Below are 120431 nucleotides of genomic sequence, written 5' to 3' on the forward strand. Positions count from 1 at the left end.
CCACTAGGTAACAAAAGCTCAACACTCTGCCTGCATCCTGGAGCACTTCTGTTGTGTTTTGTATGTTTTTTGTAGTTTGTACGTGCTTTGGGGTTCGTACGTTCTTTGTCGCTAGCGGCCACCATAAATATACTTTTATTTATTCACGCCACATAAAATGTAATAAATAAATCATATAATACAAAAACCAACTATTTACATTTCAACTTTTAACTATTTAAATGTTCAGCTTCTTCCTTTTAAACAAATTTAAAGTGAAACAACACAAAACACTGCAAACCACAACACACATAACACACATAACAGGAAACGGTTTTGTTTCAATCCACAAAACACACTATATCTATAGATATAGATTATAAATTAAAAGAAGATGCACACTCTCTGTCATATGGGCCTGCATGAATAAACTTTCTGAATCCTTTATCATCCGCAACTGAAAATAGTTGTGGTTGATTGCTATACCTTTCTAATGTGACGTTGTTGTCCCTGGCTCTCTTTCTCTCTCTTTCCCTCCGGCTCTGTTCCTGTGCTGCTGCGAGTGTAACTATCGCCCCTTCCCCCTCTTCCCAGCGCAAAGCACAAGGCTCGCGTGCGTAGTGAAGCAGAAAAAAGTGCGAGAAAAAGGGTGAGAAAAAAAAAAAAAAAATCCACATCGTTCACTTCAAAGAGTCGGCTCTAAGAGCCGTTTCGTTCGCGACCGACACATCACTACGGTAGAGTATCACTATCACTTCCTGTTCCTGCTCAAACAGAGTGGTGTTTTTGAGTAGCTTATCTGCTTAGCAGTTTAATTAAAAACTGTTAGATACATACTGCCGATGTGAATTATGATTTTACTGAATTTACGTTTACCCTTAGCCAGCAGTTTTAAATTTTCCTCAGTGTCGCCTACTCTGGTCCCTGGAAGACAATTGACTAGGGTTGCCCTACCTTCACGTGTCTGAGAACAGAATCCTCAATTACCAGAGTTTGACCACCGCGGGTGTGTCGCCGAGTTGGGAAAAATGGTTAGACACATGAACAGGTTGGTGGTGTACCTGTTTAAGACTATGCTTCCTCCTCACTGTCACCCAGCTGCCCTTTTCCCCCAGCTGCTTGGGGTCTGCCGGGGAACAGCTAGTGGGGCCTACGCTATCTTCGGCTGCACCAGCTACAGGGGCCTGGCTAGCTACGGGTGAATGAAGGGTGCAAAGCCGGGTCTCCAATTCAGTAATCCTGGCCTCCAGAGCTGCAAATATGCTACATTTGTTACAAGCATCATTACTACTAAAGGAGACCGAGGAGTAACTAAACATCTGACACAATGAGAAGGAAAGTGCAGTAGGGACAGGTGAAGAGGCAATGCTGATAGCGATATGGCTACGAGCTAAGCTAAGCTAGCGAAACAGTAAAAGCACAGTGAGTGAATACTTTGGCTATAAGTTAGGTGGTGAGTACACAGGAAGTGTGCTTTGGATAAAGCATGTTAAGATTATACTATGAAAAAAGAATATATCTAACAGTTTTTAATTAAACTGCTAAGTAGATAAGCTACTCAAAAACATCACTCTGTTTGAGCAGGAACAGGAAGTGATAGTGATACTCTACCGTAGTGATGTGTCGGTCGCGAACGAAACGGCTCTTAGAGCCGACTTTTTAAAGTGAACGACGCGAGCCGGCTCCTTATTGGGAGCTGTGAGGTTTTTTTTTTTTCTTTCCCTCACCCACTCTCTCGCACTTTTTTCTGCTTCACTATAGTGATGGGTCGTTCGCGAACAAAATGGTCTTAGAGCCGGATCTTTGAAGTGAACGACGCAAGCCGGCTCCTTATTGGGAGCTGTGAGTTTTTTGTTTTTTTTCCCCTTTCTCTCACCCTCTCTCTCGCCCTTTTTTCCGCTAAACTCCGCACGCGCGGCCTGTACTTTGCGCTGGGCAGAGGGGGGAGGGGCGTTAGTTACACTCGCAGTAGCACAGGAACAGAGCCAGAGAGAAAGTGCGAGGGACAACAACGTCACATTAGAAAGGTATAGTAATCATCCACTATTTTCAGTTGCAGATGATAAAGGATTCAGAAATCATGCAGGCCCATATGACAGAGAATGTGCATCTTCTTTTTGTTTTAATATTTTAATTTATATTTAATTGTGTTGTGATTTGCAGTGTTTTGTGTTGTTTCACGTTAAATTTGTTTAAAAGGAAAAAGCTAAAAATTTAAATAGTTAAAAATTTAAAATGTAAATAGTTGTTTTTTGTATTATATGATTTATTTATTACATTTTATGTGGAGTGAATAAATAAAGTATATTTATGGTGGCCCTTAGACAAAGCACGTACAAACTCCAAAACACGTACAAACTCCAAAACACGTAAAAACTCAGAAGCACGTACAAACTCCAAAACACGTAAAAACTCAGAAGCACGTACAAACTCAGAATCACGTACAAAAGACAACAGAAGTGCTCCAGGATGCTAGGGCACAGTGTTGAGCTTTTGTGTCCTAGTGGCTACACAAGCCAGGAAGTAGCAACAACCGGATTTGGTGTGTGGTAGTAACAGGTAAATGAACTTTTTTTTTTTTTTAAATTATTTGAATAAATATGAGTGCTTGTCTATAAATAAACAAACAATACACACATGCTTTCAATTGTGTAATTTAAGTGATCTGGGTAGCTCTGTTCTGGAAGTTCAGTAAACGCTAGAAATGTGTTTTGGAGTTTGTACGTGCTTTTTGGAGTTTGTATATGCTTTAGAGTTTGTACGTGCTTTGTCTCTAGGGCCATATATAAACATATATTAATAAAACCACTTTTTTTTAACATTAGTAATTCCTTTTCTGCATAATTTTATATTATTGTTAATGATTAAATAATTAAAACAACAAAACAACCTGAAGAGCCGGCTCTTTTTAGTGAGCCGCGCCGAAAGAGCCGGATCTCTAAAAAGAGCCGGAAATCCCATCACTACTTCACTACACACGCGAGCCTTGTGCTTTGCGCTGGGAAGAGGGGGAAGGGGCAGTAGTTACACTCGCAGCAGCACAGGAACAGAGCCGGAGGGAAAGAGAGCGAAAGAAAGCCAGGGACAACAACGTCACATTAGAAAGGTATAGCAATCAACCACAACTATTTTCAGTTGCGGATGATAAAGGATTCAGAAAGTTTATTCATGCAGGCCCATATGACAGAGAGTGTGCATCTTCTTTTAATTTATATTTAATTGTGTTGTGGTTGGCAGTGTTTTGTGTTGTTTCACTTTAAATTTGTTTAAAAGGAAGCTGAAAATTTAAATAGTTAAAAGGGGAAATGTAAATAGTTGGTTTTTGTATTATATGATTTATTTATTACATTTTATGTGGCGAGTTTGTACGTGCTTTGTCTCTAGGGGCCACCGTATATATTTATATATAAACATATATAAATAAAACCACGGTTTATTTTTTTACATTAATAATTTTGTACAAAATTTTATATTGTTGTTAATAATAAATTAATTAAAGCAACGAAACAACCTGAAGAGCCGGTTGGGAGCCGAAAGAGCCGGCTCTTTTTAGTGAGCCGAGCTGAAAGAGCCGGTTCTCTAAAAAGAGCCGGAAATCCCATCAATACTCTACCGCAGAGAGAGCGAACACCAAGTGACAGCGCCACCAAGAGTCAGTCAAGGATCACCTGCTCTTTCTTCAGGCTGCTTGAGCATCTATACAGCTCTGACCTTTCCCTTCTCGTCCTTCAGTCCTAGAGGCATGAGAACCTGGGAGAGATGTGATCTGAAGAGCTGTGGAGAGGGGTTAGGAGTGTATGCACCCCTGTGAACTGCAGCCATGGCATCTTCTGCGAGTTGTTAGAACATTCATTCAGATGCCCGTCCAACTCATAGATAGAAGTGATGATCTGCTGAGCCTTCTGATGGAAACTTCATGGGATATTATATGTAACCAGCGGATCAGTCTGCACGGAATAAAACTGCAAAATAATGGGATGCTACAGAGATTTCTCACTGGCCTGACTTTGTAAAAGACGCAAGTAAGACATTGCTGTTTGTTATTTTAAAACTCTGAAGGGAGTCTATGTACAGTGGTCAGAAAGTTGTGGTTCTTATACCTGCACTGATGTGCTCCATCTTAGTTCTGAATCACACAGATAGATGAGGGGAAGTGACAGTTTATGCTGTTCTTCACCCCATGTGACAATATTCTATAGGTTCCTTGAGAGGTACTATAGTTAATGTTGAAGTGAAGTGTTAATTTATGCTTTACTTTTTTACTAATACTAAAAAATTTGTACATTTGACTTATGCTGTGTCCTGATTACTACATAATAATGACGTTACTGGAAGATTGGTGTGAAAAATGAAGGCTATTCAGATTTAAAACCACAAAGGGAGTGATATTAAAAAAACTCTCAAAACCTGACAAACTTGTGTTTGAAACATGCAGTTTTATTCTATATGATAATGAATAATGTGGAGTTTTTTCATCTTTGGATCAGCTTACTTGTGTGAGAAGAGTTTCATACAGATAAACTACCTAAATTCAAAATGTCACTCTTGCCTCCAGAGGAGAGCATTCACTCTTGTATGAAAATCAAAGTTACATTTTACAGCCATAACACTGAAAATGAAAATGTTTAGTAATGTTCAGAAACGGAAGTCACATTAAAGAAATGAGTTTTTTTTTATTTTATTATTTTTTAATAGACTATTATCTTGCAATAAATCATGTGTTAACAAGCTGTATTTCACATATTAATTAAATGATATTCAGTGGATGCTGTTCACAGGTCTGAGGTTTGATTCTGTATCAGATTAAATAACGGAAGAATGTCATGCTGAACAAGACTTTAACCAAAATTACACTGCAATTGCACAATTTCTTCTTGTAATGTTTTGTTTCTTACCAAAAAAGGATCCTTTCCTTTTGATTTTTCTACACAAATAAATGAGATACTTCTGTCTTAAATGTTGACTCATGGGAGGAGAAATCACTTGTGGGTAAACCAAAGGTCAGACTGTCTTCATGGCAAAAGTACATGTATTTCAAGAAATTTCTTATATTTGAAGGTCAAGGCTACTTTCAAAAGCAATGTGATTCAAAAACACAATTAACAGTTAGTGACTATTCAGAAATTATGAGAATCCAAAGCACCGTGTACTGGTTTCAGGCATGTCAGATATGTTGACTGATAAACATTTTATTAATGAACTTTGTTGATTTCTGGAATCATGATCTACATGACATGAATTCATCTTGGGTGAACAAACATTAATCTTTTGTTGTTGTTTTTTTATTATTATTTAAATAGCAGAAAAACACAATTTTATGGTTTTCTGATTAATGAAATTGTTGTGAGATTTGTTTATGTTATCCTAGTAAGGATACTGTGAGGGGCGGCCACTAGAGGACGCTGGAACACTGTATGTGTATATGTTTTTTCAGAAAATTGATGTAGCCACGTACACTGCTGCTACGGTTCAATAAAAGCAGTTTGTGCTGAAGAAACCCTGCGTCTAATTACCTCATATCATGACAGAAATCAATGCTTTTAAAACTCCTGGGAGACCCTGAAGAGCTGCTCTGCTTATTCCCAGATGAACTTCAAAGGCAAATCACCAAGTTTCTCCTGAAGGAGATGATCCACTCTTTCACTCTGTGCAACACTCAGTGTGTTCTTCCAGTCTCCAATCTGACCTGTAATAAAGACAAAAACACAACCTCTGATACCCTGATGTCACATTTTTCTGCACAGCAGCTGCAGGTCTATTATGTTACCTTTGCGCAGGAATTTTCCACTGAACGTCTCTGGTGGAATGTGCTCATAGTTTGCTTTCGAGTCATTCTTCATGTTCTGAAATGTAGCTTTTTCCACAACTTGACTGATGGCGGCTTCAGTCAGGTTTTTCCCTAAGAAGTTGCAGATCTTCTTCACTGATCCTTTCAGGTCCTGAAAGAAAAGCAGGAACACAACAGAAAGAGAACCTTAAACTCTGCCAGATATTTTATTTGAGTTTCCTTAGAAACAACAAAAGTGTGAAGAAACATCTTACCAAAATCATTTCCTCGTAGGTCAGGAAGAGGATGTTGTACTGGTCTCTGTTTAAATACCACTCCCTGACGTGGTCAAACCAGGATGACGCAAAAACTGTATAGTTGCATAATGCATCCAGTTATTTGGCATTCTGACTTAATTGAGTTCACATACAACCCACATGTCACAAGAAGAGCTCAAGTGTAAGCTCTGTAGTTACCTACAGCATGACTGTAGGCATGATCAGTCCCCCATGCTAATCATGCAGTGGTAGTGGGCCTCCGAATGTAGTACAGATTTTGTCAATGTGCTCAATCCACACACACACAAACAAAACTGGTGTTGGTGCTAAATACTAGCACAGCACCACAAAGTCACTGGGTACTAAAGTGGAACCACTGTTGCCACACACTGAAACCTTCAGGTCACAGAAACCAAAGTTTTTTGGGGGGTTTTTGCCTGTCCCATTTGGTTCTTTCGCCGTCAGAATTGTTGTCTGAAGACCAACAAGGATACCCAATGGATTAATTTTGCCAAATGGATCATCATGGCATTGCCGTATTGGTCCATTTGATCGACCTTTGTTTTTATTATTTATTTTATTTTATTTTCAGTTGTTACAGACGGGACAGACATGAGTGAGGGATAGGAAAGGGAGAAAGAAAGAGGAAGGAAAAGAAAAAGAACCCAAAGTCTTTCAAGTATGTAGAGCTGCAAGAGCTGTGAGATGAATCACATGACAGAAAAGATAAAACGTTTAGCAACAGATTTTTTTATACATTTTAAACTGTACCTTTTAAAACATGGATTACTGCATGGGCATAGAGTGCACATGACCTTCCTGCTGGTGCATGCCAAGAAAAATGTGTTTTGACACATTTGTCATATTAACTCAGTAAATATTAACTCAGAATAAACACCCTCTCTCATAGTCCACTGAATCTGAATCCAGGATTTGGAATTTAAACTTTAATGAATCAGTAATTTTTCTCCAAAAAAATTCTAGAACAGAGGTAACACTTTACATAGTACATTTTTCAAAGCACAGGAGCGGGAGGAGTGGCAGCCATTTGTTCATCTCTAGCTTACCAAGTGTTACTCTGAGCCTTGCACACGCTAATAAAGTTTTATTTGTTTCTTTCTGCAGTCTGTGGTGCAAGGCCCATGATAATCTATCAATAATTCTACCTCAACAATTCTTAAACATTTATGTGAATAAAGATATAGATAATAAATAGATATAGTGTGTTTATAATAACCACTAACTGATTCATCATTATGTGGATCGAAAGTGAGGAAACTTACCGTTTCCTGTTATGTACCACTCAAAAAACTGGTCAAAGCTCTCGGGAGTTTCCAGGACTGTCATGGATTTGCTGAAGTGATAAAAAGACACCATGTTGTCCTTTGGATTCCTCATCAAATACACGATCTGATATAGATTTTAAAAAAAAAAAAAAAAAAAACAGAATATAAACAGTTTGTTACTTAAATGTAAAAATTGAAAGTCATTAGTTTAAAAGAAAAATAATTTAAAAAATTGATTTCAAATAATATTTTTTAAATATATTTTAAAGGCTGTATTTTTTATAGCTCTTTTTCTCCTATTTCTACTTGATTCGATGAACCTCTTAGTCTGCAATGACCTCATCGTAAGAAAGGAAAAGGACAAAAAATATATATACTGAAATAGAAACACAGAATCACTTGAAATAAAACAAATGCTAGTGCTAGCTTTTTGGACCTGGAACCATGTGTTTGTGTAGAAGTCTATGATAAAAATGACCCTCAGATTCCTTGATTTATGACCCCATTACAACGTCTATCGTTTCATTTTACGCTATCGTTTGTTTCGTGGTGTTGCAAAATAAACTGTTTACGGCAATATTTTTTCATCGTTTTGATGGTCACTGTAGTGGCTATATTAATTTCTTAAAGTTCTCTCTTTCTCTTATATTTAATATAACCACACTACGGACGGACAAGCGCCTGTTTTTATGCGTTGTGGTTAGCAACAACGACGGTAACACCATCGCGTGTCTGCTTCTTTATGTTCCACATAAACCTTTCACAATAAAGCTCAAGATCCTGTTGAGACTTTTCAAAATAAACTGAATCACGTGAAAGAGCAGATTATTTACGGATGAGAAGTAAAAAAGAGCCGCCAGGTGCTAAAAAATAAACCTTAGACTCAAACGTTAGAACAGGCTTTTTCCCACAGCACGCCATGTAATAAATACTCACAAAGAAAACGGCGGCCGTTACAACTTATGTCTAAAAATGTATCGTTTCATGCATCGGTTAAAACACTCGACTCCAGGTACACGACGCGCAGCTGGAAACACTTCCCGCAAGTCGAGCTGCCCGAGACTCACAGAATTTACAGAAAATGTTACATTTTTGTGATTTATATTGTTATCAGGACGATAGAATTCTTATATCGGGATATGAGATTTTGGTCATATTGCACAGCCCTATTTAAGACTGCCTCTTTCTTCAAGAAGAATTGAGCTTCTATAAAGTACTGACTTTTGCCTTCTTCTCTTTCACTCCTGGAGGCATGATATGTTCAGGGAGATGCGAGGCGAAGATTCGTGGAGAGGGAAGAAGAGTGTATTCAGCTTTCTTGTACTCCAGCCACGGCATCCTCTCCACGTTGGTTGAATATTTATTCTGATTCCCATCCAGTTCGTAGATGGAAATGATGATCTGCCGAGCCCATACAGTGCCTGATGTGGGGAAAACGTTAGAGGTGATCAGTGGATCAGTCTGGCCAGCACAAAACTGCAAATACAAATAATGTGTAAGATTTTTCACCAACCTGACTTTGGATAAGTGACAAGGAAGACATCGCTGTCTTTTATTTCAAAACTCTCAAGAGAGTCTATGTACTCTGGAGTTGTAATACCGACCAGAAAATTGAAGTTTTTGTGCTTGAAAACACGAAGATCTCTGATCTGCTCCATACTGGTTCTACATAAGACAGATAAAAAATATACACAGGAACGAAAAATCTGTGAGTCACATGGTGGAGAGGTTTGTTTGTCCCAGGGTCCCCGGGGCTACATTGTTGGGGGTCTTTTTGACCCCTGATAGGCTTTCCCATGGCAAATTGATGCTGGGTGAGCAGTGTTGGGGAGTAAGGGAATACATGGGGAATACTCTGATTTTGATTGCTGGAAACCCAGACAAAACGTGCAATAAGAGGCTCTAATGTAAGCATCCTGTTAATGTTGTTGGCATCAGTTACACAATGGACCCAGAGCCAGAATAACAGGGCCAGCAGTGAACGGGCATGAATGGTTTTCTTACTTGGAAATTAAAACACCACTTCATAAAAAGAATGGGATGGGCGAAACCTCAGTATCTTTGATGTATTATTGCTGAGTGATTTTTATTACAATTACTGAATGCTACTCGCCACCAAGCTAACATTGTTAGCTGGCGTTAGTTCATAGACTGCAGACTGTTAGGCCATTTCTAAATACTCAAGTACGCCAGTCCTCGTGTTCTTGCTAGTCCAGACTTCGTAAGTTTACACGGGAGTGCTCCCGAGAACGCAGTGCGATCGTTCTACAGCAGTGTACTTGATGGCATCACACCTCCAGAGTTTTTAATGCCATCCTCTCTTAATTTAACTGTGATTAATATTTGCAATGGAAATTATACATGACAAAAAAAAAATTACACATGATGTAGTAGATTTCTTTAAGACAAAAAAAGATAATTTAAAAAAAGAAGCACTTTGGCAAAATTCGCTTTTACGTATCATCTGTTTCATAATGTCTAATAAGCTTCATTCAGTTGAGCACAATCCCTCCATGACAGAAACACAAGCTTAACCTCTCTGAATAAACATAGTGCACATGTACGCCTAATTACAAATCAGAATATAACCTGATCATTTCTGATCAGATTATCTCCACATTGTAACATACTGTTTTTAGACTTGATGGATAGCATTAACAACCTGCTAGCTGCAAATAATCATGTGCAGTTCCACATGATTATCAACAGAGAAAAAGAAAACATATTACTGATACAGAAATAGTTTTCTATACGAGATCACTGCAAAAAGTGCAGCCTTGCCTAATGTGTCCACCATACTGTTACTCATTTTATATTAAGATTTTGAAAAAATCTAGTTAGTATTGATATGGCGAGCTTCACAAGCAACAGAGGTGTGCAAAAAATACAATAACATAAAACAAGCAAAATATAAGAATGGCTAAATCTGAGAGTAATAAATATATGTACAATATAAGAGTGTATGCATTACTGCATGTGTATACTAAATATGTTTTTCTACATGTGTGTGTGTGTGTATACATATTTTACAAACAATAAATAAAATATATTTATTTATTTAGAGAGTGAGCAGAGCTTTCAGCTGCTCTGCTCCCAGGCTGTGGAACTCTCTGCCCCCAGAAATAAGAAACATTGGTTCTCTCCCACAGTTTAAATCCCAACTCAAAACTCATCTGTTCAAATCTGCATATTCATTGTGAATCCACTGTTTGTTAATTTTATCTTGTGCTTTTATTTTATTGTTCTTATTCTGCCATTGTTTTACTAAGTGTTTTATCCTACTGTAAAGTGTCCTTGGGTGACTTGAAAGGCGCTCATAAATAAAATGTATTATTATTATTATTATTATTATTATTGTGACAATGTTGCCCTTATACATTTAAGGACAAAATTTAATGACCGCCACCTGCTGGATGGTGAGGGCAGAGGGCCGTGTAATTGTTGAGCTGGACAAAGAGAACACCTTTGCTGATGCAATGTCAGTCTTCTTTAGTTCATTCTATGTATTGAACCTGGAATACCAGGAGTCAGTGTGTGCAACATTGGAGCTAATTCAGAGGTATGTTTGAACAGTTAGCTAATAGTAATAGATGATGAATAAATTATCCCTAAGTAACTCATTATTAAACATCACAACTCAATGTTACTATTTATTATGGCATGTTCCCTGAAGAGGGAACAAAATGTACCTCCAGGGTTGAGACAAGCAGAAAGACTGGGACCACTGTGAAGCGAAAGGTTGTTCACATTAACCCTCATGTCACAACTTTCCTCCAGCGACATACTGAATTTGAGTGGAAAACTTCAAATTAGGTAACTGTTGTTGCCATTTCTAGTGAATTTCTTAAGTGACCAATGTGTTGTTACCTGTGTCTCCACAGATGATCCATGGCCCATGCTTTCTGGACATTTACACGAGTCGAACAACAATGAAGACAAGCTCTCTCGCCGTCTTGCAAGAAGCTGTCTCTGTCCAATAGGTTTTTTGAGTGCAACAGTTTTGATTTTTTGCCTTCTTTTACCTGTTTGTTAAAAATTATTTCAGCTACTTACACTTTAATTGTCACATGTATTGGCTCACCCTACAAATCAATGAACTCAGTCCACAAAGCAATGTCAGGGTTCCTTCACACCACACACGCTCATCCATGTCCTTGTGGACCCTGCTTTGTGCATTGATTTGGTGGTGTGAGCCAGTATTTTGTATAAGTGTATATAAAGTGTATATAAAGGCAGACGTGTGGGGCTTGATATTATATTCATTACAATTTAGTTTATTTGTAAGGTGCCAACTTCACATTGTAGGTTTAGGACCCTACAAAATATAAGTAAGAAAACCCAACACTTGAGCATATGTTGTCTGGCATGATATGGATATGACATAATATCGTTATTGTTTGTACAACCATCTGAGAAAATATATGGATTACATAGTTTAGTAAAAACAAGTGCTTCTTTAATGAAAATATGTTTTCAGTTCTTTTCAGTTTTTGATTTTGGAAATGTGTATTTCTGCAGAGAAAAATCAGAACAGAAATAAAAAGTGGTGTGAAGCACATGAACTATATTTTGTGTGTGTGTGTGTGTCTCTATCTATCTATCTCAATCAATCGATAGTGTGTGTGTGTGTATATATGTGTGTGTGTGTTTTTATATAAAAATACATATAAATGAATAAATGATACATTTTGTTTATACAATACAATTTTTTTGGAGCCCTCCAGTCTCTTACAGTATGTTACTGTTTCCTGAAATTACGGTAAATTACGACCTGTTCAACAGTAAATGACCGCCTGTAGGAACACGGTATCCTCTAGCAGAGATGAATATTTTTGGTACTGATGATGATAAGTTACTGGTAAATATATTGCAGTTTATTACCTTGCAGCGGGCTTACAGTGACATACCGTGAATAAACGGTAGTCAGTGTTGGGAAGGTTACTTTTGAAATGTATTTCACTAAACATTACAGAATACATGCCCCAAAATGTATTTTGTAACGTATTCCATTACGTTACTCAATGAGAGTAAAGTATTCTGAATACTTTGGATTACTTAATATATTATCATGCTTTTTTACAACTAATGAATGTCCTGTTCCTGTGTGATTCATTACTATTACTGAAGGCTACTCGCAGGTTACTCAATAGCAACTACATTTTTAAATCTTAATATAAAATGAGTAACAGTAGGTGGACATTAGGTAAGGCTGCACTTTCTGCAGCAATCTTGTATAGAAAACTTCTGCGCGTATTTAAAATAGGTCCGCGGCTCCGAACCGTAGTAAAGGGACCTCTGGCTAACACGTCGGTTTCCGTGTCAGGCTCGTAGCCAAAAACTAGCTTTACTTTGTTGTCTTGGTCAACTTTGCTGGCGAGAGACAGAGAGAGGCGTTGAAAGGCTGCTCCAGCGGAACTTATTATTTCGGAGGAAAACAGGAACACGGTGTACACTCGAGTCTTAATAGCTTACTTAGAACTGGGCTCGTCAGACACTCATTTTTGGCTGCAGTGGTTATTATTATATTTACATGCTTCCAGCTCCCGTTTCTGCTCGATGACAACTCTACTTTTCCACTCGCCTTTTTCTCCCTCCCTCGCTCATAGATACATAACGTGTATGGCAGTCCATTCTCCCTGCAGCACGGACTACACTGCCCATGAGGCTACATTCTTTAGGGCTATGCCTGTAACACTCTGCTATTGCCTTCATATTAAATCATTTAAAAAAATATTTCTTCACGTCATTATGAGACTCGAGATTGAGACACGGGCATTTGAGCCTCTTAATGCGTGTTTTGTTTGGTTTCCACCTAGCGATGGGTTGGAACAGACACGCAGTTATTCTAGTAACGATCAGTGCACGAAGCGTGGCTTCGGAACTGGCGTTACAGACGGAGAGCGAGCGGAGCCGGGATGAGAAAAAGGATCGAGAGGAAAAACACTCACAGTTGCTGAATCAGGCGGAGACTGACGTCGGCAAGGTTTCGGAGCTCCTGACATGAAGAGAACGATGTCTGAGCGGCGAACAGGTGGGTGGCGTCTCTCTTTTAAACCCGGCCCCGTGATCAGCTGATCACCAGCTGACAACTATAAGGAGGAGATCATAAACCTGAAAAGAAATTTAACTGGTAAGAAAATCATTCAACAGTCCAAAGCATTCTCATATTGCTGACCTGATCTCAAAGGATATTCACCAAAAAGTCTAGATGCATGCTCAGCCCTTCAGGTAAGGAAATCCCTAAAAAGTTGATTCTCTTCATCAGGACGTAGCATTTTCAAATTTGCATAATGATTGAAACTTCAGTCATTATGCAAAAGTACTGTTCAACAAGTAAATGGCCTGTATTTATATAGCACTTTTACTAGTCCCTAAGGACCTCAAAGCGCTTTACATATCCAGTCATTCACCCATTCACACACACTGGTGAAGCACAAGTGGAAGCGTGCAGTCAGCTTAGACTGAGAAATCACTTGGATGAGTGAAAAAACATTTCCCCCACCACGAAACGTTATGTATAGATAAAAAATCAACTTTTTTGAGATATTCACCAAGAAGTTGTACACTGGCTATGGCAGTGCACTCACACTTTCAAGCAATTCACCCACTCCAGACTCTTCTCCTATAAATGCTATTTAATAAACACTCATAATTGCAATTATCATAGTCACATTAGGAGTAATGTTAGACTTTTTCTTAGTGCTAAGTGTAATTTACATTAAATTGCAATTAATATGAATTACTGAAATAATATACTCCAAATCCACCTTAGCCACAGTTTATCTGAAATGGTAAAACACTTCCCATTCTCCGAACCACATTCTCAGTCTAAATCCATTTACAAACTCAACCAAGTTTTTTAGGTGGCTCGGAATAAACCCCTTTATTTTTTTATTACTGCCAAGGGCCGACGCACACTATGTCAAAACCCAAGCTCATTAGGGCTGAAACCTATGTTTTCTTTCAGACAAAATCAGCCATGGCAGACCCTCTTCCCAGTCTCTACTAAGCTTTATGCAATAGGTACGCAAAAGAGACTTTAGCATCTGGTGAAACCTTTTCAGAGCACCCTGGCTTTGGGCATGGTATCTTGATGACCAATTATGGTTTATGTGCGAACATGTGAGATGAAAAATGTGAACTCTGATCACTCACACCGAAATAAACTGAGTTAGAGCTGTCACCACTGCCTTGCTCGTCATTGACCTCAGTGGATATCCAGCAGGAATTTTGGTACTTTGACACATCACTGCAAGAAGATACTTATTTCCAGATGTTGAGGGCAGCAAAGGACCCACACAGTATAGAACAAGATGTTCAAAAGGTTCCATTATCAGAAGAATAAGTTGTAATGGTGCTAGCTTAATGGTTTGGTGAGCTTATGCAAAGGAAAAGGGAGGGTGGTCAAACCCCTCCCACTACTGAGGAGGCAGTCACCTGTGTCAGACTCCTTCGAGAAGGGCAGCACACTATATAGGTTCACTATATAGGAGTCATAGTCTCCTGAATCACTCAGAATTTTAACTGGGACTTTATCCCCACTTCCCACCAAGAAAACAAAAACATCCCTAATAAGAGGATTATAGCATTCCAAACAGCAGGAATTAACAAAACATCATCAGGCATTTTGCACATGTAACTCATGTAACAGGAGCAGAGGCTGCAGCCGGTTTAATATAAGATGTAATTCTTGTGGTTTTGGCCTGCAACCTTGGAATTCTGCCTTCCAGTGACCTTTCATGACAGTAATTGCAGGCATTAGTTTTTATTAGACTTTTATCAAGCTTAGAATCGAATTTAAATGAACGAACCTTACCCGACCTTGAGTGATTACCCACAACAACCGAACCAGAACCTCTCCTCACACTGTCTGCTGTCTTTACTTTGCACGCTGGAATATTACTCTTATGGAAGAGTGCAAACTCATCTGCCGGTGTTCCAGATTAACTGGTGTCACAGATTAACTGGTAACGGTTAAACAGATGTGTAGTAGACAACAAACCAGGAAATAAACAGTTAATATTTCATCTGTGACATTTGTCAGGTTCATTTAAACACACTCCGTCAGTCCTATTGCTCCTGACCAAGTTGTGTCAACAAGCTCCAGCTGTGTCCAAGTGCCATAGCCTACAGCCAAATTAACATCTGACTTGCATCTGCACCTGGCTCTATCACCACGTTTTAATTCCCGTTTCATGCAAAATAAATTTTTAACTTTTAATGTTTTAGGTTACTGCATCTTGCAAATAAGCCTTTAAACTAAATGAAATGGTACTGAGTATTTATTTTTGGCCTACATCAGTAAAAAATGACAAATTATATACATAAAGTTCTAAAATCGCTACTCCTAATGTTCATGATTATTTAAAAAATATTTTTTCCATAACAAAGAATTATGTCATAAACAAATATTATGCATTAATATTTGACTAGTGTTGTAACATCACATCTGATTAGCATAGTCTGCTGTTTCTTTTCTCTGGAAATAAACACTTGGGGTAAAAAAAGATAATATAGATCGACACAGCTGGAGAGAGCTGGTAGTTATATACAGTATATGTAACTTATACCCACATAGCAAGCATGTCTGGTTTGGATTTGGTATCAGGCCAGTAGCGCTGGTTGACTTCTGGCATGATAAGACGTATTTCATCCAGATATGGGCCAGGCCTGGCATAGATGGCACTGTTTATGTGATCGCATGCCACATCTGGCCCGATTGTGGTTTGGGTTTTGTGGCCCAGGCTCATAGAAAACAGCTCTGGCCCGGATCTGGCATCAAGCTGGCACTTCTGACTGACCGGTGTCATGGCAGGGTGTATGTCAACCAGATGTGGGCCAGGTCTGGCAATGATGGCACTATTTATGTTCCTATTTTCCTATTTTAGTTAGAAGAGCCAAGTGCCACGTTGCAATACTATACTGCTATAGTAGCCAATGTTTAAAATGCAGATTTGACAGGTTTGTGAGTGTACACTTTATCCAAAACCTAGTGACGATTTACTCATGCTTACCTCTGAGTGGCTGCAGTTTAGGCAGTAGAGCAGGTCACCTGCTGATCTGAAGGTTAGTGGTTTGATTCCTGGCTCCTCCAGTCTGTAAGAGTGTGTATATGTACAGCTGTGTCCCAATCCAGCGACCACACGCTTCGTAGTGCGCGTTTGTAGATTGATTATGTCACAGCGACGCGCCGAAGGGAGTCCCAATTCGAAGTGTACTCCAAATGCGATCGACAAACGCACAGTTAATTTTCCCAAATTTGAAGGGCGGGTCCGGTGTGTAGACTCCGTGGTCCCGTGTATCCCAGTATTCCTAGTGCGGCGGTGGGTGTGGATATTTCTTCGGGAAAAAAGGCGGAGCGACCGAAGAGTAAACTTTCAAAAGTTAGTACTGAATATGATGTCACTTATTAGGGGTGCAACGATACACAAAATTCACGGTTCGGTTCGGTTCGATACTTTGGTGTCACGGTTCGATATTTTTTCGATACAAAAAAAATGTTCATGCCTTTTTAATTTTTCATTTAATAAAATTATAAATATATTTTAACTCAAAAGTACAGTTTTGAAATTCAATGTTGCTGAAACAACAAAGTAATAAAAGAATAAATCTATCTGATTGAGGAATCACTCATCTTTGGAAAAGAGAGTTTATTATAGAGAAATAGCTCTTTCCAAAATAAAAGCTATACTATACGCTTCTTCTGGGCTATATTCTCAGCAGCATAAGGAGAATCATGTGTTAACGGCTGTCTAAATGACTCGGGTAAAGTTTGTAGCATGCGTGCTTGTTGTTTTTGTCTGCTTCAACTTGTCTTTGCACTAGGATGATGTCAGAGTAAATGTGCAGTCATAGTCGCTGTGTTCCCACTAGTGCTGTCAGCGTTAATCTCGTTGAAATGACATTAACGCCACAACACGGCAAATCTCCATTAACGAGCTACCACGGATCACCCCGTGCGTGGGGCTGGACGGCCAACACGTTAACGAGCTAACTGCGCTAACGCACTAGTTCTCACCAATGTAACTGAGCATTGCGTGGCACATCCGACATACTGTTTTACTTTTGTCCATGACGCGCTTACCTTCAGGGTCATACGTCACATGAAGACCAAAATAGTTCCAAACGTCAGATGTGAATGAGGGTGGGGGAGGTTCAATTTGCCATGTGGCAAGGAGAGCTTAACTTCTGTCTCGCTAGCTTGCACTGCGCTCAGTGAATCTGCGTTCGACTACTCTGCCTAGGCTGCACTGTCGAGCGCAGATCCACTGAGCGCTCAACACAGTCAGAAGGAAAGTTGATAAAATAAATTTAAAATTTTGTATTGTTCGATACATATGCGTACCGAACCGAAATCACGGTTGATCCGTAATCCGAACTGATCCCACTCCACGGTTCGGTACGCACGTGATCCGAAGATTCGAAAAAGAAAAAAGTATGTGTATGGTGCGCGTGGTGGGTCTGTCAAGCGATAGTGGGTCTGTCAGCGCTAGCGGTCCAAGTGGAGGAGCAGAGGAGTTTTCGGTATTTAAGCAGCCCTTTGCTGCCCAGTCCGACCGGGCTAAAGCTATTACAAAAGCTACTGGGGTGTTTAGCTGCAGATGTGAGGCCGTATTCCGCTGTGCAAAACAAGGGGTTTAAACTATGACGAACGTACTTGAGCCACGCTATGATATCCCGTAGCGCGTCCACTTTAGTGGCAAGATCGTTCCAAGCATGTATGAGCAGGAAAAGATTTAAGTTATGGCTGAACTGTCCCAGGCATCTTCTGTTGCCCTAACTACTACAAATGGGTGGAGCTCCAGGGCAACGGAAAGCTACGTGACCGTGACAGCTCATTATATCACAGCGGAGTGCGATATAATGAGCGGTATGTATTATTGTAGGGTCTAAATTACAATATAAAGCGCCTTAAGGCAACTGTTTTTGTGATTTGGCGCTTTATAAATAAAATTGAATTGAATTGAGTGGTAGATACAAAGCCCTATATTGCCCTATGTTGTACCATTTTTATTTATTTTTTAATAATTGCGTGGAATGAGTCTTCAGTAGAGTGTTTTTAACAGGCAAAAAAAAAAAATACTTCAATAAGTGAATAAGTAAATGTTAAAATTTTGTCTTTGTTTCTTTTTTTGCTCATCTGAAAATTGATCTGATCCATGACTTAAAACCGTGCTACGATCCGAACTGTGAGATTTTTGATCCGTTGCACCACTACATATAAACATATACATGTTTGCAGGATGGCATTTACTGTAGACTGTACTTAACACTCGAACAAAACTAAGAGTCTAATATTGCTCCTAATGTGGCTGTAATAATTTGTATTATTAGTGTTTATTTATTAGTATTTTTAAGAGAAGAATGTTCAGTGCCTTTTTGGAGTGCATGGATGGGTTGAAAGTGTGAGCGTGGCACTAAAGCTTTGGCTCTATCCACCGAGTCTTCACAGAGTTCTAGAAATTAATACTAATACTACTAATTACTACTATTAATACTTTAGGAAGTTTAGGAAGATTTCTTTCTTTTTTTTTTCACCTAACACACCAAACCAAATATAACCTTAACATAAACCATGCCCACTCCTGTCATGTTTTCAAAGTGTGGCTGCTTTGCAAGGTACTCTTGGCAGCACATGTCAAATATTTAGTGCAGGTTACAGTAACAACAAGTCAATAATTATATCGATAAACATTTTCTACCTGCTGGTTTTGATTTTACCATTACCTTTTGGATTTTCACAATATGATAGTCACATAAGATGTGTTGGTGGCTCTGCACCTGCCCACAAGATGAGGACAATGTGCATGGATTGTTTACTGTTCTCTCATTCAAGTACATGCAACTTACATACATGAACCTCCAGTCTTTACACATGACTGCACCTGGCAACTGTCCTTTCTGAAATCCTGTCACTGGTTTTCAAAATAACAAGATAATGCTGCTGACTCTTGCTGTCGTATGCATTAAAACCTGGTTTACAGGTTACACCTGTGTCTTTGCAACATTTTGCTACTGGAAATTCTCCATTATATTATTACTTAATTGGATGTGCCCTTTGTGGCATCTCTTGTCCCCAGTTTGTTATTTTATTTATGTATTATTACAAAGGTTAGAGACCAATTGAGGTTTGTGTTAACTTTGCTCATCTTGTCTTTACAACAAAGTCAGTTCTTCAGTTGCGAAGCTGCCACAGGTCACTGCATTGTATAGCTGTTAGTGTGAGTTTAACAATTACAGAAAAAGATCAGTAAGCCAGTGATGAGGTGTATGCTTGGTTGAGTGAGCGGAAAGGCTTGAGTCCATCAGACAAGGAGCTTACTTACCATGCAGTGTGAAGAGGTGACATAATGTCGGTGCCTTATCTAAACTGGGCCACAATCAGCTGCCAAGAAATCCTGTGCTTCCTCTGAGTCACATGACCCAACAAAAACAGATGTTTTTTACACCCTGAACTCCTCAAGGCTCTTAATATTATAAGGTAAAACAAAACTAAGCTCTGCTTAGTTCCTTAACTGTGCACTACAAAGTGACCAGATGTTGCAGACCACAGAAACCTATTGGGTTTGTATGCAGTAAACATCTCAGGCCATTTTATGGTTCATAAGCAAGTAGTTATAATTTAAATTCAATTCTACATCTTTTACATATATTCTGTGAAAAGTACACTGTACAATATGTAGGACCAGTTGTTGATCTCAATAAAATATTGTTGCATGCAATGTTCCCACTAAGCTGCGCACGTGCGCAATTGCGCACTGTTGGCACGGTCTCTGCGCAGAGAAAATCTGCGTTGCGCACACAAAAAAATTCTAACCTGAATTGAAATTAAAGTAAATATGTGCCGACACCGGTGTTTTAGCTAGCAAAGCGGCGTGGCTGATGTGGAGTGAAGCCACATTAATGACAACGTGTACAACATTTGGAGATGTGAGCAGGACAGACGGAAGAAGTAACGGAAAAACTGTGGACTTTATACCAGTTTTTAAATTGTGTTGATAGGCCACGTAAAACCAGGGTTATGATAAAATATCTGCAATGTTTGGTTTTCTTCCTGAATATTATCGTTGTTTATATTTACTGCAGGAAGAAACGGTAAAAACGGCGTTTTATAAGGAAAAAGCTTAAAAGCACTCTCCACCTGTGAGCAAAGACGAAAACAAAACACCCCCACCCTTTCCCATTGGTCGAAAAATGTACCATGTCGACCAATCAAAACATGGAATTTAGTTGTTAAGAAACGGGAGGAAGTTTTAGGAGTGACGGCGGTGTTTTGAGATGTGAGAGATTTGCAACGTTTAGCACAAGTCTTGTGTAGTTAGTGTGTAGTGTATTCAGTAGTTTTGTTGTGTGTGTCAGAACAATGAGGCGACAGTGATACATCTCCTGTTGTCAGGCCTGCAGGTATCAGGCTGTTGTTCTCCTTCATCTCATAGTGGACAGAAATTATTTTTGGAGTGGCACAAATAATTTGTGTGGCATCAAATTTGATGCAGAACAGCTGATTGTTCTGTAAATAGTTTGAAATGTTTGTTTAAAAAACCGCATTGGCTGCATTTTTAGGTAAACAGCTGCAAAAATCTTTGTTGTTTGCAAAACTCAGTAACTTTTTTGAACAAGTAACCATATAATTAACTGCCCAGCATTGGTCATTATATACTGTATGTTGCAGACAGAGAGTTACAGGACTCTCTCCCAGACCACAGACTCATAATACAAGTCAGAGCTTTATTTTAAAAAAAGAAGAAGAAAGTTGTGTTTTCAAAATTGGAGTTCAAGTTATTTTTGCTTCCAATAGTGTTAACATACTACACAGGTCATGAACAAGATTTTTTTTTTTTTAAATTTTCATTGTAAGTGGGCTAAAGCAGTTAATTAAAAGTAGTCTAACAGAAATGTAAATGCTGTAATTTTATTATTTTAATAAACCATGTAACTTGGATGGATTCGACGCTGGCGTGACCACAGTGCACACGTCTGCTGTCGCTCACAGTGGTCCACGAGATCGCTCAGGGAGTTTGTGTGTTCGCTCAGACACATGAAAAATTAGAGGGAACATTGGTGATGACTATTACATTTATTAGATTGATTTCTATTACATCATACTGCCGATTCGCTGTGAATGAGTTACACTGTTTTATGACATTCCATACTGCTAAGTTATAAAGAGGATACTGTGTGCAGGGACTCAGGGACTTGTGTTTCTGATTGTAGAGAGAACAGAGCATAATGCACAAGAGCGTCTCCCCCACCTTTGTTGAAAGCAGAAAAACAGGGAGCCATGCATTATACTGCTGATTCATAAGAAATACTGTTTTCAGAGAATCATGGCCTTATTTGTCTGATTAGAAAAGAACAGAACGTACTGCACAGGAAGCCAAGGTCATAACTCAGGCTCACTGAGAGATAGAAAGTATGTGGATGTTTAGGCTTTTATGACTAGGTGGGGGCCACCAGAGGCTATAAGAGTTTGAGTAACGGTCCGACGTTTTGAGATCTGCTGTGACCCTCTTTATACACATCTCCCATCCTGGATGTATTGCACATTGTGTTTGTATGAAATAATAAGAATTGTATGGATTAAAATGATTTTTGATCCTTCGTGTTCCCTTTCTCCTTCGTGTTCCCTTGCTCCCTTGCTTGGTGTGGTTTCTCTGTAGTATTTATATATCAGGAGTGAACGCAAAACCAACCAAACTTACCTGAAGGAAGGCTTTAAAACAAAGCTCCTCAACCATACTAACTGATATCTCTGCTTAATTTAACCAGAGATTTTAACAACTTGTTCTGAGCATGAGGATTTCATCAGTAAGTTTGAAGAACAACAGCCCAGGATGTTGGAGTTCCTAAATGATCTGGAGCAGTCTGTAGTTCAGCTAGACAAGATGAGTAAGGGTTCAAAGATCTCCAGTGTGGCAGGCAGCTCAGCAGGGGCGATTGGTGGTGTGCTGTCCATTGTTGTTCTTGGCGTTAATTCCTGTAACAGCAGGAACATTTCTAGCTTTGACAATGACTGGTGTTGGGCTGGGAATCACCAGTGGTCTTAACAGTGCTGTGACCACTGGAGCAGAGATGAAAGTTAATCATAAGCATCAAACAAAAGCTGGTGAAGTTTTCAAGAACTTCATGGAAGATGTACAGAGTCTTCAAGATTGTCTGCAGAACGTGACCAATCAACCAGTGTGTGGAATAGAAACACGTAAGCTAGAGATGGCTGTGGGAGTAAGCAGGATTGCATCTAAAGTTTGGACTGTTGGAAAGGGCACTTTTGATTTAGTTACTGATGCTGCCTCTGCTGCTAAAATGATCCCGAGTGCTGGTAAAGTTTTGGCTCAGGAAGGAAAAGCATTATGTAATGCAAGCAGGTTAGCCTCAGATATCCCAGATATTGGTGAGGCAGCTCTCAAAGGATCTCTTGCTCTCTCAAAGACATCAAGGGATGGGTTCATCGCTCTCAATGCTCTCTTCCTTGGCATGGATATTTTCTTCATCTACAGAGAAATCACCAGTCTGGCAAAAGGCTGTGAGGCAAAAGTTTCCCAGGTCATCAGAGCCAGAGCTGCACTTTGGAGCTCAGAGATCAACTCATGGCAGAAGATTTGTGACTCTCTAAAGGAAGGTCTTTGAAAATCAGAGAAAAGCAAAGGCATCCTGGAAAGTCCATTTTATCCTGAGAAAACAAGATAAATCTCCATAGAAACAGAAAGTATAATCTCTGAGTACAGAGATTATACTGCATTGTATGTACTAATGAAATTCCTTATTGTTTACTACAATTAATGAACGAGGGAAGTGAGATCAAATTTCATAATTCATTATGTTTTACCATATAAACAATTATTGTCTCAATTTTTTTTCTATTTTTAGCATTATGTTCTTAATTCATCTGATAATAAGAGACTGGATCATATTAATTGAATCACAGTGCTTAGAGTTGTGGTGAAGTTTTTTTTTTTTCCAAAAGCTGGAACCAGTTTTTTGTTTTTTTGTTTTTTTAAAGCTCTTTGATGGTTTGTGTAGCTTACTCAGTGTAGCCCTTTTAACTACAAACCTTTAAATAATGACTTATTTCATAGTCTAATCTTCAAATGCTTTATCCAAAACTGTCGAATCACCTGCATCTTTAGGGATTTGCTAGTTTAGCCTAGCTTTTAGCCTGGCCTTCAAAGCTACAAACAGCGTACATGTATTCCAAAATTGTTATTTCTAAAAGAGGCTGAGGATTAGCTAAACATCTGACATACTGAGCAGGAAAATGCAGGAGGAAAAGGGGAAGGAGCCATGCTGCTAGTGACTCTCTCTGAGCCTAGCTCTGCTGGAGGGTTCTTCCTGTTAAAAGTGAGTTTTTTCTTCCCTCTGATGTCAAGTACTCACAGGTTGTCTGATTCTTAAGTTTTTCTCTCCATTACTTACCTTACAATATACTTACTACATTTTAACAAAAATATCTGCTCTTTCTAATCCTTACTGTTTCAAAAAAGAAAAGAAAAGAAAAGAAAAAAAAAGACTTGTTATTTGGTGTTTTTGGTGAAGATGTAGTAGATTTAGTTTAGATGCAGTTGTGAAGGAAAAAATGTAAAAAAAAAAAAAAAAAAGAAGAAGAAAAAGAAAGAAAGAAAAAGCTTTTGATTGTACTAATATTATTTTATTATTACATTAACATACACTGTACTTTTTCACTTTTACTCAAAGTACAGATGCATTTTTTGGAGTAGTAAAGTATTTTAGCACAAACATCTGTACTTCTGTTTAAGTAAAGAATATCTGTACTTTTGCCACCCCTGCCTGTGGATAGTCGCCCCTTCTCTCTGACTTTGAAGCTATCAGTCTCCCTCATTTATTCTGTGATTAATTTTAATTTTAACTTATAAATTTGCTTTATTTAAAGAGGTGTGTTGTGTTCTTAATTTGTTGTAGTTTATTCTTGTACAAGTGCATAGTAAAAAGACAACATATAGATAAAACATATATGTTAATATGGATCTAAACATGGATAATCTTTATCAATTGAATTACATTTTTCTCAAATTAAGACACAATTTGTTTGTAACAAAAAAAGTGGACAATAAAGTTGTTTTGACAACTGAATCTGAATCTCTTGTCTGTGTTTTTAATCTTCAGTGACTTATCTGAGAAAATAAGGAAACAGTAGATATATTAATCCTTTACTTCATCACCCTGCATCTAGAGAGCACACTGGTGAGTTTCCTGCTCCTGCTTCTCATTCTTTACAGACACCTTAAGCATTTTAGATCAGGAACCTTATTTGTTGTGTAACTGTCTCAAACCTCGAGCTGTTAGCACCGCTCTGATCACAGCTGGTTTAACAACATTGTTGCTGCTATTGGCTGGTGCCATCTTATCCACAGAACAATATGGGATAATGTCACTGATTCAGCGTTTGGATATTTACAGATTCAAATACATGCTTATGTATGTGAGCTTTTACGTGCAACAGCTTCACATTGTGGTCAGAGGGGGAATTACATCCATGCTGAAAATAACTAACACTGATTATTAGTGGGAAGAATTAAATGAGTTTATGCATGTCAGTGGAGGCTTTGTGAAACAGAAATGTAGTTTGTGGTTGAAGGGAGTAGTTATGCACTTTAAAAGAACCTCATTAAACATTAAAGCAGGATAACATCTGGATGACATATAATGAAATCTGGCTGCTGAATCAATTCATAAGTGAAAACTGACACAAGGTGACAACACAAACATGTTTCCAAAAATGACATTGGGCAACAAACCGAGACAACCAACTGTATTAAAGGCAAAAAGCAAAACACATTTTTAAAAAAGAAAAAAAAGTTGTACAAACTGGGGAGCACAGTGTTGTGGTGTCTAACACTGTTTCCTCACAGCACTTCAATTCTGGGTACTAATCCGCCATCTGTCCTGAGTGGAGATTAGATCTTGTCCCCATTGGTGTGCCAATGGTTGTCTGTGTTAGTCCTAGGACAGAAGGCCACCTGAACAGGGTGCCTCTCACCGTGTGGCAGCTGGGATATATTTTTTTATTGTTGGTGAAGAACTGAAAACTCAGAATTTTGGTATATTCATCATTTCCTTCTCTTGTTAAGTTACCTCCTGCATCATATCACTTTTACAAAAAACACAAACGTTTTACAGACATGCAACAATATTTTATTGAGATCAACAACTGGTCCTACATATTGTACAGTGTACTTTTCACAGAATATATGTAAAAGATGTAGAATTGAATTTAAATGATAACTACTTGCTTATGAACCATAAAATGGCCTGAGATGTTTACTGCATACAAACCCAATAGGTTTCTAAGGTCTGCAACATCTGGTCACTTTGTAGTGCACAGTTAAGGAACTAAGCAGAGCTTAGTTTTTTTTACCTTATAATATTAAGAGCCTTGAGGAGTTCAGGGTGTAAAAACATCTGTTTTTGTTGGGTCATGTGTCTTAGAGGAAGCACAGGATTTCTTGGCATCTGTTTGTCATCAGGGCTGATTGTGGCCCAGTTTAGATAAGGCACCGACGTTATGTCACCTCTTCACGCTGCATGGTAAGTAAGATCCTTGGCTGATGGACTCAAGCCTTTCCGCTCACTCAACCAAGCATACACCTCATCACTGGCTTACTGATCTTTTTCTGTAATTGTTAAACTCACACTAACAGCTATACAATGCAGTGACCTGTGGCAGCTTCGCAACTGAGGAACTGACTTTGTTGTAAAGACAAGATGAGCAAAGTTAACACAAACCTCAATTGGTCTCTAACCTTTGTAATAATACATAAATAAAATAACAAACTGGGGACAAGAGATGCCACAAAGGGCACATCCAATTAAGTAATAATATAATGGAGAATTTCCAGTAGCAAAATGTTGCAAAGACACAGGTGTAACCTGTAAACCAGGTTTTAATGCATACGACAGCAAGAGTCAGCAGCATTATCTTGTTATTTTGAAAACCAGTGACAGGATTTCAGAAAGGACAGTTGCCAGGTGCAGTCATGTGTAAAGACTGGAGGTTCATGTATGTAAGTTGCATGTACTTGAATGAGAGAACAGTAAACAATCCATGCACATTGTCCTCATCTTGTGGGGCATGTGCAGAGCCACCAACACATCTTATGTGACTATCATATTGTGAAAATCCAAAAGGTAATGGTAAAATCAAAACCAGCAGGTAGAAAATGTTTATCGATATAATTATTGACTTGTTGTTACTGTAACCTGCACTAAATATTAGACATGTGCTGCCAAGAGTACCTTGCAAAGCAGCCACACTTTGCAAACGTGACAGGAGTGGGCATGGTTTATGTTAAGGTTATATTTGGTTTGGTGTGTTAGGTGAAAAAAAAAAACAAAGAAATCTTCCTAAACTTCCTAAAGTATTAATAGTAGTAATTAGTCGTATTAGTATTAATTTCTAGAACTCTGTGAAGACTCAGTGGATAGAGCCAAAGCTTTAGTGCCACGCTCACACTTTCAACCCATCCATGCACTCCAAAAAGGCACTGAACATTCTTCTCCTAAAAATACTAATAAATAAACACTAATAATACAAATTATTACAGCCACATTAGGAGCAATATTAGACTCTTAGTTTTGTTCGAGTGTTAAGTACAGTCTACAGTAAATGCCATCCTGCAAACATGTATATGTTTATATGTAGTGGTGCAACGGATCAAAAATCTCACAGTTCGGATCGGAGCACGGTTTTAAGTCATGGATCAGATCAATTTTCAGATCAGAAAAAAAGAAACAAAAACACAATTTTAACATTTACTTATTCACTTATTGAAGTATTTTTTTTTTGCCTGTTAAAACACTACTCAAGACTCATTCCACGCAATTATTAAAAAATAAATAAAAATGGTACAACATAGGGCAATATAGGGCTTTGTATCTACCACTCAATTCAATTCAATTTTATTTATAAAGCGCCAAATCACAAAAACAGTTGCCTTAAGGCGCTTTATATTGTAATTTAGACCCTACAATAATACATACCGCTCATTATATCGCACTCCGCTGTGATATAATGAGCTGTCACGAACACGTAGCTTTCCGTTGCCCTGGAGCTCCACCCATTTGTAGTAGTTAGGGCAACAGAAGATGCCTGGGACAGTTCAGCCATAACTTAAATCTTTTCCTGCTCATACATGCTTGGAACGATCTTGCCACTAAAGTGGACGCGCTACGGGATATCATAGCGTGGCTCAAGTACGTTCATCATAGTTTAAACCCCTTGTTTTGCACAACGGAATACGGCCTCACGTCTGCAGCTAAACACCCCAGTAGCTTTTGTAATAGCTTTAGCCCGGTCGGACTGGGCAGCAAAGGGCTGCTTAAATACCGAAAACTCTGCTCCTCCACTTGGACCGCTAGCGCTGATAGACCCACTATCGCTTGACAGACCCACCACGCGCACCATACACATACTTTTTTCTTTTTCGAATCTTCGGATCACGTGCGTACCGAACCGTGGAGTGGGATCAGTTCGGATTACGGATCAACCGTGATTTCGGTTCGGTACGCATATGTATCGAACAATACAAAATTTTAAATTTATTTTATCAACTTTCCTTCTGACGGTGCTGTCTGTGTTGAGCGCTCAGTGGATCTGCGCTCGACAGTGCAGCCTAGGCGGAGTAGTCGAACGCAGATTCACTGAGCGCAGTGCAAGCTAGCGAGACAGAAGTTAAGCTCTCCTTGCCACATAGCAAATTGAACCTCCCCCACCCTCATTCACATCTGACGTTTGGAACTATTTTGGTCTTCATGTGATGTATGACCCTGAAGGTAAGTGCGTCATGGACAAAAGTAAAACAGTATGTTGGATGTGCCACGCAATGCTCAGTTACATTGGTGGGAACTAGTGCGTTAGCGCAGTTGGCTCGTTAACGTGTTGGCCGTCCAGCCCCATGCACAGGTGATCCGCGGTAGCTCGTTAATGGAGATTTGCCGTGTTGTGGCGTTAATGTCATTTCAACGAGATTAACGCTGACAGCACTAGTGGGAACACAGCGAGTATGACTGCACATTTACTCTGACATCATCCTAAAAATTCAAATTCAAAATTCAAATTCAAATTTTTTATTTGTCACATACACAGTCATACACAGTATGATATGTAGTGAAATGCTTGGACAACTGCTCGTGACCTAAAGAAAAAGAAAAGGCTATGAATAAGATAGGAAATAAATAAATATGAAAATAAAAAAGGGTAAATTTAACCAGGAAGGAATAAAATAAAATATAAAAAAATTAAGTTAAGAATGAGATAACTGTACAACACAAAAAGAATGAAGGGTAAATTTAACTGGGAAAGAATAAGATAAAATATATAAATTAAAGTTGAAAATAAGATAACTGTACAACAAAATACAAAGTATAGACATTTATAAGAATGTAAGAGAAATATAAATATATATACACACAATAACAGCAGCTGCAATCCACATTATACAGTGTCTTGTGCAGTGCAAATATGCTTAAAGTGATGAAGTGTAAACAAATGTCCAGAATGTCCAGTGTGTGTGTAAGAACTATATGTGTGGGTCAGTACTGTGTGGTGGTGTGATTGAGAGACCGTATCGCCTGCGGGAAGAAGCTCCTCCTCAGTCTCTCTGTGTTGGTCTTCAGGGAGCGGAATCTCTTTCCTGACCTCAACAGAGAGAACAGTCCGTTGTTGGGATGGCTGAGGTCCTTCACGATCTTCCTGGCCTTGGTCCAGCACCGCCTGCTGTAGATTGAGTGCAGGTCAGGGAGCTCGGAGCGGATGGTGCGCTCAGCTGAACGCACAACCCTCTGTAGAGCTCGTCTGTCCTGCATGGTGCTGTTCCCGAACCAGGTTAAGATGTTTCCCGTCAGGATGCTCTCTATGGTGCAGGAGTAAAAGTTCCTGAGCACCTTGGGGGGCAGTGCAAAGACAAGTTGAAGCAGACAAAAACAACAAGCACACATGCTACAAACCTTACCTGAGTCATTTAGACAGCCGTTAGCACATGATTCTCCTTATGGGGACCTGATATGTTTAATATGCTTCTGAGAATATAGCCCAGAAGAAGCGTATAGTATAGCTTTTATTTTGGAAAGAGACATTTCTCTATAATAAACTCTCTTTTCCAAAGATGAGTGATTCCTTAATCAGATAGATTTATTTTTTTATTACTTTGTTGTTTCAGCAACATTAAATTTAAAAACTGTACTTTTGAGTTAAAATATATTTATAATTTTATTAAATGAAAAATTAAAAAAGGCATGAACATTTTTTTTGTATCGAAAAAATATCGAACCGTGACACCAAAGTATCGAACCGAACCGAACCGTGAATTTTGTGTATCGTTGCACTCCTAATAAGTGACATCATATTCAGTACTAACTTTTGAAAGTTTACTCTTCGGCCGCTCCGCCTTTTTTCCCGAAGAAATATCCACACCCACCGCCGCACTAGGAATACTGGGATACACGGGACCACGGAGTCTACACACCGGACCCGCCCTTCAAATTTGGGAAAATTATCTGTGCGTTTGTCGATCGCATTTGGAGTACACTTCGAATTGGGACTCCCTTCGGCGCGTCTCTGTGACATAATAGATCTACAAACGCGCACTACGAAGCGTTGGGTCGCTGGATTGGGACACAGCTCCAGTCTTACAGACTGGAGGAGCCAGGAATCAAACCACTAACCTTCAGATCAGCAGGTGACCTGCTCTACTGCCTAAACTGCAGCCACTCAGAGGTAAGCATGAGTAAATCGTCACTAGGTTTTGGATAAAGTGTACACTCACAAACCTGTCAAATCTGCATTTGAAACATTGGCTACTATAGCAGTATAGTATTGCAACGTGGCATTTGGCTCTTCTAACTAAAATAGGAAAATAGGAACATAAATAGTGCCATCATTGCCAGACCTGGCCCACATCTGGTTGACATACACCCTGCCATGACACCGGTCAGTCAGAAGTGCCAGCTTGATGCCAGATCCGGGCCAGAGTCGTTTTCTATGAGCCTGGGCCACAAAACCCAAACCACAATCGGGCCAGATGTGGTATGCGATCACATAAACAGTGCCATCTATGCCAGGCCTGGCCCATATCTGGATGAAATACGTCTTATCATGCCAGAAGTCAACCAGCAGTACTGGCCTGATACCAAATCCAGACCAGACATGCTTGCTATGTGGGTATAAGTTACATATACTGTATATAACTACCAGCTCTCTCCAGCTGTGTCGATCTATATTATCTTTTTTGACCCCAAGTGTTTATTTCCAGAGAAAAGAAACAGCAGACTATGCTAATCAGATGTGATGTTACAACACTAGTCAAATATTAATGCATAATATTTGTTTATGACATAATTCTTTGTTATGGAAAAAAATATTTTTTACATAATCATGAACATTAGGAGTAGCGATTTTAGAACTTTATGTATATAATTTGTCATTTTTTACTGATGTAGGCCAAAAATAAATACTCAGTACCATTTCATTTAGTTTAAAGGCTTATTTGCAAGATGCAGTAACCTAAAACATTAAAAGTTAAAAATTTATTTTGCATGAAACGGGAATTAAAACGTGGTGATAGAGCCAGGTGCAGATGCAAGTCAGATGTTAATTTGGCTGTAGGCTATGGCACTTGGCCACAGCTGGAGCTTGTTGACACAACTTGGTCAGGAGCAATAGGACTGACGGAGTGTGTTTAAATGAACCTGACAAATGTCACAGATGAAATATTAACTGTTTATTTCCTGGTTTGTTGTCTACTACACATCTGTTTGACCGTTACCAGTTAATCTGTGACACCAGTTAATCTGGAACACCGGCAGATGAGTTTGCACTCTTCCATAAGAGTAATATTCCAGCCTGCAAAGTAAAGACAGCAGACAGTGTGAGGAGAGGTTCTGGTTCGGTTGTTGTGGGTAATCACTCAAGGTCGGGTAAGGTTCGTTCATTTAAATTCGATTCTAAGCTTGATAAAAGTCTAATAAAAACTAATGCCTGCAATTACTGTCATGAAAGGTCACTGGAAGGCAGAATTCCAAGGTTGCAGGCCTCTGCTCCTGTTACATGAGTTACATGTGCAAAATGCCTGATGATGTTTTGTTAATTCCTGCTGTTTGGAATGCTATAGTCCTCTTATTAGGGATGTTTTTGTTTTCCTGGTGGGAAGTGGGGATAAAGTCCCAGTTAAAATTCTGAGTGATTCAGGAGACTATGACTCCTATATAGTGAACCTGTATAGTGTGCTGCCCTTCTCGAAGGAGTCTGACACAGGTGACTGCCTCCTCAGTAGTGGGAGGGGTTTGACCACCCTCCCTGTTCCTTTGTATAAGCTCATCAAACCATTAAGCTAGCACCATTACAACTTATTCTTCTGATAATGGAACCTTTTGAACATCTTGTTCTATACTGTGTGGGTCCTTTGCTGCCCTCAACATCTGGAAATAAGTATCTTCTTGCAGTGATGTGTCAAAGTACCAAAATTCCTGCTGGATATCCACTGAGGTCAATGACGATCAAGGCAGTGGTGACAGCTCTAACTCAGTTTATTTCGGTGTGAGTGATCAGAGTTCACATTTTTCATCTCACATGTTCGCACATAAACCATAATTGGTCATCAAGATACCATGCCCAAAGCCAGGGTGCTCTGAAAAGGTTTCACCAGATGCTAAAGTCTCTTTTGCGTACCTATTGCATAAAGCTTAGTAGAGACTGGGAAGAGGGTCTGCCATGGCTGATTTTGTCTGAAAGAAAACATAGGTTTCAGCCCTAATGAGCTTGGGTTTTGACATAGTGTGCGCCGGCCCTTGGCTGTCATAAAAAAATAAAGGGGTTTATTCCGAGCCACCTAAAAACTTTTTGAGTTGAGTTTGTAAATGGATTTAGACTTTGATTGCTTGTAGCTGGGATTGCCAGCTGTCAGTTTTGTTGTGGGGACCAAGTTTCAGCCTTTTTGCCATTTGTGGGATCTCTGTATCGTCCCCCATTTACAGGCCCTCACAGGTCCTTAATGAGAAACTTTGATATAAATTACTTTCAACCGTAAAATGAAAAAAGTTGGTTCAGCACTGTCATGTAAACTTACTCAAACCGTATTATGCAAGTGACCAAAATTCTAGTCGGTGTGTTAAGGACACCGTTCACCCTTGTTTGTTTCTTCACTTCCTTTTCTGAAATTGATGAAATACCAGAGCCTGATGACAGTTTGGTCAACTGAAAAAATTTCAGTCTCTTTGTAATCTGGATAAATTCCTGTCTCATTTGATAAATGCAATGGGCTGTCAGAACTGATTTTGTATTGCTGTTTGTTTGGTGAGGTTTCCACTTGCACGGACTTGATTGATCACGATACTTTTTTGTTGTTGTTTCCTTTAAAATGGGATTGTTTGGTGTTCTTTCCCATTTTTTGTCATAAGTCATGAGCCAGGTTGTGACATTTATTCAATGTCAGCATGGCTGCCTTCCAAACTGGGCAGAGATGCCAATGCATTTTCTTTCCATCAACGAACTGTTAATTGAGCAGATTTGACACAGTTTCTTGAGCTAGTTCAAAACTTGCCCCCTCCCTCTACTATAAGTGTACCATATTTAATTCAAAATAATTAATGAAGTAATTATGAAGTAGAATCAGGTAATCTAGAGGTGGCTGTAGAAGTAGGCTGAGTGTAAAGTCTCCCAGTTCATCAGGGCCAGAGTTGGAGATCTGTGACTCTCTGAATGAAGGTCTAACAATATCAGAGAGAAAACAGCACTTTGGGCTCTCCATATGATCTTTTCAGCAAATAATGCTGTGGAAATGTTGTGGAGGATTGTGGAGGCTCAGAGCATGCGCATGTCAATGATAAGAGGTGTACGGGACATTCACTCTATTGGTCTTGCTGCAAACACCCAGGTAATACATCACTTACCTTTCTACTGTTAAACTGGTTCTAAAAGTAATGCAGGTTCAGTAAAAATGTGTTTTGTGATTTTCTTTTTGTACTTTTCTGTCTTGAGAATTTGTTTACATGTATTATCAGACTGTTTTGATGCTTTGTTGTTTATCAACCTCTGACCCAACCTGGCTGTCACTGCACACATGTGCTTTAGTGAGTCATAGTGGTTTTAACTGAGTTACTAAATTGTGTTTAACATGGTTAAAACTGTTCAATGTTTTGCAAAAAGACTGATTTATTAAAAAAGCTTAGGACACTGAGAATGTGGTTCGGAGAATGGGAAGTGTTTTACCATTTCAGATAAACTGTGGCTAAGGAGGATTCGGAGTATATTATTTCAGTAATTCATATTAATTGCAATTTAATGTAAATTACACTTAGCACTAAAAAAAAGTCTAACATTACTCCTAATGTGACTATGATAATTGCAATTATGAGTGTTTATTAAATAGCATTTATAGGAGAAGAGTCTGGAGTGGGTGAATTGCTTGAAAGTGTGAGTGCACTGCTTTTGCCAGTGTCCAACTTCTTGGTGAATATCTCAAAAAAGTTGACTTTTTATCTATACATAACGTTTCCTGATGGGGGAAATGTTTTTTCACTCATCCAAGTGATTTCTCAGTCTAAGCTGACTGCACACTTCCACTTGTTGAACAGTACTTTTGCATAATGACTGAAGTTTCAATCATTATGCAAATTTGAAAATGCTATGTCCTGATGAAGAGAATCAACTTTTTAGGGATTTCCTTACCTGAAGGGCTGAGCATGCATCTAGACTTTTTGGTGAATATCCTTTGAGATCAGGTCAGCAATATGAGAATGCTTTGGACTGTTGAATGATTTTCTTACCAGTTAAATTTCTTTTCAGGTTTATGATCTCCTCCTTATAGTTGTCAGCTGGTGATCAGCTGATCACGGGGCCGGGTTTAAAAGAGAGACGCTACCCACCTGTTCCCCGCTCAGACATCGCTCTCTTCATGTCAGGAGCTCCGAAACCTTGCCGACGTCAGTCTCCGCCTGATTCAGCAACTGTGAGTGTTTTTCCTCTCGATTCTTTTTCTCATCCCGGCTCCGTTCGCTCTCCGTCTGTAACGCCAGTTCCGAAGCCACGCTTCGTGCACTGATTGTTACTAGAATAACTGCGTGTCTGTTCCAACCCATCGCTAGCCTTCGCCGCTTTTGGGTCTAGCCAGCACGCCACACGGGCACGCCGAATTACTGTGTGTAATTCGCCCGATCGTGACAATAGTACTGTTTGCTGACTTAATCTTATCAGTTCTGTCTGTGCCATAGCTAATTATTCTATTTCAAGTAGAGTTGCCTGCATTGGTGATATGAAGTCCTTCATAAGATGCGTGATAGAGAAATTCTACTTCTCTGAACAATTCCCATATTGAACAACTGTAAAACCAGTTGTTCAACAAACAACTGTAAAACCAGTTGTTCAATGTCCGCCATTTACAATAATACATTCACAATAATACATTTTTGATTGGATCAACCTTTTCTTCTGTACTGCTTGTCTTTAGTGTAACACATTTTAACACATTTCTTAATTTGAGAGTCACATTCAAACAGTGCAAATGTGCACTCACGTTGTTTTTGGCACTCGCTTTCTGGTTGGCTCAATAGCATTGAGTCTTAAATACAGGTTTCATTCTGGATGCAGTACTGAAATTTTCAAGCAACAATTCTGATAAGATTTGTTTTTAAATACAGATTCCTATAGTACACTGTTAGACTTTTCGTCTCCACTTTGCGGTAACATACTGGCGTCACTGTTGCCAGCGTCATACCGTGACGCCGTGTTACGGTAGCTTACCGTTCTGCAGGATGATACCGTTTTTTGCTGTTGTGGTATGATACTCTTGGACAAATTATGTTAACGCACCGTAGCTTCTTTTTTTTTATGTCGTTATGTCGTAAATTACGTCAACAAAGTAACATCATACTGTGATTAAGAAATTGGTATACTACCGTCAGTGTTGGGGAGTAACGGAATACATGTACCGCCGTTACGTATTTAAAATACAAAATATGAGTAACTGTATTCCGTTACAGTTTAAAAAGGTGGTATTTAGAGTACAGTTACTTTGTTGAAATAAAGGGATTACACGGCGGTCTTTTCCTGTTTCATATGTTAGGCTATGTCCTCTCTATTTTTTGTAATTCCACACCAGTGGAAACCAAACAAAACACGCATTAAGAGGCTCAAATGCCCGTGTCTCAATCTTGAGTCTCATAATGATGTGAAGAAATATTTTTTTAAATGATTTAATATGAAGGCAATAGCAGAGTGTTACAGGTATAGCCCTAAAGAATGTAGCCTCATGGGCAGTGTAGTCCGTGCTGCAGGGAGAATGGACTGCCATACACGTTATGTATCTATGAGCGAGGGAGGGAGAAAAAGGCGAGTGGAAAAGTAGAGTTGTCATCGAGCAGAAACGGGAGCTGGAAGCATGTAAATATAATAATAACCACTGCAGCCAAAAAAGAGTGTCTGACGAGCCCAGCTCTAAGTAAGCTATTAAGACTCGAGTGTACACCGTGTTCCTGTTTTCCTCCAAAACAATAAGTTCCGCTGGAGCAGCCTTTCAACGCCTCTCTGTCTCTCGCCAGCAAAGTTGACCAAGACTTTGGTCTTTTCCTCTAAAGAAGCTGGCGTTTCCCCCTCAGGAAGTTCAACTAGCTGCCAATTAATACAACCATAGCTATCAACAAGGCATCTAACTTTTTTAGGTGGGGTTGCATTACTGTTGGGACTGCAATCTTCCTCATTCCTGGTTCTCTTTGTTTGACGAAGTCTATGTGTTGTATTATCTCGATTAACATGTTCAACTCTAGATTTGATGCTTCTTAGTAGTGAATAATGTCCACAACCCAGTCTTTCTCCCTTTTCAGTAAAATCTGCAAATGTTTGAGGGTATCTGTTTACAATGATTTTAGCAACTTCTTCACAAGATGCACATTTAGGGTTTCTGCAGTCAACTTGCATGTCCTCCGCAACAATTCTAACCATACTTCTCCTGTCCTCTGGATGAGCTCTGTCTCCTCTTGTAATTGCATGCAACAGTCGGAGTGGAGATCTTTCCCAAGGAATGCTTGAAGGAACGCATCATCCCGTCTGTTGACCAAGACAACAAAGTAAAGCTATTTTTCGGCTACGAGCCTGACACGGAAACCGACCTGTTACTCAGAGGTCCCTTTACTACGGTTCGGAGCCGCGGACCTATTTTATATACGCGCGGAATAGTTTTCTATACGAGATCGCTGCAAAAAGTGTAGCCTTACCTAATGTCCACCTACTGTTACTCATTTTATATTAAGATTAAAAATGTAGTTGCTATTGAGTAACCTGCGAGTAGCCTTCAGTAATAGTAATGAATCACACAGGAACAGGACATTCATTAGTTGTAAAAAAGCATGATAATATATTAAGTAATCCAAAGTATTCAGAATACGTTACTCTCATTGAGTAATGTAACGGAATACGTTACAAAATACATTTTGGGGCATGTATTCTGTAATCTGTAGTGGAATACATTTCAAAAGTAACCTTCCCAACACTGACTACCGTTTATTCACGGTATGTCACTGTAAGCCCGCTGCAAGGTAATGAACTGCAATATATTTACCAGTAACTTACCGTTAACACGCATCATCAGTACCAAAAATATTCATCTCTGCTAGAGGATACCGTGTTCCTACAGGCGGTCATTTACTGTTGAACAGGTCGTAATTTACCGTAATTTCAGGAAACAGTAACATACTGTAAGAGACTGGAGGGCTCCAAAAAAATTGTACTGTATAAAAAAAAATGTATAATTTATTCATTTATATGTATTTTTATATAAAAACACACACACATATATATATACACACACACACACACTATCGATTGATTGAGATAGACAGAGACACACACACACACAAAATATAGTTCATGTGCTTCACACCACTTTTTATTTCTGTTCTGATTTTCCTCTGCAGAAATACACATTTCCAAAATCAAAAACTGAAAAGAACTGAAAACATATTTTCATTGAGGAAGCACTTGTTTTTACTAAACTATGTAATCCATGTATTTTCTCAGATGGTTGTACAAACAATAACGATATTATGTCATATCCATATCATGCCAGACAACATATGCTCAAGTGTTGGGTTTTCTTAGTTATATTTTGTAGGGTCTTAAACCTACAATGTGAAGTTGGCACCTTACAAATAAACTAAATTGTAATGAATATAATATCAAGCCCCACACGTCTGCCTTTATATACACTTTGTCCAAAATACTGGCTCACACCACCAAATCAATGCACAAAACAGGGTCCACAAGGACATGGATGAGCGTGTGTGGTGTGAAGGAACTTGACTGACCTGCACTGAACCCTGATCTTGCTTTGTGGACTGAGTTCATTGATTTGTAGGGTGAGCCAATACATGTGACAATTAAAGTGTAAGTAGCTGAAATAATTTTTAACAAACGGGTAAAAGAAGGAAAAAAAATCAAATCTGTTGCACTCAAAAAACCTATTGGACAGAGACAGCTTCTTGCAAGACGGCGAGAGAGCTTGTCTTCATTGTTGTTCGACTCGTGTAAATGTCCAGAAAGCATGGGCCATGGATCATCTGTGGAGACACAGGTAACAACACATTGGTCACTTAAGAAATTCACTAGAAATGGCAACAACAGTTACCTAATTTGAAGTTTTCCACTCAAATTCAGTATGCCGCTGGAGGAAAGTTGTGACATGAGGGTTAATGTGAACAACCTTTTGCTTCACAGCGGTCCCAGTCTTTCTGCTTGTCTCAACCCTGGAGGTACATTTTGTTCCCTCTTCAGGGAACATGCCATAATAATTAGTAACATTGAGTTGTGATGTGTAATAATGAGTTACTTAGGGATAATTTATTCATCATCTATTACTATTAGCTAACTGTTCAAACATACCTCTGAATTAGCTCCAATGTTGCACACGCTGACTCCTGGTATTCCAGGTTCAATACATAGAATGAACCAAAGACGACCGACATTGCATCAGCAAAGGTGTTCTCTTTGTCCAGCTCAACAATTACACGGCCCTCTGCACTCACCATCCAGCAGGTGGCGGTCATTAAATTTTGTCCTTAAATGTATAGGGGCAACATTATGCAACAAAAAATAATTTCAATACTTCACTTCTTCACACTGTCTAGATAGTCATAAAGCAAATAGCTATGTACAGTTAATTATCAGTGGTCTTATGCACATAAGTCAGTTTTAACATATTATAATTGTACATAATTGGGAATTATTCTGCACATTAAACACACATAACAAAGAGTCAGCCCAATCAAATTACCGGAGATGAATCAACTGTATGGTTATTTTGGAGTTTATAGTTTGTGCTGCTGTTAAACTTTACAGTATTGACTTCAGTATTTCTGCTGTTAATGTAGCTAGACTACCATGTTGATCAGTAATATGTAATGTGAAACTTGATATTGTTACTTTGCTGGATTCACCGAGACACATATCCAACAACCTTGAGCTAACAAAACAGAGACTGGATACCTGTGTCCACGAAAAGCTCCTGTGCCAAACAGAAATTGTAATATGGTCTAATCAGTTCTATTTCAAAAATGACTTCTTACCAAGCATGATCAGCCTTGGGGTGCTTGGCAGGTTGCTCTCTGCTTCAAGAGACATCCTGGTAGATGTTTCCTGCCAGAAAAAGGACCAGGACATTTTATGTAACAAAAACAAAAACAGGACAGCAAGCAATAACATTAAGCATAGAGCTGTATGAAAAAAGCTTAAATCTGCTAAGACAAAGAGGGAGTCTTCGTCTTCCTTGTAATACTTTATCATGAGAAGTATGGCTGCTGTGCCAACCTTGTTGTTGGTCAAAACTCCCTCACTTTCTATCTGCTGGATGAGTGTCCTTATACCAAGGTTCCATTTGAGCTTCTGGCTGGAGAAATAGTTAATAATCCTATGATATATATAGAGAAATATATGTGAGGCACATGAAGTCATCCACATCAGGTCTCTCCACAGCTCCAGGTCCTTGTGAATTAAAAATTGTAAACAAGATGTGTTTCTTTTCCTCTAAAGAAGCTGGCGTTTCCCCCTCAGGAAGTTCAACTGGCTGCCAATTAATACAACCATAGCTATCAACAAGGCATCTAACTTTTTTAGGTGGGGTTGCATTACTGTTGGGACTGCAATCTTCCTCATTCCTGGTTCTCTTTGTTTGACGAAGTCTATGTGTTGTATTATCTCGATTAACATGTTCAACTCTAGATTTGATGCTTCTTAGTAGTGAATAATGTCCACAACCCAGTCTTTCTCCCTTTTCAGTAAAATCTGCAAATGTTTGAGGGTATCTGTTTACAATGATTTTAGCAACTTCTTCACAAGATGCACATTTAGGGTTTCTGCAGTCAACTTGCATGTCCTCCGCAACAATTCTAACCATACTTCTCCTGTCCTCTGGATGAGCTCTGTCTCCTCTTGTAATTGCATGCAACAGTCGGAGTGGAGATCTTTCCCAAGGAATGCTTGAAGGAACGCATCATCCCGTCTGTTGACCAAGACAACAAAGTAAAGCTATTTTTCGGCTACGAGCCTGACACGGAAACCGACCTGTTAGTCAGAGGTCCCTTTACTACGGTTCGGAGCCGCGGACCTATTTTATATACGCGCGGAATAGTTTTCTATACGAGATCGCTGCAAAAAGTGTAGCCTTACCTAATGTCCACCTACTGTTACTCATTTTATATTAAGATTAAAAATGTAGTTGCTATTGAGTAACCTGCGAGTAGCCTTCAGTAATAGGCGTAAAAGGCGTTCCCAGGCCAGCCGAGAGATATAATCTCTCTAGTGTGTCCTGGGTCTGCCCCGGGGCCTCCTCCCGGTGGGACATGCCTGGAACACCTCACCCAGGAGGCGCCCAGGGGGCATCCTTGTCAGATGCCCAAACCACCTCAGCTGGCTCCTTTCGATGTGGAGCAGCAGCGGCTCTACTCTGAGCCCCTCCCGGATGGCCGAACTTCTCACCCTATCTCTAAGGGAGAGGCCAGCCACCCTTCGGAGGAAGCTCATTTCCGCCGCTTGTATCCGCGATCTCGTTCTCTCGGTCACTACCCACAGCTCGTGGCCATAGGTGAGGGTAGGGACGTAGATCGACCGGTAAATTGAGAGCTTCGCTTTTACACTCAGCTCCCTCTTCACCACGACGGACCGGTGCAGCGTCTGCATTACTGCAGCTGCAGCCCCAATCCGTCTGTCGATCTCCGGCTCCCTTCTCCCATCACTCGCGAACAAGACCCCGAGATACTTGAACTCCTCCACTTGGGGCAGGAACTCATCCCCGACCCGGAGTGGGCACTCCACCCTTTTCCGGCTGAGAACCATGGCCTCAGATTTGGAGGTGCTGATCCTCATTCCCGCTGCTTCACACTCGGCTGCGAACCGCTCCAGTGCGAACTGGAGGCCCTCACCCGATGAAGCCAACAGAGCCACATCATCCGCAAAGATCAGAGATGAGATTCTGAGGCCACCAAAGCGAAAGCCCTCCGCCACTTGGCTGCGCCTAGAAATCCTGTCCATAAAAATTATGAACAGAACCGGTGACAAAGGGCAGCCCTGGCGGAGCCCATCACCCACCGGGAACGAGTCCGACTTATTGCCGGCAATGCGAACCAAGCTCTTGCAACGGTTGTATAGGGATCGAATGGCCCGTAGCAATGGGCCAGACACCCCATACTCCCGCAACACCTCCCACAGGACACCCCGAGGGACACGGTCGAATGCCTTCTCCAAGTCCACAAAACACATGTAGACTGGTTGGGCAAACTCCCATGCACCCTCAAGTATCCTCGAGAGGATGAAGAGCTGGTCCAGTGTTCTGCAACCAGGACGAAAACCGCATTGTTCCTCCTGCATCCGAGGTTCGACTAGCGGACGAACTCTCCTTTCCAGCACCCTGGCACTCCTCCGTGAATCGCAACCTTATCCTGGTGGAGGGGTTTGTGTGTCCCAGGAATCCCAGGGGCTATGTTGTCTGGGGGCTTTTGCCCCCTGGTAGGGTCTCCCATGGCAAATTGGTCCTGGGTGAGGGACCAGACAAAGAGCGATTCAGAAGACCCTTATGAAAAAAACACAGAGGGAACAGTTTACCCTGCCCGGGATAGGGTTACCGGGACCCCGCCCTGGAGCCAGGCCCTGGGAGGGTGCCCGAGGGCGAGCGTCTGGTGGCCGGGCCTTAGTCCATGGGGCCCGGCCGGGCACAGCCGGAAGAGGAGACATGGGCCCATCCTCCCGCAGGCCCACCACCCGCAGGAGGCGCCATAGGGGTCGGGTGCATTGTGTGCCGGGTGGCGGCCAGGAGCGGAGGCCCTGGCGGACTGACCCCCGGCTGCCAAGACTGGCAATAGGGACATGGAATGTCACCTCTCTGGTGGGGAAGGAGCCTGAGTTAGTGCGTGAGGTTGAGAGGTACCGGCTAGATATAGTCGGGCTCACCTCTACGCATGGCTTGGGCTCTGGAACCAGTCTCCTGGAGAGGGGCTGGACTCTGTCTCAGTCTGGAGTTGCCCCTGGTGAGAGGCGGCGGAATGGGGTGGGTATTCTAATATCCCCTCGGCTTGCTGCCAGTACGTTGGGGTTTTGTTCCCTGCGCCTTAGGGTCGGGGAACGGGTCCTGACTGTCATCTGCGCTTATGCGCCGAGTGGCAGTTCGGAGTACCCAGCCTTCTTAGAGTCCCTGGGGGGGGTGCTGGAAGGTGCTCCACCTGGAGACTCTGTTGTCCTGCTGGGAGACTTCAATGCTCACGTGTGTAACGACAGCGAGACCTGGAGGGGCGTGATTGGGAGGAACGGCCTCCCTGATCTGAACCCGAGCGGTGCTTTGTTATTGGACTTCTGTGCTAATCACAGTTTGGCCATAAAAAACACCTTGTTCGAACATAAGAGTGTCCATAAGTGCACGTGGCACCAGGACGCTTTAGGCCGTAGGTCGATGATCGATTTTGTAATCGTATCACCAGACCTGCGACCATATGTTCTGGACACTCGGGTAAAGAGAGGGGCTGAGCTGTCAACTGATCACCACCTGGTGGTGAGTTGGATCAGGTGGCGGGGTAGGACGCTGGACAGACCTGGTGCACCTAAACGCGTAGTGAGGGTGTGCTGGGAACGACTAGCAGAGGCCCCAGTCCGCGAGATCTTCAACGCACACCTCCGGCAGAGCTTCAACAGCATTCCGAGGGAGGCGGGTGACATTGAGTCCGAATGGACCATGTTCAGCGCCTCCATTGCCGAAGCTGCTGCATTGAGCTGCGGCCGCAAGGTGGTTGGTGCCTGCCGTGGTGGTAATCCCCGAACCAAATGGTGGACACCAGAGGTGAAGGGAGCCACCAGGCTGAAGAAGGAGTCCTGTCGGGCTTGGTTAGCCTGTGGGACTCCGGAGGCAGCCGACAGGTATCGACAGGCCAAGCGGAATGCGGCTCGGGCAGTGGCTGAAGCAAAAACTCGGGTGTGGGAGGAGTTCGGAGAGGCCATGGAAAAAGACTTTCGGACTGCCTCGAAGAGGTTCTGGCAAACCGTCAGGCGTCTCAGGAGGGGAAAGCAGTGCTCTACCTGCACTGTGTATAGTGCTGGCGGAGCGCTGCTGACGTCGACTGAGAAAATTGTCAGGCGGTGGAAGGAATACTTCGAGGACCTCCTTAATCCCACTGACGCGTCTTCCGAGGAGGAAGCAGAGTCTGGGGATGAGGGGAATGACCCGCCAATTTCCGGGGGCGAGGTCACTGAGGCAGTTAAACAACTCCTTGGTGGCGGAGCCCCTGGTGTTGATGAGGTCCGCCCCGAGTTCCTGAAGGCTCTGGACTTTGTAGGGCTGTCCTGGTTGACATGCCTCTGCAATGTTGCGTGGAGATCAGGGGCAGTACCCGTGGATTGGCAGACCGGGGTGGTGGTCCCCATCTTTAAGAAGGGGGACCGGAGGGTGTGTTCCAACTACAGGGGGATCACACTCCTCAGCCTCCCCGGGAAAGTCTATGCCCTGACCCCCATCGTGAGCAAATGCTTCGAGAAGCTGGTCAGGGACTTTGTTTGCTCTTCACTACCCGACTCACTGGACCCTCTACAATTTGCATACCGCCACAACAGGTCCACTGATGATGCCATAGCCCTGACACTACATACTGCCCTGTCACACCTGGAGAAGAGAGACACGTATGTGAGATTACAGCTCAGCATTCAATACCATCGTTCCCTTGAAGCTGGATAGGAAACTGCAGGATCTAGGACTGAGCAGCTCCCTCTGCAGCTGGATCCTTAGCTTCCTGTCTGACAGACGCCAAGTGGTCAGACTGGGCAGCATCACCTCATCCACCCATCACACTGAACACTGGTGCTCCACAAGGGTGTTTACTGAGCCCTCTCGTGTACTCACTCTACACCTATGACTGCACGGCCACTAACAACTCCAACATCATTGTGAAGTTTGCGGACGACACTACAGTGGTGGGTCTTATCACCAACGGTGATGAGACGGCTTACAGGGAAGAGGTCAGCGCCCTGACCCACCGGTGTCAAGACAACCTTCTCACCCTCAACGTCGCAAAGACAAAGGAGTTGATAGTGGACTTCCGGAGGTGCAGAGAAGTACACACCCCCATCACCATCAACGGCGCTGCTGTAGAGAGAGTGAGCAGCTTCCGCTTCCTTGGTGTACATCTGGCTGAGGATCTTACGTGGTCAGTACACATAAACAAAACAGTGAAGAAGGCGCAGCAGCGCCTCTTCTTTCTCAGGAGACTGAAAAGATTTGGCATGAGCCCCCGCATCCTCAGGACCTTCTATTGCTGTGCCATTGAGAGCATCCTCACTGGATGCATCACCACCTGGTATGGCAACAGCACCGCTTACAACCACAAAGCTCTCCAGAGAGTAGTGCAGCGCTCTGAACGGATAATTGGAGGTGAGCTTCCCTCCCTCAAAGACATCTACAGGAAGCGGTGCCTGAGGAAAGCGGGGAGGATCATCAAGGACTCCAGTCACCCCAGCCATAAACTGTTCTACGACTACTTCCATCAGGAAGGAGGTTCTGCAGCATCTGGTCCCGAACCAGCAGACTGAGAGACAGCTTTTTCCACCAGGCCATCAGACTGCTGAACACTTCATAGACACCTCACCTTCACTACTGGAACTTCAACATTATGCACTCCACACTGTATATAAATGCCACTTGTTTTGCACAATATCCAACTACCAACCTCTGTATATTTTATATATTTTATTTATTGTTTACTCTATTTAATTTGTAAAATATGTGTACACACACGTAGAAGAACATATTTAGTATACACATCCAGTAATGCATACACTCTTACATTGTACATATATTTATTACTCTCAGATTTAGCCATTCTTATATTTTGCTTCTTTTATGTTATTGTATTTTTTGCACACCTCTGTTGCTTGTGAAGCTCGCACACAAGAATTTCACTCGCATGTACTGTACCAGTGTACCTGCACATGTGATGTGACAATAAAAGTGATTTGATTTCATTTGATTTATCGTTATGTTTTTTACAACTACATGAATGTACTATTGCCATGTGATTTTTTTTTTTTTTACTATTACTGAAGGCCACACGCCATATCAATACTAACTAGATTTTTTTCAAACTCTTAATATAAAATGAGTAACAGTATGGTGGACACATTAGCCAAGGCTGCACTTTTTTGCAGTGATCACGTATAGAAAACTATTTCTGTATCAGTAATATGTTTTCTTTTTCTCTGTTGATAATCATGTGGAACTGCACATGATTATTTGCAGCTAGCAGGTTGTTAATGCTATCCATCAAGTCTAAAAACAGTATGTTACAATGTGGAGATAATCTGATCAGATTATATTCTGATTTGTAATTAGGCGTACATGTGCACTATGTTTATTCAGAGAGGTTAAGCTTGTGTTTCTGTCATGGAGGGATTGTGCTCAACTGAATGAAGCTTATTAGACATTATGAAACAGATGATACGTAAAAGCGAATTTTGCCAGAATGCTTCTTTTTTTAAATTATCTTTTTTTCTTAAAGAAATCTACTACATCATGTGTATTTTTTTTTTGTCATGTATAATTTCCATTGCAAATATTAATCACAGTTAAATTAAGAGAGGATGGCATTAAAAACTCTGGAGGTGTGATGCCATCAAGTACACTGCTGTAGAACGATCGCACTGCGTTCTCGGGAGCACTCCCATGTAAACTTACGAAGTCTGGACTAGCAAGAACATGAGGATTGGCGTACTTGAGTATTTAGAAATGGCCTAACAGTCTGCAGTCTATGAACTAACGTCAGCTAACGCCAGCTAACAATGTTAGCTTGGTGGCGAGTAGCATTCAGTAATTGTAATAAAAATCACACAGCAATAATACATCACAGATACTGAGGTTTCGCCCATCCCATTCTTTTTAAGAAGTGGTGTTTTAATTTCCAAGTAAGAAAACCATTCATGTCCGTTCACTGCTGGCCCTGTTATTCTGGCTCTGGGTCCATTGTGTAACGGACGCCAACAACATTAACAGGACGCTTACATTACACTCTTATTGCACGTTTTGTCTGGGTTTCCAGCAATCAAAATCAGAGTATTCCCCATGTATTCCCTTACTCCCAACACTGCTCACCCAGCATCAATTTGCCATGGGAAAGCCTATCAGGGGTCAAAAAGACCCCCAACAATGTAGCCCCGAGGACCCTGGGACAAACAAACCTCTCCACCATGTGACTCACAGATTTTTCGTTCCTGTGTATATTTTTTTTATCTGTCTTATGTAGAACCAGTATGGAGCAGATCAGAGATCGTGTTTTCAAGCATAAAAACTACAATTTTGTGGTCGGTCTTACAACTCCAGAGTACATAGACTCTCTTGAGAGTTTTGAAATAAAAGACAGCGATGTCTTCCTTGTCACTTACCCAAAGTCAGGTTGGTGAAAAATCTTACACATTATTTGTATTTGCAGTTTTGTGCTGGCCAGACTGATCCACTGATCATCTCTAACGTTTTTCCCACATCAGGCACTGTATGGGCTCAACAGATCATCATTTCCATCTACGAACTGGATGGGAATCAGAATAAATATTCAACCAACGCGGAGAGGATGCCGTGGCTGGAGTACAAGACAGCTGAATACACTCTTCTTCCCTCTCCACGACTCTTCACCTCGCATCTCCCTGAACATATCATGCCTCCAGGAGTGAAAGAGAAGAAGGCAAAAGTCAGTACTTTATAGAAGCTCAATTCTTCTTGAAGAAAGAGGCAGTCTTAAATAGGGCTGTGCAATATGACCAAAATCTCATATCCCGATATAAGAATTCTATCGTCCTGATAACGATATAAATCACAAAAATGTAACATTTTCTGTAAATTCTGTGAATCTCGGGCAGCTCGACTTGCGGGAATTGTTCCCAGCTGCGCGTCGTGTACCTGGAGTCGAGTGTTTTAACCGATGCATGAAACTATACATTTTTAGACACAAGTTATAACGGCCGCCGTTTTCTTTGTGAGTATTTATTACACGGCGTGCTGTGGGGAAAAGCCTGTTCTAACGTTTGAGTCTAAGGTTTATTTTTTAGCACCTGGCGGCTCTTTTTTACTTCTCATCTGTAAATAATCTGCTCTTTCACGTGAGTCAGTTTATTTTGAAAAGTCTCAACAGGATCTTGAGCTTTATTGTGAAAGGCTTATGTGGAACATAAAGAAGCGGACACGCGATGGTGTTACCGTCGTTGTTGCTAACCACAACGCATAAAAACAGGCGCTTGTCCGTCCATAGTGTGGTTATATTAAATATAAGAGAAAGAGAGAACTTTAAGAAATTAATATAGCCACTACAGTGACCATCAAAACAATGGAAAAAATATTACCGTAAACAGTTTATTTTGCAACACCACGAAACAAACGATAGCGTAAAATGAAACGATAGACGTTTTTATATCGTCATCCGATATATAACGTTATATCGAACAGCCCTAGTCTTAAAGTTTGAGAAAGTTAAAAGCATTTTATTACTTATTGTTGCAAAAATAAAGGAAATTAAATTTGTACTTTTAAAGATTAATTACATTTTTTGTGATTTTAGCTATTTGTCACTGAAGTCCAGTTTTTGAAGCTTGCACTTTGACCATTGGTAACTTTTAAAAACCCTCAAATATTAGCAAATGAAAATAGAGTGGTTAATCTTCAATTCTTTTCAAAACAAATGTTGTTTTTTGTTCGGTAAGACTTAAAACAACGATCCTGTATCAAAATCTTGTAATGGGGTCATAAATCAAGGAATCTGAGGGTCATTTTTATCATAGACTTCTACACAAACACATGGTTCCAGGTCCAAAAAGCTAGCACTAGCATTTGTTTTATTTCAAGTGATTCTGTGTTTCTATTTCAGTATATTTTTTTGTTCTTTTTCTTTCTTACGATGAGGTCCTTGCAGACTAAGAGGTTCATCAAATCAAGTAGAAATAGGGAAAAAGAGCTATAAAAAAATACAGCCTTTAAAATATATTTAAAAAATATTATTTGAAATCAATTTTTTAAATTAATTTTCTTTTAAACTAATGACTTTTAATTTTTACATTTAAGTAACAAACTGTTTTTTTTTAAAAATATTTATCAGATCGTGTATTTGATGAGGAATCCAAAGGACAACGTGGTGTCTTTTTATAACTTCAGCAAAGCACTGGCAGACCTGGAAACTCCCAAGAGCTTTGACCAGTTTTTTGAGGGGTACATGACAGGAAACGGTAAGTAAGTTTCTTCACTTTCAATCCACAAAACACACTCTATTTATCTATCTATCTGGGGTGCAACGATACACAAAATTCACGGTTCCCAGCATATTAAACATATCAGGTCCCCATAAGGAGAATCATGTGCTAACAGCTGTCTAAATGACTCGGGTAAAGTTTGTAGCATGCGTGCTTGTTGTTTTTGTCTGCTTCAACTTGTCTTTGCACTAGGATGATGTCAGAGTAAATGTGCAGTCATATTCGTTGTGTTCCCACTAGTGCTGTCAGCGTTAATCTCGTTGAAATGACATTAACGCCACAACACGGCAAGTCTCCGTTAACGAGCTACCGCGGATCTCCCTGTGCGTGGGGCTGGACGGCCAACACGTTAACGAGCTAACTGCGCTAACGCACTAGTTCTCACCAATGTAATTGAGTATTGCGTGGCACATCCAACATACTGTTTTACTTTTGTCCATGACGCGCTTACGTTCAGGGTCATACGTCACATGAAAACCAAAATAGTTCCAAACGTCAGATGTGAATGAGGGTGGGGGAGGTTCAGTTTGCCATGTGGCAAGGAGAGCTTAACTTCTGTCTCGCTAGCTTGCCCTGCGTTCAGTGAATCTGCGTTCGACTACTCCGCCTAGGCTGCACTGTCGAGCACAGATCCACTGAGCGCTCAACACAGACAGCATCGTCAGAAGGAAAGTTGATAAAATAAATTAAAAATTTTGTATTGTTCGATACATATGTGTACCGAACCGAAAGCACTGTATCGAACGGTTCAATATCGATACGAGTATCGTTGCACCCCTAATATATATATATATATATATATATATATATATATATATAGACAGAGAGAGAGAGAGAGTGAAATATCTATATAGAGATATCTATCTATATGTACATATATATGTATATGTATATATGTGTATATATATATATATGTATATATATATATATATATGTATATATATGTGTGTGTGTATATATATATATATATATATATATATATATATATGTTTATGTACATATATATATATATATATTTATGTATGTGTGTATTTTTATTTATTCGTTACTTTTTGTGTTATTATTCTTTGTAAATGCAGTACAAGCTGTAAATTTAAACCAGTGATACTCTAATTCTTTGGCTTGTGACGTTGCAAAACACTTTGCAGATTTCATTTGTTTGTGAACACATTTCGTCTTGCGGTCAAATCAGCATATTTTGCCTTCAGGTGACAATACTAATAGAACTGAATTGATTCTCTAATCCTATCATACCTTTATTCACATAAATGTTTAAGAATTGTCAAGGTAGAATTATTGATAGATTATCATGGGCCTTGCACCGCAGACTGTGCAAGGCTCAGAGTAACACTCGATAAGCTAGAGGTGAACAAATGGCTGCCACTCCTCCCGCTCCTGTGCTTTGAAAAATGTACTATGTAAAGTGTTATCTCTGTTCTAGAATTTTTTGGAGAAAAATTACTGATTCTTTAAGTTTAAATTCCAAATCCTGGATTCAGAGTTAGTGGACTATGAGAGAGGGTGTTTATTCTGAGTTAATATTTACTGAGTTAATATGACAAATGTGTCAAAACACCTGTTTTTCTTGGCATGCACCAGCAGGAAGGTCATGTGCACTCTATGCCCATGCAGTAATCCATGTTTTAAAAGGTACAGTTTAAAATGTATAAAAAAAATCTGTTGCTAAACATTTTATCTTTTCTGTCATGTGATTCATCTCACAGCTCTTGCAGCTTTACATACTTGAAAGACTTTGGTTTCTGTGACCTGAAGGTTTCAGTGTGTGGCAACAGTGGTTCCACTTTAGTACCCAGTGATTTTGTGGTGCTGTGCTAGTATTTAGCACCAACGCCAGTTTTGTGTGTGTGTGTGGATTGAGCACATTGACAAAATCTGTACTACATTCGGAGGCACACTACCACTGCATGATTAGCATGGGGGACTGATCATGCCTACAGTCATGCTGTAGGTAACTACAGAGCTTACACTTGAGCTCTTCTTGTGACATGTGGGTTGTATGTGAACTCAATTAAGTCAGAATGCCAAATAACTGGATGCATTATGCCACTATACAGTTACATCGTCATCCTGGTTTGACCACGTCAGGGAGTGGTATTTAAACAGAGACCAGTACAACATCCTCTTCCTGACCTACGAGGAAATGATTTTGGTAAGATGTTTCTTCACACTTTTGTTGTTTCTAAGGAAACTCAAATAAAATATCTGGCAGAGTTTAAGGTTCTTTTTCTGTTGTGTTCCTGCTTTTCTTTCAGGACCTGAAAGGATCAGTGAAGAAGATCTGCAACTTCTTAGGGAAAAACCTGACTGAAGCTGCTATCAGTCAAGTTGTGGAAAAAGCTAAATTTCAGAACATGAAGAATGACTCGAAAGCAAATTATCAGCATTTTCCGCCAGAGAAGTTCAGTGGAAAATTCCTGCGCAAAGGTAGCATAACAGACCTGCAGCTGCTGTGCAGAAAAATGTGACATCAGGGTATCAGGTGTTGTGTTTTTGTATTAATTACAGGTCAGATTGGAGACTGGAAGAACACACTGAGTGTTGCACAGAGTGAAAGAGTGGATCAACTCCTTCAGGAGAAACTTGGTGATTTGCCTTTGAGGTTCATCTGGGAATAAGCAGAGCAGCTCTTCAGGGTCTCCCAGGAGTTTTTAAAGCATTGATCATTGAGTGCATTAATCAGAAAACCATAAAATGTGTTTTTCTGCTATTTAAATAATAAAAAAAACATCAACAAAAGATTAATGTTTGTTCGCCCAAGATTCATGTCATGTAGATCATGATTCCAGAAATCAACAACGTTCATTAATAAAATGTTTATCAGTCAGTACACGGTGCTTTGGATTCTCATGATTTCTGAATAGTCACTAACTGTTAATTGTGTTTTTGAATCACATTACTTTTGAAAGTAGCCTTGACCTTCAAATATAAGAAATTTCTTTACATAAATGTACTTTTTCCATGAAGACAGTCTGACTTTTGGTTTACCCACAAGTGATTTCTCCTCCCATGAGTCAACATTTAAGACAGAAGTATCTCATCTATTTGTGTAGAAAAATCAAAAGGAAAGGATCCTTTTTTGGTAAGAAACAAAACATTACAAGAAGAAATTGTGCAATTGCAGTGTAATTTTGGTTAAAGTCTTGTTCAGCATGACAGTCTTCTGTTATTTAATCTGATACAGAATTGAACCTCAGACCTGTAAACAGCATCCACTGAATATCATTTAATTAATATGTGAAATACAGCTTGTTAACACACGATTTATTGCAAGATAATAGTCTATTAAAAAATAATAATTAAAAAAAAAAAATCTAATTTCTTTAATGTGACTTCTGTTTCTGAACATTACTAAACATTTTCATTTTCAGTGTTATGGCTGTAAAATGTAACTTTGATTTTCATAGAAGAGTGAATGCTCTCCTCTGGAGGCAAGAGTGACATTTTGAATTTAGGTAGTTTATCTGTATGAAACTCTTCTCACACAAGTAAGCTGATCCAAAGATGAAAAAACTCCACATTATTCATTATCATATAGAATAAAACTTCATGTTTCAAACACAAGTTTGTCAGGTTTTGAGAGGTTTTTTTTAATATCACTCCATTTGTGGTTTTAAATCTGAATAGCCTTCATTTTTCACACCAATCTTCCAGTAACGTCATTATTATGTAGTAATCAGGACACAGCATAAGTCAAATGTACAAATTTTTTAGTATTAATGTAAAAAAATAAACCGTGGTTTTATTTATATATGTTTATATATAAATATATGGTGGCCCCTAGAGACAAAGCACGTACAAACTCCAAAAAGCACGTACAAACTCCAAAACACATTTATAGCGTTAACTGAACTTCCAAAACAGAGCTACCTAGATTACTTAAATTACACAACTGAAAGCATATGTGTATTGTTTGTGTATTTATACACAAGCACTCATATATATTCAAATAATTCAAAAAGATGTTCATTTACCTGTTACTACCACACACCAGTCGTTGGTACTTCCTGGCTTGTGTAGCCGCTAGGTAACAAAAGCTCAACACTCTGCCTGCATCCTGGAGCACTTCTGTTGTGTTTTGTATGTTTTTTGTAGTTTGTACGTGCTTTGGGGTTCGTACGTTCTTTGTCGCTAGCGGCCACCATAAATATACTTTTATTTATTCACGCCACATAAAATGTAATAAATAAATCATATAATACAAAAACCAACTATTTACATTTCAACTTTTAACTATTTAAATTTTCAGCTTCTTCCTTTTAAACAAATTTAAAGTGAAACAACACAAAACACTGCAAACCACAACACACATAACACACATAACAGGAAACGGTTTTGTTTCAATCCACAAAACACACTATATCTATAGATATAGATTATAAATTAAAAGAAGATGCACACTCTCTGTCATATGGGCCTGCATGAATAAACTTTCTGAATCCTTTATCATCCGCAACTGAAAATAGTTGTGGTTGATTGCTATACCTTTCTAATGTGACGTTGTTGTCCCTGGCTCTCTTTCTCTCTCTTTCCCTCCGGCTCTGTTCCTGTGCTGCTGCGAGTGTAACTATCGCCCCTTCCCCCTCTTCCCAGCGCAAAGCACAAGGCTCGCGTGCGTAGTGAAGCAGAAAAAAGTGCGAGAGAAAGGGTGAGAGAAAGAAAAAAAAAATCCACATCGTTCACTTCAAAGAGTCGGCTCTAAGAGCCGTTTCGTTCGCAACCGACACATCACTACGGTAGAGTATCACTATCACTTCCTGTTCCTGCTCAAACAGAGTGGTATTTTTGAGTAGCTTATCTGCTTTGCAGTTTAATTAAAAACTGTTAGATACATACTGCCAATGTGAATTATGATTTTACTGAATTTACGTTTACCCTTAGCCAGCAGTTTTAAATTTCCCTCAGTGTCGCCTACTCTGGTCCCTGGAAGACAATTGACTAGGGTTGCCCTACCTTCACGTGTCTGAGAACAGAATCCTCAATTACCAGAGTTTGACCACCGCGGGTGTGTCGCTGAGTTGGGAAAAATGGTTAGACACATGAACAGGTTGGTGGTGTACCTGTTTAAGACTATGCTTCCTCCTCACTGTCACCCAGCTGCCCTTTTCCCCCAGCTGCTTGGGGTCTGCCGGGGAACAGCTAGTGGGGCCTACGCTATCTTCGGCTGCACCAGCTACAGGGGCCTGGCTAGCTATGGGTGAATGAAGGGTGCAAAGCCGGGTCTCCAATTCAGTAATCCTGGCCTCCAGAGCTGCAAATATGCTACATTTGTTACAAGTATCATTACTACTAAAGGAGACCGAGGAGTAACTAAACATCTGACACAATGAGAAGGAAAGTGCAGTAGGGACAGGTGAAGAGGCAATGCTGATAGCGATATGGCTACGAGCTAAGCTAAGCTAGCGAAACAGTAAAAGCACAGTGAGTGAATACTTTGGCTATAAGTTAGGTGGTGAGTACACAGGAAGTGTGCTTTGGATAAAGCATGTTAAGATTATACTATGAAAAAAGAATGTATCTAACAGTTTTTAATTAAACTGCTAAGCAGATAAGCTACTCAAAAACACCACTCTGTTTGAGCAGGAACAGGAAGTGATAGTGATACTCTACCGTAGTGATGTGTCGGTCGCGAACGAAACGGCTCTTAGAGCCGACTCTTTGAAGTGAACGATGTGGATTTTTTTTTTCTTTCTCTCACCCTCTCTCTCTTTCTGCTTCACTACGCACGCGAGCCTTGTGCTTTGCGCTGGGAAGAGGGGGAAGGGGCGGTAGTTACACTTGCAGCAGCACAGGAACAGAGCCAGAGGGAAAGAGAGAGAAAGAGAGCCAGGGACAACAACGTCACATTAGAAAGGTATAGCAATCAACCACAACTATTTTCAGTTGCGGATGATAAAGGATTCAGAAAGTTTATTCATGCAGGCCCATATGACAGAGAATGTGCATCTTCTTTTAATTTATATTTAATTGTGTTGTGGTTTGCAGTGTTTTGTGTTGTTTCACTTTAAATTTGTTTAAAAGGAAGAAGCTGAAAATTTAAATAGTTAAAAGTTGAAATGTAAATAGTTGGTTTTTGTATTATATGATTTATTTATTACATTTTATGTGGCGTGAATAAATAAAAAGTATATTTACGGTGGCCGCTAGCGACAAAGAACGTACGAACCCCGAAGCACGTACAAACTACAAAAAACATACAAAACACAACAAAGTGCTCCAGGATGCAGGTGCAGTGTTGACTTTTGTTACCTAGTGGCTACACAAGCCAAGTACCAACGACTGGATTTGGTGTGTGGTAGTAACAGGTAAATGAACATTTTTTTGAATTATTTGAATATATATGAGTGCTTGTGTATAAATACACAAACAATACACATATGCTTTCAGTTGTGTAATTTAAGTAATCTAGGTAGCTCTGTTTTGGAAGTTCAGTTAACGCTATAAATGTGTTTTGGAGTTTGTACGTGCTTTTTGGAGTTTGTACGTGCTTTGTCTCTAGGGCCCACCGTATATATTTATATATAAACATATATAAATAAAACCACGGTTTATTTTTTTACATTAATAATTCCTTTTGTGCATAATTTTATATTGTTGTTAATAATAAATTAATTAAAGCAACAAAACAACCTGAAGAGCCGGTTGGGAGCCGAAAGAGCCGGCTCTTTTTAGTGAGCCGAGCTGAAAGAGCCGGTTCTCTAAAAAGAGCCGGAAATCCCATCAATACTCTACCGCAGAGAGAGCGAACACGAAGTGACAGCGCCACCAAGAGTCAGTCGAGGATCACCTGCTCTTTCTTCAGGCTGCTTGAGCATCTATACAGCTCTGACTTTTCCCTTCTCGTCCTTCAGTCCTAGAGGCATGAGAACCTGGGAGAGATGTGATCTGAAGAGCTGTGGAGAGGGGTTAGAGTGTATGCACCCCTGTGAACTGCAGCCATGGCATCTTCTGCGAGTTGTTAGAACATTCATTCAGATGCCCGTCCAACTCATAGATAGAAGTGATGATCTGCTGAGCCTTCTGATGGAAACTTTATGAGATATTATATGTAACCAGCGGATCAGTCTGCACGGAATAAAACTGCAAAATAATGGGATGCTACAGAGATTTCTCACTGGCCTGACTTTGTAAAAGACGCAAGTAAGACATTGCTGTTTGTTATTTTAAAACTCTGAATGGAGTCTATGTACAGTGGTCAGAAAGTTGTAGTTCTTATACCTGCACTGATGTGCTCCATCTTAGTTCTGAACCACACAGATAGATGAGGGGAAGTGACACAGTTTATGCTGTTCTTCACCCCATGTGACAATATTCTATAGGTTCCTTGAGAGGTACTATACTTAATGTTGAAGTGAAGTGTTAATTTATGCTTTACTTTTTTACTAATACTAAAAACTTTGTACATTTGACTTATGCTGTGTCCTGATTACTACATAATAATGACGTTACTGGAAGATTGGTGTGAAAAATGAAGGCTATTCAGATTTAAAACCACAAATGGAGTGATATTAAAAAAACTCTCAAAACCTGACAAACTTGTGTTTGAAACATGCAGTTTTATTCTATATGATAATGAATAATGTGGAGTTTTTTCATCTTTGGATCAGCTTACTTGTGTGAGAAGAGTTTCATACAGATAAACTACCTAAATTCAAAATGTCACTCTTGCCTCCAGAGGAGAGCATTCACTCTTGTGTGAAAATCAAAGTTACATTTTACAGCCATAACACTGAAAATGAAAATGTTTAGTAATGTTCAGAAACGGAAGTCACATTAAAGAAATGAGAATTTTTTTTATTATTTTTTAATAGACTATTATCTTGCAATGAATCATGTGTTAACAAGCTGTATTTCACATATTAATTAAATGATATTCAGTGGATGCTGTTCACAGGTCTGAGGTTTGATTCTGTATCAAATCAAATAAAGGAAGAATGTCACGCTGAACAAGACTTTAACCAAAATTACACCGCAATTGCACAATTTCTTCTTGTAATGTTTTGTTTCTTACCAAAAAAGGATCCTTTCCTTTTGATTCTTTTACACAAGTAAATGAGATACTTCTGTCTTAAATGTTGACTCATGGGAGGAGAAATCACTTGTGGGTAAACCAAAAGTCAGACTGTCTTCATGGCAAAAGTACATTTATGTAAAGAAATTTCTTATATTTAAAGGTCAAGGCTACTTTCAAAAGCAATGTGATTCAAAAACACAATTAACAGTTAGTGACTATTCAGAAATTATGAGAATCCAAAGCACCGTGTACTGATTTCAGGCATGTCAGATATGTTGACTGATAAACATTTTATTAATGAACGTTGTTGATTTCTGGAATCATGATCTACATGACATGAATTCATCTTGGGTGAACAAACATTAATCTTTTGTTGTTGTTGTTGTTTTTTTATTATTATTTAAATAGCAGAAAAACACAATTTTATGGTTTTCTGATTAATGAAATTGTTGTGAGATTTGTTTATGTTATCCTAGTAAGGATACCGTGAGGGGCGGCCACTAGAGGACGCTGGAACACTGTATGTGTATATGTTTTTTCAGAAAATTGATGTAGCCACGTACACTGCTGCTACGGTTCAACAAAAGCAGTTTGTGCTGAAGAAACCCTGCGTCTAATTACCTCATATCATGACAGAAATCAATGCTTTTAAAACTCCTGGGAGACCCTGAAGAGCTGCTCTGCTTATTCCCAGATGAACTTCAAAGGCAAATCACCAAGTTTCTCCTGAAGGAGATGATCCACTCTTTGACTCTGTGCAACACTCAGTGTGTTCTTCCAGTCTCCTATCTGACCTGTAATAAAGACAAAAACACCACCCCTGATACCCTGATGTCACATTTTTCTGCACAGCAGCTGCAGGTCTATTATGTTACCTTTGCGCAGGAATTTTCCACTGAACGTCTCTGGTGGAATGTGCTCATAGTTTGCTTTCGAGTCATTCTTCATGTTCTGAAATGTAGCTTTTTCCACAACTTGACTGATGGCGGCTTCAGTCAGGTTTTTCCCTAAGAAGTTGCAGATCTTCTTCACTGATCCTTTCAGGTCCTGAAAGAAAAGCAGGAACACAACAGAAAGAGAACCTTAAACTCTGCCAGATATTTTATTTGAGTTTCCTTAGGAACAACAAAAGTGTGAAGAAACATCTTACCAAAATCATTTCCTCGTAGGTCAGGAAGAGGATGTTGTACTGGTCTCTGTTTAAATACCACTCCCTGACGTGGTCAAACCAGGATGACGCAAAAACTGTATAGTTGCATAATGCATCCAGTTATTTAGCATTCTGACTTAATTGAGTTCACATACAACCCACATGTCACAAGAAGAGCTCAAGTGTAAGCTCTGTAGTTACCTACAGCATGACTGTAGGCATGATCAGTCCCCCATGCTAATCATGCAGTGGTAGTGGGCCTCCGAATGTAGTACAGATTTTGTCAATGTGCTCAATCCACACACACACAAACAAAACTGGTGTTGGTGCTAAATACTAGCACAGCACCACAAAATCACTGGGTACTAAAGTGGAACCACTGTTGCCACACACTGAAACCTTCAGGTCACAGAAACCAAAGTTTTTTGGGGGTTTTTTGCCTGTCCCATTTGGTTCTTTCGCCGTCAGAATTGTTGTCTGAAGACCAACAAGGATACCCAATGGATTTATTTTGCCAAATGGATCATCATGGCATTGCCGTATTGGTCCATTTGATCGACCTTTGTTTTTATTATTTATTTTATTTTATTTTCAGTTGTTACAGACGGGACAGACATGAGTGAGGGATAGGAAAGGGAGAAAGAAAGAGGAAGGAAAAGAAAAAGAACCCAAAGTCTTTCAAGTATGTAGAGCTGCAAGAGCTGTGAGATGAATCACATGACAGAAAAGATAAAACGTTTAGCAACAGATTTTTTTATACATTTTAAACTGTACCTTTTAAAACATGGATTACTGCATGGGCATAGAGTGCACATGACCTTCCTGCTGGTGCATGCCAAGAAAAACAGGTGTTTTGACACATTTGTCATATTAACTCAGTAAATATTAACTCAGAATAAACACCCTCTCTCATAGTCCACTAAATCTGAATCCAGGATTTGGAATTTAAACTTTAATGAATCAGTAATTTTTCTCCAAAAAAATTCTAGAACAAAAGTAACACTTTACATAGTACATTTTTCAAAGCACAGGAGCGGGAGGAGTGGCAGCCATTTGTTCATCTCTAGCTTACCAAGTGTTACTCTGAGCCTTGCACTCTAATAAAAAGTTTTATTTGTTTCTTTCTGCAGTCTGTGGTGCAAGGCCCATGATAATCTATCAATAATTCTACCTCAACAATTCTTAAACATTTATGTGAATAAAGATATAGATAATAAATAGTGGTTATTATAAACACACTATATCTAACTGATTCATCATTATGTGGATCGAAAGTTAGGAAACTTACCGTTTCCTGTTATGTACCACTCAAAAAACTGGTCAAAGCTCTCGGGAGTTTCCAGGACTGTCATGGATTTGCTGAAGTGATAAAAAGACACCATGTTGTCCTTTGGATTCCTCATCAAATACACGATCTGATATAGATTTAAAAAAAAAAAAAAAAAAAAACAGAATATAAACAGTTTGTTACTTAAATGTAAAAATTGAAAGTCATTAGTTTAAAAGAAAAATAATTTAAAAAACTGATTTCAAATAATATTTTTTAAATATATTTTAAAGGCTGTATTTTTTATAGCTCTTTTTCTCCTATTTCTACTTGATTCGATGAACCTCTTAGTCTGCAATGACCTCATCGTAAGAAAGGAAAAGGACAAAAAATATATATACTGAAATAGAAACACAGAATCACTTGAAATAGAACAAATGCTAGTGCTAGCTTTTTGGACCTGGAACCATGTGTTTGTGTAGAAGTCTATGATAAAAATGACCCTCAGATTCCTTGATTTATGACCCCATTACAACGTCTATCGTTTCATTTTACGCTATCGTTTGTTTCGTGGTGTTGCAAAATAAACTGTTTACGGCAATATTTTTTCATCGTTTTGATGGTCACTGTAGTGGCTATATTAATTTCTTAAAGTTCTCTCTTTCTCTTATATTTAATATAACCACACTACGGACGGACAAGCGCCTGTTTTTATGCGTTGTGGTTAGCAACAACGACGGTAACACCATCGCGTGTCTGCTTCTTTATGTTCCACATAAACCTTTCACAATAAAGCTCAAGATCCTGTTGAGACTTTTCAAAATAAACTGAATCACGTGAAAGAGCAGATTATTTACGGATGAGAAGTAAAAAAGAGCCGCCAGGTGCTAAAAAATAAACCTTAGATTCAAACGTTAGAACAGGCTTTTCCCCACAGCACGCCGTGTAATAAATACTCACAAAGAAAACGGCGGCCGTTATAACTTGTGTCTAAAAATGTATAGTTTCATGCATCGGTTAAAACACTCGACTCCAGGTACACGACGCGCACCTGGAAACAATTCCCGCAAGTCGAGCTGCCCGAGACTCACAGAATTTACAGAAAATGTTACATTTTTGTGATTTATATCGTTATCAGGACGATAGAATTCTTATATCGGGATATGAGATTTTGGTCATATTGCACAGCCCTATTTAAGACTGCCTCTTTCTTCAAGAAGAATTGAGCTTCTATAAAGTACTGACTTTTGCCTTCTTCTCTTTCACTCCTGGAGGCATGATATGTTCAGGGAGATGCGAGGCGAAGATTCGTGGAGAGGGAAGAAGAGTGTATTCAGCTTTCTTGTACTCCAGCCACGGCATCCTCTCCACGTTGGTTGAATATTTATTCTGATTCCCATCCAGTTCGTAGATGGAAATGATGATCTGCCGAGCCCATACAGTGCCTGATGTGGGGAAAACGTTAGAGATGATCAGTGGATCAGTCTGGCCAGCACAAAACTGCAAATACAAATAATGTGTAAGATTTTTCACCAACCTGACTTTGGATAAGTGACAAGGAAGACATCGCTGTCTTTTATTTCAAAACTCTCAAGAGAGTCTATGTACTCTGGAGTTGTAAGACCGACCAGAAAATTGAAGTTTTTGTGCTTGAAAACACGAAGATCTCTGATCTGCTCCATACTGGTTCTACATAAGACAGATAAAAAATATACACAGGAACGAAAAATCTGTGAGTCACATGGTGGAGAGGTTTGTTTGTCCCAGGGTCCTCGGGGCTACATTGTTGGGGTTCTTTTTGACCCCTGATAGGCTTTCCCATGGCAAATTGATGCTGGGTGAGCAGTGTTGGGAGTAAGGGAATACATGGGGAATACTCTGATTTTGATTGCTGGAAACCCAGACAAAACGTGCAATAAGAGTGTAATGTAAGCATCCTGTTAATGTTGGTGGCGTCAGTTACACAATGGACCCAGAGCCAGAATAACAGGGCCAGCAGTGAACGGGCATGAATGGTTTTCTTACTTGGAAATTAAAACACCACTTCATAAAAAGAATGGGATGGGCGAAACCTCAGTATCCTTGATGTATTATTGCTGAGTGATTTTTATTACAATTACTGAATGCAACTCGCCACCAAGTTAACATTGTTAGCTGGCGTTAGTTCATAGACTGCAGACTGTTAGGCCATTTCTAAATACTCAAGTACGCCAGTCCTCGTGTTCTTGCTAGTCCAGACTTCGTAAGTTTACACGGGAGTGCTCCCGAGAACGCAGTGCGATCGTTCTACAGCAGTGTACTTGATGGCATCACACCTCCAGAGTTTTTAATGCCATCCTCTCTTAATTTAACTGTGATTAATATTTGCAATGGAAATTATACATGACAAAAAAAAAATTACACATGATGTAGTAGATTTCTTTAAGACAAAAAAAGATAATTTAAAAAAAGAAGCACTTTGGCAAAATTCGCTTTTACGTATCATCTGTTTCATAATGTCTAATAAGCTTCATTCAGTTGAGCACAATCCCTCCATGACAGAAACACAAGCTTAACCTCTCTGAATAAACATAGTGCACATGTACGCCTAATTACAAATCAGAATATAACCTGATCATTTCTGATCAGATTATCTCCACATTGTAACATACTGTTTTTAGACTTGATGGATAGCATTAGCAACATGCTAGCTGCAAATAATCATGTGCAGTTCCACATGATTATCAACAGAGAAAAAGAAAACATATTACTGATACAGAAATAGTTTTCTATACGAGATCACTGCAAAAAGTGCAGCCTTGCCTAATGTGTCCACCATACTGTTACTCATTTTATATTAAGATTTTGAAAAAATCTAGTTAGTATTGATATGGCGAGCTTCACAAGCAACAGAGGTGTGCAAAAAATACAATAACATAAAACAAGCAAAATATAAGAATGGCTAAATCTGAGAGTAATAAATATATGTACAATATAAGAGTGTATGCATTACTGCATGTGTATACTAAATATGTTTTTCTACGTGTGTGTGTGTGTGTATACATATTTTACAAACAATAAATAAAATATATTTATTTATTTAGAGAGTGAGCAGAGCTTTCAGCTGCTCTGCTCCCAGGCTGTGGAACTCTCTGCCCCCAGAAATAAGAAACATTGGTTCTCTCCCACAGTTTAAATCCCAACTCAAAACTCATCTGTTCAAATCTGCATATTCATTGTGAATCCACTGTTTGTTAATTTTATCTTGTGCTTTTATTTTATTGTTCTTATTCTGCCATTGTTTTACTAAGTGTTTTATCCTACTGTAAAGTGTCCTTGGGTGACTTGAAAGGCGCTCATAAATAAAATGTATTATTATTATTATTATTATTATTATTATTATTGTGACAATGTTGCCCTTATACATTTAAGGACAAAATTTAATGACCGCCACCTGCTGGATGGTGAGGGCAGAGGGCCGTGTAATTGTTGAGCTGGACAAAGAGAACACCTTTGCTGATGCAATGTCAGTCTTCTTTAGTTCATTCTATGTATTGAACCTGGAATACCAGGAGTCAGTGTGTGCAACATTGGAGCTAATTCAGAGGTATGTTTGAACAGTTAGCTAATAGTAATAAATGATGAATAAATTATCCCTAAGTAACTCATTATTAAACATCACAACTCAATGTTACTATTTATTATGGCATGTTCCCTGAAGAGGGAACAAAATGTACCTCCAGGGTTGAGACAAGCAGAAAGACTGGGACCACTGTGAAGCGAAAGGTTGTTCACATTAACCCTCATGTCACAACTTTCCTCCAGCGGCATACTGAATTTGAGTGGAAAACTTCAAATTAGGTAACTGTTGTTGCCATTTCTAGTGAATTTCTTAAGTGACCAATGTGTTGTTACCTGTGTCTCCACAGATGATCCATGGCCCATGCTTTCTGGACATTTACACGAGTCGAACAACAATGAAGACAAGCTCTCTCGCCGTCTTGCAAGAAGCTGTTTCTGTCCAATAGGTTTTTTGAGTGCAACAGTTTTGATTTTTTGCCTTCTTTTACCTGTTTGTTAAAAATTATTTCAGCTACTTACACTTTAATTGTCACATGTATTGGCTCACCCTACAAATCAATGAACTCAGTCCGCAAAGCAATGTCAGGGTTCCTTCACACCACACACGCTCATCCATGTCCTTGTGGACCCTGCTTTGTGCATTGATTTGGTGGTGTGAGCCAGTATTTTGTATAAGTGTATATAAAGTGTATATAAAGGCAGACGTGTGGGGCTTGATATTATATTCATTACAATTTAGTTTATTTGTAAGGTGCCAACTTCACATTGTAGGTTTAGGACCCTACAAAATATAAGTAAGAAAACCCAACACTTGAGCATATGTTGTCTGGCATGATATGGATATGACATAATATCGTTATTGTTTGTACAACCATCTGAGAAAATATATGGATTACATAGTTTAGTAAAAACAAGTGCTTCTTTAATGAAAATATGTTTTCAGTTCTTTTCAGTTTTTGATTTTGGAAATGTGTATTTCTGCAGAGAAAAATCAGAACAGAAATAAAAAGTGGTGTGAAGCACATGAACTATATTTTGTGTGTGTGTGTGTCTCTATCTATCTATCTCAATCAATCGATAGTGTGTGTGTGTGTGTTTTTATATAAAAATACATATAAATGAATAAATGATACATTTTGTTTATACAGTACAATTTTTTTGGAACCCTCCAGTCTCTTACAGTATGTTACTGTTTCCTGAAATTACGGTAAATTACGACCTGTTCAACAGTAAATGACCGCCTGTAGGAACACGGTATCCTCTAGCAGAGATGAATATTTTTGGTACTGATGATGATAAGTTACTGGTAAATATATGGCAGTTTATTACCTTGCAGCGGGCTTACAGTGACATACCGTGAATAAACGGTAGTCAGTGTTGGGAAGGTTACTTTTGAAATGTATTCCACTAAACATTACAGAATACATGCCCCAAAATGTATTTTGTAACGTATTCCATTGCGTTACTCAATGAGAGTAACGTATTCTGAATACTTTGGATTACTTAATATATTATCATGCTTTTTTACAACTAATGAATGTCCTGTTCCTGTGTGATTCATTACTATTACTGAAGGCTACTCGCAGGTTACTCAATAGCAACTACATTTTTAAATCTTAATATAAAATGAGTAACAGTAGGTGGACATTAGGTAAGGCTGCACTTTCTGCAGCGATCTTGTATAGAAAACTTCTGCGCGTATTTAAAATAGGTCCGCGGCTCCGAACCGTAGTAAAGGGACCTCTGGCTAACACGTCGGTTTCCGTGTCAGGCTCGTAGCCGAAAACTAGCTTTACTTTGTTGTCTTGGTCAACTTTGCTGGCGAGAGACAGAGAGAGGCGTTGAAAGGCTGCTCCAGCGGAACTTATTATTTCGGAGGAAAACAGGAACACGGTGTACACTCGAGTCTTAATAGCTTACTTAGAACTGGGCTCGTCAGACACTCTTTTTTGGCTGTAGTGGTTATTATTATATTTACATGCTTCCAGCTCCCGTTTCTGCTCGATGACAACTCTACTTTTCCACTCGCCTTTTTCTCCCTCCCTCGCTCATAGATACATAACGTGTATGGCAGTCCATTCTCCCTGCAGCACGGACTACACTGCCCATAAGGCTACATTCTTTAGGGCTATACCTGTAACACTCTGCTATTGCCTTCATATTAAATCATTTAAAAAAATATTTCTTCACGTCATTATGAGACTCGAGATTGAGACACGGGCATTTGAGCCTCTTAATGCGTGTTTTGTTTGGTTTCCACCTAGCGATGGGTTGGAACAGACATGCAGTTATTCTAGTAACGATCAGTGCACGAAGCGTGGCTTTGGAACTGGCGTTACAGACGGAGAGCGAGCGGAGCCGGGATGAGAAAAAGAATCGAGAGGAAAAACACTCACAGTTGCTGAATCAGGCGGAGACTGACGTCGGCAAGGTTTCGGAGCTCCTGACATGAAGAGAACGATGTCTGAGCGGCGAACAGGTGGGTGGCGTCTCTCTTTTAAACCCGGCCCCGTGATCAGCTGATCACCAGCTGACAACTATAAGGAGGAGATCATAAACCTGAAAAGAAATTTAACTGGTAAGAAAATCATTCAACAGTCCAAAGCATTCTCATATTGCTGACCTGATCTCAAAGGATATTCACCAAAAAGTCTAGATGCATGCTCAGCCCTTCAGGTAAGGAAATCCCTAAAAAGTTGATTCTCTTCATCAGGACGTAGCATTTTCAAATTTGCATAATGATTGAAACTTCAGTCATTATGCAAAAGTACTGTTCAACAAGTAAATGGCCTGTATTTATATAGCACTTTTACTAGTCCCTTAGGACCTCAAAGCGCTTTACATATCCAGTCATTCACCCATTCACACACACTGGTGAAGCACAAGTGGAAGCGTGCAGTCAGCTTAGACTGAGAAATCACTTGGATGAGTGAAGAAACATTTCCCCCACCACGAAACGTTATGTATAGATAAAAAGTCAACTTTTTAGGAGATATTCACCAAGAAGTTGGACACTGGCAAAGGCAGTGCACTCACACTTTCAAGCAATTCACCCACTCCAGACTCTTCTCCTATAAATGCTATTTAATAAACACTCATAATTGCAATTATCATAGTCACATTAGGAGCAATGTTAGACTTTTTTTTAGTGCTAAGTGTAATTTACATTAAATTGCAATTAATATGAATTACTGAAATAATATACTCCGAATCCTCCTTAGCCACAGTTTATCTGAAATGGTAAAACACTTCCCATTCTCCGAACCACATTCTCAGTGTCCTAAGCTTTTTTAATAAATCAGTCTTTTTGCAAAATATTGAACAGTTTTAACCATGTTAAACACAATTTAGTAACTCAGAGTAAATAATTAAAACCACTATGACTCACTAAAGCACATGTGTGCAGTGACAGCCAGGTTGTGTCAGAGGTTGATAAACAACAAAGCATCAAAACAGTCTGATAATACATGTAAACAAATTCTCAAGACAGAAAAGTACAAAAAGAAAATCACAAAACACATTTTTACTGAACCTGCATTACTTTTAGAACCAGTTTAACAGTAGAAAGGTAAGTGTTGTATTACCTGGGTGTTTGCAGCAAGACCAATAGAGTGAATGTCCCGTACACCTCTTATCATTGACATGCGCATGCTCTGAGCCTCCACAATCCTCCACAACATTTCCACAGCATTATTTGCTGAAAAGATCATATGGAGAGCCCAAAGTGCTGTTTTCTCTCTGATATTGTTAGACCTTCATTCAGAGAGTCACAGATCTCCAACTCTGGCCCTGATGAACTGGGAGACTTTACACTCAGCCTACTTCTACAGCCACCTCTAGATTACTTGATTCTACTTCATAATTACTTCATTAATTATTTTGAATTAAATATGGTACACTTATAGCAGAGGGAGGGGGCAAGTTTTGAACTAGCTCAAGAAACTGTGTCAAATCTGCTCAATTAACAGTTCGTTGATGGAAAGAAAATGCATTGGCATCTCTGCCCAGTTTGGAAGGCAGCCATGCTGACATTGAATAAATGTCACAACCTGGCTCATGACTTATGACAAAAAAATGGGAAAGAACACCAAACAATCCCATTTTAAAGAAAACAACAAAAAAGTATCGTGATCAATCAAGTCCATGCAAGTGGAAACCTCACCAAACAAACAGCAATACAAAATCAGTTCTGACAGCTCATTGCATTTATCTACCGGCAAATGAGACAGGAATTTATCCAAATTACAAAGAGACTGAAATTTTTTCAAATGACCAAACTGTCATCAGGCTCTGGTATTTCATCAATTTCAGAAAAGTGAAGAAACAAACAAGGGTGAATGGTGTCCTTAACACACCGACTAGAATTTTGGTCACTTGCATAATACGGTTTGAGTAAGTTTACATGACAGTGCTGAACCAACTTTTTTCATTTTACGGTTGAAAGTAATTTATATCAAAGTTTCTCATTAAGGACCTGTGAGGGCCTGTAAATGGGGGACGATACAGAGATCCCACAACTGGCAAAAAGGCTGAAACTTGGTCCCCACAACAAAACTGACAGCTGGCAATCCCAGCTACAAGCAATCAAAGTCTAAATCCATTTACAAACTCAACCAAGTTTTTTAGGTGGCTCGGAATAAACCCCTTTATTTTTTTTTTTACATCCAAGGGCCGACGCACACTATGTCAAAACCCAAGCTCATTAGGACTGAAACCTATGTTTTCTTTCAGACAAAATCAGTCATGGCAGACCCTCTTCCCAGTCTCTACTAAGCTTTATGCAATAGGTACGCAAAAGAGACTTTAGCATCTGGTGAAACCTTTCCAGAGCACCCTGGCTTTGGGCATGGTATCTTGATGACCAATTATGGTTTATGTGCAGGGTTTTCAAAACTTTGGCGAACCTGTGAGATGAAAAATGTGAACTCTGATCACTCACACCGAAATAAACTGAGTTAGAGCTGTCACCACTGCCTTGATCGTCATTGACCTCAGTGGATATCCAGCAGGAATTTTGGTACTTTGACACATCACTGCAAGAAGATACTTATTTCCAGATGTTGAGGGCAGCAAAGGACCCACACAGTATAGAACAAGATGTTCAAAAGGTTCCATTATCAGAAGAATAAGTTGTAATGGTGCTAGCTTAATGGTTTGGTGAGCTTATGCAAAGGAAAAGGGAGGGTGGTCAAACCCCTCCCACTACTGAGGAGGCAGTCACCTGTGTCAGACTCCTTCGAGAAGGGCAGCACACTATATAGGTTCACTATATAGGAGTCATAGTCTCCTGAATCACTCAGAATTTTAACTGGGACTTTATCCCCACTTCTCACCAAGAAAACAAAAACATCCCTAATAAGAGGACTATAGCATTCCAAACAGCAGGAATTAACAAAACATCATCAGGCATTTTGCACATGTAACTCATGTAACAGGTGCAGAGGCTGCAGCCGGTTTAATATAAGATGTAATTCTTGTGGTTTTGGCCTGCAACCTTGGAATTCTGCCTTCCAGTGACCTTTCATGACAGTAATTGCAGGCATTAGTTTTTATTAGACTTTTATCAAGCTTAGAATCGAATTTAAATGAACGAACCTTACCCGACCTTGAGTGATTACCCACAACAACCGAACCAGAACCTCTCCTCACACTGTCTGCTGTCTTTACTTTGCACGCTGGAATATTACTCTTATGGAAGAGTGCAAACTCATCTGCCGGTGTTCCAGATTAACTGGTGTCACAGATTAACTGGTAACGGTTAAACAGATGTGTAGTAGACAACAAACCAGGAAATAAACAGTTAATATTTCATCTGTGACATTTGTCAGGTTCATTTAAACACACTCCGTCAGTCCTATTGCTCCTGACCAAGTTGTGTCAACAAGCTCCAGCTGTGTCCAAGTGCCATAGCCTACAGCCAAATTAACATCTGACTTGCATCTGCACCTGGCTCTATCACCACGTTTTAATTCCCGTTTCATGCAAAATAAATTTTTAACTTTTAATGTTTTAGGTTACTGCATCTTGCAAATAAGCCTTTAAACTAAATGAAATGGTACTGAGTATTTATTTTTGGCCTACATCAGTAAAAAATGACAAATTATATACATAAAGTTCTAAAATCGCTACTCCTAATGTTCATGATTATTTAAAAAATATTTTTTCCATAACAAAGAATTATGTCATAAACAAATATTATGCATTAATATTTGACTAGTGTTGTAACATCACATCTGATTAGCATAGTCTGCTGTTTCTTTTCTCTGGAAATAAACACTTGGGGTCAAAAAAGATAATATAGATCGACACAGCTGGAGAGAGCTGGTAGTTATATACAGTATATGTAACTTATACCCACATAGCAAGCATGTCTGGTCTGGATTTGGTATCAGGCCAGTACTGCTGGTTGACTTCTGGCATGATAAGATGTATTTCATCCAGATATGGGCCAGGCCTGGCATAGATGGCACTGTTTATGTGATCGCATGCCACATCTGGCCCGATTGTGGTTTGGGTTTTGTGGCCCAGGCTCATAGAAAACAGCTCTGGCCCGGATCTGGCATCAAGCTGGCACTTCTGACTGACCGGTGTCATGGCAGGGTGTATGTCAACCAGATGTGGGCCAGGTCTGGCAATGATGGCACTATTTATGTTCCTATTTTCCTATTTTAGTTAGAAGAGCCAAATGCCACGTTGCAATACTATACTGCTATAGTAGCCAATGTTTCAAATGCAGATTTGACAGGTTTGTGAGTGTACACTTTATCCAAAACCTAGTGACGATTTACTCATGCTTACCTCTGAGTGGCTGCAGTTTAGGCAGTAGAGCAGGTCACCTGCTGATCTGAAGGTTAGTGGTTTGATTCCTGGCTCCTCCAGTCTGTAAGAGTGTGTATATGTACAGCTGTGTCCCAATCCAGCGACCACACGCTTCGTAGTGCGCGTTTGTAGATTGATTATGTCACAGCGACGCGCCGAAGGGAGTCCCAATTCGAAGTGTACTCCAAATGCGATCGACAAACGCACAGTTAATTTTCCCAAATTTGAAGGGCGGGTCCGGTGTGTAGACTCCGTGGTCCCGTGTATCCCAGTATTCCTAGTGCGGCGGTGGGTGTGGATATTTCTTTGGGAAAAAAGGAGGAGCGGCCGAAGAGTAAACTTTCAAAAGTTAGTACTGAATATGATGTCACTTATTAGGAGTGCAACGATACACAAAATTCACGGTTCGGTTCGGTTCGATACTTTGGTGTCACGGTTCGATATTTTTTCGATACAAAAAAAATGTTCATGCCTTTTTAATTTTTCATTTAATAAAATTATAAATATATTTTAACTCAAAAGTACAGTTTTTAAATTTAATGATGCTGAAACAACAAAGTAATAAAAGAATAAATCTATCTGATTGAGGAATCACTCATCTTTGGAAAAGAGAGTTTATTATAGAGAAATAGCTCTTTCCAAAATAAAAGCTATACTATACGCTTCTTCTGGGCTATATTCTCAGCAGCATAAGGAGAATCATGTGTTAACGGCTGTCTAAATGACTCGGGTAAAGTTTGTAGCATGCGTGCTTGTTGTTTTTGTCTGCTTCAACTTGTCTTTGCACTAGGATGATGTCAGAGTAAATGTGCAGTCATATTCGCTGTGTTCCCACTAGTGCTGTCAGCGTTAATCTCGTTGAAATGACATTAACGCCACAACACGGCAAATCTCCATTAACGAGCTACCGCGGATCACCCGTGCATGGGGCTGGATGGCCAACACGTTAACGAGCTAACTGTGCTAACGCACTAGTTCTCACCAATGTAACTGAGCATTGCGTGGTACATCCGACATACTGTTTTACTTTTGTCCATGACGCGCTTACCTTCAGGGTCATACGTCACATGAAGACCAAAATAGTTCCAAACGTCAGATGTGAATGAGGGTGGGGGAGGTTCAATTTGCCATGTGGCAAGGAGAGCTTAACTTCTGTCTGCTAGCTTGCCCTGCGCTCAGTGAATCTGCGTTCGACTACTCCGCCTAGGCTGCACTGTCGAGCGCAGATCCACTGAGCGCTCAACACAGTCAGAAGGAAAGTTGATAAAATAAATTGAAAATTTTGTATTGTTCGATACATATGCCTACCGAACCGAAATCACGGTTGATCCGTAATCCGAACAGATCCCACTCCACGGTTCGGTACGCACGTGATCCGAAGATTCGAAAAAGAAAAAAGTATGTGTATGGTGCGCGTGGTGGGTCTGTCAAGCGATAGTGGGTCTGTCAGCGCTAGCGGTCCAAGTGGAGGAGCAGAGGAGTTTTCGGTATTTAAGCAGCCCTTTGCTGCCCAGTCCGACCGGGCTAAAGCTATTACAAAAGCTACTGGGGTGTTTAGCTGCAGACGTGAGGCCGTATTCCGCTGTGCAAAACAAGGGGGTTAAACTATGACGAACGTACTTGAGCCACGCTATGATATCCCGTAGCGCGTCCACTTTAGTGGCAAGATCGTTCCAAGCATGTATGAGCAGGAAAAGATTTAAGTTATGGCTGAACTGTCCCAGGCATCTTCTGTTGCCGTAACTACTACAAATGGGTGGATCTCCAGGGCAACGGAAAGCTACGTGACCGTGACAGCTCATTATATCACAGCGGAGTGCGATATAATGAGCGGTATGTATTATTGTAGGGTCTAAATTACAATATAAAGCGCCTAAAGGCAACTGTTTTTGTGATTTGGCGCTTTATAAATAAAATTGAATTGAATTGAGTGGTAGATACAAAGCCCTATATTGCCCTATGTTGTACCATTTTTATTTATTTTTTAATAATTGCGTGGAATGAGTCTTGAGTAGAGTGTTTTAACAAGCAAAAAAAAAAAAAATACTTCAATAAGTGAATAAGTAAATGTTAAAATTGTGTTTTTGTTTCTTTTTTTGCTCATCTGAAAATTGATCTGATCCATGACTTAAAACCGTGCTACGATCCGAACTGTGAGATTTTTGATCCGTTGCACCACTACATATAAACATATACATGTTTGCAGGATGGCATTTACTGTAGACTGTACTTAACACTCGAACAAAACTAAGAGTCTAATATTGCTCCTAATGTGGCTGTAATAATTTGTATTATTAGTGTTTATTTATTAGTATTTTTAGGAGCAGAATGTTCAGTGCCTTTTTGGAGTGCATGGATGGGTTGAAAGTGTGAGCGTGGCACTAAAGCTTTGGCTCTATCCACCGAGTCTTCACAGAGTTCTAGAAATTAATACTAATACGACTAATTACTACTATTAATACTTTAGGAAGTTTAGGAAGATTTCTTTTTTTTTTTTTTCACCTAACACACCAAACCAAATATAACCTTAACATAAACCATGCCCACTCCTGTCACGTTTTCAAAGTGTGGCTGCTTTGCAAGGTACTCTTGGCAGCACATGTCAAATATTTAGTGCAGGTTACAGTAACAACAAGTCAATAATTATATCGATAAACATTTTCTACCTGCTGGTTTTGATTTTACCATTACCTTTTGGATTTTCACAATATGATAGTCACATAAGATGTGTTGGTGGCTCTGCACCTGCCCCACAAGATGAGGACAATGTGCATGGATTGTTTACTGTTCTCTCATTCAAGTACATGCAACTTACATACATGAACCTCCAGTCTTTACATATGACTGCACCTGGCAACTGTCCTTTCTGAAATCCTGTCACTGGTTTTCAAAATAACAAGATAATGCTGTTGACTCTTGCTGTCGTATGCATTAAAACCTGGTTTACAGGTTACACCTGTGTCTTTGCAACATTTTGCTACTGGAAATTCTCCATTATATTATTACTTAATTGGATGTGCCCTTTGTGGCATCTCTTGTCCCCAGTTTGTTATTTTATTTATGTATTATTACAAAGGTTAGAGACCAATTGAGGTTTGTGTTAACTTTGCTCATCTTGTCTTTACAACAAAGTCAGTTCTTCAGTTGCGAAGCTGCCACAGGTCACTGCATTGTATAGCTGTTAGTGTGTCAGTAAGCCAGTGATGAGGTGTATGCTTGGTTGAGTGAGCGGAAAGGCTTGAGTCCATCATCCAAGGAGCTTACTTACCATGCAGCGTGAAGAGGTGACATAACGTCGGTGCCTTATCTAAACTGGGCCACAATCAGCCCTGATGACAAACAGCTGCCAAGAAATCCTGTGCTTCCTCTGAGACACATGACCCAACGAAAGCAGATGTTTTTACACCCTGAACTCCTCAAGGCTCTTAATATTATAAGGTAAAAAAAACTAAGCTCTGCTTAGTTCCTTAACTGTGCACTACAAAGTGACCAGATGTTGCAGACCTTAGAAACCTATTGGGTTTGTATGCAGTAAACATCTCAGGCCATTTTATGGTTCATAAGCAAGTAGTTATAATTTAAATTCAATTCTACATCTTTTACATATATTCTGTGAAAAGTACACTGTACAATATGTAGGACCAGTTGTTGATCTCAATAAAATATTGTTGCATGTCTGTAAAACGTTTGTGTTTTTTGTAAAAGTGATATGATGCAGGAGGTAACTTAACAAGAGAAGGAAATGATGAATATACAGAAATTCACCAACAATAAAAAAATATATCCAAGCTGCCACACGGCGAGAGGCACCCTGTTCAGGTGGCCTTCTGTCCTAGGACTAACACAGACAATCATTGGCACACCAATGGGGACAAGATCTAATCTCCACTCAGGACAGATGGCGGATTAGTACCCAGAATCGTAGTGCTGTGAGGAAACAGTGTTAGACACCACAACACTGTGCTCCCCAGTTTGTACAACTTTTTTTTCTTTTTTAAAAATGTGTTTTGCTTTTTGCCTTTAATACAGTTGGTTGTCTCGGTTTGTTGCCCAATGTAATTTTTGGAAACATGTTTGTGTTGTCACCTTGTGTCAGTTTTCACTTATGATTGATTCAGCAGCCAGATTTCATTATATCTCATCCAGATGTTATCCTGCTTTAATGTTTAATGAGGTTCTTTTAAAGTGCATAACTACTCCCTTCAACCACAAACTACATTTCTGTTTCACAAAGCCTCCACTGACATGCATAAACTCATTTAATTCTTCCCACTAATAATCAGTGTTAGTTATTTTCAGCATGGATGTAATTCCCCCTCTGACCACAATGTGAAGCTGTTGCACATAAAAGCTCACATACATAAGCATGTATTTGAATCTGTAAATATCCAAACGCTGAATCAGTGACATTATCCCATATTGTTCTGTGGATCAGATGGCACCAGCCAATAGCAGCAACAATGTTGTTAAACCAGCTGTGATCAGAGCGGTGCTAACAGCTCGAGGTTTGAGACAGTTACACAACAAATAAGGTTCCTGATCTAAAATGCTTAAGGTGTCTGTAAAGAATGAGAAGCAGGAGCAGGAAACTCACCAGTGTGCTCTCTAGATGCAGGGTGATGAAGTAAAGGATTAATATATCTACTGTTTCCTTATTTTCTCAGATAAGTCACTGAAGATTAAAAACACAGACAAGAGATTCAGATTCAGTTGTCAAAACAACTTTATTGTCCACTTTTTTTGTTACAAACAAATTGTGTCTTAATTTGAGAAAAATGTGATTCAATTGATAAAGATTATCCATGTTTATATCCATATTAACATATATGTTTTATCTATATGTTGTCTTTTTACTATGCACTTGTACAAGAATAAACTACAACAAATTAAGAACACAATACACCTCTTTAAATAAAACAAATTTATAAGTTAAAATTAAAATTAATCACAGAATAAATGAGGGAGACTGATAGCTTCAAAGTCAGAGAGAGAAGGGACGACTATCCACAGGCAGGGGTGGCAAAAGTACAGATATTCTTTACTTAAACAGAAGTACAGATGTTTGTGCTAAAATACTTTACTACTCCAAAAAATGCATCTGTACTTTGAGTAAAAGTGAAAAAGTAAAGGGTATATTAATGTAATAATAAAATAATATTAGTACAATCAAAAGCTTTTTCTTTCTTTCTTTTTCTTTTTTTTTACATTTTTTCCTTCACAACTGCATCTAAACTAAATCTACTACATCTTCACCAAAAACACCAAATAACAAGTCTTTTTCTTTTCTTTTTCTTTTCTTTTCTTTTTTGAAACAGTAAGGATTAGAAAGAACAGATATTTTCATTAAAATGTAGTAAGTATATTGTAAGGTAAGTAATGGAGAGAAAACCTCAAGAATCAGACAACCTGTGAGTACTCGACATCAGAGGGAAGAAAAAACTCACTTTTAACAGGAAGAACCCTCCAGCAGAGCTAGGCTCAGAGAGAGTCACTAGCAGCATGGCTTCTTCCCCTTTTCCTCCTGCATTTTCCTGCTCAGTATGTCAGATGTTTAGCTAATCCTCAGCCTCTTTTAGAAATAACAATTTTGGAATACATGTACGCTGTTTGTAGCTTTGAAGGCCAGGCTAAAAGCTAGGCTAAACTAGCAAATCCCTAAAGATGCAGGTGATTCGACAGTTTTGGATAAAGCATTTGAAGATTAGACTATGAAATAAGTCATTATTTAAAGGTTTGTAGTTAAAAGGGCTACACTGAGTAAGCTACACAAACCATCAAAGAGCTTTAAAAAACAAAACAAAAAACTGGTTCCAGCTTTTGGAAAAAAAACAAAAAACTTAACTCTAAGCGCTGTCATTCAATTAATATGATCCAGTCTCTTATTATCAGATGAATTAAGAACATAATGCTAAAAATATAAAAAAAAAAATTGAGACAATAATTGTTTATATGGTAAAACATAATGAATTATGAAATTTGATCTCACTTCCCTCGTTCATTAATTGTAGTAAACAATAAGGAATTTCATTAGTACATACAATGCAGTATAATCTCTGTACTCAGAGATTATACTTTCTGTTTCTATGGAGATTTATCTTGTTTTCTCAGGATAAAATTGACTTTCCAGGATGCCTTTGTTTTTCTCTGATTTTCAAAGACCTTCCTTTAGAGAGTCACAAATCTTCTGCCATGAGTTGATCTCTGAGCTCCAAAGTGCAGCTCTGGCTCTGATGACCTGGGAAACTTTTGCCTCACAGCCTTTTGCCAGACTGGTGATTTCTCTGTAGATGAAGAAAATATCCATGCCAAGGAAGAGAGCAAGAGAGCACTGAGAGCGATGAACCCATCCCTTGATGTCTTTGAGAGAGCAAGAGATCCTTTGAGAGCTGCCTCACCAATATCTGGGATATCTGAGGCTAACCTGCTTGCATTACATAATGCTTTTCCTTCCTGAGCCAAAACTTTACCATCACTCGGGATCATTTTAGCAGCAGAGGCAGCATCAGTAACTAAATCAAAAGTGCCCTTTCCAACAGTCCAAACTTTAGATGCAATCCTGCTTACTCCCACAGCCATCTCTAGCTTACGTGTTTCTATTCCACACACTGGTTGATTGGTCACGTTCTGCAGACAATCTTGAAGACTCTGTACATCTTCCATGAAGTTCTTGAAAACTTCACCAGCTTTTGTTTGATGCTTATGATTAACTTTCATCTCTGCTCCAGTGGTCACAGCACTGTTAAGACCACTGGTGATTCCCAGCCCAACACCAGTCATTGTCAAAGCTAGAAATGTTCCTGCTGTTACAGGAATTAACGCCAAGACAACAATGGACAGCACACCACCAATCGCCCCTGCTGAACTGCCTGCCACACTGTAGATCTTTGAACCCTTACTCATCTTGTCTAGCTGAACTACACACTGCTCAAGATCATTTAGGAACTCCAACATCCTGGGCTGTTGTTCTTCAAACTTACTGATGAAATCCTCATGCTCAGAACAAGTTGTTAAAATCTCTGTTTAAATTAAGCAGAGATATCAGTTAGTATGGTTGAGGAGCTTTGTTTTAAAGCCTTCCTTCAGGTAAGTTTGGTTGGTTTTGCTTTCACTCCTGATATATAAATACTACAGAGAAACCACACCAAGCTAATTTTTCATGTGTCTGAGCGAACACACAAACTCCCTGAGCGATCTCGTGGACCACTGTGAGCGACAGCAGACGTGTGCACTGTGGTCACGCCAGCGTCGAATCCATCCAAGTTACATGGTTTATTAAAATAATAAAATTACAGCATTTACCTTTCTGTTAGACTACTTTTAATTAACTGCTTTAGCCCACTTACAATGAAAATTTAAAAAGAAAAATCTTGTTCATGACCTGTGTAGTATGTTAACACTATTGGAAGCAAAAATAACTTGAACTCCAATTTTGAAAACACAAATTTCTTCTTCTTCTTTTTTAAAAATAAAGCTCTGACTTGTATCATGAGTCTGTGGTCTGGAAGAAAGTCCTGTAACTCTCTGTCTGCAAAATACAGTATATAATGACCAATGCTGGGCAGTTAATTATGTGGTTATTTGTTCAAAAAAGTAACTGAGTTTTGCAAACAAAGATTTTTGCAGCTGTTTACCTAAAAATGCAGCCAATGCAGGTTTTTTAAACAAACATTTCAAACTATTTACAGAACAATCAGCTGTTCTGCATCAAATCTGATGCCACACAAATTATTTGTGCCACTCCAAAAATAATTTCTGTCCACTATGAGATGAAGGAGAACAACAGCCTGATACCTGCAGGCCTGACAACAGGAGATGTATCACTGTCGCCTCATTGTTCTGACACACACAACAGAACTACTGAATACACTACACACTAACTACACAAGATTTGTGCTAAACGTTGCAAATCTCTCACATCTCAAAACACCGCCGTCACTCCTAAAACTTCCTCCCGTTTCTTAACAACTTAATTCCATGTTTTGATTGGTCGACATGGTACATTTTTCGACCAATGGGAAAGGGTGGGGGTGTTTTGGTTTCGTCTTTGCTCACAGGTCGAGAGTGCTTTCAAGCGTTTTCCTTATAAAACGCCGTTTTTACCGTTTCTTCCTGCAGTAAATATAAACAACGATAATATTCAGGAAGAAAACCAAACATTGCAGATATTTTATCATAACTCTGGTTTTACGTGGCCTATCAACACAATTTAAAAACTGGTATAAAGTCCACAGTTTTTCCGTTACTTCTTCCGTCTGTCCTGCTCACATCTCCAAATGTTGTACACGTTGTTATTAATGTGGCTTCACTCCACATCAGCCAAGCCGCTTTGCTAGCTAAAACACCGGTGTCGGCACATATTTACTTTAATTTCAATTCAGGTTAGAATTTTTTTGTGTGCGCAACGCAGATTTTCTCTGCGCAGAGACCGTGCCAACAGTGCGCACGTGCGCAGCTTAGTGGGAACATTGCATGCAACAATATTTTATTGAGATCAACAACTGGTCCTACATATTGTACAGTGTACTTTTCACAGAATATATGTAAAAGATGTAGAATTGAATTTAAATTATAACTACTTGCTTATGAACCATAAAATGGCCTGAGATGTTTACTGCATACAAACCCAATAGGTTTCTAAGGTCTGCAACATCTGGTCACTTTGTAGTGCACAGTTAAGGAACTAAGCAGAGCTTAGTTTTTTTTTTTTTTTTTTACCTTATAATATTAAGAGCCTTGAGGAGTTCAGGGTGTAAAAAACATCTGTTTTTGTTGGGTCATGTGACTCAGAGGAAGCACAGGATTTCTTGGCAGCTGTTTGTCATCAGGGCTGATTGTGGCCCAGTTTAGATAAGGCACCGACGTTATGTCACCTCTTCTGAAACAAAGAGAAAGAAATCTTCCTAAACTTCCTAAAGTATTAATAGTAGTAATTAGTCGTATTAGTATTAATTTCTAGAACTCTGTGAAGACTCAGTGGATAGAGCCAAAGCTTTAGTGCCACACTCACACTTTCAACCCATCCATGCACTCCAAAAAGGCACTGAACATTCTGCTCCTAAAAATACTAATAAATAAACACTAATAATACAAATTATTACAGCCACATTAGGAGCAATATTAGACTCTTACTTTTGTTCGAGTGTTAAGTACAGTCTACAGTAAATGCCATCCTGCAAACATGTATATGTTTATAAGTAGTGGCGCAAGGAATCTAAAATCTCACAGTTCGGATCGGAGCACGGTTTTAAGTCATGGATCGGATCAATTTTCGGATCAGCAAAAAAAGAAACAAAGACAAAATTTTAACATTTACTTATTCACTTATTGAAGTATTTTTTTGCCTGTTAAAAACACTCTACTCAAGACTCATTCCACGCAATTGTTAAAAAATAAATAAAAATGGTACAACATAGGGCAATATAGGGCTTTGTATCTACCACTCAATTCAATTCAATTTTATTTATAAAGTGCCAAATCACAAAAACAGTCGCCTTAAGGGGCTTTATATTGTAATTTAGACCCTACAATAATACATACCGCTCATTATATCGCACTCCGCTGTGATATAATGAGCTGTCACGGTCACGTAGCTTTCCATTTCCCTGGAGGTCCACCCATTTGTAGTAGTTAGGGCAACAGAAGATGCCTGGGACAGTTCAGCCATAACTTAAATCTTTTCCTGCTCATACATGCTTGGAACGATCTTGCCACTAAAGTGGACGCGCTACGGGATATCATAGCGTGGCTCAAGTACGTTCATCATAGTTTAAACCCCTTGTTTTGCACAACGGAATACGGCCTCACATCTGCAGCTAAACACCCCAGTAGCTTTTGTAATAGCTTTAGCCCGGTCGGACTGGGCAGCAAAGGGCTGCTTAAATACCGAAAACTCCTCTGCTCCTCCACTTGGACCGCTAGCGCTGACAGACCCACTATCGCTTGACAGACCCACCACGCGCACCATACACATACTTTTTTCTTTTTCGAATCTTCAGATCACGTGCGTACCGAACCGTGGAGTGGGATCAGTTCGGATTACGGAACAACCGTGATCCGCTGTACCACTAGTGTTTATTCAAGTACAATACACCATGACCATTATAGCTGCCTTGCATACAAAGACACCACAGGATGTAACGTCCTGCTGTTTAAGATGTTTGCCGCAGACTCCTCCAGCTGCTACATCACCCACAAATGTTTGTTAAATTCACCAAGTTAATATACCCACATGGCAAAACTGGTATGGTCCCGATCTGGCCCACACAATGTGCTTACACATGGCCCACATACCGCAAAGAATGACGGCCCTTTGGTAGCCCAGATCAGGTTTGCCAGAGGTGGCACACATGGGCCAGCACAAGGCCAGTTGCAGACACACTGGTGGTCCTGTGCTGGCCCATGTGTGGATGGTTCAGTTGTTGTGGGCAATCACTCAAGGTCGGGTAAGGTTCGTTCATTTAAATTCGATTCTAAGCTTGATAAAAGTCTAATAAAAACCAATGCCTGCAATTACTGTCATGAAAGGTCACTGGAAGGCAGAATTTCCAAGGTTGCAGGCCTCTGCTCCTGTTACATGAGTTACATGTGCAAAATGCCTGATGATGTTTTGTTAATTCCTGCTGTTTGGAATGCTATAGTCCTCTTATTAGGGATGTTTTTGTTTTCTTGGTGGGAAGTGGGGATAAAGTCCCAGTTAAAATTCTGAGTGATTCAGGAGACTATGACTCCTATATAGTGAACCTATATAGTGTGCTGCCCTTCTCGAAGGAGTCTGACACAGGTGACTGCCTCCTCAGTAGTGGGAGGGGTTTGACCACCCTCCCTGTTCCTTTGTATAAGCTCATCAAACCATTAAGCTAGCACCATTACAACTTATTCTTCTGATAATGGAACCTTTTGAACATCTTGTTCTATACTGTGTGGGTCCTTTGCTGCCCTCAACATCTGGAAATAAGTATCTTCTTGCAGTGATGTGTCAAAGTACCAAAATTCCTGCTGGATATCCACTGAGGTCAATGACGAGCAAGGCAGTGGTGACAGCTCTAACTCAGTTTATTTCGGTGTGAGTGATCAGAGTTCACATTTTTCATCTCACATGTTCGCCGAAGTTTTGAAAACCCTGCACATAAACCATAATTGGTCATCAAGATACCATGCCCAAAGCCAGGGTGCTCTGGAAAGGTTTCACCAGATGCTAAAGTCTCTTTTGCGTACCAATTGCATAAAGCTTAGTAGAGACTGGGAAGAGGGTCTGCCATGGCTGATTTTGTCTGAAAGAAAACATAGGTTTCAGCCCTAATGAGCTTGGGTTTTGACATAGTGTGCGTCGGCCCTTGGCAGTAATAAAAAAATAAAGGGGTTTATTCCGAGCCACCTAAAAAACTTGGTTGAGTTTGTAAATGGATTTAGACTTTGATTGCTTGTAGCTGGGATTGCCAGCTGTCAGTTTTGTTGTGGGATCTCTGTATCGTCCCCCATTTACAGGCCCTCACAGGTCCTTAATGAGAAACTTTGATATAAATTACTTTCAACCCTAAAATGAAAAAAGTTGGTTCAGCACTGTCATGTAAACTTACTCAAACCGTATTATGCAAGTGACCAAAATTCTAGTCTGTGTGTTAAGGACACCGTTCACCCTTGTTTGTTTCTTCACTTCCTTTTCTGAAATTGATGAAATACCAGAGCCTGATGACAGTTTGGTCATTTGAGAAAATTTCAGTCTCTTTGTAATCTGGATAAATTCCTGTCTCATTTGATAAATGCAATGAGCTGTCAGAACTGATTTTGTATTGCTGTTTGTTTGGTGAGGTTTCCACTTGCACGGACTTGATTGATCACGATACTTTTTTGTTGTTTTCTTTAAAATGGGATTGTTTGGTGTTCTTTCCCATTTTTTTGTCATAAGTCATGAGCCAGGTTGTGACATTTATTCAATGTCAGCATGGCTGCCTTCCAGACTGGGCAGAGATGCCAATGCATTTTCTTTCCATCAACGAACTGTTAATTGAGCAGATTTGACACAGTTTCTTGAGCTAGTTCAAAACTTGCCCCCTCCCTCTGCTATCAGTGTACCATATTTAATTCAAAATAATTAATAAAGTTCATCAGGGCCAGAGTTGGAGATTTGTGACTCTCTGAATGAAGGTCTAACAATATCAGAGAGAAAACAGCACTTTGGACTCTCCAGGTTATCTTTTCAGCAATAATGCTGTGGCAATTTGTGGAGGATTGTGGAGGCTCAGAGCATGCGCATGATGATAAGAGGTGTACGGGACATTAGTGATGGGATTTCCGGCTCTTTTTAGAGATCCGGCTCTTTCGGCTCGGCTCACTAAAAAGAGCCGGCTCTTTGGCTCCGAACCGGCTCTTCAGGTTGTTTTGTTGCTTTAATTATTTAATCATTAACAATAATATAAAATTATGCAGAGAAGGAATTACTAATGTAAAAAAAAGTGGTTTTATTTATATATGTTTACATATGGCCCCTAGAGACAAAGCACGTACAAACTCCAAAACACATTTCTAGCATTAACTGAACTTCCAAAACAGAGCTACCCAGATCACTTAAATTACACAATTGAAAGCATGTGTGTATTGATTGTGTATTTATAGACAAGCACTCATATTTATTCAAATAAGTAAAAAAAAAAAATTCATTTACCTGTTACTACCACACACCAAATCCGGTTGTTGATACTTCCTGGCTTGTGTAGCCACTAGGTAACAAAAGCTCAACACTGCGCCCTTGCATCCTGGAGCACTTCTGTTGTCTTTTGTACGTGTTTTGAGTTTTTACGTGTTTTGGAGTTTGTACATGCTTCGGAGTTTGTACGTGCTTTGTCTCTAAGGGCCACCATAAATATACTTTATTTATTCACTCCACATAAAATGTAATAAATAAATCATATAATACAAAGAACAACTATTTACATTTTAAACTTTTAACTATTTAAATTTTCAGCTTTTTCCTTTTAAACAAATTTAACGTGAAACAACACAAAACGCTGCAAACCACAACACAATTAAATATAAATTAAAATATTAAAACAAAAAGAAGATGCACATTCTCTGTCATATGGGCCTGTATGATTTCTGAATCCTTTATCATCTGCAACTGAAAATAGTGGATGATTACTATACCTTTCTAATGTGATGTTGTTGTCCCTGGCTCTCTTTCTCGCTGGCTCTGTTCCTGTGCTGCTGCGAGTGTAACTAACGCCCCTCCCCCCTCTGCCCAGCGCAAAGTACAGGCTGCGCGTGCGGAGTTTAGCGGAAAAAAGGGCGAGAGAGAGGGTGAGAGAAAGAAAAAAAAACCCTCACGGCTCCCAATAAGGAGCCGGCTCTAAGAGCCATTTCGTTCGCGAACGACCCATCACTACGGGACATTCACTCTGTTGGTCTTGATGCAAACACCCAGGTAATACAACACTTACCTTTCTACTGTTAAACTGGTTCTAAAAGTAATGCAGGTTCAGTAAAAATGTGTTTTGTGATTTTCTTTTTGTACTTTTCTGTCTTGAGAATTTGTTTACATGTATTATCAGACTGTTTTGATGCTTTGTTGTTTATCAACCTCTGACTCAACCTGGCTGTCACTGCACACATGTGCTTTAGTGAGTCATAGTGGTTTTTTAGTCATAGTGATTTACTCTGAGTTACTAAATTGTGTTTAACATGGTTAAAGCTGTTCAATGTTTTGCAAAAAGACTGATTTATTAAAAAAGCTTAGGACACTGAGAATGTGGTTCGGAGAATGGGAAGTGTTTTACCATTTCAGATAAACTGTGGCTAAGGAGGATTCGGAGTATATTATTTCAGTAATTCATATTAATTGCGATTTAATGTAAATTACACTTAGCACTAAAAAAAGTCTAACATTGCTCCTAATGTGACTATGATAATTGCAATTATGAGTGTTTATTAAATAGCATTTATAGGAGAAGAGTCTGGAGTGGGTGAATTGCTTGAAAGTGTGAGTGCACTGCCTTTGCCAGTGTCCAACTTCTTGGTGAATATCTCAAAGTTGACTTTTTATCTATACATAACGTTTCCTGGTGGAGGAAATGTTTTTTCACTCATCCAAGTGATTTCTCAGTCTAAGCTGACTGCACACTTCCACTTGTTGAACAGTACTTTTGCATAATGACTGAAGTTTCAATCATTATGCAAATTTGAAAATGCTACGTCCTGATGAAGAGAATCAACTTTTTAGGGATTTCCTTACCTGAAGGGCTGAGCATGCATCTAGACTTTTTGGTGAATATCCTTTGAGATCAGGTCAGCAATATGAGAATGCTTTGGACTGTTGAATGATTTTCTTACCAGTTAAATTTCTTTTCAGGTTTATGATTTCCTCCTTATAGTTGTCAGCTGGTGATCAGCTGATCACGGGGCCGGGTTTAAAAGAGAGACGCCACCCACCTGTTCCCCGCTCAGACATCGCTCTCTTCATGTCAGGAGCTCCGAAACCTTGCCGACGTCAGTCTCCGCCTGATTCAGCAACTGTGAGTGTTTTTCCTCTCGATTCTTTTTCTCATCCCGGCTCCGCTCGCTCTCCGTCTGTAACGCCAGTTCCGAAGCCACGCTTCGTGCACTGATCGTTACTAGAATAACTGCGTGTCTGTTCCAACCGATCGCTAGGTGGAAACCAAACAAAACACGCATTAAGAGGCTCAAATGCCCATGTCTCAATCTCGAGTCTCATAATGACGTGAAGAAATATTTTTTTAAATGATTTAATATGAAGGCAATAGCAGAGTGTTACAGGCATAGCCCTAAAGAATGTAGCCTTATGGGCAGTGTAGTCCGTGCTGCAGGGAGAATGGACTGTCATACACGTTATGTATCTATGAGCGAGGGAGGGAGAAAAAGGCGAGTGGAAAAGTAGAGTTGTCATCGAGCAGAAACGGGAGCTGGAAGCATGTAAATATAATAATAATCACTGCAGCCAAAAAAAGAGTGTCTGACGAGCCCAGCTCTAAGTAAGCTATTAAGATTCGAGTGTACACAGTGTTCCTGTTTTCCTCCGAAATAATAAGTTCCGCTGGAGCAGCCTTTCAATGCCTCTCTGTCTCTCGCCAGCAAAGTTGACCAAGACAACAAAGTAAAGCTAGTTTTCGGCTATGAGCCTGAAACGGACACCGACATGTTAGCCAGAGGTCCCTTTACTACGGTTCGGAGCCCCAAACCTATTTTAAATACGCGCGGAATAGTTTTCTATACGAGATCGCTGCAAAAAGTGCAGCCTTACCTAATGTCCATCTACTGTTACTCATTTTATATTAAGATTTGAAATCTTATTAAGATTTGAAATCTTAATAAGATTTCAAATCTTAATATAAAATGAGTAACAGTATTGTTATGAAGGAAGGAAGGCTAAGGGGTTGAGTAATCAGCATCATGGGCTCATCCGATTAGAATAAGAATAAGCAGTCATCTAATCATTCACAGGGTTCTCCTTTTATTCTCAAATCAATAAAGCAAAGAAGGAAGGAAGGAAAGACACACATGGACTGCCAATGCTGAAAGAAAACAGAGATTTAAGTTAATCATTACCTTAAACAATACATAAAATACAAAACCTCAGTGAAGAAAGAGTGAGCCAAAAGTAAATGCAGTCCTTATATAATGTGTGACAGGTGAGTGCAATTGAGGACAAGCACCACACCCAATCAAAGGTGAGAGAACTAAACAAGGTGCATCTGGTGAAGTGAGTGGGTGTGCTGGGATGTGCTAAAAGGTGGGTCTTTACAACAAGTATGGTGGACATATTAGGCAAGGCTGCACTTTTTGCAGTGATCTCGTATAGAAAACTATTTCTGTATCAGTAATATGTTTTCTTTTTCTCTGTTGATAATCATGTGGAACTGCACATGATTATTTGCAGCTAGCATGTTGCTAATGCTATCCATCAAGTCTAAAAACAGTATGTTACAATGTGGAGATAATCTGATCAGAAATGATCAGGTTATATTCTGATTTGTAATTAGGCGTACATGTGCACTATGTTTATTCAGAGAGGTTAAACTTGTGTTTCTGTCATGGAGGGATTGTGCTCAACTGAATGAAGCTTATTAGACATTATGAAACAGATGATACGTAAAAGCGAATTTTGCCAAAGTGCTCCTTTTTTTTAAATTATCTTTTTTTTCTTAAATCTACTACATCATGTGTAATTTTTTTTTGTCATGTATAATTTCCATTGCAAATATTAATCACAGTTAAATTAAGAGAGGATGGCATTAAAAACTCTGGAGGTGTGATGCCATCAAGTACACTGCTGTAGAACGATCGCACTACATTCTCGGGAGCACTCCCGTGTAAACTTACGAAGTCTGGACTAGCAAGAACACGAGGACTGGTGTACTTGAGTATTTAGAAATGGCCTAACAGTCTGCAGTCTATGAACTAACGCCAGCTAACAATGTTAGCTTGGTGGCGAGTTGCATTCAGTAATTGTAATAAAAATCACACAGCAATAATACATCAAAGATACTGAGGTTTCGCCCATCCCATTCTTTTTATGAAGTGGTGTTTTAATTTCCAAGTAAGAAAACCATTCATGTCCGTTCACTGCTGGCCCTGTTATTCTGGCTCTGGGTCCATTGTGTAACGGACGCCAACAACATTAACAGGACGCTTACATTACACTCTTATTGCACGTTTTGTCTGGGTTTCCAGCAATCAAAATCAGAGTATTCCCCATGTATTCCCTTACTCCCCAACATTGCTCACCCAGCATCAATTTGCCATGCGAAAGCCAATCAGGGGTCAAAAAGACCCCCAACAATGTAGCCCCGAGGACCCTGGGACAAACAAACCTCTCCACCATGTGACTCACAGATTTTTCGTTCCTGTGTATATTTTTTATCTGTCTTATGTAGAACCAGTATGGAGCAGATCAGAGATCTTCGTGTTTTCAAGCATAAAAACTACAATTTTCTGGTCGGTATTACAACTCCAGAGTACATAGACTCTCTTGAGAGTTTTGAAATAAAAGACAGCGATGTCTTCCTTGTCACTTATCCAAAATCAGGTTGGTGAAAAATCTTACACATTATTTGTATTTGCAGTTTTGTGCTGGCCAGACTGATCCACTGATCATCTCTAACGTTTTCCCCACATCAGGCACTGTATGGGCTCAGCAGATCATCATTTCAATCTACGAATTGGATGGGAATCAGAATAGATATTCAACCAACGCGGAGAGGATGCCGTGGCTGGAGTACAAGACAGCTGAATACACTCTTCTTCCCTCTCCACGACTCTTCGCCTCGCATCTCCCTGAACATATCATGCCTCCAGGAGTGAAAGAGAAGAAGGCAAAAGTCAGTACTTTATAGAAGCTCAATTCTTCTTGAAGAAAGAGGCAGTCTTAAATAGGGCTGTGCAATATGACCAAAATCTCATATCCCGATATAAGAATTCTATCGTCCGATAACGATATAAATCACAAAAATGTAACATTTTTTGTAAATTCTGTGAATCTCGGGCAGCTCGACTTGCGGGAAGTGTTTCCAGCTGCGCGTCGAGTACCTGGAGTCGAGTGTTTTAACCGATGCATGAAACGATACATTTTTAGACATAAGTTGTAACGACCACCGTTTTCTTTGTGAGTATTTATTACACGGCGTGCTGTGGGGAAAAGCCTGTTCTAACGTTTGAGTCTAAGGTTTATTTTTTAGCACCTGGCGGCTCTTTTTTACTTCTCATCCGTAAATAATCTGCTCTTTCTCTCTTGATTCAGTTTATTTTGAAAAGGCTCAACAGGATCTTGAGCTTTATTGTGAAAGGCTTATGTGGAACATAAAGAAGCGGACACGCGATGGTGTTACCGTCGTTGTTGCTAACCACAACGCATAAAAACAGGCGCTTGTCCGTCCGTAGTGTGGTTATATTAAATATAAGAGAAAGAGAGAACTTTAAGAAATTAATATAGCCACTACAGTGACCATCAAAACGATGAAAAAATATTGCCGTAAACAGTTTATTTTGTAACACCATGAAACAAACGATAGCGTAAAATGAAATGATAGACGTTGTAATGGGGTCATAAATCAAGGAATCTGAGGGTCATTTTTATCATAGACTTCTACACAAACACATGGTTCCAGGTCCAAAAAGCTAGCACTAGCATTTGTTTTATTTCAAGTGATTCTGTGTTTCTATTTCAGTATATTTTTTTTGTCCTTTTCCTTTCTTACGATGAGGTCATTGCAGACTAAGAGGTTCAAAGTAGAAATAGGAGAAAAAGAGGTATAAAAAATTACAAAAAAATATTATTTGAAATAAATTTTTTAAATTATTTTTCTTTTAAACTAATGACTTTCAATTTTTACATTTAAGTAACAAACTGTTAATATTCGGATTTTTAAAAAAATATTCATCAGATCGTGTATTTGATGAGGAATCCAAAGGACAACGTGGTGTCTTTTTATCACTTCAGCAAATCCATGACAGTCCTGGAAACTCCCGAGAGCTTTGACCAGTTTTTTGAGTGGTACATAACAGGAAACGGTAAGTTTCCTCACTTTCGATCCACATAATGATGAATCAGTTAGTGGTTATTATGAACACACTATATCTATTTATTATCTATATCTTTATTCACATAAATGTTTAAGAATTGTCGAGGTAGAATTATTGATAGATTATCATGGGCCTTGCACCACAGACTGCAGAAAGAAACAAATAAAACTTTTTATTAGCGTGTGCAAGGCTCAGAGTAACACTTGATAAGCTAGAGATGAACAAATGGCTGCCACTCCTCCCGCTCCTGTGCTTTGAAAAATGTACTATGTAAAGTGTTACTTTTGTTCTAGAATTTTTTGGAGAAACATTACTGATTCATTAAAGTTTAAATTCCAAATACTGGACAATTCAGATTCAGTGGACTATGAGAGAGCGTGTTTATTCTGAGTTAATATTTACTGAGTTAATATGACAAATGTGTCAAAACACCTGTTTTTCTTGGCATGCACAAGCAGGAAGGTCATGTGCACTCTATGCCCATGCAGTAATCCATGTTTTAAAAGGTACAATTTAAAATGTATAAAAAAAAATCTGTTGCTAAACGTTTTATCTTTTCTGTCATGTGATTCATCTAACAGCTCTTGCAGCTCTACATACTTGAAAGACTTTGGTTTCTGTGACCTGAAGGTTTCAGTGTGTGGCAACAGTGCTTCCACTTTAGTACCCAGTGATTTTGTGGTGCTGTGCTAGTATTTAGCACCAACACCAGTTTTGTGTGTGTGTTTGTGTGTGTGTGGATTGAGCACATTGACAAAATCTGTACTACATTCGGAGGCACACTACCACTGCATGATTAGCATGGGGGACTGATCATGCCTACAGTCATGCTGTAGGTAACTACAGAGCTTACACTTGAGCTCTTCTTGTGACATGTGGGTTGTATGTGAACTCAATTAAGTCAGAATGCCAAATAACTGGATGCATTATGCAACTATACAGTTTTTGCGTCATCCTGGTTTGACCACGTCAGGGAGTGGTATTTAAACAGAGACCAGTACAACATCCTCTTCCTGACCTACGAGGAAATGATTTTGGTAAGATGTTTCTTCACACTTTTGTTGTTCCTAAGGAAACTCAAATAAAATATCTGGCAGAGTTTAAGGTTCTTTTTCTGTTGTGTTCCTGCTTTTCTTTCAGGACCTGAAAGGATCAGTGAAGAAGATCTGCAACTTCTTAGGGATAAACCTGACTGAAGCCGCCATCAGTCAAGTTGTGGAAAAAGCTACATTTCAGAACATGAAGAATGACTCGAAAGCAAACTATGAGCACATTCCACCAGAGACGTTCAGTGGAAAATTCCTGCGCAAAGGTAACATAGCAGACCCGCAGCTGCTGTGCAGGAAAATGTGATATCAGGGTATCAGGTGTTGTGTTTTTGTCTTTATTACAGGTCAGATTGGAGACTGGAAGAACACACTGAGTGTTGCACAGAGTCAAAGAGTGGATCAACTCCTTCAGGAGAAACTTGGTGATTTGCCTTTGAAATTCATCTGGGAATAAGCAGAGCAGCTCTTCAGGGTCTCCCAGGAGTTTTAAAAGCATTGATTTCTGTCATGATATGAGGTAATTAGACGCAGGGTTTCTTCAGCACAAACTGCTTTTATTGAACCGTAGCAGCAGTGTACGTGGCTACATCAATTTTCTGAAAAAACATATACACATACAGTGTTCCAGCGACCTCTAGTGGCCGCCCCTCACAGTATCCTTACTAGGATAACATAAACAAATCTCACAACAATTTCATTAATCAGAAAACCATAAAAATGTGTTTTTTCTGCTATTTAAATAATAATAAAACAACAACAACAACAAAAGATTAATGTTTGTTCACCCAAGATGAATTCATGTCATGTAGATCATGATTCCAGAAATCAACAACGTTCATTAATAAAATGTTTATCAGTCAACATATCTGACATGCCTGAAACCAGTACACGGTGCTTTGGATTCTCATAATTTCTGAATAGTCACTAACTGTTAATTGTGTTTTTGAATCACATTGCTTTTGAAAGTAGCCTTGACCTTCAAATATAAGAAATTTCTTGAAATACATGTACTTTTGCCATGAAGACAGTCTGACCTTTGGTTTACCCACAAGTGATTTCTCCTCCCATGAGTCAACATTTAAGACAGAAGTATCTCATTTATTTGTGTAGAAAAATCAAAAGGAAAGGATCCTTTTTTGGTAAGAAACAAAACATTACAAGAAGAAATTGTGCAATTGCAGTGTAATTTTGGTTAAAGTCTTGTTCAGCATGACATTCTTCCGTTATTTAATCTGATACAGAATTGAACCTCAGACCTGTAAACAGCATCCACTGAATATCATGTAATTAATATGTGAAATACAGCTTGTTAACACATGATTTATTGCAAGATAATAGTCTATTAAAAAATAATTATTAAAAAAAATAATCTCATTTCTTTAATGTGACTTCCGTTTCTGAACATTACATTACATTTGTAACTTGTAACAATGTAACTTTGATTTTCATACAAGAGTGAATGCTCTCCTCTGGAGGCAAGAGTGACATTTTGAATTTAGGTAGTTTATCTGTATGAAACTCTTCTCACACAAGTAAGCTGATCCAAAGATGAAAAAACTCCACATTATTCATTATCATATAGAATAAAACTGCATGTTTCAAACACAAGTTTGTCAGGTTTTGAGAGTTTTTTTAATATCACTCCCTTTGTGGTTATAAAATCTGAATAGCCTTCATTTTTCACACCAATCTTCCAGTAACGTCATTATTATGTAGTAATCAGGACACAGCATAAGTCAAATGTACAAATTTTTCAGTAAAAGTAAAAAAGTTGTTAGTAAAAAAATAAAGCATAAATTAACACTTCACTTCAACATTAACTATAGTACCTCTCAAGGAACCTATAGAATATTGTCACATGGGGTGAAGAACAGCATAAACTGTGTCACTTCCCCTCATCTATCTGTGTGATTCAGAACTAAGATGGAGCAGATCAGTGCAGGTATAAGAACTACAACTTTCTGACCACTGTACATAGACTCCCTTCAGAGTTTTAAAATAACAAACAGCAATGTCTTACTTGCGTCTTTTACAAAGTCAGGCCAGTGAGAAATCTCTGTAGCATCCCATTATTTTGCAGTTTTATTCCGTGCAGACTGATCCGCTGGTTACATATAATATCCCATAAAGTTTCCATCAGAAGGCTCAGCAGATCATCACTTCTATCTATGAGTTGGACGGGCATCTGAATGAATGTTCTAACAACTCGCAGAAGATGCCATGGCTGCAGTTCACAGGGGTGCATACACTCCTAACCCCTCTCCACAGCTCTTCAGATCACATCTCTCCCAGGTTCTCATGCCTCTAGGACTGAAGGACGAGAAGGGAAAGGTCAGAGCTGTATAGATGCTCAAGCAGCCTGAAGAAAGAGCAGGTGATCCTTGACTGACTCTTGGTGGCGCTGTCACTTGGTGTTCGCTCTCTCTGCGGTAGAGTATTGATGGGATTTCCGGCTCTTTTTAGAGAACCGGCTCTTTCAGCTCGGCTCACTAAAAAGAGCTGGCTCTTTCGGCTCCCAACCGGCTCTTCAGGTTGTTTCGTTGCTTTAATTAATTTATTATTAACAACTAGGGATGGGTATCGAAAACCGGTTCTTGTTGAGAACCGGTTCCCACTGTTTCAATTCCTTGGAATCGTTTGCCATTTTTGCAAACGATTCCCTTATCGATTCCAGTCGCCCCGAATGACGTCACCACGTTGCGGAGCGTCATTTACCTGGCAGGAAACATGGCGGCTCAAACGCTAAAAAGTTTGGTTATACTTTACGAGAACGGATGACAACAGGGCAACTTGCAATACTTGCAAAGTAGATATTTCATTTAAGGGAGGAAACACTACGATAACCTTAAATGAATGTCTTTTTTTTAATTCCGCTCCGGACTCGTGAATCTCAACCCAGCAGCAGCGGTAACGTTTGCACGTCCTCTCCCGTTAATACGGCAGGTAAATAATCAACTAACAGTGCATATTATGTTAGCGCGATCTGCCTTATTACAAAACCTGCCATTACTGTGCATTTAGGTGACCATGATGAGAGAGACGGACAGAGTCGTGCTGGCTCAGATGCTGGCAGTTCTCGCTGCAGTCTACCGGTAGCGTCTCCTTTCAGGCCAGGATAGACGAATGTCACCGAGCAGTGACTAAGTTTGTGGTAAAAGGTTTGCACCCATTTGCCACAGCAGATGCCCCCGATTTTCGGTAAGTGAATGTGTTTAATTGTAGGCAGGGACATTACTGGATATTCTTGTGTAATTGCTACAGAAGAATATTTATTTTATTATTTTACATTCAGTTTTTTTTTTCCTGGGGACCCTGTGACACCCCATTGACAAGCCATAGGTTGGATCTGTTAAGATCTCACTGTTGGGTTTGTAAGGCCATGTTACTCCTAAATTTCCATCTTGTTCAAAGAGAAGATATAAAACAAAGATCTAAGCTAATTGACCTTAGTGTTCTCCTTTTTTTTTTTTTTTTTAAAAATCGATAAGAGAATCGATAAAGAATCGAATCGTTAAACAGAATCGAAAATGGAATCGGAATCGTGAAAATCTTATCAATACCCATCCCTATTAACAACAATATAAAATTATGCACAAAAGGAATTATTAATGTAAAAAAATAAACCGTGGTTTTATTTATATATGTTTATATATAAATTTATACGGTGGGCCCCTAGAGACAAAGCACGTACAAACTCCAAAAAGCACGTACAAACTCCAAAACACATTTATAGCGTTAACTGAGCTCCAAAACAGAGCTACCTAGATTACTTAAATTACACAACTGAAAGCATATGTGTATTGTTTGTATATTTATACACAAGCACTCATATATATTCAAATAATTCAAAAAAATGTTCATTTACCTTTTACTACCACACACCAGTCGTTGGTACTTCCTGGCTTGTGTAGCCGCTAGGTAACAAAAGCTCAACACTGCGCCTGCATCCTGGAGCACTTCTGTTGTGTTTTGTATGTTTTTTGTAGTTTGTACGTGCTTTGGGGTTCGTACGTTCTTTGTCGCTAGAGGCCACCATAAATATACTTTTATTTATTCACGCCATATAAAATGTTATAAATAAATCATATAATACAAAAACCAACTATTTACATTTCAACTTTTAACTATTTAAATTTTCAGCTTCTTCCTTTTAAACAAATTTAAAGTGAAACAACACAAAACACTGCAAACCACAACACACATAACACACATAACAGGAAACGGTTTTGTTTCGATCCACAAAACACACTATATCTATAGATATAGATTATAAATTAAAAGAAGATGCACACTCTCTGTCATATGGGCCTGCATGAATAAACTTTCTGAATCCTTTATCATCCGCAACTGAAAATAGTTGTGGTTGATTGCTATACCTTTCTAATGTGACGTTGTTGTCCCTGGCTCTCTTTCTCTCTCTTTCCCTCCGGCTCTGTTCCTGTGCTGCTGCGAGTGTAACTATCGCCCCTTCCCCCTCTTCCCAGCGCAAAGCATAAGGCTCGCGTGCGTAGTGAAGCAGAAAAAAGTGCGAGAGAGAGGGTGAGAGAAAGAAAAAAAAAATCCACGTCGTTCACTTCAAAGAGTCGGCTCTAAGAGCCGTTTCGTTCGATAACAGCTAGTGGGGCCTACGCTATCTTCGGCTGCACCAGCTACAGGGGCCTGGCTAGCTACGGGTGAATGAAGGGTGCGAAGCCGGGTCTCCAATTCAGTAATCCTGGCCTCCAGAGCTGCAAATATGCTACATTTGTTACAAGTATCATTACTGCTAAAGGAGACCGAGGAGTAACTAAACATCTGACACAATGAGAAGGAAAGTGCAGTAGGGACAGGTGAAGAGGCCATGCTGATAGCGAGTTGGCTACGAGCTAAGCTAAGCTAGCGAAATTGGTTTTTGTATTATATGATTTATTTATTACATTTTATGTGGCGTGAATAAATAAAAAGTATATTTACGGTGGCCGCTAGCGACAAAGAACGTACGAACCCCGAAGCACGTACAAACTACAAAAAACATACAAAACAAAACAAAGTGCTCCAGGATGCAGGCGCAGTGTTGACTTTTGTTACCTAGTGGCTACACAAGCCAAGTACCAACGACTGGATTTGGTGTGTGGTAGTAACAGGTAAATGAACATTTTTTTGAATTACTTGAATATATATGAGTGCTTGTGTATAAATATACAAACAATACACATATGCTTTTAGTTGTGTAATTTAAGTAATCTAGGTAGCTCTGTTTTGGAAGTTCAGTTAACGCTATAAATGTGTTTTGGAGTTTGTACGTGCTTTTTGGAGTTTGTACGTGCTTTGTCTCTAGGGCCCACCGTATATATTTATATATAAACATATATAAATAAAACCACGGTTTATTTTTTTACATTAATAATTCCTTTTGTGCATAATTTTATATTGTTGTTAATAATAAATTAATTAAAGCAACAAAACAACCTGAAGAGCCGGTTGGGAGCCGAAAGAGCCGGCTCTTTTTAGTGAGCCGAGCTGAAAGAGCCGGTTCTCTAAAAAGAGCCGGAAATCCCATCAATACTCTACCGCAGAGAGAGCGAACACCAAGTGACAGCGCCACCAAGAGTCAGTCGAGGATCACCTGCTCTTTCTTCAGGCTGCTTGAGCATCTATACAGCTCTGACCTTTCCCTTCTCGTCCTTCAGTCCTAGAGGCATGAGAACCTGGGAGAGATGTGATCTGAAGAGCTGTGGAGAGGGGTTAGGAGTGTATGCACCCCTGTGAACTGCAGCCATGGCATCTTCTGCGAGTTGTTAGAACATTCATTCAGATGCCCGTCCAACTCATAGATAGAAGTGATGATCTGCTGAGCCTTCTGATGGAAACTTTATGAGATATTATATGTAACCAGCGGATCAGTCTGCACGGAATAAAACTGCAAAATAATGGGATGCTACAGAGATTTCTCACTGGCCTGACTTTGTAAAAGACGCAAGTAAGACATTGCTGTTTGTTATTTTAAAACTCTGAATGGAGTCTATGTACAGTGGTCAGAAAGTTGTAGTTCTTATACCTGCACTGATCTGCTCCATCTTAGTTCTGAACCACACAGATAGATGAGGGGAAGTGACACAGTTTATGCTGTTCTTCACCCCATGTGACAATATTCTATAGGTTCCTTGAGAGGTACTATAGTTAATGTTGAAGTGAAGTGTTAATTTATGCTTTACTTTTTTACTAATACTAAAAAATTTGTACATTTGACTTATGCTGTGTCCTGATTACTACATAATAATGACGTTACTGGAAGATTGGTGTGAAAAATGAAGGCTATTCAGATTTAAAACCACAAATGGAGTGATATTAAAAAAACTCTCAAAACCTGACAAACTTGTGTTTGAAACATGCAGTTTTATTCTATATGATAATGAATAATGTGGAGTTTTTTCATCTTTGGATCAGCTTACTTGTGTGAGAAGAGTTTCATACAGATAAACTACCTAAATTCAAAATGTCACTCTTGCCTCCAGAGGAGAGCATTCACTCTTGTGTGAAAATCAAAGTTACATTTTACAGCCATAACACTGAAAATGAAAATGTTTAGTAATGTTCAGAAACGGAAGTCACATTAAAGAAATGAGAATTTTTTTTATTATTTTTTAATAGACTATTATCTTGCAATAAATCATGTGTTAACAAGCTGTATTTCACATATTAATTAAATGATATTCAGTGGATGCTGTTCACAGGTCTGAGGTTTGATTCTGTATCAAATCAAATAAAGGAAGAATGTCACGCTGAACAAGACTTTAACCAAAATTACACTGCAATTGCACAATTTCTTCTTGTAATGTTTTGTTTCTTACCAAAAAAGGATCCTTTCCTTTTGATTCTTTTACACAAGTAAATGAGATACTTCTGTCTTAAATGTTGACTCATGGGAGGAGAAATCACTTGTGGGTAAACCAAAAGTCAGACTGTCTTCATGGCAAAAGTACATTTATGTAAAGAAATTTCTTATATTTGAAGGTCAAGGCTACTTTCAAAAGCAATGTGATTCAAAAACACAATTAACAGTTAGTGACTATTCAGAAATTATGAGAATCCAAAGCACCGTGTACTGGTTTCAGGCATGTCAGATATGTTGACTGATAAACATTTTATTAATGAACGTTGTTGATTTCTGGAATCATGATCTACATGACATGAATTCATCTTGGGTGAACAAACATTAATCTTTTGTTGTTGTTTTTTTATTATTATTTAAATAGCAGAAAAACACAATTTTATGGTTTTCTGATTAATGAAATTGTTGTGAGATTTGTTTATGTTATCCTAGTAAGGATACCGTGAGGGGCGGCCACTAGAGGACGCTGGAACACTGTATGTGTATATGTTTTTTCAGAAAATTGATGTAGCCACGTACACTGCTGCTACGGTTCAATAAAAGCAGTTTGTGCTGAAGAAACCCTGCGTCTAATTACCTCATATCATGACAGAAATCAATGCTTTTAAAACTCCTGGGAGACCCTGAAGAGCTGCTCTGCTTATTCCCAGATGAACTTCAAAGGCAAATCACCAAGTTTCTCCTGAAGGAGTTGATCCACTCTTTCACTCTGTGCAACACTCAGTGTGTTCTTCCAGTCTCCAATCTGACCTGTAATAAAGACAAAAACACAACCTCTGATACCCTGATGTCACATTTTTCTGCACAGCAGCTGCAGGTCTATTATGTTACCTTTGCGCAGGAATTTTCCACTGAACGTCTCTGGTGGAATGTGCTCATAGTTTGCTTTCGAGTCATTCTTCATGTTCTGAAATGTAGCTTTTTCCACAACTTGACTGATGGCGGCTTCAGTCAGGTTTTTCCCTAAGAAGTTGCAGATCTTCTTCACTGATCCTTTCAGGTCCTGAAAGAAAAGCAGGAACACAACAGAAAGAGAACCTTAAACTCTGCCAGATATTTTATTTGAGTTTCCTTAGGAACAACAAAAGTGTGAAGAAACATCTTACCAAAATCATTTCCTCGTAGGTCAGGAAGAGGATGTTGTACTGGTCTCTGTTTAAATACCACTCCCTGACGTGGTCAAACCAGGATGACGCAAAAACTGTATAGTTGCATAATGCATCCAGTTATTTAGCATTCTGACTTAATTGAGTTCACATACAACCCACATGTCACAAGAAGAGCTCAAGTGTAAGCTCTGTAGTTACCTACAGCATGACTGTAGGCATGATCAGTCCCCCATGCTAATCATGCAGTGGTAGTGGGCCTCCGAATGTAGTACAGATTTTGTCAATGTGCTCAATCCACACACACACAAACAAAACTGGTGTTGGTGCTAAATACTAGCACAGCACCACAAAATCACTGGGTACTAAAGTGGAACCACTGTTGCCACACACTGAAACCTTCAGGTCACAGAAACCAAAGTTTTTTGGGGGGTTTTTGCCTGTCCCATTTGGTTCTTTCGCCGTCAGAATTGTTGTCTGAAGACCAACAAGGATACCCAATGGATTTATTTTGCCAAATGGATCATCATGGCATTGCCGTATTGGTCCATTTGATCGACCTTTGTTTTTATTATTTATTTTATTTTATTTTCAGTTGTTACAGACGGGACAGACATGAGTGAGGGATAGGAAAGGGAGAAAGAAAGAGGAAGGAAAAGAAAAAGAACCCAAAGTCTTTCAAGTATGTAGAGCTGCAAGAGCTGTGAGATGAATCACATGACAGAAAAGATAAAACGTTTAGCAACAGATTTTTTTATACATTTTAAACTGTACCTTTTAAAACATGGATTACTGCATGGGCATAGAGTGCACACGACCTTCCTGCTGGTGCATGCCAAGAAAAACGTGTTTTGACACATTTGTCATATTAACTCAGTAAATATTAACTCAGAATAAACACCCTCTCTCATAGTCCACTAAATCTGAATCCAGGATTTGGAATTTAAACTTTAATGAATCAGTAATTTTTCTCCAAAAAAATTCTAGAACAAAAGTAACACTTTACATAGTACATTTTTCAAAGCACAGGAGCGGGAGGAGTGGCAGCCATTTGTTCATCTCTAGCTTACCAAGTGTAACTCTGAGCCTTGCACACGCTAATAAAAAGTTTTATTTGTTTCTTTCTGCAGTCTGTGGTGCAAGGCCCATGATAATCTATCAATAATTCTACCTCAACAATTCTTAAACATTTATGTGAATAAAGATATAGATAATAAATAGATATAGTGTGTTTATAATAACCACTAACTGATTCATCATTATGTGGATCGAAAGTGAGGAAACTTACCGTTTCCTGTTATGTACCACTCAAAAAACTGGTCAAAGCTCTCGGGAGTTTCCAGGACTGTCATGGATTTGCTGAAGTGATAAAAAGACACCATGTTGTCCTTTGGATTCCTCATCAAATACACGATCTGATATAGATTTAAAAAAAAAAAAAAAAAAAAACAGAATATAAACAGTTTGTTACTTAAATGTAAAAATTGAAAGTCATTAGTTTAAAAGAAAAATAATTTAAAAAACTGATTTCAAATAATATTTTTTAAATATATTTTAAAGGCTGTATTTTTTTGTAACTCTTTTTCTCCTATTTCTACTTGATTTGATGAACCTCTTAGTCTGCAATGACCTCATCGTAAGAAAGGAAAAGGACAAAAAATATATATACTGAAATAGAAACACAGAATCACTTGAAATAGAACAAATGCTAGTGCTAGCTTTTTGGACCTGGAACCATGTGTTTGTGTAGAAGTCTATGATAAAAATGGCCCTCAGATTCCTTGATTTATGACCCCATTACAACGTCTATCGTTTCATTTTACGCTATCGTTTGTTTCGTGGTGTTGCAAAATAAACTGTTTACGGCAATATTTTTTCATCGTTTTGATGGTCACTGTAGTGGCTATATTAATTTCTTAAAGTTCTCTCTTTCTCTTATATTTAATATAACCACACTACGGACGGACAAGCGCCTGTTTTTATGCGTTGTGGTTAGCAACAACGACGGTAACACCATCGCGTGTCTGCTTCTTTATGTTCCACATAAACCTTTCACAATAAAGCTCAAGATCCTGTTGAGACTTTTCAAAATAAACTGAATCACGTGAAAGAGCAGATTATTTACGGATGAGAAGTAAAAAAGAGCCGCCAGGTGCTAAAAAATAAACCTTAGACTCAAACGTTAGAATAGGCTTTTCCCCACAGCACGCCGTGTAATAAATACTCACAAAGAAAACGGCGGCCGTTATAACTTGTGTCTAAAAATGTATAGTTTCATGCATCGGTTAAAACACTCGACTCCAGGTACACGACGCGCACCTGGAAACACTTCCCGCAAGTCGAGCTGCCCGAGATTCACAGAATTTACAGAAAATGTTACATTTTTGTGATTTATATCGTTATCAGGACGATAGAATTCTTATATCGGGATATGAGATTTTGGTCATATTGCACAGCCCTATTTAAGACTGCCTCTTTCTTCAAGAAGAACTGAGTTTCTATAAAGTACTGACTTTTGCCTTCTTCTCTTTCACTCCTGGAGGCATGATATGTTCAGGGAGATGCGAGGCGAAGAGTCGTGGAGAGGGAAGAAAAGTGTATTCAGCTTTCTTGTACTCCAGCCACGGCATCCTCTCCACGTTGGTTGAATATTTATTCTGATTCCCATCCAGTCCGTAGATGGAAATGATGATCTGCCGAGCCCATACAGTGCCTGATGTGGGGAAAACGTTAGAGGTGATCAGTGGATCAGTCTGGCCAGCACAAAACTGCAAATACAAATAATGTGTAAGATTTTTCACCAACCTGACTTTGGATAAGTGACAAGGAAGACATCGCTGTCTTTTATTTCAAAACTCTCAAGAGAGTCTATGTACTCTGGAGTTGTAAGACCGACCAGAAAATTGAAGTTTTTGTGCTTGAAAACACGAAGATCTCTGATCTGCTCCATACTGGTTCTACATAAGACAGATAAAAAATATACACAGGAACGAAAAATCTGTGAGTCACATGGTGGAGAGGTTTGTTTGTCCCAGGGTCCTCGGGGCTACATTGTTGGGGTTCTTTTTGACCCCTGATAGGCTTTCCCATGGCAAATTGATGCTGGGTGAGCAGTGTTGGGGAGTAAGGGAATACATGGGGAATACTCTGATTTTGATTGCTGGAAACCCAGACAAAACGTGCAATAAGAGGCTCTAATGTAAGCATCCTGTTAATGTTGGTGGCGTCAGTTACACAATGGACCCAGAGCCAGAATAACAGGGCCAGCAGTGAACGGGCATGAATGGTTTTCTTACTTGGAAATTAAAACACCACTTCATAAAAAGAATGGGATGGGCGAAACCACAGTATCCTTGATGTATTATTGCTGAGTGATTTTTATTACAATTACTGAATGCAACTCGCCACCAAGTTAACATTGTTAGCTGGCGTTAGTTCATAGACTGCAGACTGTTAGGCCATTTCTAAATACTCAAGTACGCCAGTCCTCGTGTTCTTGCTAGTCCAGACTTCGTAAGTTTACACGGGAGTGCTCCCGAGAACGCAGTGCGATCGTTCTACAGCAGTGTACTTGATGGCATCACACCTCCAGAGTTTTTAATGCCATCCTCTCTTAATTTAACTGTGATTAATATTTGCAATGGAAATTATACATGACAAAAAAAAAATTACACATGATGTAGTAGATTTCTTTAAGACAAAAAAAGATAATTTAAAAAAAGAAGCACTTTGGCAAAATTCGCTTTTACGTATCATCTGTTTCATAATGTCTAATAAGCTTCATTCAGTTGAGCACAATCCCTCCATGACAGAAACACAAGCTTAACCTCTCTGAATAAACATAGTGCACATGTACGCCTAATTACAAATCAGAATATAACCTGATCATTTCTGATCAGATTATCTCCACATTGTAACATACTGTTTTTAGACTTGATGGATAGCATTAGCAACATGCTAGCTGCAAATAATCATGTGCAGTTCCACATGATTATCAACAGAGAAAAAGAAAACATATTACTGATACAGAAATAGTTTTCTATACGAGATCACTGCAAAAAGTGCAGCCTTGCCTAATGTGTCCACCATACTGTTACTCATTTTATATTAAGATTTTGAAAAAATCTAGTTAGTATTGATATGGCGAGTGGCCTTCAGTAATAGTAAAAAAAATAAATCACATAGCAATAGTACATTCATGTAGTTGTAAAAAACATAACGATAAATCAAATCACTTTTATTGTCACATCACAAGTGCAGGTACACTGGTACAGTACATGCGAGTGAAATTCTTGTGTGCGAGCTTCACAAGCAACAGAGGTGTGCAAAAAATACAATAACATAAAAGAAGCAAAATATAAGAATGGCTAAATCTGAGAGTAATAAATATATGTACAATATAAGAGTGTATGCATTACTGCATGTGTATACTAAATATGTTTTTCTACGTGTGCGTGTGTGTCTGTGTGTGTATACATATTTTACAAATTAAATAGAGTAAACAATAAATAAAATATATTTATTTATTTAGAGAGTGAGCAGAGCTTTCAGCTGCTCTGCTCCCAGGCTGTGGAACTCTCTGCCCCCAGAAATAAGAAACATTGGTTCTCTCCCACAGTTTAAATCCCAACTCAAAACTCATCTGTTCAAATCTGCATATTCATTGTGAATCCACTGTTTGTTAATTTTATCTTGTGCTTTTATTTTATTGTTCTTATTCTGCCATTGTTTTACTAAGTGTTTTATCCTATTGTAAAGTGTCCTTGGGTGACTTGAAAGGCGCTCATAAATAAAATGTATTATTATTATTATTATTATTATTATTATTATTGTGACAATGTTGCCCTTATACATTTAAGGACAACATTTAATGACCGCCACCTGCTGGATGGTGAGGGCAGAGGGCCGTGTAATTGTTGAGCTGGACAAAGAGAACACCTTTGCTGATGCAATGTCAGTCTTCTTTGGTTCATTCTATGTATTGAACCTGGAATACAAGGAGTCAGTGTGTGCAACATTGGAGCTAATTCAGAGGTATGTTTGAACAGTTAGCTAATAGTAATAGATGATGAATAAATTATCCCTAAGTAACTCATTATTAAACATCACAACTCAATGTTACTATTTATTATGGCATGTTCCCTGAAGAGGGAACAAAATGTACCTCCAGGGTTGAGACAAGCAGAAAGACTGGGACCACTGTGAAGCGAAAGGTTGTTCACATTAACCCTCATGTCACAACTTTCCTCCAGCGACATACTGAATTTGAGTGGAAAACTTCAAATTAGGTAACTGTTGTTGCCATTTCTAGTGAATTTCTTAAGTGACCAATGTGTTGTTACCTGTGTCTCCACAGATGATCCATGGCCCATGCTTTCTGGACATTTACACGAGTCGAACAACAATGAAGACAAGCTCTCTCGCCGTCTTGCAAGAAGCTGTCTCTGTCCAATAGGTTTTTTGAGTGCAACAGTTTTAATTTTATGCCTTCTTTTACCCGTTTGTTAAAAATTATTTCAGCTACTTACACTTTAATTGTCACATGTATTGGCTCACCCTACAAATCAATGAACTCAGTCCGCAAAGCAATGTCAGGGTTCAGTGCAGGTCAGTCAAGTTCCTTCACACCACACACGCTCATCCATGTCCTTGTGGACCCTGCTTTGTGCATTGATTTGGTGGTGTGAGCCAGTATTTTGTATAAGTGTATATAAAGTGTATATAAAGGCAGACGTGTGGGGCTTGATATTATATTCATTACAATTTAGTTTATTTGTAAGGTGCCAACTTCACATTGTAGGTTTAGGACCCTACAAAATATAAGTAAGAAAACCCAACACTTGAGCATATGTTGTCTGGCATGATATGGATATGACATAATATCGTTATTGTTTGTACAACCATCTGAGAAAATATATGGATTACATAGTTTAGTAAAAACAAGTGCTTCTTTAATGAAAATATGTTTTCAGTTCTTTTCAGTTTTTGATTTTGGAAATGTGTATTTCTGCAGAGAAAAATCAGAACAGAAATAAAAAGTGGTGTGAAGCACATGAACTATATTTTGTGTGTGTGTGTCTCTATCTATCTATCTCAATCAATCGATAGTGTGTGTGTGTGTGTTTTTATATAAAAATACATATAAATGAATAAATGATACATTTTGTTTATACAATACAATTTTTTTGGAACCCTCCAGTCTCTTACAGTATGTTACTGTTTCCTGAAATTACGGTAAATTACGACCTGTTCAACAGTAAATGACCGCCTGTAGGAACACGGTATCCTCTAGCAGAGATGAATATTTTTGGTACTGATGATGATAAGTTACTGGTAAATATATGGCAGTTTATTACCTTGCAGCGGGCTTACAGTGACATACCGTGAATAAACGGTAGTCAGTGTTGGGAAGGTTACTTTTGAAATGTATTCCACTACAGATTACAGATTACATGCCCCAAAATGTATTCTGTAACGTATTCCATTACGTTACTCAATGAGAGTAAAGTATTCTGAATACTTTGGATTACTTAATATATTATCATGCTTTTTTACAACTAATGAATGTCCTGTTCCTGTGTGATTCATTACTATTACTGAAGGCTACTCGCAGGTTACTCAATAGCAACTACATTTTTAAATCTTAATATAAAATGAGTAACAGTAGGTGGACATTAGGTAAGGCTGCACTTTCTGCAGCGATCTTGTATAGGAAACTTCTGCGCGTATTTAAAATAGGTCCGCGGCTTCGAACCGTAGTAAAGGGACCTCTGGCTAACACGTCGGTTTCCGTTTCAGGCTCATAGCCGAAAACTAGCTTTACTTTGTTGTCTTGGTCAACTTTGCTGGCGAGAGACAGAGAGAGGCGTTGAAAGGCTGCTCCAGCGGAACTTATTGTTTCAGAGGAAAACAGGAACACGGTGTACACTCGAGTCTTAATAGCTTACTTAGAACTGGGCTTGTCAGACACTCATTTTTGGCTGCAGTGGTTATTATTATATTTACATGCTTCCAGCTCCCGTTTCTGCTCGATGACAACTCTACTTTTCCACTCGCCTTTTTCTCCCTCCCTCGCTCATAGATACATAACGTGTATGGCAGTCCATTCTCCCTGCAGCACGGACTACACTGCCCATGAGGCTACATTCTTTAGGGCTATACCTGTAACACTCTGCTATTGCCTTCATATTAAATCATTTAAAAAAATATTTCTTCACGTCATTATGAGACTCGAGATTGAGACACGGGCATTTGAGCCTCTTAATGCGTGTTTTGTTTGGTTTCCACCTAGCGATGGGTTGGAACAGACATGCAGTTATTCTAGTAACGATCAGTGCACGAAGCGTGGTTTTGGAACTGGCGTTACAGACGGAGAGCGAGCGGAGCCGGGATGAGAAAAAGAATCGAGAGGAAAAACACTCACAGTTGCTGAATCAGGCGGAGACTGACGTCGGCAAGGTTTCGGAGCTCCTGACATGAAGAGAACGATGTCTGAGCGGCGAACAGGTGGGTGGCGTCTCTCTTTTAAACCCGTCCCCGTGATCAGCTGATCACCAGCTGACAACTATAAGGAGGAGATCATAAACCTGAAAAGAAATTTAACTGGTAAGAAAATCATTCAACAGTCCAAAGCATTCTCATATTGCTGACCTGATCTCAAAGGATATTCACCAAAAAGTCTAGATGCATGCTCAGCCCTTCAGGTAAGGTAATCCCTAAAAAGTTGATTCTCTTCATCAGGACGTAGCATTTTCAAATTTGCATAATGATTGAAACTTCAGTCATTATGCAAAAGTACTGTTCAACAAGTGGAAGTGTGCAGTCAGCTTAGACTGAGAAATCACTTGGATGAGTGAAAAAACAATTCCCCCACCACGAAACGTTATGTATAGATAAAAAATCAACTTTTTTGAGATATTCACCAAGAAGTTGGACACTGGCAAAGGCAGTGCACTCACACTTTCAAGCAATTCACCCACTCCAGACTCTTCTCCTATAAATGCTATTTAATAAACACTCATAATTGCAATTATCATAGTCACATTAGGAGCAATGTTAGACTTTTTTTTAGTGCTAAGTGTAATTTACATTAAATTGCAATTAATATGAATTACTGAAATAATATACTCCGAATCCTCCTTAGCCACAGTTTATCTGAAATGGTAAAACACTTCCCATTCTCCGAACCACATTCTCAGTCTAAATCCATTTACAAACTCAACCAAGTTTTTAGGTGGCTCGGAATAAACCCCTTTATTTTTTTATTACAGCCAAGGGCCAACGCACACTATGTCAAAACCCAAGCTCATTAGGACTGAAACCTATGTTTTCTTTCAGACAAAATCAGCCATGGCAGACCCTCTTCCCAGTCTCTACTAAGCTTTATGCAATAGGTACGCAAAAGAGACTTTAGCATCTGGTGAAACCTTTCCAGAGCCCCCTGGCTTTGGGCATGGTATCTTGATGACCAATTATGGTTTATGTGCAGGGTTTTCAAAACTTCCCATTCTCCGAACCACATTCTCAGTGTCCTAAGCTTTTTTTTTAGAAATCAGTCTTTTTGCAAAACATTGAACAGTTTTAACCATGTTAAACACAATTTAGTAACTCAGAGTAAATAATTAAAACCACTATGACTCACTAAAGCACATGTGTGCAGTGACAGCCAGGTTGTGTCAGAGGTTGATAAACAACAAAGCATCAAAACAGTCTGATAATACATGTAAACAAATTCTCAAGACAGAAAAGTACAAAAAGAAAATCACAAAACACATTTTTACTGAACCTGCATTACTTTTAGAACCAGTTTAACAGTAGAAAGGTAAGTGTTGTATTACCTGGGTGTTTGCAGCAAGACCAATAGAGTGAATGTCCCGTACACCTCTTATCATTGACATGCGCATGCTCTGAGCCTCCACAATCCTCCACAACATTTCCACAGCATTATTTGCTGAAAAGATCATATGGAGAGCCCAAAGTGCTGTTTTCTCTCTGATATTGTTAGACCTTCATTCAGAGAGTCACAGATCTCCAACTCTGGCCCTGATGAACTGGGAGACTTTACACTCAGCCTACTTCTACAGCCACCTCTAGATTACTTGATTCTACTTCATAATTACTTCATTAATTATTTTGAATTAAATATGGTACACTTATAGCAGAGGGAGGGGGCAAGTTTTGAACTAGCTCAAGAAACTGTGTCAAATCTGCTCAATTAACTCAGTTCGTTGATGGAAAGAAAATGCATTGGCATCTCTGCCCAGTCTGGAAGGCAGCCATGCTGACATTGAATAAATGTCACAACCTGGCTCATGACTTATGACAAAAAATGGAAGAGAACACCAAACAATCCCATTTTAAAGAAAACAACAACAAAAAAGTATCGTGATCAATCAAGTCCATGCAAGTGGAAACCTCACCAAACAAACAGCAATACAAAATCAGTTCTGACAGCTCATTGCATTTATCAAATGAGACAGGAATTTATCCAGATTACAAAGAGACTGAAATTTTTTCAAATGACCAAACTGTCATCAGGCTCTGGTATTTCATCAATTTCAGAAAAGGAAGTGAAGAAACAAACAAGGGTGAACGGTGTCCTTAACACACCGACTAGAATTTTGGTCACTTGCATAATACGGTTTGAGTAAGTTTACATGACAGTGCTGAACCAACTTTTTTCATTTTACGGTTGAAAGTAATTTATATCAAAGTTTCTCATTAAGGACCTGTGAGGGCCTGTAAATGGGGGACGATACAGAGATCCTACAACTGGCAAAAAGGCTGAAACTTGGTCCCCACAACAAAACTGACAGCTGGCAATCCCAGCTACAAGCAATCAAAGTCTAAATCCATTTACAAACTCAACCAAGTTTTTTAGGTGGCTCGGAATAAACCCCTTTATTTTTTTATTACAGCCAAGGGCCGACGCACACTATGTCAAAACCCAAGCTCATTAGGGCTGAAACCTATGTTTTCTTTCAGACAAAATCAGCCATGGCAGACCCTCTTCCCAGTCTCTACTAAGCTTTATGCAATAGGTACACAAAAGAGACTTTAGCATCTGGTGAAACCTTTCCAGAGCACCCTGGCTTTGGGCATGGTATGTTGATTACCAATTATGGTTTATGTGCAGGGTTTTCAAAACTTCGGCGAACATGTGAGATAAAAAATGTGAACTCTGATCACTCACACCGAAATAAACTGAGTTAGAGCTGTCACCACTGCCTTGCTCGTCATTGACCTCAGTGGATATCCAGCAGGAATTTTGGTACTTTGACACATCACTGCAAGAAGATACTTATTTCCAGATGTTGAGGGCAGCAAAGGACCCACACAGTATAGAACAAGATGTTCAAAAGGTTCCATTATCAGAAGAATAAGTTGTAATGGTGCTAGCTTAATGGTTTGGTGAGCTTATGCAAAGGAAAAGGGAGGGTGGTCAAACCCCTCCCACTACTGAGGAGGCAGTCACCTGTGTCAGACTCCTTCGACAAGGGCAGCACACTATATAGGTTCACTATATAGGAGTCATAGTCTCCTGAATCACTCAGAATTTTAACTGGGACTTTATCCCCACTTCCCACCAAGAAACATCCCTAATAAGAGGATTATAGCATTCCAAACAGCAGGAATTAACAAAACATCATCAGGCATTTTGCACATGTAACTCATGTAACAGGAGCAGAGGCCTGCAACCTTGGAATTCTGCCTTCCAGTGACCTTTCATGACAGTAATTGCAGGCATTAGTTTTTATTAGACTTTTATCAAGCTTAGAATCGAATTTAAATGAACGAACCTTACCCGACCTTGAGTGATTACCCACAACAACCGAACCAGAACCTCTCCTCACACTGTCTGCTGTCTTTACTTTGCACGCTGGAATATTACTCTTATGGAAGAGTGCAAACTCATCTGCCGGTGTTCCAGATTAACTGGTGTCACAGATTAACTGGTAACGGTTAAACAGATGTGTAGTAGACAACAAACCAGGAAATAAACAGTTAATATTTCATCTGTGACATTTGTCAGGTTCATTTAAACACACTCCGTCAGTCCTATTGCTCCTGACCAAGTTGTGTCAACAAGCTCCAGCTGTGGCCAAGTGCCATAGCCTACAGCCAAATTAACATCTGACTTGCATCTGCACCTGGCTCTATCACCACGTTTTAATTCCCGTTTCATGCGAAATAAATTTTTAACTTTTAATGTTTTAGGTTACTGCATCTTGCAAATAGGCCTTTAAATTAACTTAAATGGTACTGAGTATTTATTTTTGGCCTACATCAGTAAAAAATGACAAATTATATACATAAAGTTCTAAAATCGCTACTCCTAATGTTCATGATTATTTAAAAACTATTTTTTCCATAACAAAGAATTATGTCATAAACAAATATTATGCATTAATATTTGACTAGTGTTGTAACATCACATCTGATTAGCATAGTCTGCTGTTTCTTTTCTCTGGAAATAAACACTTGGGGTAAAAAAAGATAATATAGATCGACACAGCTGGAGAGAGCTGGTAGTTATATACAGTATATGTAACTTATACCCACATAGCAAGCATGTCTGGTCTGGATTTGGTATCAGGCCAGTAGCGCTGGTTGACTTCTGGCATGATAAGACGTATTTCATCCAGATATGGGCCAGGCCTGGCATAGATGGCACTGTTTATGTGATCGCATGCCACATCTGGCCCGATTGTGGTTTGGGTTTTGTGGCCCAGGCTCATAGAAAACAGCTCTGGCCCGGATCTGGCATCAAGCTGGCACTTCTGACTGACCGGTGTCATGGCAGGGTGTATGTCAACCAGATGTGGGCCAGGTCTGGCAATGATGGCACTATTTATGTTCCTATTTTCCTATTTTAGTTAGAAGAGCCAAGTGCCACGTTGCAATACTATACTGCTATAGTAGCCAATGTTTCAAATGCAGATTTGACAGGTTTGTGAGTGTACACTTTATCCAAAACCTAGTGACGATTTACTCATGCTTACCTCTGAGTGGCTGCAGTTTAGGCAGTAGAGCAGGTCACCTGCTGATCTGAAGGTTAGTGGTTTGATTCCTGGCTCCTCCAGTCTGTAAGAGTGTGTATATGTACAGCTGTGTCCCAATCCAGCGACCACACGCTTCGTAGTGCGCGTTTGTAGATTGATTATGTCACAGCGACGCGCCGAAGGGAGTCCCAATTCGAAGTGTACTCCAAATGCGATCGACAAACGCACAGTTAATTTTCCCAAATTTGAAGGGCGGGTCCGGTGTGTAGACTCCGTGGTCCTGTGTATCCCAGTATTCCTAGTGCGGCGGTGGGTGTGGATATTTCTTCGGGAAAAAAGGCGGAGCGACCGAAGAGTAAACTTTCAAAAGTTAGTACTGAATATGATGTCACTTATTAGGGGTGCAACGATACACAAAATTCACGGTTCGGTTCGGTTCGATACTTTGGTGTCACGGTTCGATATTTTTTCGATACAAAAAAAAATGTTCATGCCTTTTTAATTTTTCATTTAATAAAATTATAAATATATTTTAACTCAAAAGTACAGTTTTTAAATTCAATGTTGCTGAAACAACAAAGTAATAAAAGAATAAATCTATCTGATTGAGGAATCACTCATCTTTGGAAAAGAGAGTTTATTATAGAGAAATGTCTCTTTCCAAAATAAAAGCTATACTATACGCTTCTTCTGGGCTATATTCTCAGCAGCATAAGGAGAATCATGTGTTAACGGCTGTCTAAATGACTCGGGTAAAGTTTGTAGCATGCGTGCTTGTTGTTTTTGTCTGCTTCAACTTGTCTTTGCACTAGGATGATGTCAGAGTAAATGTGCAGTCATAGTCGCTGTGTTCCCACTAGTGCTGTCAGCGTTAATCTCGTTGAAATGACATTAACGCCACAACACGGCAAATCTCCGTTAACGAGCTACCGCGGATCGCCCCGTGCGTGGGGCTGGATGGCCAACACGTTAACGAGCTAACTGCGCTAACGTGTCACACAGTGGAAAATTGTGTTTTTATGTTTTGTTTAGTGTCGATTTTATTTGCATGTTTTTATTGTAATAGGGATATTGCATGTTTTTATTGATATTTTTATTGCATGATTTTATCCCCATATTTATAGTGCGTGTTTGGTGTTGTTTAGTATTTTTTCCACTGTGTATTAAGCGGACAATTGTAGGCACCTGTGATGTGGGGGCGTTTCCCGAGGTGGCCTATCAGCCACCAAACGGACTTAAGGGAGATGGTGAGCACAAAGAAGGGAGAGGAGAGACACACGAGAAGCGAGGAGCAGGAAACAAAACGTGTGCAGCCCAGCACCTGTGAAGAAAGACCGGCCTGCCTGTGGGACGTCACGAGATATCCGACGATCGGCCAGCATAACCCGGCGATCCAGTCCAGACGAACGAAATAGCAACAGTGGGAGGCAACGCGTGAAATCCACAGTAGGGCAGGGGGACGCCTCTGCCTGCATTTGTGAGTATCGCTTTCCCACTGTTGGGCGCCAGGCGTAGCTTTGCCGGGGGAGGATAACAGCGGCTGCGCCGACAACGTTGCTGGCCCGTGTCTGTTGTTTCAGGGCGGGGCTGCGAGGGAAGCCGTGTGCAGGTGCGGAGAGCGGCTGGACTACACGGCCGCGTACCGTCAGGCGGAGATAGGAGCCTCCTCCCTGGTCGGCTGCTGGCGAGTTTTACCATCCCGGAAGAGAAGTTCCTCTCCTGTCTCTTCTCCATCTAAGGAACATTTGCCCGCATGTGTGCGGCTGGACAAGAGGGAATATAGGACTCTGGGGGGAAGTTTTTATTATACAAAAAAACATTTATTTATTTTTTTTGGTTTTTAGTGTATAGTTATTCCTGCCGGCAGGGCTTTTAGCGGGTTGCGAACATTATTTTTATTGTGTAGCAGGGATTTTAGCCTGTATTTGGGGGTTCTGACTGTGTTTTACCCTAAAAATAAATGGTGTGTTTAAAGCTGGCTTAGCTTCTGTTCTCCGAGCGCTGACCCACTCACTCCCTTTTCCGCTTGTATATATACGGACGTGGTGGTTAAGATTTAGGTCCACCAGTTTAGCGGCTACATAATTTTGGCGTTTGTCGACAGGATACAGGTTTGGGGAGCAGTGTTCAGTGCCTGGAGTGCAGATATAGAGATGATGATGCCAGTGTATCCGGGTGCCCCTTGGGTACCAAAATACAAGGGTCCTGAAGCAGATCTTTCATATGGAGACTGGAAAGAACAAATACAAGGTTTATTGAATGCTCAAGAAATAGCTGAGGCCCGGAAAGTAGAAATTTTAATTGGGGCTTTAAGCGGTGAGGCAAAGCGTCAAGTAAGCGTGTTAGAAGAAAAAGATAGAGACCAGATTAGGAAAATATTCGCATATCTAGATTCTCTATATGGTGACAATACCTCCCTAGCGGTTCTGAGGTCGCAGTTTTTTAGCTGTATACAAAAACCAAATGAGTCGGTAAAGTCTTTTACCTTAAGGTTGAGGGAGTTGCACTGCAGGCTACAACAGCGCAATCCAAATCAAGCACCTACTGAAAAGTGTTTACAGGAACAGATGCTGTTGGGCCTGCGGGAGGGCCCGTTGTCACAAACCCTGCGAGCCTATGTGCGTCACCATCCAGAAGAGGATTTCGCGACAGTCCATCGGGAGGCGTTGCTCCTAGAGGAGGAACAGTTGGGACACCAGGGATTGCAAACTACGTGCTTGGCAGTGGGTGAGTCCAGATGTGTTAAGCCACCTTGTGAACCAGACTGGAAAGAGACATTTAAAAAAGAAATTATGGAGGATGTCAAGGGTCAAATGCGAGATCTTGTCAAAGAGGTTGTTAATGAAATTAAACCGCTCTTGCCACAGCAAAGCCCAGCCGGCTCAGCTTTTAATAAATCAAGGTTTAAGCCAAAGCGTTCTGGGTATGCTAATAACTGGACCCGAGAGGGAGAACCCATTTGCCATCGTTGTAAACAACCTGGGCATATTGCTAGATTCTGTCCGAGCACACTAGACCAGCAACCACCTTTAAACTAATAAACCCCACTGCTGAGGCCCAGGCAGTGGGGACAAGGGACATTTCAAACAATCAGGGGGCCAGTACAGCTTTTGTGGGAGAATGTCCACTTATTGAGGTGTGTATGGGAGGAGTTAAAATTACGGCATTATTAGACACAGGCTCTCAGGTTACACTGGTGCAGCAGCAGGTAATGGATCTCCATTTCCCTGAAGTGAATAAAACTGACACACCCCTGTTGTTCGCCTTAAAGGCAGCCAATGGACTTGAGATACCATACTCAGGCTATGCGGTTATGGATTTTGAGGTGGAAGGGGTGGAGATACCAGGAAAAGGGGTTGTGGTTGTGAGAAATGACTGTTCCACGCACCCTTTAATTATTGGTATGAATGTTATTAGTGCATGCTGGAATGATGTTTTTGCCAAAGGCAAGTCTGCTTTTCACCCTCAAAAGCTGAAGTCCTGCAGAGCATGGAAAGAGGCGTTTGCCATCTGCCAACAGACTGTCACCACCAAGACTGATGGCTTCCTAGGCTATGTTCGACCTGCTAGCCGCAGGGGAATCAAGGTGCCCCCAAATTGTGAAGTGATGGTCTGGGGCCGGACGTGTAAAGGCAAGGGTGGGACAGAACGCTTGGCACTAGTGGAGGCATTACCTGATGCTGGACCCTGGGGGGTGGCCCGAACCCTGTCAGTAGTCAAAGGAGGGAGGCTTCCTATCCGGGTCTGTAACCCTAATCCATACGAAGTGACTATAGGACGCTACCAGAAAATGGGCCAGTTGTATCAGGTGGAGGAGTCGGATGTGGAGTCGGACAGTGACCTTAGCCTGACAATGGGATCCGATGGTGTGATCGAGGTGGGCGTAGTTGAAGCAGCTGGGCCCGAAGAGCCTGCGATCCCTGAAGAGGAGGTGAGTCAACTGATTAACAGCATAGACTTGACCCCCCAGCAGAAGGCCGAGCTCCAGACCCTGCTGCAGAGGTGGCGAAAGGTGTTTGCTGTGAATGAGGAGGATTATGGAAGAACTGATTTGGTCCAACACCAGATCCACACAGGTGATGCACCACCCATTAAACAAAAATATCGCCCTTTACCACCACTGATGTACAAAGAGATTAAGATACTTCTAGCAGATATGCTGAAAAAAGGTGTCATTCGGGAGAGCAGCAGTCCCTGGGCAGCCCCCATTGTGTTGGTGAGGAAAAAGGATGGCAGTTGGCGATTTTGTGTAGATTACAGGAAATTAAACACAGTGACTCATAAAGATGCGTTCCCACTCCCCCGAATTGAAGAGACTTTAACATGTCTGACCAGAGCTGAGTGGTTTTCCACACTAGATCTTGCCAGTGGATACTGGCAAGTGGAAATGGATCCTAAGGATCGGGAGAAAACTGCATTTACCACTCCTCTGGGTTTGTTTGAGTTTGATCGCATGCCTTTTGGACTATGTAATGCCCCTGCCACCTTCCAGCGCCTGATGCAGCGGTGTCTAAGTAGTCACCTTTCTGAATCTGTTTTGGTATATCTGGATGATATAATAATCTACTCACCTGACTTCTCTACTCATCTACAGCAGTTGGAGAATGTCCTGCAGAAGCTGTGGCAACATGGGCTGAAGCTGAGGCTGGACAAATGTAAGCTGTTTCACCGTCAGGTGAAGTTCCTGGGGCATCTTGTCGACCAACAAGGGGTAAGACCAGACCCTGAGAAAATCCAAGCTGTCCAGAACTGGCCTGTTCCCTCTACCACCCGTCAGGTCAGAGCCTTCCTTGGCCTGGCAGGTTATTACAGGCGATTCGTCCCAGGGTTTGCGAGGTTGGCTCGACCTTTAAATGCTCTGCTTGTGGGAATTTCTAGCAGGTCAAGCATGCAGGTCCAGTGGTCTGCTGAATGTCAGGAAGCCTTCAACAGTTTGAAACGTGCTCTTACCGAGCCCCCTATTCTGGCTTATGCAGATTTCCTGGAGCCCTTTGCACTTTATACTGATGCCAGTAATCAAGGCTTAGGTGCTGTGTTAGCTCAGGTGCAAGATGGCAAGGAACGGGTGATTGCATATGCCAGCAGGAGCCTACACCCCACCGAGCGAAATGACAAAAACTATAGTTCCTTCAAACTGGAACTTTTAGCTCTAAAATGGGCCATCACTGAGAAGTTCAAGGATTACTTGACAGGTGCCAAGTTTGTCGTGTATACCGACAACAATCCCGTGGCCCACTTACAGAATGCTAGACTTGGGGCAACAGAGCAACGCTGGGTGGCACAGCTGGCATCCTTCGACTTCGAGGTTAAGTACAGGGCTGGAAAAGAGAATGCTAATGCTGATGCTCTCTCTAGGTTTCCCACAGACTGTCAAACAGCCTACATAAACACCACGAGTGCTCCACGTCTGGATTCACAGGGGCTGGTGCCGCAGATGAATGACTGGAAGGAGGCGCAGGAGAAGGACATGGATCTGCGCATCCTGAGGGAGTATGTGGAAGAGGGAATTCCCCCTGATGCACCAACGAGGAGAGCCCTGCCTAGCCCTGTACAGAAGTTATTACAGCAATGGAGAAGGCTGCAGGTTTGTGAGGGTACTCTGTGCAGAGAGGTAAGGGACCCTAACACTAACGAAATGTACCTTCAGATCCTATGTCCTGCAGAGAGACACAAGGAGGTGTGGGAGAAGTATCATGAGGCAGCGGCGCATGCGGGAGTGGAAAAGACACTGTCCAGGATACGTCGCTTCTTTTATTGGCCCAGCATGGAAGAGGAGGTGCGTGAATTCCAGCTAGGGTGCGCTGCGTGTAGCCTGCGAGATAGAAATAGGCCTAGAGCCCCTTTGCATCCCATTACTGTGTCGTATCCCCTTGAGGTTGTGGCCCTGGACTTTCTTACATTGGGGAGGCCCACAGACAGGTACCAGAATATTCTGGTGATGACTGATCTTTTCACACGGTACGCCTGGGCAGTTCCTACCAAAGACCAGACTGCTCAGACTGCGGTGCATGCTCTTTGGGCTCACGTGATTCAGACCTTCGGTTGCCCGACCAGGCTACACTCAGATAGAGGTGGAAGTTTTGAGTCTGCCCTGATGTACCAGCTGTGTAAGTGCTATGGCATTACGAAAAGCAAGACCACCCCATACCATCCGGCTGGAAATGGTGGGGTTGAGAGGATGAACCAGACATTGCTGCACATGCTTCGGTCCCTAGAGTCAGAGAGACAACAGAGGTGGCCAGAATATCTCCCAGAGCTCTTACAAGCATACAATAATACTGTTCATAGTGCCACAGGGTATGCGCCGTCGTACCTGATGTTTGGGCGGCATTTGAGACAGCCGGTGGATTTAAACCTAGGTGTCGAGCGGGACTCCCCATGCCACGACCTGGGAGGGTGGGTTAAGGACCATCACCAGAAACTATCTTTTGCCTATGAGATGGCTAGGAAGAAGATGAAGGCAGCAGCCACCCAAAACAAGAGGGCTTATGACCGAAGTGCGCGGGCCCTGCCATTGGTGCCAGGCGAGAGAGTTTGGATAAGGGACAGGAATAGGCAGGGACAAGGCAAGTTGCACCCAGGTTGGAGCTCAGAGCCCTATGTGGTAGTGGAAGAGGTTGGCAATACAGGTGTAGTGTATAGGGTGCAGCCGGAGAAAGGGGGGGGGGAGAAGGTCCTCCATCGGAATGCACTAAAGTTGTGCATTACCCCTGCAGCAGACTACCACTCAGAGGGGCAGGGAGTCAGCCGGGAAGGAGAGATGCTAGTTGAGCCTCCATTTTATGGTGTTGCGCCTAGCGCTCCAGCCCAGCGGCCGGGAGAGTTGTCAGAGGTGCGCCGCTCGACGAGGCCTAATTTTGGTCAGCCACCCGCCCGTTACAGGACGCTTGACTAGTGTGACAGGGACTGTCACAGGTAAAATGTGGGGGGATGTCACACAGTGGAAAATTGTGTTTTTATGTTTTGTTTAGTGTCGATTTTATTTGCATGTTTTTATTGTAATAGGGATATTGCATGTTTTTATTGATATTTTTATTGCATGATTTTATCCCCATATTTATAGTGCGTGTTTGGTGTTGTTTAGTATTTTTTCCACTGTGTATTAAGCGGACAATTGTAGGCACCTGTGATGTGGGGGCGTTTCCCGAGGTGGCCTATCAGCCACCAAACGGACTTAAGGGAGATGGTGAGCACAAAGAAGGGAGAGGAGAGACACACGAGAAGCGAGGAGCAGGAAACAAAACGTGTGCAGCCCAGCACCTGTGAAGAAAGACCGGCCTGCCTGTGGGACGTCACGAGATATCCGACGATCGGCCAGCATAACCCGGCGATCCAGTCCAGACGAACGAAATAGCAACAGTGGGAGGCAACGCGTGAAATCCACAGTAGGGCAGGGGGACGCCTCTGCCTGCATTTGTGAGTATCGCTTTCCCACTGTTGGGCGCCAGGCGTAGCTTTGCCGGGGGAGGATAACAGCGGCTGCGCCGACAACGTTGCTGGCCCGTGTCTGTTGTTTCAGGGCGGGGCTGCGAGGGAAGCCGTGTGCAGGTGCGGAGAGCGGCTGGACTACACGGCCGCGTACCGTCAGGCGGAGATAGGAGCCTCCTCCCTGGTCGGCTGCTGGCGAGTTTTACCATCCCGGAAGAGAAGTTCCTCTCCTGTCTCTTCTCCATCTAAGGAACATTTGCCCGCATGTGTGCGGCTGGACAAGAGGGAATATAGGACTCTGGGGGGAAGTTTTTATTATACAAAAAAACATTTATTTATTTTTTTTGGTTTTTAGTGTATAGTTATTCCTGCCGGCAGGGCTTTTAGCGGGTTGCGAACATTATTTTTATTGTGTAGCAGGGATTTTAGCCTGTATTTGGGGGTTCTGACTGTGTTTTACCCTAAAAATAAATGGTGTGTTTAAAGCTGGCTTAGCTTCTGTTCTCCGAGCGCTGACCCACTCACTCCCTTTTCCGCTTGTATATATACGGACGTGGTGGTTAAGATTTAGGTCCACCAGTTTAGCGGCTACAAACGCACTAGTTCTCACCAATGTAACTGAGCATTGCGTGGCACATCCAACATACATAAGTTTACCGGAAGCCCACACACACGGACCAGTACCTCCTGTTTGACTCCCATCACCCTCTGGAACACAAACTTGGAGTAATTAGGACCCTACACCACCGGGCAGAACATGTTCCCTCTAAGCCTGAAGGGAAAAAGAAGGAACACACACATGTAAAAGAAGCACTCAAAACGTGCGGCTATCCTAAATGGGCGTTCTTAAAGTCAGCAAAGAGGCACAGAAAAGAAGATCAGACACCAGCGAGGGAGGATAAGAAGGACAGACGCAACAACATTGTCATCCCCTATGTAGCCGGTGTATCAGAGAAACTCAGGAGGGTTTTCTCCAAGCATGACATCCCGGTGTACTTCAGACCCAGCAACACACTCAGACAAAAACTGGTTCACCCGAAAGACAAAACGCCAAAACACAGACTTAACAATGTGGTGTATGCTGTACAGTGCAGCGAGGAATGCCCAGACCTCTACATTGGAGAGACCAAACAGCCACTTCACAAGCGCATGGCACAACACAGAAGAGCCACCTCCACAGGACAAGATTCAGCTGTCCATCTGTATCTTAAGGATAAAGGACACTCTTTCGAGGATGCCAATGTTCACATTTTGGACAGAGAGGACAGATGGTTTGAAAGAGGAGTGAAAGAAGCCATCTATGTCCACTGTGAGCGACCATCTTTGAACAGAGGCGGTGGTTTACGACACCAACTCTCTGCCATCTATAATCCAGTTTTGAGTTCCCTTCCCAGACGCCTTAACGCCCACTCACATCCTGGGCCATCTGACCTCAGGAATTCGCTTGATAAGGTGGGGCCAGGTTTCACAATGAACTCACCCGAAACTCTGGCTGATTGGGACCCACACCCAGTTCCACACCTTGGCTCAGGCGATTAGAGGATCATCAGGGGGTCCTTTGTCCCTCTGTGGGGGGACACTCCCACCAGGCTTATATCTGGGACTCTCCACCATTTGACCTTAGAACTGAAGAAGCCTCTCGGATGAGAGGTGAAACGTCTTCAAGTAACTTAAAGAAGTCCAGACGCTTTTCTTTGCAAGCTCCTTTGACTACGATTTACTTTTGTCCATGACGCGCTTACCTTCAGGGTCATATGTCACATGAAGACCAAAATAGTTCCAAACGTCAGATGTGAATGAGGGTGGGGGAGGTTCAATTTTCCATGTGGCAAGGAGAGCTTAACTTCTGTCTCACTAGCTTGCCCTGCGCTCAGTGAATCTGCGTTCGACTACTCCGCCTAGGCTGCATCGTCGAGCGCAGATCCACTGAGCGCTCAACACAGACAGCATCGTCAGAAGGAAAGTTGATAAAATAAATTGATCCGTAATCCGAACAGATCCCACTCCACGGTTCGGTATGCACGTAATCCGAAGATTCGAAAAAGAAAAAAGTACGTGTATGGTGCGCGTGGTGGGTCTGTCAGCGCTAGCGGTCCAAGTGGAGGAGCAGAGTTTTCGGTATTTAAGCAGCCCTTTGCTGCCCAGTCCGACCGGGCTAAAGCTATTACAAAAGCTACTGGGGTGTTTAGCTGCAGATGTGAGGCCGTATTCCGTTGTGCAAAACAAGGGGTTTAAACTATGACGAACGTACTTGAGCCACGCTATGATATCCCGTAGCGCGTCCACTTTAGTGGCAAGATTGTTCCAAGCATGTATGAGCAGGAAAAGATTTAAGTTATGGCTGAACTGTCCCAGGCATCTTCTGTTGCCCTAACTACTACAAATGGGTGGATCTCCAGGGCAACGGAAAGCTACGTGACCGTGACAGCTCATTATATCACAGCGGAGTGCGATATAATGAGCGGTATGTATTATTGTAGGGTCTAAATTACAATATAAAGCGCCTAAAGGCAACTGTTTTTGTGATTTGGCGCTTTATAAATAAAATTGAATTGAATTGAGTGGTAGATACAAAGCCCTATATTGCCCTATGTTGTACCATTTTTATTTATTTTTTAATAATTGCGTGGAATGAGTCTTCAGTAGAGTGTTTTAACAGGCAAAAAAAAAAAAAAATACTTCAATAAGTGAATAAGTAAATGTTAAAATTTTGTCTTTGTTTCTTTTTTTGCTCATCTGAAAATTGATCTGATCCATGTCTTAAAACCGTGCTACGATCCGAACTGTGAGATTTTAGATTCCTTGCACCACTACATATAAACATATACATGTTTGCAGGATGGCATTTACTGTAGACTGTACTTAACACTCGAACAAAACTAAGAGTCTAATATTGCTCCTAATGTGGCTGTAATAATTTGTATTATTAGTGTTTATTTATTAGTATTTTTAGGAGAAGAATGTTCAGTGCCTTTTTGGAGTGCATGGATGGGTTGAAAGTGTGAGCGTGGCACTAAAGCTTTGGCTCTATCCACCGAGTCTTCACAGAGTTCTAGAAATTAATACTAATACGACTAATTACTACTATTAATACTTTAGGAAGTTTAGGAAGATTTCTTTTTTTTTTTTCACCTAACACACCAAACCAAATATAACCTTAACATAAACCATGCCCACTCCTGTCACGTTTTCAAAGTGTGGCTGCTTTGCAAGGTACTCTTGGCAGCACATGTCAAATATTTAGTGCAGGTTACAGTAACAACAAGTCAATAATTATATCGATAAACATTTTCTACCTGCTGGTTTTGATTTTACCATTACCTTTTGGATTTTCACAATATGATAGTCACATAAGATGTGTTGGTGGCTCTGCACCTGCCCACAAGATGAGGAAAATGTGCATGAATTGTTTACTGTTCTCTCATTCAAGTACATGCAACTTACATACATGAACCTCCAGTCTTTACACATGACTGCACCTGGCAACTGTCCTTTCTGAAATCCTGTCACTGGTTTTCAAAATAACAAGATAATGCTGCTGACTCTTGCTGTCGTATGCATTAAAACCTGGTTTACAGGTTACACCTGTGTCTTTGCAACATTTTGCTACTGGAAATTCTCCATTATATTATTACTTAATTGGATGTGCCCTTTGTGGCATCTCTTGTCCCCAGTTTGTTATTTTATTTATGTATTATTACAAAGGTTAGAGACCAATTGAGGTTTGTGTTAACTTTGCTCATCTTGTCTTTACAACAAAGTCAGTTCTTCAGTTGCGAAGCTGCCACAGGTCACTGCATTGTATAGCTGTTAGTGTGAGTTTAACAAATACAGAAAAAGATCAGTAAGCCAGTGATGAGGTGTATGCTTGGTTGAGTGAGCGGAAAGGCTTGAGTCCATCAGCCAAGGAGCTTACTTACCATGCAGCGTGAAGAGGTGACATAACGTCGGTGCCTTATCTAAACTGGGCCACAATCAGCCCTGATGACAAACAGCTGCCAAGAAATCCTGTGCTTCCTCTGAGACACATGACCCAACAAAAGCAGATGTTTTTACACCCTGAACTCCTCAAGGCTCTTAATATTATAAGGTAAAAAAAACTAAGCTCTGCTTAGTTCCTTAACTGTGCACTACAAAGTGACCAGATGTTGCAGACCTTAGAAACCTATTGGGTTTGTATGCAGTAAACATCTCAGGCCATTTTATGGTTCATAAGCAAGTAGTTATCATTTAAATTCAATTCTACATCTTTTACATATATTCTGTGAAAAGTACACTGTACAATATGTAGGACCAGTTGTTGATCTCAATAAAATATTGTTGCATGTCTGTAAAACGTTTGTGTTTTTTGTAAAAGTGATATGATGCAGGAGGTAACTTAACAACAGAAGGAAATGATGAATATACCAAAATTCTGAGTTTTCAGTTCTTCACCAACAATAAAAAAATATATCCCAGCTGCCACACGGTGAGAGGCACCCTGTTCAGGTGGCCTTCTGTCCTAGGACTAACACAGACAACCATTGGCACACCAATGGGGACAAGATCTAATCTC

The 120431-nt window shown here is 40.1% G+C and overlaps 6 protein-coding genes and 2 pseudogenes across 9 annotated transcripts; 3 read left to right on the plus strand and 5 right to left on the minus strand.

Moving 5' to 3' along the window:
• Positions 1–4846: 4846 nt before the first annotated feature.
• LOC148103027 (amine sulfotransferase-like) lies at positions 4847–16462 on the minus strand. The gene is made up of 8 exons (XM_087840058.1): positions 16325–16462; positions 13259–13421; positions 8824–8975; positions 8532–8731; positions 7308–7434; positions 6022–6116; positions 5747–5918; positions 4847–5665 (listed from the first exon to the last, which is right to left on the minus strand). The coding sequence occupies exons 3-8, from the start codon at positions 8966–8968 to the stop codon at positions 5556–5558; spliced, it is 849 nt and encodes a 282-aa protein (XP_087696184.1). The 5' UTR covers positions 8969–8975; positions 13259–13421; positions 16325–16462; the 3' UTR covers positions 4847–5555.
• On the plus strand, positions 13129–22997 carry LOC148103028 (uncharacterized; annotated as a pseudogene).
• An 11202-nt stretch (positions 22998–34199) lies between these two features.
• LOC148103029 (amine sulfotransferase-like) lies at positions 34200–50770 on the plus strand. The gene is made up of 7 exons (XM_087840061.1): positions 34200–34267; positions 46074–46222; positions 46315–46514; positions 47913–48039; positions 50139–50233; positions 50337–50508; positions 50590–50770. The coding sequence occupies exons 2-7, from the start codon at positions 46081–46083 to the stop codon at positions 50697–50699; spliced, it is 846 nt and encodes a 281-aa protein (XP_087696187.1). The 5' UTR covers positions 34200–34267; positions 46074–46080; the 3' UTR covers positions 50700–50770.
• LOC148103030 (uncharacterized) lies at positions 37210–39810 on the minus strand. Of its 2 annotated transcripts, XM_087840371.1 has the most exons (4): positions 39115–39810; positions 38874–38943; positions 38191–38365; positions 37210–37868 (listed from the first exon to the last, which is right to left on the minus strand). In XM_087840371.1, the coding sequence occupies exons 1-4, from the start codon at positions 39262–39264 to the stop codon at positions 37865–37867; spliced, it is 399 nt and encodes a 132-aa protein (XP_087696497.1). In that variant the 5' UTR covers positions 39265–39810; the 3' UTR covers positions 37210–37864. The 2 variants fall into 2 exon arrangements, with proteins under 2 accessions (XP_087696497.1, XP_087696496.1); XM_087840370.1 differs by having other exon boundaries at positions 38874–39810.
• Positions 50771–56070: 5300 nt separating the features above from the next.
• On the minus strand, positions 56071–64687 carry LOC148103031 (amine sulfotransferase-like). The gene is made up of 7 exons (XM_087840062.1): positions 64470–64687; positions 60050–60201; positions 59758–59957; positions 58534–58660; positions 57246–57340; positions 56971–57142; positions 56071–56889 (listed from the first exon to the last, which is right to left on the minus strand). Exons 2-7 carry the CDS (start codon positions 60192–60194, stop codon positions 56780–56782), a joined length of 849 nt encoding a protein of 282 aa, XP_087696188.1. The 5' UTR covers positions 60195–60201; positions 64470–64687; the 3' UTR covers positions 56071–56779.
• Positions 64688–74983: 10296 nt separating this feature from the next.
• On the minus strand, positions 74984–78490 carry LOC148103032 (uncharacterized; annotated as a pseudogene).
• Positions 78491–83310: 4820 nt separating this feature from the next.
• Positions 83311–89214, plus strand: LOC148103033 (amine sulfotransferase-like). Its single transcript, XM_087840063.1, has 7 exons — positions 83311–83396; positions 85776–85927; positions 86020–86219; positions 87282–87408; positions 88363–88457; positions 88561–88732; positions 88814–89214. The coding sequence occupies exons 2-7, from the start codon at positions 85783–85785 to the stop codon at positions 88921–88923; spliced, it is 849 nt and encodes a 282-aa protein (XP_087696189.1). The 5' UTR covers positions 83311–83396; positions 85776–85782; the 3' UTR covers positions 88924–89214.
• A 5862-nt stretch (positions 89215–95076) lies between these two features.
• On the minus strand, positions 95077–103976 carry LOC148103034 (amine sulfotransferase-like). Of its 3 annotated transcripts, none has more exons than XM_087840066.1 (8): positions 103870–103976; positions 99252–99403; positions 98960–99159; positions 97735–97861; positions 97221–97268; positions 96447–96541; positions 96172–96343; positions 95077–96090 (listed from the first exon to the last, which is right to left on the minus strand). In XM_087840066.1, exons 2-8 carry the CDS (start codon positions 99394–99396, stop codon positions 95981–95983), a joined length of 897 nt encoding a protein of 298 aa, XP_087696192.1. In that variant the 5' UTR covers positions 99397–99403; positions 103870–103976; the 3' UTR covers positions 95077–95980. The 3 variants fall into 3 exon arrangements, with proteins under 3 accessions (XP_087696192.1, XP_087696191.1, XP_087696193.1); XM_087840065.1 differs by having other exon boundaries at positions 97221–97271; XM_087840067.1 differs by lacking the exon at positions 97221–97268.
• Positions 103977–120431: the final 16455 nt, after the last annotated feature.

The sequence above is a fragment of the Neolamprologus brichardi genome, chromosome 4 (genome assembly GCF_056152115.1).
Source record: "Neolamprologus brichardi isolate AB-2024 chromosome 4, ASM5615211v1, whole genome shotgun sequence".
Lineage (NCBI taxonomy): Eukaryota > Metazoa > Chordata > Actinopteri > Cichliformes > Cichlidae > Neolamprologus > Neolamprologus brichardi.

Excerpts from the sequence above, each read along its gene's own strand:
- LOC148103027 (XM_087840058.1), bottom strand. The coding sequence starts at position 8,968 with ATGGAGCAGATCAGAGATCTTCGTGTTTTCAAGCACAAAAACTTCAAT. Across the intron at positions 8,732-8,823 it reads TGTCACTTATCCAAAGTCAG|GCACTGTATGGGCTCGGCAG; the intron begins GTTGGTGAAAAA and ends TCCCCACATCAG. Across the intron at positions 7,435-8,531 it reads TGAAAGAGAAGAAGGCAAAA|ATCGTGTATTTGATGAGGAA; the intron begins GTCAGTACTTTA and ends AATCTATATCAG.
- LOC148103030 (XM_087840370.1), bottom strand. The coding sequence starts at position 39,264 with ATGTGGATGACTTCATGTGCCTCACATATATTTCTCTATATATATCAT. Across the intron at positions 38,366-38,873 it reads CCCAAGGCTGATCATGCTTG|GACAAAATTTAATGACCGCC; the intron begins GTAAGAAGTCAT and ends TATACATTTAAG.
- LOC148103029 (XM_087840061.1), top strand. The coding sequence starts at position 46,081 with ATGGAGCAGATCAGAGATCGTGTTTTCAAGCATAAAAACTACAATTTT. Across the intron at positions 48,040-50,138 it reads GGGGTACATGACAGGAAACG|TTACATCGTCATCCTGGTTT; the intron begins GTAAGTAAGTTT and ends GCCACTATACAG. Across the intron at positions 50,234-50,336 it reads CCTACGAGGAAATGATTTTG|GACCTGAAAGGATCAGTGAA; the intron begins GTAAGATGTTTC and ends CTTTTCTTTCAG.
- LOC148103031 (XM_087840062.1), bottom strand. The coding sequence starts at position 60,194 with ATGGAGCAGATCAGAGATCTTCGTGTTTTCAAGCACAAAAACTTCAAT. Across the intron at positions 58,661-59,757 it reads TGAAAGAGAAGAAGGCAAAA|ATCGTGTATTTGATGAGGAA; the intron begins GTCAGTACTTTA and ends AATCTATATCAG. Across the intron at positions 57,143-57,245 it reads CCTACGAGGAAATGATTTTG|GACCTGAAAGGATCAGTGAA; the intron begins GTAAGATGTTTC and ends CTTTTCTTTCAG.
- LOC148103033 (XM_087840063.1), top strand. The coding sequence starts at position 85,783 with ATGGAGCAGATCAGAGATCTTCGTGTTTTCAAGCATAAAAACTACAAT. Across the intron at positions 86,220-87,281 it reads TGAAAGAGAAGAAGGCAAAA|ATCGTGTATTTGATGAGGAA; the intron begins GTCAGTACTTTA and ends AATATTCATCAG. Across the intron at positions 88,733-88,813 it reads TGGAAAATTCCTGCGCAAAG|GTCAGATTGGAGACTGGAAG; the intron begins GTAACATAGCAG and ends TCTTTATTACAG.
- LOC148103034 (XM_087840065.1), bottom strand. The coding sequence starts at position 99,396 with ATGGAGCAGATCAGAGATCTTCGTGTTTTCAAGCACAAAAACTTCAAT. Across the intron at positions 99,160-99,251 it reads TGTCACTTATCCAAAGTCAG|GCACTGTATGGGCTCGGCAG; the intron begins GTTGGTGAAAAA and ends TCCCCACATCAG. Across the intron at positions 96,344-96,446 it reads CCTACGAGGAAATGATTTTG|GACCTGAAAGGATCAGTGAA; the intron begins GTAAGATGTTTC and ends CTTTTCTTTCAG.